Below are 144,179 nucleotides of genomic sequence, written 5' to 3' on the forward strand. Positions count from 1 at the left end.
TACACGGGAACCTGTTGATGCTGTGGCCTTCTAAACTCGGCCTCATGTCTCCTGCATCTCTGCACCCAGCAGGCCTTGCTTTACCACAGAATCCGCCGACAGGACAAGCCCTGGGTTTGCTCCATGAGCCTGCCCCAGCCCTTCTGGTATGAACTGAGTTACCTTATTTCTCCTATAAATGTCTCTCGCTACGCAAGTTCTCAAATGCCAACCAGGGACTGCATTCCTCTCAACTCCACCCAGCTCCCCCTTCAGGGCAGCTTTCCTCTCCCTTCTGTCCAAGGGTAGAGGACCTCATCCCCCTATGCAGGGCTCACGTGCAGCTCTCCTATTTGGAGCTGGCAGAACTGCATGACGCAAGGAAAGGCAAATTCACAATTAATTCTCACAGTGAGAATGATGAACAAGAGGTGAGCCAGGGAGCAAATACATATTTAAACACCTTGAGCCTTCTCTCCTTTATGGCACTGTTATATTTCTATCTACAAGATCTAGTATCAAAAAAAAAAAACAGAACCCTAAGTCACACTTTATGAAAAGTCCTCAGAATAATCTTTTTAAGGCACTGTTAAAGCAAATTGTTTGCTTTGTTTACAATATAATCAACACATATAAATTGGGCACAACTTGCTAAATCAAGTCCCCTGCAGTGCCTGCCTTCTGAGACTTTCTTAGTAAAGCCCAATTGAAGGTGAATAGATGGGACTAGAGGAGGGAGACAGCCCCTTAGGCTACATCCTTGATAGATATAAGGGGATCCAACTGATGAACAGCAGATGGCCCCATTATCTATCTATTAGCTCTTTACTACAAGGAAAGGCAACAATTAGTATTTTTACAACCAGAGGATTGTGAGGGTAACCATGCCCTGTGACAAGAGAGAGTTTCCTCCCTAGAAGCAAAAAGTACCTTTGGAGACTCTGGGGATCTTAACATCCTCCTGGGAGAGTCCGCCTCAGGAGCAGTCCATAAAACCAGTAGAGCCGACCATACCCAATTTCTCGTAGCCCCAGCTGGTCCATTCAGGAACAAACACTCGTCCTCACGTCCTCTCTAGTTTAGTCCAAAGCTTCGGGAGAAACAGGGCCAATGATGGGGGACAACCTCTGCTCAGGGACCACACCCCCACAGTGCTGATGCCCAATGTAATGAGACCCATGAGCTGGCCCGGCCAACTGGCTTCATGAGTGGGAAAGGGAAGGAGAGGGGAGGCTGTCCAAGCAGAAGAACCAAACACCAGAGAAGGGAAAAGGGGGCTTAGAAGTCCTCTTGAAGAGGAGAGTACACAAGGCCAAGCAGTCGCCTCGCAGTGCTGCAGCTACAGAGGGAGAAGGGGCCACGTTTGCCCTCCCTCGAGCTCCAGCTGAGACCCCAACAAGGTTCGTTTACTAGGCTATCGTTTCCTAGGCCTATGTTTTCATCTCCAGTGGGATTTCAACAGAACAGCAAACCGATTAATCCTGGGATCAGAGCAAATAATTTGGAGGATGGTCTTGGACCCCTGGACGCCAAGGCCCACCTTGGTGAGATAAGAGGGAAGAGGACATGGAGTGCTTGGTATTTTACACACAAATCTTAACTTACCAAGGCTGAGATTGGCTTTCACATTCAAATAAAAATGTGAAAAACAAACTGTGACCCTGCTACAGGGAATGTTGTATCTAATAAAAGCAACTCCCAAAGGCTTCATTTCCTTGCTCATTTTGGGTGAATTTTTAATCATTTAAGGTCAACTTGAACCAAATCACAGATGCCTATATAAGCCTATCATTTTCTGGCCCAAGCACTAGTGAAGACATTTCCTCCCACACAAATAAAAATTTGAACAAAATTTCAAAGGAAAAAAAAACCAAAACAATGAAAATAAAAGAATGTGAAAAGAAATACAAATCAAAGAAATTTATTGGTGTTGACAAAAATACATAATACAAAAAAACAAAACAAAACTAACACAACAGAAACAAAACCAGAAACTCCCCCCACCCTGGCGGGCCCACACGCCTGAGGTACTGACAGCGAGCAGCCCCAGGAGCCCCTTGGAGCATCGCACTTAATTCATGAGGACCTCCATCTGCACCAGCCTCGCGTTGGTGTCCCCAGATGTCCGGTAGGGTATCATCCCAGCAAAGGTAATCAGGGCTCGGGCTTGGCTGCGCAGTTGCTGAGAGAAAGGGGAAGAAGAGAAGAAATCCAGTTAACTTCCGGGTCAGGGCACTGTCCTGGGAACCACCACCCCGGCCTTCCATTTTCTACCCCTTGGGGTCAGGGCAGATTCCCGGTGGGTGGATGACAGTCTCACCCTCCACCATCATGTTCCTCCAGCATGGTGCAGAGTTAGCAAAGCTCGGTTGCCGGGGCCTCAGTTCCAAAGCCCTTCTGCTTAGCAAAAGATGGATGGGTGTGCCGGGCAAGCTGCCTCGCCTGACACATCTGACCAGCTGCTGACACGGCCCTGTGCTTCAGACTGCCTGCTCTACTTCTCTGAGCCTCTCTCTCTCTCCTGGCTGGTTTCTGTCCAACTGTTACCATGGGGTCCTGAGTTTCTTTCTAGGACCCTCATGAAGCACCTGCACTACCAGAGGCAACAGTCATGCCTAAGTGAGGCCCATTCCAGCTCTTTCCTCTCCTGCGTCTTCCCCTTTCCTTCCTTTCACTCCTTACATTCCTTCCTTCCTGACAAAAGTGCTTGGCCCTCTTTTCTCAGGCAACAATATTTATGAGATTCCTGGATTGCTCCAGGAAGGAAAAAGATTTAAACTCAGGTGTTTCCAACAACAAAAATAGGAACCTTCACTCCAATTTCCAACGGATAAATTATTGAATAAAGAATAAAGAAACATAAGCGAACAGCTTCAGGTTGCCCCACATTGAGGTGTGTTGGATGCTTATACCAGCAGGAAAGGAAACCATATCTGGAATAGAAAGGGAGGGTCTACACACATCTTTTGGACCAGTAATGAGATTTTTAAGAAAAATTCAAGGGTCACTTACTAGGCTTCTTAAGGACCATTCAAGAAGAAAACTGAAAGGTAAGTGCCTTTTACCTGATATGTGAAGTAAATTGGCAAGTAAAGGTCCTAATTAATGTCCAAACCAAAAGAAATTTACTTTATGATGAGAGTATCCATCAGATTTTCTTTAAAAGTGCAAAAATGTGCATGGGCTCTCCTGCCTAACTTGCAGCTACTTTACATAAGCTCTAGGGGTATGCAGGCCAAGGGACCCATCCACTCCCTGGCAGCACTGCACCTTAAACCATGAGGCCACTTCTTGGGCAGGCAGCTTTTACACATAAGTCTTTCCTCGACTCCACCCATCCCTTCCTTTCATTACAAAGGACAGCAGTGGGTAAGAGGAAGACAGGAGAATGGCTTTATCCATCATATGTAAAAACTAAGTGCCTAAAAAAGAGAGACTAAAACACACAGTGTGTGAGTCCAGCTGGTCTTCAATCAGTTCCCTTCAGATGTGGAAAATGGACCTGCCGGGCCACCAGCTCTGCTCTCTGTGAGCAAGCCCTGCTCTGACTTGTAAGCAGTACAGAGAGTATCAGAAACGCCCACCACTTCAGTAGCTGTATTCACAACAGCACTGCTGCCAAGGCCCCAGCACAGCGAGCCCACTGCTGGCACATCTCCTATGTAGGCTCTTGCCTGTCCAAGGGCAGATGGCAGACCTGCAGCTGCCTCTCGTGCACACATGGATGGGCCTACCACGTCGGAGGACCACTTCCGAGCACTGCTATGTATGCTGCTAAAGGTGAAAATTCCCACCATCACTCACGAGGCAGAGGTTCTGACAGTGACAATGCCTGTAGGGGTCATAGCGGAGAGAGCCCTCAGATATCCATGGAGGCGGGAGATAGATTTTCATGGCTCTAGTTTCTTGATTGCCAAAATCAGGTATGGCTGTTGTACACCATACTGAGAGACTCACCAAACATTAAATGGAAATGTTAAGGGAAAGGTAATTCTAAAACACTGCCTGTTTTAATGGTTTAATTGGGTCAAACACCTTTCTTTCCCCTTTTGTCAAATCAACCGTACACCATATGCTGTTGGAATCCCAGGGTTCTATCTACCTGGACTCTACGTGACCCAAGCAATGCCGGAGGCCCCACAGGCAGTGGAAAGGGCACTGGCCCTGGTGTCAGACAGACCCGGCTTCCAGACGTGGCTCCTTCACCTACCACCTGAGGGGCCCACAAAAGCAAGACGCCTCCTGACCCAGGCCTCAGATCCCTCAACTGTAAAGTGGGGATAACGACTGTCCTAGGTACCTCTCTGGAGTCACTGTGAGATGACAGTAGAAACAAGGGTTTGCACCAAATTGTTGACCAAAAGTAAGTATGGTTTTCATGAAAGTGCTGAACTGAGACTCATAAAATGACCTTCTATTTAAAAATGGGCAGGAATTCTTGTGGAATCAGTATAAATTAGCATTTTGATTTTTTTAAAGGTGATATTCACTGACTTGGCACATCTTTATTTTTTAGCTTGAGAAGAGTAGCAACCCCATTAATGTTCGACTTCTTCCGGGAGCCCCCGACACAAACTTTACCCAGCTGCCAGGTAGTAAAGAAACGAGCAATTTAGGGTCATGAGCAGTGGTCTCATGAGGTGCAATGGACAGCAAACCAGAAAGGTGGTTCTCAGCGATGGTTCTGGCCAACCATCTGGCTGGGGTCTTACAGAATCACGGTCCTCGATGACTCGCTGGGGCCTGGATGCCGACGATGGACTTGTCCCCTTGAGCCTCTTAAACTGTGTGAACAAGATGTTCATGGTGGCGAGAAGCACTTCTGAGAGGTTGTGCCTGACCTGCACAGAGGGACACACATGAAGTAAGGAGAAAGAACCAAGCCCTGGGGCCGACCACAGGTTGGGGGAGGGTGGAGCAGTGCTCCAGGAAGGCCTGGTCACATCACATCTCCACAGCTGCCAGGTGGAGCGCCACACAGCCACCAAAAAGGAGCTGATGGCATTGCAATGTCAAGCGTGAAAGCAAAGCTCAGGTGATGCTACTCAGAAGGTCAGGCAGGTCACTCTTCTGCTCCCTTCTTTATGCCAGTCCTCCTAGGCAGGGGCAGTGAGCAAAAAGCATGCCGACTACGTGTGGCCAGCAAGAGTGATTAGCGAAAGCTTGCATTTGAATGTCAGTAGGCAGGGACGCACACGCTGGTTCTCCAGTCCCCACCACTCCCCACTGTCTCAGACCCATCAGACTGTCTCCATGGGACTAGCACAGCCCGAGCAGAGTCCTTGGGAGTGTCTATGAGGACAGGCCCTGGTACAACACTTCAGTCCATGAAACACTGAATGATGTAACCAGGGGAGGGCAAGAAACAACAGAAGAAGGAGCGGCTAGGGGTAGAACTGCAGCAGGTGTGAAGGGCAGGCTGGCGAGAGGCAAGACCTCCTGAACTGTGTGTACCACAGCAGGCAGCCGCCTCACCACACGTGCAGAAGCCAGCCTTCCTTCTTCCTCCAGAACAGAAACATGCTTTCATAAAAGGAATGTGCTTAACTAATGGTTTTAAATTGAAACACTGTTAGGAACATCCCGGAACCAGGCAGCTGGCCCTCAGTGCCTGTGGTTCTAGAGAAGAGTCTTACCCTAGCTGCACATGGGAATAACCAGGGAAGTTCTGGGCTACAGCTCAGATCAGGGAAACCAGAATTTCTGGGCCTGGGCACAAAGATTTTTTTAAAGGTCTCCTAGCAATTCCAGTGCGCAGCCCAGTTGAGCACCCTTGGGCCAAGCAGTGGCAACATGCTAGAAACCCTGCAGAGAGACAGTAGCTCTGGGGCTCTTGGGCTGATAACTGAGTCCATGGTCACTGCACCTGCTTCTTGAGACAAAATGGTTCAGAGAAGGGAAAGAAGGACGTGAATCATGATGCATATTTCATGTACCCAATGGAACTACTCAGACAAGATCAGAGTTAAGCACTGACACACCCTCTAGAACAAGTGCATAATAAAGAATCAAACCAGATCCCACAGGATCAACAAGAAACCTATTTCTCCCCAGAACATGTCTGGTCTCTAAAGCGAGCGTATTTTCTTAGTCAGGAACTCAGACAATAATCTGATGGGGATATGTGTACTCACAGAAAAACCAGCCCAGGATACCTGAAATTGGACTCGTCTTAGAAAACTCAGTCTGGATGGTGACTGTAGTAGGACTGTTAAAGTTATTGGCACGTTAAAACAAAAGCTTTCAGTAGAAGTGGGGGAACAAAGAATTTTATAATTCAGGAAGAAAAGGACTCACCTCATCACTGAAATTTCTGAAGGCAGCCACTCTCTCTTCCACACTTTCCTGATTCAGGGGCACCAGCTTCAAGCGATCAATTATCTATTTAAAACAAAACCCATCGGTCCCATATGATACAACCATCACAGTCATTTCATCTCCTCAAACACACAGTCAGCATCTAACACGTTCATAGTGGGCTTCCTAATAGGAAATGCTAATCCCCTCATTCAAAGGCTTTGATTCTAACTTGCTGACTGACTCAAGTCCTGTCCTCGTTTTCTGAGGCAGTTTTACAATTCAGAGATTTCAAATTACTCTGAGAAACCTCTCTGTTTTTAGACTAAAGAAGAAAGGAAGAGAAAAAAGAAAAAGGAAAAAAAGAGCAACACAGAAATCCCTTTTAGATTCACAGGATCATACTTGTCCTTCTTCACTTAACAGGCATACTGGTGACATTTCCTTTCTTTTAAATGAATCTCACGAAGTGTTTTGATTTTTCAAGGGCATACATTAACCTGCACTTCAAACACCCCTCGTGAAACTTACATCAAAGGCTCTGTCAATATGCCCACTGTGATATTCGTCAAAAAAGGTGATCAAGTCCAACAGAAGATAGAACGTGGAGTCCACAAATTTATTTGCACTGATTCCCTGAGCCCTATACCTGAAGGACAAAAAAGAAGGAAGGGGGGTATATTAGGAATTTCTGTGCAATCTATTACTTGAGGATAGCATCTAAAAAATGTCAAAATCTCTTAAACTCTCTAGATGAAGTGAACTAAGGAGTGGAAAATAGTGTTTCTTTTGAAATGGCCAAGCATTTGATGGCAGGTTTGACAGAAATCCACCTATAAATGTTCTGTGTGAAGCACAGTTCTCTTGCCTCAGCCCCATCTCAGCAAGCATCTCCAACCCAGTTTTCACTGGGTCACTTTGTTAGGCTTATCTGCAAAGGGCACAAAAAGTGACAACTATTGCCCCAGCCTGGGAGTTACACTGGTTAAAGTATGATAACTCCTCGAACTCATGGGGAGGAAGGTAGCTTCTGAAACATTGGCCACTACACCTCTAAGAATTTCCCCATCCATCCATCACTAGCTTTGTTCCAAAATGCCTTTGAGATGGCTGCTAATGACATATAGATGAGTATAATGCCTAGAATTAAACCTCATGTACAGGATTAAAATGTTGAGATACCCTTTCATACCCTTCCTTTTGGCAAGAATGTTTACCAAGTGACAGTGCCAAGTGACAGTTGGTTATGACGTGGGGGAACAGGAACTCTCAAACTGTCAGTGCTGGTGGGAGGGTGAGTCAGTAGAGCCATGCTGGGGAACTCTCTGATGCTACGGTAAAGCTGAAGGTGCATCTGGGCGGGCGCTGGGAGCCCCGGCACCCCCCGGAGCCAGCCCCGCCTTACCGCTCCGCGACGGAGAGCGCCATGTTCTTCAGCCTCTCCTTGTTGGACTGCGGGGCACTGATCTGGGGGACGACGGGGCTCAGCAGTTTGTTCATCAGCTCCAGCACCTTGTCAGCGTTCTGTTCGGTTTTTTAAATTAAGAAAGGAATCAATTAAAAATAATAAGAGGAAAAAAACTAAATAACCGAAACCAAAGAGGGAACTTTTGTTCTGTATCTTGATCTGGGTGGTGATGACACAGATACATACCTGTGGGAAACCCATCAAGCTGTTCACTGAATATGTGTACATCTTTCTACTTTTTAATTAGACCTCAATCAAAACACTTTTAAATGAAAAGAAAAATGAATTATAACCCTCTTTTTGCCCACGTTGGTCAGTTGATAAAAGGAGAGAATGTACTCTTTCTTCAGGCCCTAACAGTCACCGGTATTCCCCGCCTGTTCTCACAAAGAGCTACTTCCTCCAGTTCTCTCAGAACCCCTCAGCTGTGGTTTTGTTCCCTGACACACACCGGTCACAGCGTGTGTGCGGCTGCCCGGAGGGTGAGCACCAGGCATCTTCACCAGCAGCTTCACCACCCAAGCGTGATGGGCGCTTCCTCTGCTGCCAAGGGAGACTTTGCTCAGTGCCCACGGGACAGCCTTTCAATATGTCACTCTTGTTTGGCCAGAAAGACCTTATGGGCAGAAATAATTCTGTAAAATGGTAATTTCACCCTGACTGGACTATTAACTGCCTAAGCACTAGGAGAAAATGCCTCAGCAGGGAGAGGGGTACAACAATGGCACCATCGAAATGTTTGTGCATTTAATGCCAAAAGGCCGACGACAGATCTATTAAGTGCAGAACAAAGAAAAGAGCACATTTTACCTTGGCAAGGTCATAAAGCTTTGCTGCTTCTTCAAACAGTCCTTTATTTTCTGCCACGGAAGCAACTTTGTTGATAATAGGCTTTGTGTCACTAGTAAACTTATCTATGACTCCAGGCTGACAAGACAAATTATGGAGGGGAGGAAGAGAGAAATGGGGGGACAGAGCTGTTATTTTAAACACAGACAAGCAACTGAGATCCGAAAACTACTTTAACTGAAAATACTTGCCCTGGGCAATGCACATATTTCATCAGCTAGACTCTTGCTTTCTTGAAATATAAGGTCCTATTAAACATATGAAAAGGACCAAGGAAACTACCCATGAAGAGGCAGACTCAAAGGCAGCACAGAGGAGTCACCAGTAAGACTGTGCTTTCTAATTTTCCAAAATGACCCAGAGAATCGGTGAAATCATCAATGGTTTTAATTTTGCTGATGAGTAGGCACTAGGGGGAAAATACCAGGAGGCTCAGAGAAAGTATCTGAAAGATTCTTAATTTGTTTTCTAAGACAGATGGCAAAAGAAATCCAGTCCTGAAAAAATATATGGCAAGTGGTGCCAGGATACTAAAAAAAAAAAAAAAAAAAATCTGCATCATCACTCAACAGCAACCAAATGGTCAAGAAAGTACGAGAGAGGCTTGAGGTACCGTGAAGAGAGAAGGCAGACTGTGTGACGTCTGACTGGCCATCTGATTCTCCATCAGCCCTGGACCAAGTTGGGTGACCTGCTCCGCCACCCTGGCAGCACAGGAGATCAGTGAAGAGCACGGGCTCTGGGGTCAAGAAGGACTGGGCTCAAATCCCAGCTCACTTCCTTACTAGCTGTGTGATCTTGAGGAAGATAACCTCTCTTGTCTCCACTTCCTCCCTTGAAAAACAGATGACGGTTCCCACTGTGTTGGGTTCTTGTGATGATTAGGTGAGAAAATACATGTCAAGCATTCAGCACAGGGGCCTGGCAGTTGTCACTGCTCCATAAGCATGGCCACTGTCACCAGCACTGCCACTGGTCTTCTTCTGAATGAAGAATGCCACTGGTCTTCTTCTGGATGGTGTGAGCAGTGGGAGGTCATCTTGAGACTGCTGGCTCTAAACTACCCATTTTTACAAATGAGGAAAGTGAGTCCCTAAGAGAGGCATGTGGAGAGTGCCCGAGTGGGTCAGGAGGGGTCTGACACCAGGGCCTCTGCCCCTTCTACACTGCCCAAGAGCCATGATGGGTCTTAGGGAACTGCTAAGGCTCACGGGAGCAGCTGCATCTCTGGGGTCAGTGTAGAGTTCTGAGCCCTCAAAAACTATCTTTTGAGAGAGGTCAAGTGCATTTGTAACTTTCCCTTCTGGGGAGAGTAGGTGCAGGTAGGTAACCAATTTCTTTCTTGCATATTTTCTGAGCCCAGAATGGCAGAAATGTAGCCTTCTCAGCTGAAAATATGGCCGGTGTGAACGGATGAGTATTCTGAACATAATAAAAAAACTATCTAACCACAAATTTACATATTTTAAGGAGAAATGTAAATGTATGTAAAATTAAGGTCATCATTTGGGGCCTGTAATTTTCATTCTTTGTTTTTAAAACTAAGCAACTTCATTCAGATTTGCATCTTCAGTACCTTGAATCCTAAAATCTAACTGTATTCTTTGGACAATTATAAATCCCCAACTGCAAACTAACACACCTCTAGGGGTGCACTTAACCCACCTTTCTACTTCCATCGTTCTCTAGTTTCCCAAGAATCATATCGAACTGCAGAGACAAAAAAAAGTTTACTCAGTTTATTGGACGAGGATATACACATAATCCACAATTCTTTGAAGACAAGAGAGGAATAGGGGAGGTGGGAGAAGTCTTGCACAAACTAGAGAACAGTGAGACTGAATCGACATTTTCATTGTCAGAAACCAAAGAAAACTCTAACACTCCCCTGCCCCCAGCCACATCCACCAAACTCATATTGAGGTGACCATCCAGTATCACATCAGCATGAGAACTTGTACACTGGAAATCATGGGGGCGTGGAGAGAAGTTAACAGACATACCTCTCGACTTTCTATCACCAGCTCGCTCACACAACGCAGAAACATGTTTTCTCCTTGACTGTCTTTCTCGTCTCTAGAAGGGGACAAAATCAACCTGGTTTCTGGTGTGGCCCCAGGGTCTCTAATTGTCGTTCTCACAGTGGCAGAAATCAAAACCAGCTGAAGTAAATGGTCAAAAGCCAGTCTAACCTGAGGAAGTAGAAGTACTGGAGGGCCTCTCTCGGGTCTGTGGATTCAAACTTCCGGGTGTAGAGAATGAGTAGCCGCACGAAGTTCAGCCTCCGCATGCAGGGAGGGTCGCCAGGCTCATGGCTGACTGCACCGACGGGGACAGAACTGGTCACAACCACACTGCCCTCTGACCCACGCAACCGAGAGCTATGGGAACTGAGTCCAAAGACCCCGTGGCAGCACCTACTCCTGCAGCCCAGCCGATGTTCGCCAGTGTGGGCTTAGGCCAGTCCCCTTCACCACCCTGTCCTCAATTTCGTCCCAAGTACAGATTGGAGAAAGTGGCATTTTTTTAGTAAACCACTAGTATGCTGGTCTCTGAATGAAAAGATGGTGACAACTGACCATTACGGCATGTGCTCTGGAGTGAGCCTGCTGTGCTACTAAGGAAGCTGCAGCCATTCATGCACAGGTATCTTCTCTCCCTCCCCGGACTCCCACCCCATGCAGGTAGGCACACAAGATGGCTGGCTGGGCCTTCCAATGTCTCCAGTTAGAGCCCTAATGGGAACCAGTCTCATGACTCTAGGGACTGTTTCTCCTGCACCACCCTCCAGGCGACCTGACTCACTGGCCACAAAACTAGCACTTAGCACAGCATTTTACCTATTAAACACCTCAGAGAATACTAATGGAGGGGGGAAAGGCAAGAACCCTCATACTAATCATCCCAGAAGCCCAACCATCTACAACACTCTAAAGTGATTGGTACCACTTGCCCAAATCCCTGCTGGCTGCAGCTATGTGTCCACTGCCACCCGACGGGGAGATATGTTATGGATGTGCCACTGCCAACAAATACTCACGGAGCTGAGCGCTCTGTCCCGAGGATTTTAAAAGCAGCTTTAGCTCAAAGAGCACCAGCGCCACGTGGACAGCATGGCAGCGCAGCCGCTCCATGCGGAAGAGAAAGGCAATGGCAGCTTCGAACTGCGCGGTCAGGAACAGCACTTGGAAGTAGAGGAAGGGCTGATGGTTCACCGTGAAGTGGGACTCGCCTGCGCGGGGAGAGGAGGTCAAGCTGACTCAGAAGGAGCCAGCCTCTGCTGGCAGCCCCGAGCCCAGAAGAAGCCCTGTGTGCTCAAAGGACTTGCTGGGCGGGACAAAAGCACCAGCCTGAGCCTGAATGGATGCGGGGGCTCTGGACACAGTGGACGCCACTCCAGCCGTGGCCTGTTTCCACGGCCTCTGGACCTCACAAAACAACTGGCGAGCGAGGGCTGTGTTGTAAAACCCAAACTGCTTGCGTTAGTTGGGAGAGAAACAGAGCTCAGGACCTTAAAACGGAATACAAAAGGGGCTGTTTCTCTCCTTTATCCTGATAAAAGTCACTCAATAAGGACAGGAATGATTTCAAAGCTTCGGTTTACTCAGATTCACAGATATCTGCGTTCAACACCGCGGACCACTAGTTGGAAGCTCCTTTTCTTCCCCAAATTTTTAAACAGTGAGAGAAAGAAAAAAAGAAAAGCTATTTCTCCCTTGTTTGTGCTCAGATATAGTCACTGCGAGGTCTCTGAGGAAGCAGTAGCCAAGTCCTCTTATGTCTCTCCCTGAGCCAGCGTCTGCCAGAACAGTTCAAAGAACTAGCGGAAAGAGTGTACTGTCAACGACCATGTAAGTCACATACTCTGTTTACGGCCACGTGCGTGGCCTCTACCCAAATTTGAACTCATTGTTTTGTTGTGTTGTGTTTTGAAGATCCAGAGGGTTCTGAAGGAGAGACAGAGTTCAGAGATGAAGGATTTTCCCAGAAAAAAGCTAAGCAGTGACCTTAGGTGGACAAGAGAGGGAAGGTAGTTATGTTCAGGGTATCTTACCGTAGTCTTCCAACAACTGTTTCTGGAACTGAGAGAGAGTAAGCCTGTCTTGTGGGGAGCTGGTGCCGTCGTCATCGAAACACACCTGGTTCAACTAAACCCCCAAGAGAAATACAGGCATTGGTACAAGCTACTTCCTGAGCCCGGTGGGGACTTGTAGCCGGTTAGCAGCCATGCTCGAGGCTACGCTAATGGCTGTGTTACTGGTTGCGAATATTACACGATAAAAAAATGGGCCAGGAGACAGGAAATCCACTAGTCCAGTCACCTTATTAGCATTATACATTAAGCAGTAACATCTGTGTGCAGTGTGTGAGCAGGGGGAAGGGGAGAATGCCCTACTGGGCAAGGGAAGCAGCGCCTGCCTTCAGCCACAGGTAGTCCTCAGTTTTGTCGGCCACCTCGCTCTGGTTGTCGGTGACGTCACATCTGCCAATGATACAGTACACAGCCCGTTTGTAGGGGTCCGTGTTGTTCCTGAGGGCCCTGCGGTAATGCAGTCGGAGCTTGTTCTCCGTAGCTGGGGACAATCTAGAGACACAAGGGAACACACAGACACATATGCTAAAGATCCTCACAGGCATCTGAAAGCACCCAGGTCCCAACCACACAGCAGAGTCACGAAGCCTTCCTTCACGGAGGGTAACACTGTCCCACCCATACCCACGGGCACCATCACTTTAACCAGACTTGCAGCTACCAGCACCTGCGTCTCCGCCCACTGGCTTCCTCAAGCAGTGGCTGTCAGAGGCACGTGGGAAGGTCTGGGGAACTAATCCTCCACCCACCTCCCCAGCAGCCCTCAAGCAGTGATGGGCAAGAGTGAGTCAGTCCCTTAAGTGCCTTAGCCCCGCTCTGGCTTCTCCACTCCCTTATCCCTGTGAGATCACCTCCCAAATAAACTCCGTGCACTCAAACCCTTGCCTCAGGGTCTGCATCTGGGGGAACCCTAAAACACTGTCCCTACTTTACACTAACATGAGCCAGACAGGGCTTATGGTTTAAGACAATCTCTGGACATGGCATTATTGACACTGCCAAAAAAGTAACCCTGGTTTCCCACATGTATAACTGGGGTAACCACCCTTATTTCTTCTACATACATGTATGTATATTTAAACTGGGTTCGAATATGAACTTAACTCCTATTACATTAACAAAAACCAGAGAAAAACGAATGCTTAGCAGTTCCTTAATGCAAGAGAACTAAAAAAAAAAAAAAACAAAAAACTTACTGAACTAATTCAATGATTATATCTCAAGTTTGCTAACTTCTAACTCTGGCCTTTGAGTATGAAGTGTATATTGTCATTTGGGTCAACCAGAAAAGCACTAAGTGTGAACAAGTGAAGTGTAATACAACAAAGTTTCATTTAATAAAGCACCCTTGATGTGCCTGGGACTTTGTAAGTGTACACATGGTATCAGAATGGGGCTCTTTTAATGTTTTCAACTGTTATTCTACACAGTTCTACTTGCTTTCTAAACTTCATTTTTCTCCCAAGCAGAAACTTATTTGGAGCCATGCACAAGGACAAGGGAGCAACGCCAGTGGGGGCCACCCTGCTGATTCCACGTGGCTTCTTCTGGATGCACCATCTCATTCACCGTACCTTCTGTCCTTGCTGTTCATGTACTCCTGGAACCAAGTTTTAAACTCTCCCAGCTGGTGCTGGGCTCGGTTGACCACCTGTGAAGCGGCAAGCAGGTCTCCACAGCGCAGGCAGTAATAAATTAACGCCCACACAGGATGGCCTTCCACCTCTCCATCCTAAAAGAGGAAAGGTTTAACTGACGACTTTCGATGTGCTGGCCCTCAGCTAAGCCCTCTTCTTGTATTAAGTCACTTAATCTCACAACTCCACTAGGCAGGGACCATGAATGGCCTCCTCCTCTCTGTTTTACAAACCAGGAACCTGAGGCATGGGGATGTTAAATAATTTTTCCAAGGTACGCTGGTAAGCGGCAGTCTGGCTCGAGAGCCTTTCCTCTACAGCACTGTGTGCACAGGATTCAAAGACAGCCAGTGGGTTCTCCGTGGAACCCCAGTACCCACAGCAATCAGGTGACATGTTCTTCTGTGATCATTTACAGACGTGCACTCAGGCTAAGGACGTTCACTGACCAATAAGAGACTATCATCATATTTGCGTTTATGAAGTGTTAACCATTAATGATTAGCTAAATGGATTCCGGCACTTCCATTCACCTGTTAGTTGTTCATTCACTTAGTATCTTTGTTTTGGACACCGTGCTACGTTATGCACTGGGGAGTCTAAGCAAGCAGCTCTGCTCCCACTCTCCCAGCACTAGAGCTTCTCTCTCCTAAAAGTGGCTTTGTCATCGCCTGTGCAGCAGCCCTGTGGTTACTCCTCTCTCTGCTTCTCCCCAACTCCTCCAGAAAAGTGGACCTCAGACTTCCTTTCTTGGCCCCTCCACCCTTCCCTCGGCAGGACTCTTTCTTAAGCCCAGATCTGATCGTGTCACTTCCTCACTTAAACCCCTTTGAGCAATTTACATCCTAAGTGCTTAGCCTGGTGCTTGATCAAGGCCGTCACCAGCTGGCCCCAAGCTGGTCCAGCCCTACCACACACCCGATACGCCAGATACTCTTTCTTGCCTCCACGCATTTGTTCACGCTCCTCCCTCCTCCTGGAATACCCTTTTCCCAGACCCCTGGCTGGCAAGCCCCTACTCTTCAAGCACAAGTGTGGGTCTCACCTCCTGTATGAAGCCAGGAGCCTGCATCCCACCACCCTTGGTACACAGTTTCGGTTCAGCACTTTGCACAGAGTCTATCTGGCTGTAACTAGACTGTGAGCTGAGAAGAAAGGCGCATTCTAGGACCCATATCTAACTCTGTTCTTCCAGCTGTTTGAGCCAACAATCTCAGAAGTCAGTCCTGACTCTGCCACATCCAAGTTCTTCCACAGTCCTATTGGGTCTACTTTCAAAACATGTCCAGAACCCAATGACATCATCCCCCTGCACCCTCCTCCACCCTAAGCTGAGCAACCACCATTATCACCTGGACTCCTGCACCACCAGTCTCCCAAGGTCTCCTAGCTTCTCTCCCCGCCCCCTCTGGTCTCTTCTCCATATAGTAGTTCCCACACATAACCTCATTTAAACTGAAAACGCCTATCTGAGAGAGACTGCTCTGGGAAAGTAACTGACCACATACAGAAAGATGCCAATACCTGAAGTCCAGGCAAGGGAGCCGGAAGTTTAATGTTCAGGAAACTTCGAACCAACTGGTAAGTCCCAGGCACCCCGCCCAGCTGGGCCTGATGCAAGTTGCCAAAGACAGTCACAAGGGTGTAATTCTTATAACTGGAAAAAATTTAAAGGCAAAAAAAGGGAGGTTGAAAACACATATTACACGTATCTATGTCCATACCCACAACATTAGACTGTGAACTCCACAGGGAAGGGCCTGGATTTCAACCTAACATAGAAGAGTAAACAGTGCATGCTTAATGAAGCAAACTACATTATTTATTCATTGGGCAGTGGACCACTGTGAAGATTTCTCATCACTGCGGATACTCAAAAGAATCCCTGGAGCAACATAATAGTGGACTTCAAATGCATTAAGGGCTAACGTGCAGAATAATAATTGCTCCAGCTCACAGCCTAATGCTCTAGTGGGATCTTTTCAAATTTTTCATTTTGAAAATTTTTAAACCTACAAAAAATGAATAGTCCAAAGAATGCTCATATACCCTTTACTTAGATTCACCAATTGTTAATATTTGTATGCATGTTTTTTTCTCTCTATATATATGTAGATATACACACATACACAAACACACATACTTTTTTTCTGAACCATTTGAAAATGTTATAGAAATATAGAAATCAGGGGCTACCTCATCTGTAAATACTTCACCATGTATCTCCTAGTTAGGACATTCTCCTACCTAACCTCAATACTATCATGACACTACGAAATTTAACATTAATGTACTGTTATTATCTAAAATATAACACATATTCAAATTTCTTAATAACATCCTTCATAGTTTTTTTTTTTTTTTTTAAATCCAGGATCCAGTCAAGGGAATGCATGAAATTTAGCTGTCATACCACTTCCATTTCCCTTAATCTAGGGTAATTCTAACACCTTTTATATAAAGACACTGACCTTTTTAAAAAGAATCCAGGCTACTAGCTACCTAGTAAAATGTCCCACAAGCTGAATAGTTTCTCATGACTTGACTCAGGTTCAACTTTTTTGCCAAGAACCCTACCTACACAGCTGATGCTGGTACTGCCACAATGAGGCAGGTAATAATACCATTTTGCCCTTCTTGGTAACATTTAATTTGATCACTTGGTTAAAGGTGTTGTCCACCAGATTTCACCGCTGTAAAAGCACCTCCTTTCCCTTTTGTAATTAATAAGTACTCTATGGGGTAATACTTGGACATCATGTGAATAATCTGTTCACCAATAATCTTTCACCCAATAGTTTCCACTGGTGGTCCTTGCTGAACCCATTGTCACATTGGTGGTTGCAAATGATTTTCTATCATTTCCTGTTTATTTATTTGCTAGCAGGCTTCTTAAAATCCTTTACAGTGTTTTAAAATTGCTTTTATATTAAGATTAAATGGTTCAAGTTATAGATACCCAAACATGGGGTTAATACATTGAAGAACTTTCTAAATATGTTTCTTGTCCAAAACAAAACAGACTGCCTCAAAAAGTCAGGTGCTCCATATGTTCAACCACATAATAATATTAATATTATACCACATTAAGTATAATAACCAACTGAGAGAGACAGGGTGAGAGTGAGACAGAGAGAGAAAGAGAGAGACACACACAGAGAAAAACACCTAACTGTCAATTACAGAAAACAGACTCAATGGAAATTGATGTAGTCATAAAAAATGATACTGACAGAAAATTTTAAAAGCAAACTATATAAAACCATATATTGTACACATTTGGATTATAAGCTGTGTAAAATATACATATCAAACAAAATATTCACATGTCCAAAAAGGTGGCGGGGGGGGTGTGGGTGTAAGGAAATACAGCAAGGTGCCAGGGGCCTCTGGGAGGGGAAAGGGGACCGCTCCCTTTTTCAGGTCCTCTTTTTGGCATCTTCCAAAATTTCTATAACAGTCATGTAGTATTTTCATAATGAAAAATGAACACAATTCTATTTAGCAAATGTAATGAGTTCGCCATCACTGGAAGTATTTAAAAGCAGAGGTTGGAAAAGAGATTACAGAAGAGTCCTGTAGCAACCAGGACAAACAGATGCCCACTATGGTCTCTTCAAACTTGAATGAAGACAACTCACATGCTGGAAAGGGCCTCAGAGCCTAAATTCCTTGAGAGCTAAGAAATGTGTACCTTGCTTCAAATTTGGAATGTGGCAGGAAACAGACCAACGCTATATTTTCTCAACATTTTCAGCCTTATACCCCAAAAATAATTTGGGACCAGGTCTACTTTGCCACCTGGTGTATTACATCACTTGAAATACTGTATGTACGTTACACTGTCAGTGGATTAGCAACAGAAAAAATATTTTTTTTAGTGAGTACAATTATCTGAAATATTCCCTTTATCAAAAAGGACAACAAATCTTAAAAAGGATGCCATCAGAGAGTGATGCTACTAGAATGAAAAAGAAAATAAGCATACAATAGTTGTGCACAGGAAACTCCCAAATAGCTCCAAGTGCTGCTAAAGGAATTAATGGAACAACATAATTCCAAAAAAACTAAACGAAAAGAATAATAAAAGAAATGGGATAGCTTACATATATAAAACCAAAAATTGCAGCCTGGTACCACTGGTGAAGTCGAGCGCCAACGTTAAGGATGAGGTTTATTGAAGAAAAGCAGTCATGAGCAGTCATATACGTACACACATTAAAACATAAAATCCTAATGTTTTTTATATGTTGTAAGAACTTCTGACTCATATTTTGCTGATTTGTAGCAAATAAATACCACTATATACATTAGGTTCTTTATGGCTGAAGACTTAGAAACTTACATTACAAAAATTTAGTGAAAGCCTGATATAATACTTCATGAACTCTTTGTGCCCTGTGCCAGAAGCAATAAAAAACCAATAATAAATCTGGAGTTCCAGATTTTTCTTAACAAAAGAATGGAGGCTAGTGAGTTTAATATGTCTGATGGTGTTCATCTCATGTAGCTATTATATAATTAATTTAGTATTTGGTATAAAAACCTGTTCCCTCTCTGCTGTACCAGGTCTGAATTACCTTGACTTCCTAATGAAGTATTATTTTGTTGACAGAGGGTGACCACACTACAAGGCCATTGGCAGCTACATGGGCTCAGCAGCAAAGAACTGCAATTGAGCAAGTGTATTCAGCTTGGCTTTCTCTTCTCGAGCCAACAGAGAGAGGCCCAGCACCCTGTCTCTGAAATAAAGAGGGTCTGTTGCACGCTCATGACAACCCCTGCTGGCCAATTCAGAACAAGGAGTGTCCACAGGGAGTGGATGGATGGCACGGGCCCTACCAACAAGGGGGACAACAGTTAGGGCACAAGGGCACAGCCACAAACCCCTTGGTGACCAACTCCAATTAGTGAGGAGATGGCAAAAAAAACCCAGGCACAAATCAGAGGCATTAGCAGCCGGGAAGGACCTGGACTCACAAGGATTAACCAAGTAGAGCCAGAAGGAAAACAAAGGATCAAGGGGTCTTCCTAAGGTTTGAAGGTGGTAACGCTGGGTGGGAAAATTAAAATGCCTAGAGAAAACCAAAAAACCTAAGCAGTAATGGCTGAACCACAGGAGGGACAAGGATCCTGACCCAAGGCATCGTGCCCTAATAACCATGACTCTGTGCTGAGGGACAGAGAGTGGACAAAGAGAAAAAGAAAAGCCTAACAGCGCTCAGTGCTCCCACTCAAAATGATTTTACATCGGTGCATAAATACTGCTGGTAGAGAAGTGTTTCGGAAAACAGCGTTAACACCTCTCAGACTTGCTCAACCTTGTTTAAATGATACCAGCTACAGAGCACTTAGCTTGAGGACTACTTGAAACCCAAGAATGGCTGCCTTCGGGGGATTTTAAAGCCAGTCTCTGTGCTGCCGTTGCCTTACCTCTGCTCGAGGTATCCCAAGGCCTGCCTGACGAACTCCATGCGCACTTCCACGCTGTTGCGGCTCTTCAGGGCATCAGTCGCCGGTGTCAACAACACGTCTGTCATTTGTTTTACCATGGTCCACATGTCAGAGATGTTCTGCACATAAATGAGACTACATGTGACAATGCTGTGGGGCCAGGGAAATTGCCTGGTTCTTCCCGGCAATCTGACTCAAAGGCAGGCGGGACATGGAGGGGGAAGAGGTTAACGTCCTGTCTGAGGCCCTCAGGCTCAAGCCCAGTACAGAAGACGCACCTCTTCCCGGCCAGCTGCCAGGCTCCCGTCTTCCCTGCGAGCAGCCCCCGTCCCGAGCTGGTTTTCAGATCAATTACTATTCCAGGTCTGACATAACCACCTACATAATTAAGACCACATAAAACGAACAAGAACACTGAATCTCAGTGGGTTACCCCTTAAGAGAGAGTGAATACATTTATAATCATCCAAAGCTCTAGGAGTTTAAACTCAAGTAGCTGCGTTTCAGTCCTTACAAGGTCATTGGAATTTAAGGCTTAAAATAAGAGTTTAACCTAAATAATACAGGTTTTGTCCTCCCAGAGGCTCTCCAGGGGCCACTGCTCTTACCCCACCGTGTGAGTGGCACAGCCTCCTTTTCTCCTGCCTATTCACTCCCTTCAAAAGACGCCTTCCTGTGGCCTCCTAGGAAAGGCACCGGTGATCTCTCCTGTGTGTTACCACCACACAGCTGGACTCCCTCTTCCCAGAATCCTCCTGGCTGTAAACCTCTCCTAAAAATGTGTTCCCTGAACCTTTGCAAAACATAAAGTTAAGAATCCTTGGAAGACAGTAGCGATTAGAGAAAAAGCAGGTTTACACCTTTTCCAAAGGAAAAGAGAAAATCCTGTTTTTACTGTTTCTCTCAAAAATTAAAAACTGTAGAAAATCCACCCTAAATGTGACCCTTTTTAGGTGGTCAGATGGTAGATAAATTCTTATTTTCTTTAGATTGGTTTGTATTGCCTTATATTTACCATTAAAAAAAAAATAAAGCATTTTTGAAGGAAAAAAAAGTGTGTACAAGTGCTTGCTTCCGTTATAGCCTTTCCTCCTTTCTCCCTTCCTCCTGGCCACCTACCAATCTATCCATCCCCTTTTTAATTTTTTTCCCCCAGCGGGAGAAAATTGGCCAAGGATGAGAACTGAGGGACAGGAATAAAGATGGGGAGTCAGAGAGGAACAGAACCAGTGGCTTTTAAAGACCCCACCTGAGTCAAGTTCAAGGGGCTCACTGGTGTGAAAACTGCATCACCTTTACAATTCACATCTCATGAAAGAGCCTGTTAGTCTGTCTAAGGAGGAAAACTGGCAGGGAGGAGCTGGAGCCTGACAGGACTTCAAAGCAAACACAGCTTTGTTGGGCCTTTTGGAGATGCATAAAGATACATATATTTATATATATAGGATCATCATCAAAAAACCATCCCAAAATTATTTAAAGTAAAACTCTGAAGAACAGTTAACATCTTCTTCCATGGCATAGAGTTTCTCTTCAGCACATTTCTGCCAAGTCAGCAAGCTGCTAATCCCATTGGAACACCAGACCCCACATGTCTCCTCAGGTCAGCTCTGAGCGCTACCTTATCATCCAGCTCTGTGACGGAAGCACAGAGGTCCACAAGGTTAGGCTGCAGGTGTCCGTTGACAATCTTCTCGTTATAGATATAAATCTGAAAGGAAAAGCCAAGTAAATAGCACAAATTCTATTTTCACCTTTTCTTTTTAGAACCCCTTGAAGCAGTTCTGAAACCAGCTTCTGCCCAATGGTCAGAAGCTTTCCTTCCTCAGAGTGGCTGAGCTATCCACACTGCCTGGAGGGCAAGGCCCCCGGCCAGCTTCCCAGTTCTGTGCCTGAGCTTCAGACAGCAGCATCAACACCCACCAAAGCTAGTCGCTAGCCCAGCCTTCCTAACATCTGAGGAGTGGGAGCAGGGTGGTCCCGGGGGTTGGGGGGGAGTCCCACGGGCAGTTCTGCGTTGCTCTGCCCAGCAGACCATCAGTCCCAGAGAGCAAGGACCAAAGTGGAAGATGGGACAGTGGAAGGTCTCCTGCTGCTGCTCCTAGGAACCCAGGGAAACATTTGGTAATCTTTCTGGCAAAAGGACTGAATGGCCCCAGGCCCAGGGCTTGTGGACTTAGTAAGGACTGTCAGGTCGCAGCCCTCCACGTGTTTTAGAAGAGCAGTTGCTGCCCATCTGCAGTACCCGTTTCTCCGGGAAAGAATCCCAGCTCCTTAGTAAAATTTTCTCAAGAAAAAGGAACTATGTGACGTTCAACGAATGGAAAAGCCAATATTACTTTGGATTTTATTTAAAAAAACCCAACATAACGATGGTAAAAACTAGTAAGTTCTACTCTTTGCATCTGAAGTCCCTGCTCTACCGAGGACTGAACAAGGTAGTGACGTTAGACAAGTCAGGACCCTGTCGAACCTTACCTCCCTCTACTCTAAATGGGGGAGAGTATCATGCAGCCTCCAGGAGTGTTATAAAGATTAAATGAAATGGGGAGCCATTTATGAGGAGCCTTCCCTGGGGTACTGTGTTCAACGTGGGATATAAAGATTTGCTCTCCACTGGAGGGGATAGCCATGTAAACAGATACATGACACTCCAGTGTCCTGAGTGCTAGTAAACCTTAGTTTTATGAAGTTTTAGTCTTCGCAGACACAGAAGATACATGGTTTCTCTCCTCAAAAGCTTGTAATTTCATTAGGCCTGAATTCTGACGGTGCCTGTGGCAATGGAAGTCAGTCACATAATGAAAGTGAAATTTTAAAAAATGTAGATGTAGTGTGGGAGAAAGAGAGAGATCTAAAAACTGGAGAAAAAAATAAATGAAGGCCCAGTAGTAAAACATGAGGGAGTTGGAAGGAGGGGGACTTATGTGAGGGAAGCTGATGTGGCTGGTTTGAGATGCCTAGAGTTAGAACTGGCAGTGGTACACTGAAGGAGCGAGGCTTAAAAAGAGCATCTAGAACATTTTTCTCAACAAGGGGTACAAGAAGGATCTCCGATAATACCATCAGCTCACCAAATAATTCAGTTAAGGCACCCCTCTGTTAAAGGCACAGGGTCTAGCAGGTTCTCCCCTCCCCCTGTTCACCTCTATAGCCACCATGTGTTTTTGTCTCCACCTACCCCACCCCACCCCAGCCCAGGTTGGACGGAAGAAAGGAATTGGGTGATGCTGAGGGCCACAGTGGCACCAATCGTGGGAGGGCTTTCCTGGTGGTGCAGTGGTTAAGAATCCACCTGCCAATGCAGGGGACATGGGTTTGATCCCTGGCCCGGGAAGATCCCACATGCTGTGGAGCAACTAAGCCCATGCGCCACAACTACTGAGCCTGCGCTCCAGAGCCTGTGCTCTGCAACAACAGAAGCCACGACAATGAGAAGCCCGTGCACCGCAAGAAGAGTAGCCCCTGCTTGCCTCAACTAGAGAAAGCCATGTGCAGCAATGAAGACCCAACACAGCCAAAATAAAAAAATAAAAAACAAATGAATAAATAAATTTATAAAGAAAAAAAAGAATCGCGGGAGTTGGTCACGACAGAACAGATGTTCCTTGGTCACTGCTGGTGCAGGACAATTTAAAGGGGATGGAAGCCCACCACCCTCAATTCAAGAAACAAGACTGTTTTCCCTTCTTGATACTTTGTGCAGCAAAGCGGCAAATTAGAATAAAATACATAGGTGGCCAGCACTGCTTTATTCAAAAAGTCAATTCCAGGTATGTACTGTCCTAAGCACAGTTTCAGTCAACAGAGTCCCTGAGCTTTACCACAAAGTGTCTCAATCCATACTCAAACTATTGCATGGTCATGATATACCACAAGAATCACAACCCCCCAAATATCATAAGCTTCTCCAGGACAGTAATATCAGGTAATGGTGAGTACACTCTGCTTACCAAGGCAGAAAAGCATTTAGAAAATTTCTCTCTACAACAGAGTGAAGAAGCATTTCTGATAATACCATTCGCCGACCAGGTGATCAGTTAATACAGAACTCCATTTGCTCAGCAGTGCAGTTACTCAAAGCTTTACCGTACATGGGCTGTTGCCAAATGCAAAATGAGATGCCTTGGTCAGTGTGTGAGGCAGATTTCAATTTCCCTAAATCAAACCTGAGTCATTCTATTACCCAATTTGATAGACTTCTCCAGGGACCCAGATGGTAAAATATTAACATGTCCTCTGAACGAAAATCCAACCTGTCTTCAGGGTTGGACTTTTGCATGAAGTCTGTGTTCTCCTTTGCTTCCCAGCGGGCTCACAGGGATTTTCCTGGATTCGATCTTCCTTGGGAACACACTCACCTGCCGGGCATAGGCCATCTCGACGCTGTCCAGAGAGCTTCGACCAGGGGGTCCCGCATCACTGATGTAACTTGGCTGTAGATAAATACACATTCAGAATTGGTTCAGAACAGCATTCAGTCATGTAAAGAAAAAAAAAAAACCATAAACATATGTTTGTCTTTAACAAAGCTGTTTCTGTTTCCTACTCAGACTTCCTCAAAACGATGATTTTAGGGGCTTCAATAGAAGGCAACTCTCTTACCATGATCACATGAGAAGGCAGCAGGCATGGGACTCAACTCAAAAATAACAGGAGGTTGGAGAAGCTGTAAGGATATCTCAGTAATGGTTTCTGGAAAGGCACCTCTTTGTAACATTCGGTTTCAATTCCCCAGTCCACCTCATCTTCCCCCTCCATGTCTTTACACCAGTGAGGCTGTGGTGTATGTGGGTCTCCTGTTTCCATCACTCATATCAGACAGCTGAGGAAATGGAGTTTATAGGGTCGCAACACCAGGATTCAGACATTTCCTATCTAGAGTCCACACTAAGACAACAGCTACTGATGAACTTTATGCATCTGAAAATATGAAGCCAGTCTAAGTTGGGCATTCATTTATTCAGCAAACATCTGCTAAGTGCCTGCCTGCCACATGCACAGTGTGTACACTTCCATCCCCACAGGGATGACAAGACAGCCCACAGAGGCTGTTCCCAAAGAGCTTACCATCTGATGGGGAGAGTTAGACACCAACATACGGAAAAAATTATTAGTCTTTTTTAAGAAAGACTAAAGTTTAATTTTTAGCTAAGTTTATTCCCTACTGTAAAAAAATATGGATCAAAATCAGGTATGTTCCAATTAGGTATATTAGGCATATTCTTAAATTTCCAATATTAGTTTGTACTGTACTGTAGCAAAGATCGAATTCTTCAAGCTTCTCTCATTAAAAAAAAAAAAAAAATCAATGCTCTATTCTCTAAAATCTAAAACAAAGCAGTTTAAAGTAGGTTCCCTGGGAGACACATGGCAGATAGCAGCAAAACTTCCTAGCACCACCAAAGCTGGTAAAAGGGATACCAGCATGAGCATACACTGGGGCAGGACAGGGAATAGGAAGAAGCAGGAAGCAGAAAGGTGGGTTGTAAACCCTCAGGTTCTGGAATGAACACTGGACTGTCAGGACACCTGGGTTCCAGGAGGACTGCTCCACTCCCTTGCTTTGGGGTCTGGGCAAAGCACATATCCTTGGAGCCTCAGGTTCCCCTTGGCTGATGAAGGGGCTGTCCTAGACAATCTCGAGAGGTCCTCCCCAGCTCTGATTTTCTGCAATCATTGGTATTAAAAGAGCTTTAAACAGTTTACTGTTCAAAATATCGAATTTGATCTCACTACAGTACAGTAAAAACCAATGTATTGGAAATTTAAGAATATAACTAATATACCTAGTAGAATACACCTAATTTTGATTCATACTTGTTTATAATAGGGAATAAGCTTAGCTAAAGGTTAACTTTAGTCTTTCTAAAAAACGGACTAATAAAATTTTCCATATGTTGGCATCTAACTCTCTCCATCCAATGGTAAGCTTGGAAGATGCTGCTGCTTGGCTGACCCAATGACCATTTCACATCCCTACCTCTCACTTCTACTCGCTGCCACTTCCCACTCTGGCATATGGAGTTAAATATATCCAATGGTGTGCTGGTAAATGTTTAACAACTGGCTTGGGAAAGGGGACTTGATTTGTAGTGTTTGCTGGTTTCTGGTGTAAATATTCCCACCGTGGCAGAAATCAAGCTATTCCAAGTAGTATCAACTAGACGGCAAATTTCCTGAAACTCTAACAATAGGTCCTCATGAGCTGACCCCTACACACTACCCTTTCCCAGCCTCTACTGCAGCTAGGAGTGGCCATGCACCCTGGTTCTAGCCAACCGGATGAAAGCACAAGCCTGGTAGTACATTCTGGCTTAGTGCAGCTTCTGCTTTTCCTGATAAAGGGAGAAAAAAGAGGCTGGCATGGCCTTTCAGCTTTCTCCCCTGAACGCAAACAGGCTGTCTAGAGCTGCAGCAATCAGCTTGTGAGCCCGAAGTAAGTGGCCGTGCTAAAAATGGTGGCATACAGAGACAAGGAGGTGTCTCTGATGGCACTGCAGAGCTACTGAATTAAGGCCCACACTCTCCACACCTGCAGACTTGTTAGGTGAGAAAAATAAATCGCTATTCAACCTACAGAAACTCAAGTTTTCTGTTACTCACAGCTGAAAACATTCCTATTTGAAATGATTGAAAACCATCAGGTTATAGTAACAATAGCCACACTTACTGAGCAACTACTATATGCCAAGCACTGTCTTAATTTCTGTGTTTAACTCCACAACCCTATGAGATACATACTTTTATTATAACAATTTTACAGATGAAGACACAAAAGCGCACAGAAAGCACCTTGCCAGAGGTCACTCCAATAGGAAGTAGTGGAGCCGTGGCTTGTGCCCACAGCCTGGGGCCACACTGCCAGCCGGGGCAGCCCGGGGCAACTGTCCAAGGATGGCCATTGAAGAACAAGAGAGAGTAGCAGTTAGAAATCCTGGCTCCGCTACTCACTAGCTACGTGACCTTGATTGAGTATATTGCTTCTTTTGAGCCTGGGTTTCTTTAGCTGTAACACAGGGGCAGCAATGGTATCTACCTCATAGATTTGCAAAATAATCTTAAATGGGAAGAAAACAGTACTTACTTCCCAAGGAGTAAGTAGGAATAAGTAGAAAGAGCTCACTGTCCAACATTTGACCAGTAAATGCTAGCTGTTACCACTTTTTAAATAAAAAATAAACCATAATGAACACGGGACTAAATCAGATGTTGAACAGTGGATAGATATGGACACTACAGAAACATAACCTAAGATATTTTCTTTGTGCTGGCTGGAAATTCTCATCTCACTCCTCTACAATGAAAACACATTCCTTGTAGGAAAAGAATCCCCCACCAGCTCATTTTCTATTTCTGGACTAATTCTGAGTGTTCCCAGTAACACTGCATTTGAGGACTGTTCTATAATGTGGCCATCTTTCTGGAACAGAACTCTCTGAAAGTTGATGATCCCCGAGTCTTTTGAAAGAACAGAGCACTAAGCCTGTTAATTCCAGTAACCTAACTGGGGGGGATAAACGGGGAGGAGAGGGGGAATGGCACTAAACACTTCTGCAAGGACACAGTTGTTTCAGCTAAGTATACATAAACAGCCTTGAGAAATATTTTCCAGTACTACTAAAAACCTAATTTTAAAAAGTAGTTGGTTTTTTGGCCTTCAAATTTCCATTTAAATTAATTTTGCCTAATGCCCTTGTTTTCAAACGTACCTTTCCTTCATTTGCCCTTGGCTGAGCCTGTATTTCACCACACACAAAGTCAGTTATCCATCAACAGGATGTGTACATGCACATTCCTGAGCAGAGGAACCAGCAAACATTCAATGGAATTTCAAAGCCAGGAGCTGCTAGAGGGCTGGGAAAGGAGACGCCGGTATGCTGTGTGGGAATAACGTTCCAAACTCTTCAGGTTTTCTCTGTACTGGGGCCTGATCGGAGCACAGTGGGGATAACAGGAGCACAGAATCAGAGACCAGAAAGGCAGGGAAGATGGGTGGGCAGGGCCAGAGAGAACAACAAGGGGCTCACCCAGGAGTCTGGAGATAATGTGGAGAAACAGCAGTCTCTGGGAGCACAGAGAGGAGAAGGGTCTTCTCAGTGTACCTGGTGTCCCCCAAACAGCCATTTTTAAGAGAACATTCCTGAACAGGCAGGATGTGGGTGGAGAGTGGCAGGAGGGAACTGCAAGCTTTTATTAAGCAACTACTTTTGTACATAACATATCCAGGGATGAATAAATCTCTTTTCCCAAGGAGAGCACATTCTAGGTGGGGAAGAAGGAATGTAGCACTCACTTCTAGCAAAACAAGTACAGAGTAAAAAGAAAATGTGATGATACTACAGAAGGAAGAGAGTTTTTAATTTTCAAGTGGAATGTTTTGGCTTTATGTAAGCACAACAGAACCAAAGTAATTACTGTACAATAGTTGGCTACAGTATCTGTACATAGAAGCCCAGTACTACCAGAAAAAACACCGAGGCACCAGAAGACCCAGGTTCTAAATGCAACCCAACTGTGTGACCTTGGGTAATGACATCTAACTTTTCTGGAGCATCCTTCTCCATGGATAAAACGGGAAGAATACTTGGGTCATTTATACAATGAAATCTATTACAGACACTAAAAAATGACAGACACCTACATGTACTAACCTAGAAAAAGCTCCAAAATAAGTTAAAAAAAATCAAAACATAATGCTAAGTAGTAGCATTTATTATATAAAATGGTGCCATTTATGGAGTAAATTGATAATAAACTGATCAGATGGACATATATGTATAAATGTGCACATAAATACCTGAGACGGAATTGGAAGGACAGAATGTCAGAGGTTATGTTTGGGTTGGGGGTAGAGGAGAGCAGCTGAATTTTCACAATCTCTCTCTATCTCTACCATTAGAACACTGTGCAAGAAGAAGGTGTTCATGTGATATATCCTGATGTCAAAATGAAGGGCCCGTTGAGTTGGGTTCTTTAAACTTCTTTTTGAAAGAGCAGCTGAGCACTTTCTATATTTGAAATCCTACTCAAATTCCAACACGTGAAACAAATTAGGAAACTACCAGGGAGCCATAAAATACAGCTTGGAATCATCTAGTCTGGGGTTTTCAAACTCATACTGTCAGTCTATATTTTTACTGTATTCCATCAAATCTAGTACACCATCAACTGTAAGGCATCATGTTATTTATGTACCATTAGGAAAGAAAAATGCTGACAAACTGACACACCACTGAATTTAAGGCGTATCTTGATTTCAGAGATGTTAAAATATAGAAAAGATGTGTAACTGGGAATTGGTGAAATATGGTATTAAGTCAGTGATCAAAATTAGAGACTACATTCAACACACACTGTTCACACACCACATCATTATCTTTAATGATTAACCTACAACTTAACTTCTCTACTGAGCCTATTGCTTGCTAGGCTGAGCCATTTTCCAGACAATACATTAAAGCACCATCCACTGACTATGTCTAATATCAATACAGCCACAACACACTGAGGCTAGATAAAAATTTACTTTTAAATGTTGCCTAAGATATATCAAGGATTCTCAACGATGCTCAAAGCCCGTAGTGTCATGCAAGGAGCGCAGACTGGGGGTGTTCTTCCCCACAGGCCAGACGCGAGGACTAGGGCATTGGGAGTTCTTAGCCAGGGGTCTCTTTCTTGCTTCAAAGCACATCATTTTTTTTAAAATTAATTAATTAATTAATTTATAGCTGTGTTGGGTCTTCATTTCTGTGCAAGGGCTTTCTCTAGTTGCGGCAAGCGGGGGCCACTCTTCATCGCGGTGCGCGGGCCTCTCACTATCGCAGCCTCTCTTGTCGCGGAGCACAGGCTCCAGACGCGCAGGCTCAGTAATTGTGGCGCACGGGCCCAGTTGCTCCGCGGCATGTGGGATCTTCCCAAACCAGGGCTCGAACCCGTGTCCCCTGCATTGGCAGGCAGATTCTCAACCACTGCGCCACCAGGGAAGCCCAAAGTACATCATTTTTATTCAGACTACAACCTGGAAAGTTAATAACAATCTTTCGATTCCTACCTTTCTTTAAAAATTATACCTTTTTCTTCAATGATATCCTAAGGAAATTAACTTCCCAATTTGAATTTATGCTACTGAAGCATCATTTCCCTTATTAAAACTTGCCAGTAATAGACATTACTAATGTGTTGTTGCTCTTCTGTTATTGGAAGGCTTGGGGGAAAAATGTTTCAGGAACCACCATCTCCTAGTTCATTTTTGCTTAAAAATAAAAGCCTCAAGCCTCTCTTTATATTAAATTAGCTAAATTTGGACATTTTCCTTCAAATATAAGGTCAGCTCAAAATGACTGGAAGCCTCTTTCCTAGCTAATGACTCTCTGGATTCCAACAACCTTATTCTTGACAATAAAGTGCCCAGGAAAGAATGGTTTAGATGGCAAGTCATACTTTAATTATTTCTTCTACTTATGTCCTGAGATTTTTTTTCACTCCTAGTGACTTTATAAGTCAAGGGACACTTAAAAAGGGAAAGATCCATATTAAAATGATAAAAATGAACTTAATAGTGTGTAGCTTACCAAATACCAGCCACCACCATAAACAGTGCTGCGATGTGTTGAGCGTGCACTCTACACCAGCTCTGGGCCAGGCGCCTTACACACGTTCTACGTTCCTTCCAACGGTTCTTCAAGAGAGGCCTTTTACAATGAGGATGAGAACAGGGGGCTCCCGGGAGAGGCCCGGGAACTTAGGCCTGCCGAATTCCAAAGCCTGTCTCAGGCCTTCACACTCTGTGGTTTCTTATAAAGAGGGTAGAGAAGGTGCCTGCCCAAATGGAGATAATACCACCTTTCCATCATTTTGAAGAACATTACATGGAAAAAACCTGTAAAAACACATGGTTCTTCCACATATCCACCAGAATGGTTGAACTGAAAAAGATAAAAAATACCAAGTGTGGCAAAGATATGGAACAAAGAGAATTCTCATAGTGCTGGTGGGAGGGTACACTAAGACACCGTTTTGGAACAGTGCTGAACATATGTGTACCTTCTGCCCCAGCAATTGCCCGCTTAGATGTGCCCAATGGATGTGCAAACGTATGTTCACCAAAAGACAGGTACAAGAATGCTCTCAATAGCACTCTTTATAAAAGCTAAGAATTGGTAACTATCCAAATGTCCATCAACATCAGAATGGATAAACAGACTGCAGTCATACTATTCGGCCATGAGAATGAATAGCCTTCAACTACATGTAACAATATACAGAATGTTAAGCAAAAGAAGCCAGAAACAAGAGTACATACCATATGACTCCATTTACACAGAGTTTAAAAACAGGCAAAATTAATCTATGACATCAGAAATTAGGACAGTGTTTCTCTTGGTGGTGGTGGTGAGGGGTGGTGAATGAAAAGGCACAGAACGGGGGATGCTGTGGTGCCGACAATGTTGTTTCTTCATCTGGGTGTGTTCCCTTTTGGTAATTCATTGAGCTGTATACTTAAAAAGTGCACACTTTTCTGTATATATGCTATACTTCAGGAAAAAAGTTCAAAACAGCAACAAACAACAAAACCTACAAGGTTCCAGAAATGGCAATTCCCTGGATTATCTGAAGAAACATCTGCATCATTTGCCAGCTTTTTCAGCAAAGCTATCCACTCTGCTAGGTGTCACAACAGAGAACAGCAAAAGTATCAATAACTCCCTTCCAAGAGGGAGGACTCGAGGTCAAGGAAGCAGAGTCTACTAAATAGACTAGTCTATTTTTAAGACAAGAGCAATCAAGAAAGAATATCTCATTAGCAGCTTATAATTACTTCCAAATCCCAATACAGACTACAACCTATTAACACAATTTTAAAAACTGAAGTTTATAAAACCATGAGCTGTTCTACTTATCTGCCCAGACTCACAAGAAATTAAGAAACATTAGGCTGGCCAAGGATTTTATACATTAGCTCTTTTTTCCCAAAGACTCTACTCCTCTTTGAAATCTTTGAGTCTAAGAAATGTGTAACAGGGTCTTTAATGAGTAATTTCCTAAATGACTTTAGCATCTATTTATTTTGGGGGCTAATTTAATAGAAAAACTGGGTTTTAAATCAGGAGCCAATTTGTAGATACAGGATGTTTGAAGTTATCCTGCAGGCATGACACACTGCCAAGCTACCCACCTTTGACCCAGACTTCAACACAACGATGGTCTAGAAGCCAACAGTCCTGGATCTCACCAGCATATTACACATCTCTCTGAGCCTCAGTTGTCCTATCTCCCATGAGAAAAGAATGCTAGCTAGTTAAGAAACAACTTCTGGGGAAAAGATTTATCAGGAAGCACTGGCAATATTACTTGAAATGTCTAATGCTATAATTTTTGTGACATTATAATTTTTAACCTGCACCTCCAAATTATCTGAAACTACTTACTTTAAAACAATAGTAAGGGATGCCCATTTTGGGTCAGGTGCTTTATGTTATCACTAATCTTCCCAATAATCCCATTTTACCAATGAAGACATTAAATGTCTGCAGGGTTAAATAACTTGGATGAGGTCTCAGAACTAGTCAGTGCTGAAGCTAGGATCTGAACCCCAGGGCTGTTCTCTCCCCAACACCAGCGTGGTAAATGTGTGGTTAAGTCACAGCTCCCACTGGCACAAGGGCAGACATCACTAATGAAGCAAGACACTCTTTCCTGCTGATCCCAAGATGCAGCCTCAAATCCCTCTCAGGAAAGATCTCCAGGATAAATAAGTGAAAAAAGCATGATATAGAACAGAGCATATAGTAAAATAACTTTTGTGTAAGAAGGAGGGAAGATAATATATTGCCTTGTATTCATATAAAGAGACTCTGGAAATATTACACAAGAAAGTAATAATAGTGATTACTTCTAGGGAGAGGCAAAGCGGGGAGGGAATGAGCTTCTGTGGACAGGGTACTTTAGTTCTTGAGTCATATGAATATATTACCTTTAAAAAAATTAGATTTTAAAGAGGAGAAACCCCTCAACTTAGCACCACCACCAATCAATGAACACTGGCAATTAAAATAAACCCTATTAAACATACCCACTCTAAAATCACACTGTTTCAACATATCCCTAATACTCCGGTTAGCACAAAGTTAGCTAAGGCCAAATGATTTATTCAACAAATATTTCTAGAGCATCTAATATGTTCCAGGGACTCTTCTAGACACTGGAGATATGAGTAAACACAACAAACAAAAATCCTTACCTTCATGGAGCTTACATTCTACTGTGAGAAACAGATAGTAAGCAATATAAAGACATATACATATACAATGGTTTAAAGTGAAGAAGTGCTAAAAAGAAAAATATAGCAAGAAAAGGGGATATAGAAAGTGCTGAATGGGGAAAGGTTGGTTTGGATTTCAGATATCAAGGCCCTGGAAGGCCTCACTGCGATGGCACTGGGTAATATTTGAAGAAAGTGAGGGAGACAGCCATGCAGTTACTTGGGGGAAGAGCCTTCTAGGCACAAGCAACAGGAAGCCCAGAGGACCTGAGGCAGGAGCAAGCCTACCCGGTTCGTTCCAGGAACCTGCAATGAGCTTGTCTGGCTGGCGCAACAAGAGCAACAGGGAGAGCAGAATAACTTGAGCTGGGAGAGGCAACAAGACCAGGTCAGGTAGGGACTTGGAGGTCATGGTAAAGACTCTGGCTTTCACTCCAAACGAGATGGGTGTCACTGGAGGATCCCGAACAGAGGAGTGACACGATCTAGCCTGTGTCTTAATAGCGTCACTCTGGCTGTTGTGTTGAAAAGACTGTACAAGGGCAAAAGCAGGGAGACCAGTGGGGTTGACAACCTCTAAGATGGCTCCCAACAATCCCCACTTCCTGGGATCCGAACCCTCGTTTAATCCTCTCTCCTTGAGCATAGGCTGAATTTAGTGACTTACCTTGATCAAAGTAAAACGACAGGATATTACTTTCAAGATTAAGTCACGGAAAGACCGTGGTTTCTGTCTTGGGGGCCCTTTAGCTCTTCCTTGGATCCCTCACTCTTGCTCCAGGGGAAGCAAACTACCATGCTGTGAGCAACACAAGAGAGGCCCACATGACAAGGAACTGACGTCCCTAGCCAAGAGCCAGAGAGGACCTGAGGCTTGCCAAGAGGCACGTGAGTGAGCCTGGGAGTGGATCCTCCCCGAATTTAGCCCTGCAATGAGTGTTGCCTCAGCCAACATCTTGACCGCAGCCTCAAGAGACCCTGAACTATTTCTGGTAAACACAGCTAAGCTAAATGATTGTTTCCAGCCACTACGGTTTGGAGTGATTGGTTACATAGCAATAGATAACGGAACTAACCAGTTAGGAGGTTAGTCCAATAATGTGAACAAGAGATGATGGTGACTTGGTCCAGAGTGCTAACAGCAGACGTGGTAAAAAGTGGTTGGATTCTGGGTATATTTTGAGAGTAGGGTTAAGTGGATTTGCCAACATGTGGGAGAGTCTAGGTGAGAGAAGGGGAGGACAAAAATGAATTTAAGGTGTTTGATCTGAGCAAGTGAAAAACGGCAACTGCCCTTTATAAAGATGATAAACTCTGTGAGAAAAGAAGGTTGATGCCAGGAGGGAGTTGAGGGCAGTTGCTACCATGACTCAATTCTAAACATGTTTCGCTTGATGGCTCTGAGATATCTGAGTACAGCCAAGAAGGCCACTAGAAAAATGAGTCTGGGGGTGTTTGGAGCTGTGATGTAAGTTTAAGTCTTCAAGTACATAGATGGTATTTAATACCACAAGCCCAGATGAGATCAACGGGGCAGTGACTGAGGAAGAAACAAGAACAGGTCAAGGACTGAGCCCTGGGACACACAAACACCTAGGGGTCAAGGAATTTGAGGAAAATTCAGCAAAAGAGGCTGAGCAGAAGCAGCCAGACACGTTGGAGGAAATCCAGGCAAATGTGGGCGTCTGGAAGGCAATGAAGAGAGGGCTTCAAGGGGGAGACAGTGATCAACCGTGCCAGGACTGTCAGTAGTCAAGCAGACAAGCATTCTCTGACCTCCGAGTTTTCATCGTGGTTTACCTTCTGGACTCAACCTACCTCGCTTTCTTGAGTAAAGTCAAGGGCATCTTCTCCCGATGCCAGCAGGGTGTGGAGAATCCGCTGTTTCACTTGCTCCCACTCAACCAGCATTGACTCTCGATGGTACTCCTCAGCCATGCCAAAGGTCTGTTGGAGAGGAGCAGAGAGAGACAACCCAAATGAGAAGACAAAGAACACGGTTTCCCTTGAAGCGCATCAGAAATTCAAAGCCCTCCAGATCTGCCATCTTTCCATGAGTGGAGCAAAAGCAATCTATTTTAAATTATCCTTTAAGAATTTACTGACAACTGTTTGCAACATGCCCTATTTCATCAAGTCTAACACGTTAAATGTTTTTTTAATTGTGACAAAATTCACTTAACAATAAAACTTACCATGTTAACCCTTTTTAAGTGTACAGTTCAGTGGTATTAAGTTCATTCACACGGCTGTGCAAACGTCACCACCATACATCTCCAGAACTCTTTTCATCATGCAAAAATGAAATTTTGCACCCATTAAACAATAACTTCATTCCCACCTTCCCCCAGTCACAGGTAACCACCATTCTACTTCTGTCTCTATGATTTTGACCACTTCTAGGTACCTCATGGAAGTGCAATCATACAGTATTTGTCTTCTTATGTCTGGCTTATTTCACTTAGCAAAATGTCCTCAAGATTCATCCATGTTATAGCATATGCAGTCTCGTTCCTTTTTAAGGCTGAATAATACTCCACTGTATGTACACACCACATTTTGTTTATCCATTCATCTATCCATGGACACTTGAGTTGCTTCCAATTTTTGGTAATTGTGAGTCGTGCTACTGTGAACATGGGTGTACAAATCTCTCTTCAAATTCCTGCTTTCAATTCTTTGGGATACATACCCAGAAATGGAATTGCTGGATCAGATGGTCATCCTATGTTTAATTTTTTGAGCGATTGCATAATGCTTCCAAAGAGGCTGTACCATTTTTCATTCTCATCAACAGTGCACAAAGGTTCCAATTTCTCTACATCCTCTCCAATACTCACTATTTTCTGGGTTTTTTTGATTGTAGCCATGCTAATGGGTGTGAGGTAATAACTTATGGTTTTGATTTGCATTTCTCTAATGAGTAGTGATGTTGAACATCTTTTCATGTGCTTATTAAGATAAATATCATCTTAAAACCTCTGAAATTAGGCTACATATTACAATTCATAGCATGTCAAAAGCTTAAATTGAAGTACTTTTTCTTTGTAGTACATAAAATAATGATGGATTATAAAGTCAATGGTATCTTAAGATTTAACGAGCCTCTAAGATAAGACAAAAAGTAAGATTCTCCCAGTGTCTATTTTTTTAAGAAACAGTAATATTTTCATAGGAGGAAGCAAATCAGTAAAAGAAAAAACAGCCTTTTGCAATTAGGTTTCCTATCAGTCTTCTCAAAGTCACTACTGAAATGTCTGGCAAACCTCACTTCTATCTGCTGGTGACACTGCAGCTTGCCAAAACAAAGGCACTCACAAGAAAAAGAAAAAAGAGAAAGAAGGAAAACAAAGAAAAGAGGAAGGGGGGCTTCCCTGGTGGCGCAGTGGTTAGGAATCTGCCTGCCAGTGCAGGGGATATGGGTTCAAGTGCTGATCCGGGACGATCTCCCATGCCTAGGAGCAACTAAGCCTGTGCACCACAACTACTGAGCCTGCACTCTAGAGCCCGCGAGCCACAACTACTGAGCCTGCATGCCACAACTACTGAAGCCCATGTGCCTAGAGCCCGTGCTCCACAACAAGAGAAGCCACTGCAGTGAGAAGCCCGTGCACCGCAATTAAGAGTAACCCCACTCACCACAACTAGAGAAAGCCCACACGCAGCAACGAAGACCCAATGCAGCCAAAAATAAATAAATAAACTAAAACTAAAAAAGAAAAAAGATCTAGGAGAGTGGTTAAAAAAAAAAAAAAGAAAAGAGGAAGGGAAGAAGGGAGGAAGGGAGAAAACACACACACACACACAAAAAAAAACAAAAAACAAGAAAAGAAAAAAAAACACCGAAAAACAAAAGCAAAACCAAAACCCCTCTGAGGAGGAGATTAAAGCAACTTACAGAGACATACTGAATCATAACCATTCTTAGCCTATTATTCTTCAATTGGCAGACCAGGTTTCCCATCAGCTTAAGCCCACTTCTCAAAAAGCCATTTCATTTACAATCAGATTGGCATCTAATTAGGCAGCACCAAGGGAATGAGTATTAGTAATGCCTGCTTTATTTTGGCAATGCAGATAATTTATACTGATAATATTCATATATATGAGCTCTGGGAAACTATCAGAAAAATCATATACTCTTTCTACAAATGGGATGTTTGAGTGTGGACCAATATTTATTAAAATGTGAAAAAGAGAGCAGACACCCACAAAAATGATTAGGAAGAGGGTTGGCACATCTTGCAAATTTGATTTGGTCCATCTATCAATGGATCTCTTTTCTAATATGTATTGTGAAGACAAAAAAAGAAATGACTATCAAAAACTTTAAAAACAGTCTTTCATCTGGTTTTCTTCTCACTGAAGGTCAGGCAGAACAGACCACTCCAAGTAGCCTGGATTGAAAAAAATACCCAGAGAAAAATCATTTTCTCTTGCTACATTAGTGACCTTAAACACGAAAGCTATGCATTTTGAATAGGGAGAAGTATGCTGGAACAGAGAGGTGGGGTAGAGGGGCGGGGAAGAGGTAGTTTCCCTAGAAGCTATCCAGAAATAGTGCACATGTTGAACCACATTTCTTCTAAAACTCTTCCATTTAGTGGGCATCCACCTCCTTAACCTTGAACCTGTCCCAGAAAGGGAAAATAAGAGGGCCATGGGGCAGGTGGACCAGGGCGGGTTGAAATAAGGAGGTGGAGGGCTGGCATACCATACAGCTTTCCAAACTTGCAATAGGAAGTGAGGCACTGACTAAGCGCTGCCACTGGCCCAGGACACCACAGTGTCACAAGAATTTTTCTTAAGGGTAAGTCCTCTGGCTGACAAAGAATGGCAGAGCACTAAAGGCAATTGAAGAAAACACAATCTGTCTCAGAGACACTGTTGATGAGGATGGCAGGGGCAGACTTCCAGCATCACATAAGGGTCAGGGCGACAACAGTGGGAATTAACCATCCCCTGTTAATCAAGCTGCCCACCTGTGTGCCAAGAACTCCTGCTTCAAGAACACAGGAAATACTCTGAAACCTGGCAGCTTTCTGGGCTCAAATCCTCAGACGTATCTGAGAAATATGCCAGGCTACTCATTTAGAAACAGCTCCACAACCTGAACAAACAGCACTGTCGTTCCATTCATCATTAGTGTGATAAGGAGCTTCAAATAAAAATAAATGGCCCAACATTAAAATTCTCTTCCCTTCACCATGCCACCCCCAGCTTATCTTAATTACATTAGAGATAATGGAACATCCAATTTGTGGGCTAATCAGGGATGATCAGCCACCCATCTGCCCTCTTCCAGCCTATTCCCTTTAGACCCACATCTGAACCACCAGATTAGGTGCAAAGAAGAATGTCAACTAGAGGAGCTAATGAGAGAGAATCAACAGAGCTACTCAAAAGAGCTAAGAACTAAGAGAAAAGGAGGACAGTGAGGGTCTGAGACAAGGTGAGAGACAGGAATAGCAGGGATAAGGAAAGACAAACCACAGAAAATGACAAAGCAGTGGAGAAACTATTATAAATTAAATCCAGGGACTTCCCTGGTGGTGCAGTGGTTAAGACTCTGTGCTCCCAATTCAGGGGGCCCCGGTTCGATCCCTGGTCAGGGAACTAGATCCCACAGGCATGCTGCAACTAAGAGTTCGCATACCACAACTAAGACCCAGTGCAACCAAAAAAAAAAAAAAAAAAAAAAAAAGATTGTCATTGCCAAGACAGGCAGACCTCAGATATATTAAAAAAAAAAAAAAAAAAAAAAAAATTTAAATCCGAATCTTTCAAGTTATGTGGGGAAATATATCTCTTTGAACATAGTTAGGAAAGGAAGGCAGGGAAAGAACTGGGCAACTGAATTAAGAACAGGTGGGGAGCACTCGAACCCCATTTTCATAAAGGGAAGAGGGCAACCTGCTTTGACTTCACACCCACTTATTATTGAGCTGTTGCTGGCGTTTAGAAACTCTACATATGTTCTGATAATGTTGTTCTGTTTTTGCTGGGATGCACCAAATGGGAAAAGATAGGACACATTTGTGGTTTTGTAGCTTGTTTTCTTGGCATTTCAGCAGGATATTGGCAAGTTATTCAAACGTGAAATTACCACCAATAATGCCAAAAAGCTGCTCACCTTTTTGTTTGAAAATGATTCTTGTTCAGCAGCAGCCTCTGGTGTCCAGATAGGTGAAAGGTTTCCCCCCCCAGGGCCAGCTCCCGACACCGGAACATCTCCCTCACAAACACATATGCACACATTTTGCACTGTGGTATGTCACTTAAATGTTTTGGCTGGCTGCACATTTAGTCTCAGTATGGCACAACGTTCAGAGACTGCCAATTTCAGAAACACATTCCGCAGGGTAAATGGATTAATAAGGCTCGGTGGCATTCGACAATCCTAATTTAATTTCATCGGTCCTTTACAGCAGGAGAATCAATGTTGGTGAGTAACTCACTCCAAGTGTGAACCAAAAAAAACCTTAAAAAAAATATTTTCAAATCTGGATCAAGTGAATTTCTCTATTTCTAGGAATAAGTACTATTGCCAAAAATATAATTAATTAAATTTTAGGGAATTTTACTCTGATAATTAAACATATCAGTCATTTAAATAATGTCTCTGAAACATATTCTTATAAATTAGAGCTGGCAAGCCCCGCTGCTGCCCTATCTCACTCATATCAGCACTACTTAGACACTTCCACCTGTATGGAATATTTTAATAAAGCACACTGAGAAGCAGCATTTTTTTTTTTTTTTACTTTCTTATTTTTTGAACCACATAAATAATACACAAATACATTTCACTTGATCTAAGGCTTACATAAGTGAACAGCAAAACAGAGATTCCCTTCACCCCTACTCCCTTGCAGAGACAGCTACTGCTTCCAGACTAATGGGAACCCTCCAGCCTCCTTCCTGGGAAAAGCTGCATTTTTAGAACCAACTCCACATGATCGCTAACCTTCCTCCCCCTTCCCAAAAGACCCCGGGGGGCCTGAAAATCTTACTCCATAATGGAATGTTTTGGAAAGGTTTTGATCTTTTAATCCTTGTCAAACAGATGAAGATAACTCACGTTAGTAAAGTAAATGATCTTTGACTATCTTGAGGGAATGCTTGTTGCGAAATATTGCTGCACATATAATGGCTGTTCTGGCTGACTTATTTACTATCCTCTCGAATATCAAGATGTTTTTTGTTTGTTTGTTTCAAAGAGCTTGGAGAAATTGTTAATTTAAAAGCTGGTGTAGAGGGGTTTCCCTGGTGGCGCAGTGGTTGAGAATCTGCCTGCCAATGCAGGGGACACGGGTTCGAGCCCTGGTCTGGGAAAATCCCACATGCCACGGAGCAACTGGGCCCGTGAGCCACAACTACTAAGCCTGTGCGTCTGGAGCCTGTGCGCCGCAACAAGAGAGGCCACGATAGTGAGAGGCCCGCACACCGCGATGAAGAGTGGCCCCCGCTCTCTGCAACTAGAGAAAGCCCTCGCACAGAAACGAAGACCCAACACAGCCAAAAATAAATAAATAAATAAATAAATAAATTTATTAAAAAAAAAAAAAGGTGGTGTAGAAAGTCAAATTGTGTGATAAAAGGAAAAGAAATTGAGGAAAATTATCAATATCATAATTGCTTTTCTGAACTGCTGATTCAGTAGAAACCAAAATACCATTTATACTGTAACAGTGAAACTGAAGAATTGTCTGGCCCTTCCATTTTAAGATTAACTTAATAATTAACTGACCAGCCCAGTGTTTCAGATGCAGTCACTAAATACACGTAGAGTTATGACCATGGTATTTTCCTCAAAAATAGTTCCTGTAGAACTCCCTCTGGTGAACTATCAAGAGAGCTGGGCCTGGAACACAGAATCCAGCTTCTAGAACCTCCACGCCCCAGTATACACTGCTGCCCTCACAACAGTATACATATACATTTGGGTTCATTTCTTACCCTCTTCCGGGACTCTTCGATGGCAGACAGCAGGGCATTGTCCTTTTCATTCTTTAGGAAGCCCTAGGAAGGAGGAGAGAAACGACACAATTTAGGTTAAAATTAACAAAATTAACCTTCAAATAATCAAAAGCACACTGTAGGAAAAAGAAGAAAAACACCCGTAAGGATATCTGCTACCCTGCCTACCTTCACCCTCACAAAACTCTCTCAACTTGAATATGGCCCATATTATAGATACAGCTTTGGCTATGCAGCCAGTCACAGTGCCTGTAACTGTTCCTCGGTCTATATTTCTCTGTTGTTTTCAGTTAATTCTTCAATTTCTTCCTAACATTGAGGAAGGTATCAGCCATCCCTTTGTTTGGGTGTTTTTCACTTGTTTGTCAATGGCTGGGATACCTGAAAAATCATTTATTTATGCTTTTCTTCTGGGGTTGTGCTACATGCACTCCTTATTTCAGGCCTGATGACACCTGCTGCTTATTTAATACTGGTGGGGTGAAGAGGAACTGGCCCACAAGGCTGGCTTAATACACACAGGGTTAAAAATGTCTGCAAAATGCAACTTCATGATAACACAACAGACCTAGTTTTACATCATGGTTCCCCTATTTACTACTTGCATGGGTGACGATTTTAGACAAGTCACCCAGATTCTCTAAACCTTAGTTTATTCATATGTAAAATGAATATTAAATGAGACAATGTAATCAAGTGCTTGGCCCAAGGCTCAATACATGTAGCTCTAGCATTAGGACTGATTAGACCTAGATGTGTTGGCGACATTAAAGAAAGATGCCCAGGGTGACTTCCTAGTTGCTATTCATTGTCCTCATTGCTCAACCTGAGATCCTGGGGAGGAGGGCAAGGGACAGATGCAGACAGAGTGGGCTTCCATGCCGATGCCTTGCCCTTCACACAGGGGTGAAGCTTTTTCCCCACAGCCTGGGATGCGGGGGCCAAGCAGGAACAAGGAAGATGATCCATTAACTATTAAGTAGAGATCAAACTCCTGGTTGTAATATGAAAGATTCTGAGTCACCCTATAGATTAGATCCACCTACACTATGGAATGCAAGGTACCTGCGTGTCAAGCACACTATGGGTGTATTTATACATGTCCCAAATCATCTGTTTTTTCAGAATCATGTTTTTGTTTTAGGAACTCTTTGGGGGAATATAATACAAAGTAGAACTAACCTCAAGTTTTTAAAGTGACATGCTAAATTTTAAAACATCTGACAGTTTTCTTGAAAACTTACTGTCATGGTTAATTGATTAATTTATTGATCACTTATTTATATTTCAACAATTGTAACATTTTAGTATATTTTGTTCAAACAGTTGCAGATATAAGGCTGTGATTCTTAAAACAAAACAAAACAGGGGTAGGGGGCTGGATAAGAGTGGGGACATATATTTAAATAAAATATTACTAATCTTCACAGGATTCTCCATATCTGTTGTCACATCCCAACCTGGGCAGTGCACTGCAATGGACAGAGACAATGGCCAGCAGCTCGGGGAACAGTTCCCTCATCGGCTCCTCCAGGGCAGTCCCTGAGGCAGCTCTCAGGCAGCTCTGAGGACACGACACAGAGGCTGCTCCCAACACCTCTACTGATATTCGGTGGTGGGGGGCGGGGGTGGAGGGAAGCATCAGCCACTTGCTTCTAATATAATGCCCTCAATAAACCAGAGCACATAAAGCTAGGACCCCACATAATCCATTCAGAAGGGGGCAGCTTCTCATCACGTGTCTGTTTCTGGCCATTGCAAGGGAGCCAGACACAAAATGATGGGAAGGATTTTAATGGACCTTGTTCATACCCTTCACAGCAAATGATTACATCAAGTCAACAAATCTTTATTGTGATTTCCCTTTTTCTGAGCGGGTCTTCAATGGCTAAAGCTAAAGGCTTTAGTGTCACAGTTTATAAACAAAGCTATAGAACTATTATCTTCGACTGCTGTTCCTGAACAAAGGGCATAGATTGTGCTTTGTTGCACCTTTTCATGGCTGCTGCTGATGGTCAGAGTGGTGGTGATAACCAGTTCCTGACAAGGCCTGGTCTCATTTTTTTCTTTTTGGCTGGGGTGGCAGGGAGTGTGCCAAGTGCCCCACCCCCTCTCTGGGCTTCTCTGCTCATCCCAGTGACCAGCCCATCCCATTCTTTTAACTGCATCTGTGTCTGCGTATAACCCATATACACATACACACAATTCAAACACAAATGCAAAGCAATAATCAGACACATTTGTTTAAAAGCAACATAATACTCTGTAAGAAACACAATTTCAAAATTTCTAAGAAATGAAATTTCAAGTAGTGGTTAAGAAAGAAAAAGAAGAAAAAAAGGCATTGCTTTGGGGGCAGATTACTCTCTTCTTTATAAACCTACCTTCCAAAAATCTCACTTAATAAATTAAATGAAGCATTTGTGCATGAGAATAAAATTACAGACATCACCTACATATGAACAAAGACCATGAGCCACTATGCACCTCTACAACTGGGCTTTCTCTATAGCACAAACCAAGCCCACAAAATATACAGATTTTGAATTTTAATTTTTCATCCTTTATTCCTTCTTTCATCATTTATTCCTTATGTAACCTATGTAAAAGAGTCCCCTCCTATCATATTTTATTTTTAAAAACAACGTATTAGTGACCTATCTTTTGAAAAGAATCTTAAATAATATTGTCAGAATAGTGCTGGGATCCGTGTGCCATCTAGTGGCAGTTAGTTTCTTGTAAAGAATATATACCTTAAGGAAGAATAACAAATTAAAGAACTAATAAGTTGGGCAAGAAAATACCTGCCTCAGCCCAAGTTTTCCACGGATCTCTTCTACTTCCCTTTTCATGTGTGTGTTTCCTTTCCTTCCAGCTCCTCCTGTGAGGCACCTCTCAGGCTCCTCATCTCAGAGATATATTTTTATAGTTTATCAGAAAATGGGTTTTCTATAGAGGTGAGCTGGGGTGTGAACAGTGTACTAGGAGGTGCCCTCACTCATTGGGTGGGGCTCCCTGCCACACTGAAGACTCCTGGTCAAAGCGAAGGCCCAACAGCTCACTTCCTACTTGGAGATGCCAGCCATCTAACAGACCCTCAGAGACCCTCATCATTAATATCTCCTCTTTTTGCCAACAAGTGCTCCCACCCAGCCCTTCTACTAATACCCCCTCTTTTTGCCAACACAGTCTCCCACCCAGCCCTTCTACTGCTGGCCCACTCAATAAAGAACATTCCATAAACATCTGCAGGCCTGCTAAGTAAGATAACTACTCCTGACTTACCATCTGTATACTGCTCCTCTCTGCCAGAGTCCTGGAAACAGACCCTCTTCTAACTGACTCCTTGAATGGGTTTTGGTTTCAAGCTTTCTGTAACATATAATAGCTCCCATTCAAGAAGCAATTAAGGGCCAGACATTGCTCCAAGCAATTCAAAGACATTATTGCTAATCTTTTAACAATATGAAAGAGTAGACATGATCACTCCATTCTCCTCCCTCCCCCGCCAATCCCATTTTACAGGTAAGAAACAGATTTCAGCATTCAACTAACATGACAAGGGTTTCCGACCAGGAAGAGGCAGAGGCAGAATTCAAACACAGCTCTAACTCTCAAAAGACCAACTGAAGAAAAAAAAAAGACCAACTGTTTCTGAAATACTTAAGGAATAGGAAACTTCTGAATTTAGAAAATAAAGATAAATTTCCTTTTATCTCTAAAAGGATGGGAGTCCAGGAGGGGAGCAAAATATCCTTAAATTTGTTTTCTTCATCAGTTATTAGTTCCCCTTTATAGATGATGAAGTTGAAGGCTCAGAGAATACTAATTCTTATATCAGTACTAGTAAGAGCTAACACTTATATGGATATGGTGATTACTTTGTGCTAAGTGTGTTACACATATTTGGTTCACTGGTTTACTTTTAACCCAATGCTAAACTGTCTCTCAATAGTACTTAACTGGATGATCCTTTAAAGTATGTTCTTAGTATAGGTTTAAAAGTTGAAAGGGCTGTGTGAGATGGTTTCCAGAGCTTCTATCAACTCTAAAACACTGTGGTTTCATATTAAGATCACCTGGTTCGTAAGTAGCCAAGTTCAGACTTAGAATCCAAATTTTCTGACCCCTTTTCTACCTTTTTCCACTCTACCATGCAAGTCAAGATGAGCTAGACAGCTATTTTACGCTTGCATATTTATTCCTTTCCTCCCCTACTTCACATAGTTAGGTGAGGAATGAAACAAGTTTGGGGCATTTCTTTAGAATGGTGTTTTTCAAAACATGCGCCAGAACCCATAATTGGGTTATGAAATCAACCAGCATTTTTTAAATGAAATAAAATGTAATAGAGATATGTGGTATGGGTAAGTACTGTTTTGTGAAACTTTCTTTCAATTATATATACTTATTTGTATGTATGAAGTGGGTCATGGTGTTAAATGTATTTCTTACTATGGATCACAGACAAAAAAGCTGGAGAAATCACTGTTCTAGCCTGCCAACTCTATAGTGTTCCAAAATATTATTATTATTTATTGCTGTGGAACAATAAACACTGTACACCTGCACAAGCAATATCTCCAGCCACATGTTCCATCTTTAACAGAGCAAGTGGGCTGCCTTGCAAAGTATGCTGTCTGAGAACAACCCAGAATGTAACTGCAAGGTAAGCCAAGTCTCCTATCAAAACTGTAGTCACATCTCAGGGACCTGGCAGCCAAACTGGCTTTTAAATGGCTCGGGTTGAGAAAGACAAGTATGAAAAACTGCCTTTTTTTTTTTTTTTTTTTTTTTTAAATAAATTTATTTATTTATTTTTGGTTGTGTTGGGTCTTCGTTTCTGTGCGAGGGCTTTCTCTAGTTGTGGCGAGCGGGGGCCACTCCTCATCGCGGTGCGCGGGCCTCTCACTATCGCGGCCTCTCCCGTTGCGGAGCACAGGCTCCAGACGCGCAGGCTCAGTAGTTGTGGCTCACGGGCCCAGTTGCTCCGTGGCATGTGGGATCTTCCCAGACCAGGGCCCGAACCTGTGTCCCCTGCATTGGCAGGCGGATTCTCAACCACTGCACCACCAGGGAAGCCCAAAAACTGCCTTATTTTAATCACCACGAAGACTCTGGGTTTCAGAATATAAATGACTGTAGAAAAAGTGAGTGGGCAAAGGATGTTTGTTTTTGTCAAATGGCCAAATTCTCTTCACTTATTTGCTTTCCAAAAGTGAAAGCTGTAAGAAAGAAGGGTCTCTGTGAGAAAAATTTTAGTATCCACTTTAGCTAGGAAAGTACGATGGCAAAAAAGAGCCTGCATTGATTCTTTCACAGTTCTTTGCTTTCCACTAACAACAAATAAGTGATTTATTGAACAGTTATGTAAACAGTTTGAATTGAAGCACACACAGATTTCCTAACCATTAAAAAATAAAACAAAAAAGATAAAATAGTCTAAGTTGGCCCCACAAAACAAAAGCTATATTTTACATGGCCCTCAAAACACAAAAGACCATTCTAGGTCTCTTCCCCTTCAACAGACCAACTGGCAATCAACCCTGTCAAAATTTAAAGTGAGGCAGCCATAGCAGGCCTGACTTTCTATCAGAAGGTATCTGACGAGACAAAAACACATGGTGAGTGCTATAAAAAATCTTGTCTCTTCTCTCATTTAATACATAAAATATATACAAATTTATAGGAAGTCAATAACCAACATTCCAAATCCAAGTAACATTAACACAAGTAAGCAGTGACCGTAGTTAATGGTCACTGTGGTTGGAAAAAACATTGCCAAGACACAAGCAAGAGCTAGGAGGGCAATGAAAAAGGAAAGAAAAATAAGCAGGGCAAAAAGTAAACTTAAAAAACAGAATAATCAAGAGGGTCTGTTCCAAGATGAAACAAGAATTCCAATAAGCACTACAAGTATTTCTTAGAACTTTAGATAGTGAAATGGAGAAGTGTCCACTTTCTGTCAAGACAGGAATATGAGCTGTACCCATTATTTTGCTCGAGCTCATTCTGAATAAAATACCACTCCCTTAACCTCTCCCAAAACTTCTTCCCAATTTCTGAACGAATGACCTCTTCTGAAGTCTTCTCTTGGGTAAAACTTTTACAAAGGTAAAACTGCTACTAAAGGAGAAAGTGAGGAAGGACAAAGCAAGATACTGTTTTCAGATGAGCACAACAGAAATCCTGCCAGCACTCGAGCTGCTGGGCTTATCAGATGGTGTGGACGTGCTTTTCATTAGCTCCCTTTGTGGTGCCTACAGAGAACCCTCAAGGAATTTTTCAGGTGCAAAGAGATATTCTTTACTGAAAGCCCAAAAGATGAACAGAGAAATTTAAAATTTGGGGCATTTTCAAAATTTGGGGAACATTCATATGGTTTTATAGCATGCCTGGTTATTTTATTAGATCAATACTTAATGCATTAAAACAAGAGTATATAAAATGTCAGCTTAAAAGGCCCAAGAGAGACTGAATCTCCCTTTGTAAGAAATACAGACTAAATAGCAAATACAAGCTTTATTCTCCAACTCAGATATTCAGAATAAGTTCCACTGCTTGTTTTCTACCAAAATTTTAATATTTTAAATTGTTTGTTCACAGATTGCATTAAATAAAATATTTTTTCAGACTGCATTAAATTTAAAAGATATATCTCTTTAAAATTTAATGATATCTATATCTATATCTATATATCTATATCTATCTTCAAAAAATACCCCTGCAGAAAGCAGTGCTAAGCTGGCAGATTTGACATTGTCAATTGTAATACTTTTTTTTTTTTTTGGTAATACATTTTTAATGCTGTTGTATGATTTCTCACTGTGCATTTATGCAAAAGCCTAGCCACCCTCATTCAGCAGGTGGCAGCAGACCCTGCAAGAGTGGCTGAGGAGTTTGTCCCACCATTTGCCAGTTCAGCAGACCCATCGGCCTACAGGCAGCTCTGGAGTCACAGGTGGCAGACCTTGGTGCTGTGTGAACACCAGGCCATCTGTCACTGTTAGGCTGCAGGGTCCCATTTCATACATGGTTTCTGCTACTGGCCTAAACAAAGGGTCACACAATTACATGATGGATTTGGGCCCATTAAGGCAAAGCAAATCACTTGCTCCCATATAATCCAAATTGGTTTACAAGATGGTCTACAAATTCTCACAGGCTAAAGAGAACTCAACGTGTGCAGAGAGATTCTAAACCCAAGAATACAGAGCTCTGAGCAGTGCTTCCTCCTGGGCCCACCTAGGGCCTTACCGGCAGCATTCTCACTCAAGTGTACTGGCTTGCCTGATCTCTTGCAGCCATGCCAACACAACTGTGACAAAATTCCATCTCCCCTGTGCCTTCTGGAAAAGCCACAAGCCTTCGAGAGAGCCACTCATGTAAGTCCATCTAATAGCCTTTGTGGATCCCTCCCTATTATCCTCTCCATCCCACAAAAGAACAAAAAGAAGGGGGTGGGGGGAAGTGGAGAGGGAGAGAGAAGAGGAAGGGGAGTTGGGACAGGAAAAGGAGCAAGGACCTCAGGCCTACAGCTTCAAGAATTAGCCTTCCCATCTTAGGAGAGGGAGAGGGGGGAGATGGGGGAGGAGGGGAGATGGAGGAGGAGGAGGAAGAGGAGGAAGAGGAGGAAGGGGAGGAAGAGAAGGGGAGGTGGGGGAGGAAAGAAAGGGGAAAGGAAGGAGGAGGAGGGGGAGGGAAGGGGAGGAGGAAGTAACTATCATATAACAAACACCCAAACTTCCAAGATTTTCATCACTGGGTAAAGAAAGAATATAAGAAGTAGGACTCACTATGATCCAGAAGGAGAAGGTCACCTTTGAAAATGGGGACATGTCATTCCTGTAGGGCACTGGTGAGGGGTGCAAGGATGTGTAGCACACCTCCCCTGCCAACACAATGTAGGCATATAACTACTAGATGCCTCTTCCTAGTTCTACACCAAGGCATCAAGCTGGGGCTGCTTAGCACATCTGGTTGCTGCACTTGGAGAATAAGGCCAAGGTTAAGGTCTGCAATCCTGTGAGGGCCATTTAAGTCTCTTGTGCTGCAAAGCCAGTTCTGTCCCTTTTAGAGGGCCCAGGGCATCCCTGCTATCTATCTCTGGCCATCGAGGAAAGGAAAGCATCTGTCCAGCTCAGTTATTGGGAGATTCCATGGAGAAGGGGAGCAAGTAGTAAGGGCATAATACAAATGAGTAAAATAAAAAATGATGGTCATTTAGTCAGCTAGGGAGGGAAAATGCTTTTCAGCAGAAATGCCCCCTCCTCCCAGATCCAGCAGAGCCCTGCAATAACCTTTTGGGGTTGTGTAAGCAGCTTTCCCCTGCTGGTCACAAGAGGTCTGGGGAGAGGATGTGACTTGCTCAGCACTGACACCTCACCACTTCCAGAAAACTAGCCAGAGCCTGCACGCTAGTGATGCAGCAGGATGTGCCACGCTGCAGTCGCTGGACCTCTGCTGGCCATCCTCTCTCTCCACTCCTGGGGAGGGGGGCAGAGGAGCAAGAAAATTAGAAACCAAGAGAGGGAGGGAGAGCAGCCAGCCAACCGCTCTCAGAATGCTGAGGTGGCCCCACAGGAGAAAGCAAGGACAGCAACTCTGAGCATTTTATCTCCTCTCCCTGCCCCCAAAACCCGTACCCCTGCCCCACCCTGCCCCAAACTAGCATACTTGCTAGAGCCACCCTTTGGGGACACAAGAACAGGGAGGATTCTAAAGAGAAAACTTTTCAATCTAGCTTTGCAAATGGAATAAACAGTGTGCCAAAGTATGTGTGGCTTCAAAAATCAGCTGAAGAACCCTCTCCTTACCCAAAGGTATGAACAGATCTAAAAAATATTAATCCCATAGCCACTCTTAGGTGATGGAAATATAAGATAAGGAGGATACACTAAGGGATGATAAAAATGTTTTAATATGTCTTTGGGAAACTGATTTCCATCTTGGAGATGGATTAGTCCACGTTCAAAGAACTTTGAGTACTAAAACCGCACTGCAATATAAAATGGGAATGCATCAATCACGGCCTCTATCATGGCCAAAGTCCCCTCCCACTGCCCCCCAAAACCACTCTAAAACAACTTATTAAAAGAACCCCGTATTATTTTTAAAAAATACAGGTTTCCTGCTTTGTCAGATCTAGTGTCTTTTCCCTTTGGCAACAGGAGACAAAAGCAAGATTTGGGGGCTATGAGAAAGACAGACAGCAGAGGGTGTGTCTCTGAGGCAGTCAGGTGGGAGCTGAGTGGTTTTTGCCAGGCGGGTTTCCACAGCACTCAGGATTAAGCCTGAGTTCTACTTAGCAAGCATAAGGAACGCCATTAGTCAAGACAATGTTTGGGAACCACGTGTCATGTTAATTCCCTGCTGGTACACGGTGTCAGTCATTTACACTGCAGTCGAAAATCACAGCTCCTCCCGCTCTGCAGCACTGTTTATGCTGATGGGATTGGAGCACTGATCATCATGGCTGTCACAGAAAACGGAGCTTTGGTTTTGTTGCAGTTTCTTCTTATTCAGAAATTCTTTTTCAAAAATTCATTTGTCCGGAGACCACTAAAACAACAGACTTTCTCTTTTATAACTTCCCGTTGCCTTAAATGGAATCTGTCATGGTACCCCTTTGCTAACAGTACTTGGGATTTCACACTCTCTTAATTAAGTTTGGAAGCATTTTGACTTTGCCTTGTCAGAGCTGAGGGAATACTGCAGGATGCACTACCACTGTCACCACGGGCACAGAAAACATAAAACACTGCTTAGCTAAAATGGCAAATACAAGCAACAGGAAAGGAGAGGGCAAGACCACTTTTCAAACACAAATTGCCCCAAACTTACAGGGAGCTAAAACCTTTCACCCAGCTCACGCACACTAGGAGGAGAAGGGGCAACCCTGCACTGTGGGACCTAGAGATAAAGGAGTGACGTGCTGGGAGGACATGTCAGAATGCCTGTGCCCATCCCGGAAGACAAGCACTTCGCCCTTCATGTGGAGCAACACAGTGAACCTAAAAAGCTTGACTTGCAGGATATATCTTGTTTTAATTGTTTGGTTATAAATGCATATCATCTACAACAAAGGACCAGGAGGACTCCAAGCACAGCTCAATAAGCCATTTCCGGTAAGACTGAGAAGGAACATCTCTGTGAGTAGGTTGCTAAAGCAAAGACAGACTTTGCTGTAAGCTCAATCCATTAGATCCATCACCAACTAGTAAGCCCACAAAGAGAAAGAGTCAAATGCAAGCAGAGGCACAGCACAGATTACGAGTCTGATGGCGTAGATTTAGGCAAAATTGACTGCTTTCCAGATGTACGACCTTGAGAAGCTGTTTAATGACAGTAAACCTTGCTTTACTTGACTGTAAGCTGAGCTGACTGCACTACATCAACTCTAAGGCCAGCTCCAGAAATTCCAACTCCATGAGAGGTGGGAACAGGTAAGAAATTAGCATTGTCATGACTATAGTTCACTTCTAAAATAATCCATACCTTAAAACCACCCAAGAAATAAAATAAACTTTGTTTTTGAAGGCAGCCAACATATATTTAATATTTAAAATAACCAAAGCCCACAGAGAGCTAGAACAAAAATCAGAATCAAAGTATTTTCATAGGAATGCTAGTTTCATCTTGCCATAAAGGAGAAGCATACTGTCCTGTTTTTTGAAAATTCATCCTATATTGAAAGGAGTACATTTTCACAATTAAAAAAAGAAGAAAGCACAAAGCAAGGAAATTCAGAAGTATTAATAGAAAATAGCTATTTAAAATTTTATTTTATCCATATTTTTCACCAATTTCTTGAAAGCAACAATCAGAAGCTATCTAGATATAAGTGCTAATTAAGTCTTTAGTTCAGGAAAATCTCAAAATTTCTATCTTCTAACAGAATAAAAAGTAATTGTAAATTGGCAGGGCAGTGCTGCTAGAGGTATCTTCAAATTTGATTGAAGGAAAATGACCCATGCGGTCCACCTCTTAATCACAGTGTTCCTGGTGACGCCATTTTACTCCTTCCTCACTGCCATCTTAGTGCCACGAATGTCTCATAGCGGGCTGGCCAACAGGCTTGCTTATCTACATTATGGCACTGCCAGAGCATTCAAAGGTTTGGTATGAATATATTTTTTGCAGCAAAAAGAACCAACCCCTGACTCTTTACTACCAGCCAGGCTAAAATTTCCAGATTGAAGAGGTTTAGGAATCCCCTACAAGTACCAGAAAGGAGAGCCTCTTCCGAGTAGCCAAACTTGAGTAGACCATGATGGGGGCAAAGAATATGGGAAGCAACTGGGTCTCTGCTATGTCCTCAGAGTACCTGGTACACAGCTTACAGAAAGCCAGAGAAAGAAAATAAGACCAGAATCTTCAACCAAGTTTTACTTTAAAAATTTCAAAGGAAGGCTCTGTGATAACCCTTTATGTCATCCAACCATTTATGCAAGCAAAGATGCAGTTAAAATGGGAGTTCTAATTTGCTGCCCTGAAAGTCTTATTTCAAAGTGCAAGCCTTGTAAAAACCAAAGGAAAAGAATCCCTCTGCATTCCATTATATAGTAAACAATTAATATATTAAATGTCCTTCTCAGGATTAACAAAATTATATGGAGATCTAGGCTCTTATGCTACAAGCATAAGATTAATGCAAGATTTACGGAATCTTTGTGGGATTCTAAACAGGGCTTAGGAAAATTGAGCCTTCTTATTTCAATGAAGAGACTGATGTGAAAATCCTCCTCTCCCCTAGTTTCAAAGACATCTCCTAATTAGAGAAAACAGCATTCAGTGAGCAGGATGAACAACAGCTAGTGCAACAAGACTTGGAAGAACAGCTGGCTTTATCAATTTGATATCAAGTTAAAAGGTATCTAGTTCTGTGAAGATTCAACTCCTGAAACAGCTACTAAAGCATTTTGAGCAAATTCTTCATGGTACAGTTTACTGTAAAATACACTTACTATAAATTCCTCAGGGTTAAGTGCCTTTAAAAAGATAAACACACAAATCAAAGTTAAAATCCACTTGTTTCCTCTTAGTAACAGCATAAAGGAACAAAGGAATAAGCTGAGTCAAATCCAATTAATTTTAAGAATCAAGATTTCTAAGCTTACAATCACAAACAAGAGTTTTCCACAAGTAGCTTTGAAGTCACAACTATTAATTAAACAGAAGGCACTAAAAATTATACCCATTAATGAGAGTGAAAGCCCTCAATCTACTGATCTTTTAAGATAAAATCTTCTTTTGTTAAAACATTTTTCTTATATATTTTAATCAGCTATTATAGATCATTAACATGGAAGCATTTTCTTAAAAAAAACCCAAAAACAATAAAAACCCTAAAATCCAGCAATTTTCTTCATAAATGGAAAATAAACTATAAAAGAGTGAAAAGAAGCCTGGACTCTCTTAAATATACCATATTTAGATTTCTTTTTTCTCTCAAGTGTCATTTTCATCTTTGACTACTGATAAATTCATACCTCTCATTAACTTAAATTACCAATGAATATTTAATTAAAAGCATGTATTAAAACCACTCACAAAACCTGTATTTCAAGTATATATACATATATATATATACACACCAATATATATCACACCTGGTTTCTAGCACATACATTAAAAAATACATCTAACAATCTCTGTATTATACCTTTAATATTTGCAGTGTTCATTTTAAAGTCTATTTTTCCCATTCAACCAAAGACAAATTTTCAACCTCCCACCACTTTATGAGTATGAGAAATACTTACTGTAGACAAAAGGATTCCATTTTCTTTCTGGGAATGCACTCCACCCTCCTACAGAACTCTTTTATGCAGTGTGCAATTTCATTTTCTGAGTTTTACAGTAACAAAGCTCTCGTGCCACAGAACCTAATGTAAATGAAATGGCCCTGCAGCTGCCTTCAAAACCCAGCTCACCTCAACCATGATACAGCTAATTGTTAAAAATGGTGGCTGAGACATTTTCCATACATTAAATTAAGGAGCTCTGATGAAGGCACTGGCATCCTCCCACTTCAGACAAAGGAAAATAATTTGCGACTGTACCAAGGCACGGATAACTGAGTCATCTCCCATACAGGGTCAGTGTTAGAGGTTTCCTCCATCTTTACAAAATGCAAACCACAGCTCATTGTCTCATCCCAGAAATCAATTCTCTGTAATGCTGCACTGGGTCAGAGTTTTAAAGGAATCTTAGTCATGGGTAAATCCAGACCTCCAACGCCAAGACAAGTGAAATTCTCACAGTTCCTCTCCCTTCCCTGAGCAGCTCTCTTCTATTCCCCACTTGACAGCTCCTCAAGTCTTCCTATTGTTAAGAGTACAGAAAGTCCCACACCTCTGAAGGGAGCTAAATCTCTCAACTAGGTGAGCAGTTTCCAAGTCCATGCTTCGGAAAGAAGTCCAGACCCTACAGGTCCCATGATACAAATACATTCCTTGGGGTAAAAGCTATACATCATTGTCTTTTTTTTGGGGGGGGGGCTTGTTTTTAAGGGAAGACAACAATCAAGCTGCTTTTAAATGCTGAATTAAAAGTATTTTATCTCTGATATTAATCAAGGTATTAAACGTGGTATAGGCAACATTTATAATTTTACCACCCTCCAGATAATGCTTACGTGACTTGGGAAGTTTTTCATTTCACTTACACAAATCACATTCTCTGCACCAAAAATTGGAAGTATACTTAAAGCATTCATATCACACTCTTTTGAGGATGAATTTAGGATAGGAAAAGTAACTATCTTAATTCAAATCACCTACATTTGATAATACTTAAGAATCCACATTTTAAAGCCTTATGCTAAAGCATTTCTTGTGAGGTAATTCCAGATATATCAAATAGTACTTTTTCCCTATAACAAAACATAAATGACTGAATTCCTTGGTAAAGCATTCTACGCACACACACACACACTCACCTACAATCCCAAAGAAGGATCTGATTTTAGAAAAGAAAAATTCTATTTTAATATTTTACCTCTTGTAAGAATTCTGTACTTCGTATGCATCTTTTCAAAAAAATCCTAAAGAAAGACCACACTACTTACTACTTAAAGATGAAGCCTGCAAAAATCCTAAATAACCAACTATTTAAATCTTTAAGCAAATGTTTCTCTGCCCCACCCAACAGATTTTTTTTAAAGAAAAATGTAGCATGACAGGGCACAAGTCTGAATAATTCTCAGAAGAATCAAGTACTTTTTCTATTGAATGAGTTAAATGCTTCTGAATTCATCTCAAAATTTTAAGCAAACCGAGACTTTGTCTTTCAGAGGTACTGCAACTACATGCTATCAATGTATTTACTAGGGCGCAATAATCTGAATTTCTTTACGAAACATAGGCAATCCTACCTGCAGCTCTCAAATTTAAGGAGTTACAGACCGGTCGACGCTGTTGGTCACGCAGCTCTTCCATACCTTCTGTGTGGGATGAGCTCTGCTGGAACCAGTGCTCAAGTTTTTCCCACTTCGAACAGCCAGAATTGAGAGGGGGAAGGAGGGGAGAGGAGAGAGAGGAAAGAGAGAGAGAAGAGAGAGAAAGAAGAAAAAGGAAAAGAGAACACCCTGCAAATGCTGATATGACTGAAGCACTAAAGAGTCTAATTAGACAATGAGATTGCAGGGACCCCTTAAAAAGGGTGCACACAGCCCCTGGGCACAGCATCATCATTTGTGCTGCTCCACACAAATTCAGAGAAGTCAGCCATCAGTTTGAAAGCACAAACTGATGGGAGTAACAGTTTATAGGTTACAGAAGGGTATTTTATTGTTAACGGACTGTACCAAGTTAAGATTTAAGAGGGGGAGAGACAACATGTAGGCAAGGAATGCTATGATACTTTTTTTTTTTGACCCAAGCCACTGCAATTACTCTGATGTGAATTTTTGATGACTTCCGACATCTTGCATGGTTAATAATCGCTTCAGCTGTCATGTTTGGTTAATGTGGAAAATGCATTTGCTGCATTGTGATGCAGTGCTGTGGCCACAGATTGTAACACCAGTTGTGAAGCTGGTCCCTTAACTGAGCAGCAGGAATTTGCACATGCCATGATGCTAAAATAAATGGTGGTTAAAAGATTTTATACAGCAGCAGGCAGATTCTGCCATTTTAGCCTACGGAATTTGTAGATCCAACATCCACAAGCATCTCAGATCACTGTACCCTCATCAAGTGCCCTGTCCTTCAAACAGAACAGTAAATTCACCATCTTATATGTTTGGCCTCTCAGTAGTTAAAATATTTCGACACTGTTTAAATAACTATTCAGATTAATTACAGCTTTGAACAGAACCGAGGTTATTTGCATTTCAGGAATATACAGCCAATGAAACTGTCAGTGACACAGGAAAATGCAGACCTTTTATTAACATATGCTCAGCTCAACTGTCACTTCTCTGTATAACATTTAGGGAAAAATATATGATGTGTAAATAATGAATATTCCCATACTACCGTAATGGTTTTTTAAAATGTTCCTCAGAAAGGGATTTTTTTTCCTCCGAGTTTTAATATATAACCTGAAAATTAAAGACTACATCAAAATACTAACATGTGTTTTTTATTGTCACTAAAAGAAATTCAATGCAGCAAACAACTGTGCAATTACAGGAAAGCTTGTGCAAAAGCAGAGATGAAACCGCACTGAGAACCAGGCACCAGATGATTAAAGTCAGGCCAGTAAGGTAGTGGACAGTCATTATGGTGCAGATTGCAAAAGAAAAATCAAGAAAAAGACCCTTCCATCTTCAAAAACAAAACCCACAAACCCTACTATGCAATGTGTTGGCTGCAAAACCAATACCTATACTGCGGAACCTGAAGGACACATGATTTGCCAACTTCAACACACATTTTTTTTTTTTAATTTTTTTATCAAAACACATTTTTATACAAATATTAACTTGGCTACTTAGTATCTAGAATTTGGCTACTTAAGGTTCTTATTCATCTATAATAATCATTCTGGTATTTAAAGAAGCAGAACCAGGTTACAGACTTTGCTGCTTTAAAAGATAAATAACTAATATAATCAACTTGTATTTCTTACATCAGAACTTTTGCCAATTAAATGTTCATAGTTGAGATGTTTCAGACATTTCTGCTCTGAAAAAAATAAAACTAAAGGGAAAAAGAATGAACATAAGAACACACTGGTGTCTGAACAGTGAATAACAATGAAAGAACTTATGTTACTAACATAAAAATCAACCCATGATTTCCTTTGTTTTATTCATTGTGATAGCACCAAATGCATAATTTGGAGGTGCATGTGTTAACAAGAGCTGTAAAGCTGAAGAGCTTTCTAGTTTTGTTTCTTCTCCTAACTTAAAATTAACTGCACCAACAGTGCTATTTGGTGCCACAGCAGATGTCACAGTAGTTGTAGCTAACACTCAACAATTCAAGCTTTTTTGTTCCAGACCCAATACAAGATAGAACTAGCAGCTCAAAACCGCACAAGGAGGGAGAGAGGGATCGTGTTGGGGGTAGCTTTGAAATTAACCAGGCTCAGCTTATGCTCCAATTACTGAACAAAAGACAATCCTGGGGGACCTCTCTCTGAACCAGTGCAAGAAGCAAACTCTTTTGTTTCTGATCAAATAAATACAGCATTGGAACACAGCGGATATGCAGCAATAGGAGTCTCTGCCTGGGGATGGAAGGGCCAAGAAAAAAAAGAACTCAAAGACCCCAGTGTGGTTACAGTCAAACCACTTCACTGACGGTTAAAACCTATTCCTGAGGGAGACATCTGAAGTTCACTACACGGGACTGAGAAAACCCCCTTCAATTACTTAAAAAACCCACATCATGGAGCCACATTTTTCCATGCCACTATAGCCAAAGAAATACATTCAGAGGATATATCTTTATGCTAGAATAAACCATAAACCAGCTCAGCCTCAGTCTTCCCCAATCTATGAATATCCCAAGGAGACCAGATGAGCTGCAGAATATTCTGGCTGCAAAGGACCTCGGAGCAGAGACTACTGAGAAGTGTTAACTAACCTGCCTCAGACTCAAAGCCCGAATAAGTATGTGGAGGTCATTAAAACGCTGGACAGAAGCCACCTTACAAAGGAGGTACTTTTCCAATTGATTTATCACTAGATGAATTAATCCATTCCTAAATGCCTATTTGGTAGTCCACTGTTTAATTCTGTGTTTTGGCTTTATACAGCCCTAAGCAAAAACTAAAACAAAGAGAAAAGGACAGACAAGTAGTGGACTCAGCACTTATTAATATAAGGGACATAAATGCGCCTGCTTATACAAATGCAAAGATGATGTCTGATTCTTTCTACCAAAGGGGATCGATACGATCTTTTCAAAATCCTCTGTACACTGCACCCTTCTGAACTACAACAGCAGCTAATTTGTACATCAGATACACACACACTCTATGTAAAAAATGTAGACACCCAAGTGTAAAGACAGATGGATCTTACTACCACAATGACCAAAGTGTATTAGGTCTTTGTGTATTTGAAAGATCTCCAAATTTCAGGTGAGGGCTTGAATTTTTAAACAGTATTCTATATAAAATTCTAACAAAGTATGCCTTTAGATAGTTCCTTAGAATTCACTGTAATGAGAATCTTTAATAGAAGTTTCAAGTTTGTTGTTTTTATTTCCTTCTCTCTACAGATTCTCCCAATTAGTCCATTAAAGAACTTCTTAGCAAAGTACAGGTGTAGGACCAAGACAGAAAGAAAAAATTTTCCGAAAATAGTAGGAACACTTCCTCCAACTTAAGATATCCAGGTTCCAAAGACTCTCAGACTTTCTCCCTCATGTAGCTAACTGGTTTGAAAGATCTGAGAAGGGAAAAAAAAAAGGAGGGGGGGGAAACAGTTCCAATTTCCTTAGGCCCATGCTTGAAACACACCAAGGATGAGGAGACATTTTTTAAGGGGTGGCATTAGTACTTTAAAAAAAAAACAAAAACCTGTTACCATTAACAAATAAGATTATAGAATAGAAAAAGGAAGCCACTGAAATTCTATGGTTCAAGTAGAATTATAATAATCACTAGGTGGGGACTTCCCTGGCGGTCCAATGGTTAAGAATCCATGCTTCCACCGCAGGGAGCATGGGGTCAATCCCTGGTCGGGAAACTTAAGATCCCGCATGCTGCGCGGTGCAGCCAAAACTAACTAACTAACTAAAATAAAATAAAATAAATAAAAAAATCACTAGGTGAAGTTCAAGTGCACAACTGTAAAGCTCTAAAGTACATTAACAATATGCAGGGCTCTACCCAGAAATCAAACTTTTACAGAACGCTGGTTAGCTGTGTTCTGCCTTCTGCCAGGGTCACTGGGCTGCTGGGAAGATCAAGTAATACCACTGGTGGGTAAGTGCTTTTAAGAGTTAAAAATGAGAGGCCACGTGAGGTCGGGCAGTCACTGTCCCCTACTTGCGAGTCTTCTGAGGCACAGCGGGCTCCCAGTTCCCTTCCCAGCCTCCATCACCAACCTCCTCCTGGCTCCTCTCTCCTTACTGAGACCTTGGTCCCTTGCCCCATGCTATACGCTTCCCGTCCTGTACAGTCATTTGCACTGCCACAACTCTTACCTCTAGACCAGTGGCTCTGGAAAATTCTGTCTGGAGCTATTTTCTGAGCAGTGATTCTTATCCTACCTTTAAGTGTTTCAGGGGCATTTCCATGGTGATGTCTTGCCAGAACATCAAAAACTGAAACAAAATCTCAACTCTCAATCTAGTTAACCTTGGTAATTCCTCAGCTTCACCAACAGCACCAATCCTTCTCTTGCCACAAACCTTGAGTTATTTCTGAACAACCTTCTTAAGCCCATCAGGCACCAAGTGCGGCAGATGTTTTATTCCAAATGTCTCTCACATATCTTTTCCTCTCCGCTTTCTCGGCCACCAGCCTGGTCCTGGCCATCATCACTGTGCCTGGATTACTGCAATTGCCTCTGAACAACACCGCAGCAGGTATCCTTCCACTGGCCATGCTAACTTCCTTAAGTGTTTCCACACCCTCCCTCCTTCCGTGTTGACATTTACCTACTCCAAAACTTTTAACAGCATGTACTGCCTACACTCCACTGCTTGGCAGTCACTCCTTTCACATTTGATCCCCCCCTCACTGACAGACTTTATTTCTTAGCACATAACTTCTATTCTCACCTCCCTGACCTTGTTCAGGTTATTACTCTCATATCTTCTTTCACTTCCTGCAGGCTAAGCCCATTTAATCTTTCAAGGCCTATTGGGATCCTAACTATCCCAGGGGATCATCCCCAATCACCCTTGAAGTCATTCGTCATTACCCCCTTCCTCTCCTCTGAACTCCGTATGGCATGTAGAATCTCATGTCATTCTCATTCAGTTTTGCCAGTCACTTTACACTGTCTTGGACAGTTTGACCCTATTATAGGAATGTTAGTCTGGGCTCTCCAGGTAGAAAACAAGGAGCTTCTAGGGGGCAGTATCCAGAATTTATGTTTATTCTAATTGTCATCAGTGCCTACCATCGTGCTGTCCTTAATGGGCATGCAACAAACCACTTCATTGATTTTCATTAGTGTTCACCAGGCCCCACCCAGGGAGATGGAAGCATCTACTTAAAGGGGAGCTAAATATTACTTTGGCTTATTGTTTGTTCTTTCAAATCTCTTCAGCTCCTTGAGATAACTGCAGCCTTAGGTATTAAGACAGATGCTGAGGTGGTTCTTGGCCAGTGTGCAGAGGCACCAAATTCTTCTTTGTGACTAAGCAATATTACCAACAGTATTCAATTCCCAAAGTCGGTTTCCTTCTCAGTTGCATCTAGAGCCAAGGAGATTCCAGGAAAATGAGATGGTCCTAGCCAAAGTCAGTGGTGTGGTATTCACAGCTGATCTGTCCTGACAAATCAGCTGAGAATGAAAAAGCAACCTGCTAATTTTATCAATGACATTTCACCTTGAGTATTAAGTGAGGACCACTAGATTTACGCAGTCACTAAAGAGTCAGAGGATGTCTGCACATCTTTTTTAGCAGTAAAACAAATTAAGGTCCACTCTCTGTTGCTATATGCAAACTTGTCTGCTCAGGGGTCAAGAAACAACAGGGAGAAGAAAGCTCTCTGCCTGAGAAGCTGATGAGTTCCTGCTGCCCCAGAGCAGGGTTCTGCTTTGGTAAGCCTATAAGCCAAAAGGGGTGGGAACACGGTTTAGAAGTGGGCCAGAAACTTTAAGGCAGGTAGGTGAAGGTAATTTCAGAAGTAAGATTTCCACTTTAAACATGTTTTTGGGAAGTAGTTCCTCAGTTAAGTGCAGTTACTAATGGGAATGGGCTAAAATGGGAGGAGGAAGCAGCTCTCCTCAAATATTCCTCCAGGGCAATTCACTGCAGTCCAAAGTTTCAGAAATTCAGAATGAGAGCTCTCTGTCAGTCTGGGTCTGGGTCTGGGTCTGTCTCTCTCTCTCTCTCTCACACACACACACACACACACACACACACACACACACACACACACACACACAGACACACACACACTCACAGCATCTAATCAAGCCTTAGTATTTAGATAAAGGGAACAAGAGATTTTGGCAAGAACTTGTCGACTATATGAAGAACTTCTACCTCAATGATAATAAATGAAATAATACAGTAAATACAGACTCATTTTTGTTGTAGCCATAAAATTTCAGAGGTGACTCATTTCCCTTGTGGCATAGATTAAGAAAATAAGGCACAGAGAAACTCAGATTCTCACAGGTCCAGGTCCTGGGTTCAGGGCCTGAGTTCTCTGCATAGCACTATGGGACACTGTACCAACAAAACCTGGCTGGGTGTGTGCTTGATGGACTCTATTTCATGGAATCTGAAGTTCTTACATGGAGGATGATGGTGGATAGAAAAGAACAGCTTCTGGCTTGCTAGTTTTGTTACCAATGTACTTTACACCAACAGATGTATTTCTTACCAGGTTGATTGTAAATAGAACTCTTTTAAACAACTTCTATTTTAAATTCAGTAGGGAAGCTGTTATTTGAAGGAATACTAAAGCTAAATATCGCCCCACGATTTCTTTAATAAATGCAGATATTCAGAGTTTGGATTTGCTTCCTAAAGCAATGTCTATCATATTATTACTATTATTTTAGATAAAAGACACTAAAACCTCAATTTTCATGCAAGTTTTTTGCTGCATATTATTTACTATTTCTGTTATTAACTAGAAAACCCTGATGAGGCCAGAAATTGATTAAGAAAAAAAAAAAAAGACTCCTCAGTAGAAAAGGATTACTAAAATTACTCAATCCTCAACGTAATTTAAACAAGGGAAAACCTGTATATATTTCATTATCTGGTCAGACTTTCAAATTCACTGAGGTACTGCACCCTCCACATCTCTACAACAGGAACACGAGGATCTGCAATTCTAAAACAGTTTTTTGAAAACTAGGCTGATTTTAAAATCTGCTCTTGGGGCTTCCCTGGTGTCGCAGTGGTTGAGAATCTGCCTGCCGATGCAGGGGACATGGGTTCGAGCCCTGGTCTGGGAAGATCCCACATGCCACGGAGTGACTAGGCCCGTGAGCCACAACTACTGAGCCTGCGCGTCTGGAGCCTGTGCTCCGCAACAAGAGAGGCCGCGATAGTGAGAGGCCCGCACACCGCGATGAAGAGTGGCCCTCACTTGCCGCAACTGGAGAAAGCCCTTGCACAGAAACGAAGACCCAACACAGCCAAAACTAAATAAATAAATAAATAAATAATTTTAAAAAAAATAAATAAATAAAATAAAATAAAATCTGCTCTTCCCACACCATTCTCTCCATCATCCTTCCAGCAGTGACACAGGTGAAAATCATTTAAAAAAACAATGGTCCAGTTTTATTAACATGCTTCTTACATACTAAGTCCTCCAGCAAACTACTGAGGTGATTAAAACATTTCCAGTTCTACTATTTTGCCATCTCACATCCTTAAGTCGATACTGGGACATTTCAAGTAGCTGAATCCCCTTCGGTAGACCTAAAACACTGAAGATCTAATAAAGATGGGGACTATATTATATCCACTTATGGTGCTTAACAAAGCATCATGCACAGGGTTAAGTGCTCAAATATATTTATTGATTAACCTATAAGTTGTTGAAGATTATTATTCAGATGCTCGAGAAATGTCTACAGAACTGCAGCTTGTCGTCAGCCTTCTCCAACTGTGGTGCTTCTGGGCAACTCACATTCAGAATTTAACCTGAAGTGTTCCTGTGAAGCTACCTATATATTAGTCACACTTAATCTAATTAAGTTCTATTTAAGCCTTATCGGTGAAAAACCATGTAAAGCTACCTACATATGATTTCTAAAGGCAAGAGGTAATTAAACCTAGTGGAAAGCATGCTGAAGTTGGGAGTCAAAGAACTGGGTTCTAGGTAACCCTACACAAGTTATTCACACCATGCCTCAGTTTCCTCATCTGTAAAATGGGAAAATGCTACCACACCTATATGAAGAACACTATGTATATCTTCAACTGCCTACACAACAGAATTACTCTTCAAAGCAAAGAGAAGCCATTTCAAATGATTTCTAAGACCCACAGGCTGCACATTTTAATACATTTTTAAAATATTCAGACTGATTTAGACATTTCCAAGGAAATACTTATTCTGCCTCTCTGCTTTCTCTCATGGCATCTGTTGTTACTAGTAGGTAAGGAAAAGTAAAATCTAATGTCATTAACAGTAGACCCAAGATCTTTAGCGCTCACTCAGTGCAGGAGGGGGTTACAGAGAGAAGCAAATGAAAAGGTAAACAAAATGAGGATGAGAGGAGCTGAGGAGAAAGGCAGAGAAAATCAGGTTAATGAATAAAAACAACAAGTCCATCTTTCATCTCTCCTGGCTCCTAATGATGGCAGACGGTGTATTTAATCTGCTGAGAGACCAGATTTAAGGCCTTCTTTTGGCACAGTCCATCCATGAATTATTAACACTTGCAGAAGCAATAGCACATCCGCTCACAGTGATTAGAGAGGAAAGTGATGATTAACTAAGATGGGATTATTAATCCCTCTACTTCCCTTTCCTCCATCCCCCTCTCTTCTTCATTCCCCACTGGGCTCTGACTGCTTTTTAGGCAGTGTATTTTAAGCTACAGCCTCGGTATCAGAGTCAATACCTCCATGGTAAAAAAATAATCAATGACCAATTATAAGTCATAGGTTTTTAATATATATAAGTTTTTAACATATTTTATTGACCACTGTGTCCTTCATGAGTGGTTACAAATTCTTTATGGACTCAAACACTTAGAAGATAAATATACTGTTTTGCAGGCTGAAAGTTCAGGGTTGGTCCACAGGTGGACTAAGTATAAAAGTTGGCAGAGATGGCTAGAAAAGAAGGGTTTACTTATACTAACTAGACTTCTGTAATAACTTAACCCAGTGGACCTCATACTGGAGGGCTTGTTCAAACAAACATTCTGGGCCCCACCTCCAGAGATTTGGATTCTGTAGCTTTGAGGTGGGGCCTGAGAATTTGCATTTCTAACAAGCTCCCAGGTGATATTGATGCTGCTGATCTGTGCACCACACTTTAGAATCACTGATAAAGAGCTTCTTTCCTGTTGTCAAATGCATTCAGGGCATGAGAGGAATGGAGAAGGAAATTAAAACCAACCTGAAGTAGAAAGTTAATACAAAGACAAAGGTGAGATTTGCAGCTCCTTTCCCCTCTTAATCCCCAAAGAAAAACCTGGAGGCCTGAAGGGCTCTGCAATGTTTGCTGCTCCAAAACAAACCCTATTCCATAACACTCCCCCTTTCCCCAAAATATGAGCTAGTAGGATGAATAGTTAACAAACGGTGAAGAACATAGATGAAGTTGAGAGCTAGATTAATTTATAACTTCATTCCTAAAACATAAAAAACAAAATCAAATGTGCCCTTTTCCTTGGTCATTTTCTTCCCCATCATCTTCTCTACTTAGGATTTGGCTTTAATGTATGATCAATCCTCAAAAAACAAATAAGTTGAAACAGCCTCACCCAAAACAGCTATGTACTATAACAGAAAAGTCTTATATACCCTCAATATCAAGCTGAGTCAGGCACCAAAAAAGTAGAATATTAGCAGAGGCTTTAGGCAAGGGCCAAAAATAAGGAAATGCACTTCAGGGTACCCATTAAAAGAGCAAAGCATGAGCAGGTTAGCCAGATGAATAAACTAAATTCCACCTCTTTGGGGTTTGCAAAAGCAGAAAACACAAGTAACAAGAGCATGTGAGGAAGAGGCCCACCTCTGGCAGCCAACAAGGCCAGGCTCCTGTAGATCCAGCCTCTCCACCAGGCCCAGCCCAACCCCACACCTAGACTCACTCTACAGAGCAAGACAGCGCTGGTGGCTGCACGCTGCCTGGCTGCAGAAGCCATTCTAACAGCCATGATTTCACAGCTGCCACTTGATTGCAAAAAAGGAGGTATACTCCCATTAGCAATGGCTGCTCCGGATGCCAGCCAGTCTAAAAGGCTGGGGGGGACCAGCGGGGGGGAAAGAAAGAGGGATGAAAAAGACAGAAGGAAAGCAAGAATGAATGGAAAAAAGGAGAAAAGACAAAAAGAACAGACGAAAAGAATGAAAGAAGGGAGGATAGTCCAAAGGAAGGAAGAATCAGGGAGGGTGAAACAGAAAGCAAAAAACTGGCAAAAACAAAAACAAAAAATCTCCCTCCTAACCTGCTCTGAACCCTGACAGTCTAGTCCACCTAAAGTTTCAAATATGGTATTTGTTCTGGTTTGCCACTTTGCATTTGCTTGGCACCAGTGACCTACTCAGCACAAACAAGGCTGATAGGCTCTAGTGTGACAAATCTCAAGAAACCCTGGGCCCCTTCACATAAAGTACACCTGTAAAATATATCAGCAGCAGCAACACTTTTGTTCAGTATCACTTTTTGTTCCAAAGTATATCTCAGATGGAAAAAGTGAGGTTTGTCCCCACTCAGTCTGTAATATTACCCTTCTAAGTAGCATTTTCATACCTATGACTGATTTAGTTAACCAGCAAATCTTTCACATGGAAAGGAATAAATGGAAATGTCACTTCAAAGAAAACAAGTAAGAAAAGGTCTAAGGGGAAAGAACCAAAACATCAAGAAATTTGACCAGTGGCAAAAGAACTAGCTTAGCATCTTTGTGGTGGTGGTGACGATGGTGATGGTGATGATGATGATGATGATGATGAGGAGGAGGAGGAGGAGGAGGAGGAATTTATCCAACCAGTCCACCCCTTGATGCCTTCCTCAGCAAGGCATGATAATAAGGATACAGGGCAAGGTATTAAGAAGCATCTGGGTTCAAGTTCCACCTTTGATAATAACTAATCTATCTTGATCTCGGTTTCTTCTGCTTCTAAATAAAGATAAAGATGATGCTAACACCCATTCACCTCACCTCAAACACTGCAGTAAGGAACAAGACGGTGATGGACAAAGCCCACTGCAAAGTATTATACGAACGGAAAGATTATTATGGTGTGTCCCTCAAAGTTCACATAAAATTACTAACCTGTTACTTCCCCCCCTAAAACTTCTAAATTAGGGCAAAGTCATAGAACTTCTCAATAACTATTTTTCCCAACAGGTTTTTTTTTTTTAATAATTTTAAAAAATTTTATTTATTTAATTAATTTATTTTTTTGACTGCGTTGGGTCTTTGTTGCTGCACGCATGCTTTCTCCAGTTGTGGTGAGCAGGGACTACTTTTCATTGCGGTGCAAGGGCTTCTCATTGCGGTGGCTTTTCTTGTTGCAGAGCACGGGCTCTAGGCGCGTCGGCTTCAGTAGCTGAGGCGCGCGGGCTCAGCAGTTGTGGCTCGTGGGCTCTAGAGCACAGGCTCAGTAGCTGTGGCGCACGGGCTTAGTTGCTCTGTGGCATGTGGCATCTTCCCGGACCAGGGATCAAACCGGTGTTCCCTGCGTTGGCAGGCGAATTCTTAACCACTGCGCCACCAGGGAAGTCCTTTCCCAACGGTTTGAGGGGGAGAGTGAAATAACATAATGGTTGCTCATGAAATCTGCACATCTCAGATCCCTTTTCACACATTAGGAAGTTTTTTCCATTACAGAATAAAGGAAAAGACTGTATATTACTTCATAGGAATTGACCAATTCTGAACTATGAGGGCCATTCTTATAGTCTATCTCTAACACATGCTTCATGGACTAATTCCTCACTCCCCTGTTAAAATAAATCAATTTTCCTTGTCATTTCAAAGATGTTCTACAGCTTCAAGTACCTGGTCCAAACAATTCAACACTCCCAAAATGGTGGCAGTCAAGAAAGTATACCATGGAGCCATTTTCCAAGTTCTGTGAGCTAAGGACATCTTGTTTTTGTAATTAGAGGGAAAAGTGAATTTTCCCTTCTAACGCCATTCAGTTCTCATTCACACCCTTAAAATCCCAAATTTAATGTTTTCTTGTCATCTAACTCCCTCAGCCTTCACTCACCCTCAATTCCAGTCAAGAGGTGTCCAGGTTGTGAAAAGGAGGGTAAAAGTCTTTCATAGGCAATGACTGCTTCTCTTCCAATCACTCTGAGCCCAGCTCCCTCCATAAGCAGGACACTGTACCTGCCCCTCAGCTAGATTCTAATTTCAACTTCGCACTGTGAGAGTGGCACCAGGCACACGCTGAGGACCACTTACATGGGAATGCTTGCTTAGCTGGGACCTACTCTTTGCACACCACCACCCCTGCCCAGTTAGTTCCCTGCTGGTCTTCTCTTCAAGATTCTGTTATGTTAGTTTGCATTTATTTCTAAGAGCCAGTTAGTCCAAAGAGTAACAATTTGCATGACTTCAGGTATTAATGTTCTGCTGAATGTCAACTCCTCACTTTTGTGCTGTCTCCTAGAAGTGAGTAATTTTGCTGTGCAGAAATTCTTTCCTGTATTCTGGAGCACACACCAAGTTGAGGGCTTTGCCTGTGTCTTTAAAAGCCAAACACACATAATACCCATAGGCAGCCAAATCATATTATAAGATGCAAGATTTCAACATTCCGGCATACTGCCAGAGCTTAATGGCCAGTCAGACGCTAAGTAAGGAAATGGGTCTGCATTAAACCTACAAATAAGTCAACAATCAATAGTTCAGGATTACAGTAAAAATTTGATGTGCCCTTTAAATTGCTTCTAGCATCATCCTTCTAACTCCAGCTCAGCTTCAGAAGCAAAACAAAACAAAGATGATAAAGCAAGAAGCTGAACCCAACCTATTTTTACAAGCACAAAGCCTTGGCATTTCAAAACTAAAAGCTGCTCCAGGATTTCACAGAAATCCTTTACAGTGTACCTGTAGGGCAGCAAAACTGAGAAATAATAGGCTGGGCTTTAGACAGTAAATTAAACTGACAGCTCAGCAAGCAGAAAACTATGGCAAAAAAACCAGCACCTGGAGATAAACGGAGGAAGCAGGTTTGGCCTTCCTGCAAAACTCATCTTCCCCCCAAACCAGCAGTGTTTGTATTAAGGTTTAGAAAGCACATTCCAGCTTCTCCCTCAATCAACATTATTTTACTACTAAGCTTATATAAATAAGAGCAATGCCCACCACATCCATTTTCTGTGGGCTTTATACTCTTTATTTTGCTCTAAATGAGTGATCAACTATACTTCTATTTCCTATTTCTACCATCTTTCTCCTTCAAATATAACCTGAAAATTAGTCTACAATGAAATTTAAAACCTAGGGGAATAAGGGCACAGTACTGAACTCAAACCCACAGAAGGGACTTCAAGTCTGGCATAATAGCCTTTTAGGCCTTAGGCTCCTCCTTGGTGAAATGGAGTTAACAATAGTAACTGCCTCAGAGGGTTACTGGAAGGACTGAATGAGGAAACCCAGAAAGTGCTCAGTACAGTGTCTGGACACAATAAATGTTCAGTAAACCTTAGCTTTGCCTTCCCTATTTTAGCTGGGGTAAAACAGAAAACCGGAATTCAAAATTGTCTTTGGTGCCATGTTTCACTGTACCAACAAGTAAACTAAACAAAAGAAAGGAAGGGAGACAGGAAAGGAAGGGGAGAGAGATGAGGAGGGAAAGTGGCGGGGAGGAGGGGAGGGAGGAAGTGGGGGGGAAAGGAGAAAGGAAGAACACACAGCTACTGAAACTAGTACTACCCAAAGTACAGCTGAAGAAGCACCCGTCCACAAGTAGTTTGTTCCCAGTCTGCAGCAGGTAAGTACAAAATCTGAGAATCAGCATTTAGAAAGTTTTATAGCAATCTGACAGAGTAATTTTACGTCCACTGAATTTAATTTAAAAAACTAAGGCTAACAGGAATTCCCTGGCCCTGGCAGTCGTTAGGATCCATGCTTTCACCGTTGGGGCCCAGGATCAATCCCTGGTTGGTGAACTAAGATCCCACAAGCCTCATGGCATGGCCAAAAACAAACAAACAAACAAAAAACAAACAAAACCTAAGGCTTATATTCTGCATGTCTTTTATTTCATTTTTTTCTAGTAATTCGTTTTTGCTGTATTTTATAAAAGTATCTCTCAGTCTGAGATAAATTGGGAAAAAAGAAACTTGAGAAGCACGGATTATGTAAGCACCTTCTGAATACAACACCCATCACCATATTCCTTCAACATGAAGACATGTGGGGCAGTGTGGGGCCTCATCACAGAGCCAAGTGCTACTGTGAATGCCTTAAACCTTCAAGGATTCACCAGGCCCTGCTCATTTAGAGACTGCTTCTGCTGAGACAGACTCATATGCACTGTGGATAACAGAGAACCAAGTAAGAAATGAGAAAGCACTCCCAGATAATATCATACAAGTATGATATTTTGGTACCTCGAGCAAATCAAGCATATTATAACCTTCCATGGCTGTGTCTACCTGTCCCTAAGATAGTAACAGCTTTTTTTAATTAGACAATGTTTTTTAAATAGATAAAGGAGGAATGGAGAAAACTCTGCCCCATATCCTTGTGCTTGTGTCATTCAAAGAAATAAATCAAATCAGGTAGTAATAAAAATCAGCCAGTGAATCCACACTCCCACTTACGTTCTGCTGACCTAATCCTCCTGTTTGTGTTATGAACTAAACGAATAGCCTGGCTCTAGTTGTAAATGTGTTTTATAAGACAAAGGTTCTTTTTGTACAGTTTCTTGGAAGCTGTGTCACGCCCAGCCCTGCTCAGCAGATTCTGCTGCAGTGCTTCAAGCGCTGTGGTTTACTGAAAAGCACAGGCGGGATTTTGCTGATGGCATGTCGGCCTCACAGCCACTCCATGGTGAGAAGTGGGGACTAGCCCTTCCGCCCTCCAGGATAACTGAAGCAGCGCGTGCACCGCTGCTCATTGTTAGTGTTGCAGACCAGGAGCTGCCTTCACTCTGAGCGTGGGACTCACTCAACCTCTCCATATCTGAAGTGCAAGATGGAAGCCAACCATTTGCGAGACAAGAAAATGCTCAAAAAGGAAGCAATACACACTGGTTCTGGGAGCTCTGCAGCAAAAGAAATTATAGTACTGGTCTTGTCAGTAGAGAATGTTGCCCATCCTACCTCCCAGCTTCTTTTCCTGGTCCCTGCCAAACAACAAACAGAAAAAAGCAAAACCAAGAGTCTCTCCTGTCTGAGCCCCTCTCTCAGTTCCTTCACAGAATGTGAATTTTTAATGGAGACAAGGAGAACCTGGGCCCCAAAGTTTTATAACTAGGGAGCCACACTTTGTAACCACCACCAATGGAAGGAGCCACATCAGGCTGCTGGCCCGGAAAGCCTTGGACTGAACACTCCGAAACAGAAATAAGAGATCACAGGGCGCTGTGGCAAGCAGATCAAAGTGGCGCACAGGGTCAAGGGCTGCCATCTGAGAATGACAGACTGGTCTACAGTAGTGCATTCAATATTTGACAAGGTTTTAACCCCCATTTAAATCAAACAGTTTAGCCCATTTCTGATTCCTGAAACCAAGCAATTTAAAGATACCAGACTGAAGATAACAATATACGTTCCACATCTCCGGAGTACCGAGGCATCAATAGATATCGGCAGGTTAAGAGAAGCTGGTAAAGAGGGAGGGGATGACTCGACTCCAGTTCAAAGGCACCAGGGCCTGGCCAATACTTGAAGTGCTCTATTAAATTGTTAGATAAATATTTTAGCCGTGGGCTTCTTCCAAAATACTCTTACAGAACCATTCCAACTTCTTTCTTAAGTTGGTAATTGATATTCCCCTGCTCACTACAGGATATAAGAAACCTCTGAGAAGACAAAAAAGCCTGTCATTTCCTGCCTGCACAGAATGCATTCAGCATCCATTTACTTGCTTGTTCTGAAAGCCCTGCATTCAGGAGTAAGTGTGAATGGTTAAGTAAAAAAGCTGAAATCTTATATACTTGGCTCACATAAAAGCAGTTTTTCACATTTTCCACAGACGATGCCTTTAACAACCATTTTTATTCCAAAGTTACCATTTTTAATTCCATTCAGAGGACACTTTAATACAACTGCGTACTCTGCCACCAGACCGTAATGTCTACCTTTCCCCTTATCACAAACAGGCCGAAAAATTACATCATTTCAGTACTTACCACAGCAATCACCATTAGACTACCTAATTATAAACACAAAATAGGATGGCACATTAACCTGCCTCTGTGAAGACACTATTTTTTCCTTTTTACATGTTTACTGGTTTTTACCAGCTCTGAGATTTACTCTGGGTCAGGGTTTAATGACAAGGAACAGCAAATGTACTCATTAAGTGGGGGTGATGTGGGCACCGCAGTGTTTACACAAGAGACGAAGCCTAGCACAGCTACTGCCCTGAACAAGAACACAGGACACAGTGTGATGTGTGTCTTTTCCACACACACCTCAGCCACTACAACTGAATTCTGGCCTAAAACGTACCTGGTATTTGTTCTAGGAAAGGGTTTCTCTCTAACTAACGGACTTTGGATCCAGTGGGAACCGGATTCATTTGCTAGTGAACCCAAGAGCATTACCTATAGATTGTTTCAAGTCTAGGATAGGCAGCTGTTATAAGCTGGGAAAGGGCAAGATTCAAATATCCATTAAAGTCCTCTAAAAATTCATAAGAAAGGTTACCATGAACTTCCCACTGACTCTCTTAGGAGCAAGAGGAATATAACAAAGGAGGTCAATAAATCAAATGCTTAACTAAAAATCTTCACACTGTTAGATTCCATGCAACAGTCTCTTACAACATTTTTATATTATGTGAAAACATTTGAAGAGCAAAGTTTTATTCCTTCAGAGTCCATCAATTCAAAATTTCTAATCATCCAATTTGGGCTAGATCACTATTATTTGCAAAAAAGACTGCTCAAGCATATTAAGAGCAGAAACAATAAGGAAGATAAGTATGTTTTGCCTACTTAAACCATTTCTCAGAATTGCTATACAAATTATCAGTATGCAAATAGATGCAACTCTTATGAATGAACCTCATCTCTTCCTTAATTTACTAAAGCAGCTTTGGTAAGACCTCTCCTTGGTACACACACTTAGCAGTTTCAGTTTCTAGGAATAGATGAAAATGACAACTACATTTCTTTAAAAATAATTCCAGAATTAAGATATTGTTCACCCATTCAGAATGCACCTTCCCTCAACTAATTTGAGCTAGGGAAAGCTTAGTGCACCTTTCCCTCAATATTAATACTTTGCTAGTACTAATCCTGAAGAACTGCTATTAGCATACTAATCATTCGAAGAAAGTCTGAACTTTTCAACAAACTGCCACAGGATTTCTGGAACCAATTCCTTACCAACAACTTGCCAGTACTACAAACACACAATTAGCACTCAAGACAACTACTTTTTCCTCTTAGCTGTAATACACAGCTGCATTTAATCAGCAGTACCTTAATTCTGAAGGTATAAAATTAAAAGATAAACCATGAAAATAACAATTTAGGTGATAATGGGATTATACCACCAGTGATTCATTTTTATGCTTACCAAAGCCATTTAGCTTCTTCTGATTATTTAAAAGATAAGCTAAGAGTGGTTTGAGTATACTCTACATTTCCAAGGACAGAAAAAGGAAGGAAATAATGAATATTTTATTATAGATATAGTGTGGTAAGTAGAACGAGTTTTTAACAAGTCAATTATTATTGCACCATTTTCTTATAGTTATTTATCCTCTTTTTAAGACTTCTTTTTCTCTTTATTCATACAGGACAGATTTCCATCTGGAAATTTAGCATATTATGAAGACGTTTAGTTCCATATAGGGTTTTTTTGTGTGTAGAAGGGGCTACATTTTCATTTACCAAGATTTAAATTGGTTGCTAAGTCAATTCCAACAACATAATCTAAAGTTGTTTACTTTGTGCGGGAACATTCAGAAAGTTTTGTTTTTTCCTAAGCAGTAAAGCCGACATGCTATATTTGGAGGCCATGAGAAGAGAGATCTGAGACTATGAAAGAGGTGGCATCTAGGAAAGCCTTAAGAGGGTCAGACTGACATTATGGCTCAGACATTTTCAGAGGTGCTACTCCACGCTAAAGGAAGGGGGTGAGCAAAGGCCTAAAGTATAAAAGGAAAATGAAAAAGTTTGGTAACCTGGTTAGCTGAAGTAGAAATCTCTTTCTCACACGCCCCCCCGCCCCAATTTAATCCTACCTATACTTACCCTGTAAACTAGAGTACTAAAAACTACTTTAAAAAAAAATCAGACTGCTTCTAGTTGGAAAATGTCTCTTGAGAAATCTCTTAAACACATTCTAGAACAGTAACCTGTTTGGAGAGAATGACTATGACTAAACTCTGGAATCAGACAAGGGTTGTCAGCCTCACTTTCCAAAGGCCTGAAAGAGAGTACTGAGGATGAGATCAGATACTTGGTTGAGGTTTGCAGTCCCTGGAACAACTAGAAATAGATGTCTTATCCTGAAACTCCTCCATGAAACAAAGTTAAATTTGAAGATGTTTCATTTATTACAGTTAATTTACAGTTTTAAATGTTCTGGCACTGTAAGTATAGTGGGTTGAAGTGGGTACTGCCAAAAAGATATGTCTAAGTCCTAACTCCTGGTACCAGTGAATGTGATCTTATTTCGAAATGGGGTCTCTGCAAATGTAATTAAGGTAAGCATCTCAAGATGAGACCACCTTGGAGTTAGGGTGGGCCCTAAATTCAATGGCTGGTGTCCTTATAAGAGAAGGGAGAAGTGGATTTGACACACCTGACAAAAAACCTATGAAGATGGAGGCAAACTGGACTTATGCTGCCACAGATCAAGGAATGTCAGGAGCCACCAGAAGCTAAAAGAGGACGGCGTCTCCTCTCGTGCCTTCGGAGGGCGCTGCCAACACCGATTTCAAAGTTCTGAGCTCCAGACTGTGAGAGAATGCATTTCTAATGTTTTAGGCCACTAAGTTTGTGGTAATTTGCTGTGGCAGCCATAGGAATCTAATACAGTAAGTTCAGCAATAATATTATTATATTTTGGTTTAATGCCATTTGGAAATATTACAGCCTAACGCCGAGAAACTGCAGCTCCCATTTTTTATGGCCAACCCAGGCTATTTCTGCAGAGCCTTTTTGAAAAATACATGTAACCTAGTGAAAAAGCCCAGAATATAACTGAACCGTGTAACTGTGCACTTTATTACTGTATAATACACATCATCCATGGTACATTAGGTCTGTTCAGACCACCGTAAAAATGTGTAGTCTGCCCTCTATATTTTTTTCCAAAGACGGAAGTGAGCAAGTGGATCTCTGTGAGAGGAACCATACTTGCAAGCACCACAAAGTCACTTAGAATAGAGCAGTACAGTTGTTTTAGTACCATGTCCTCTTAACAGTTATGGCTCTTCAGCTCTATTACAAAAATGTGTAGGCCTTCTTTACGACCATTTCCAAAAATTAAATCAATAAACATTAAAAAAAAATTCCACTAGCATCAGCCATACATATATTTAAGTGGGTTTATTTAAATATGTTACCTTTGCTGGCCACAGCAGTCTTTTAAAAATGCATTATCAATGCATGCCAACATCACTGTTTATGACAAACAACAAAAAACCTGTATTAATTTCAAGCTCCATTAGAAAAAGAAGGAAATACAATCAATGTTTACCAAACAGAAAAGGACAACCTATTCATGGGAAAATGCCTTTCCAAGCTTATAAGTAATGCAAACAATGGATGGTACAAAGTCTTGGACAGCACCTGTCAAAGGATCCTTCAGCATTTCCTTTTATGAATTTATAAGGTGACATAATAAATTCACTCTGACTGATACTCAGTACGTGGGATTAGGGTGCGTTCTCATCTCAAAAACTGCACTGGTTGGAAAACAAAAGCTCATACACAAAAATCGATCAGATTTATGGTATGTGAATTATATTTCAGTAAAGCTGGTAAAAATAAATGAGAAAAAAATGTCCATCAAAAAGTATATCTGGCCTTTTTAAAAACAAAAAATTGAAAATGTCCAAATTAACTCTTCTTGGACAAACAACACATTAAGAGAAGAATTAAAAGGAGGACCACTCCATGCTAAGGGTGAAAGCTGGCTTGGCTCCTATATTTGACTACTACGCAGGAAGTCAGGGAAGGACATGATACTACTATGTGTACAGGAAGTTTAGGCATAGATCAGCTGAGCCACACAATACAACTTAAAACTCCAATCTCTATCAATCACTAGAGCTATCTCAGATTAGGCCAAAGACTCAGCCCTTTAGAAGTTAAATTTTCTCCTTTAAGCCTTTGCTGGCAAGAAGATGAAGTCAATAGAGGATTTTATTTTGAAACTAGTTAGTCTTAAATCTTTACTTCAGGTCTAGATTATCAATTCCCAATTAATCAAAACTTACCTTGGAGTGACCATTTCACTATTTCACTATGAATAAGCTATTCCAGAAAAGCTCAACTGAGAGGTAAAATTTTGAAATGGAGGCATCCTTCCTCTCAAAGTTCAAAGACTTCCCAGTGGTGCAGGACCAAAACTCTTAGCCGTGCTCATTCCAAATTACGAAACTCTCTTTGATGTGACCAAGCATGCATTGCTAGGAAGCCACCTAATGGGGCTATTGAAGGACAGTGTTCATGCATAAAGTAGAAGGTTAGAATAAATGATCATTATGACTCAATACATTTATAAACCTGTCATTAATATCTCAAAGCAAAAAATGCTGTACCACATCAGCTGGAATTCATGAAGTGCATCGCTAAATGTTGCTGGGTATTCCAAATATGTATTACAAATATGCCAAAGAAAATCTAAAAAGCAGTTTTTAAAATAAACAACTTATTTGGCATTTTAAACATTAAAAACAACTCAAACAAACAAACAAATAACCTTTCAGCAAGTGCCATTTCTTTCCACACTATTAGGAATACTTCCCCAAATATATGGTGATTATTCAAATTATTTGAGCTATATCTCATTCACTCACCTGTTATGGGAGTAAGTATTTGTTTCTAGGGCATCAAGCAGTTGAAATAGAAGGTGGGGAGAGCAACAGCTAAAACTTAAAAAAAAAAAAAAAAAGAGGCAAGTATACATGCCATTTTAAGATTACACGGAAAGGGCTTCCCTGGTGGCACAGTGGTTAAAAATCACCCGCTTGCCAATGCAGGGGACACGGGTTCGAGCCCTGGTCTGGGAAGATCCCACGTGCCGCGGAGCAACTAAGCCCATGCACCACAACTACTGAGCCTGCGCTCCAGAGCCTGTGAACCACAACTACTGAGCCTGTGTGCTGCAACTACTGAAGCCAGCGTGCCTAGATTCCGTGCTCCGCAACAAGAGAACCCACCCCAGTGAGAAGCCCGTGCACCACAACGACGAGTAGCTCCCGCTCGCAGCAACTAGAGAAAGCCCACGCACAGAAATGAAGACCCAATGCAGCTAAAAATAAATATATTAATTAAAAAAAAAAAGATTACACGGAAATAAGAAGGCATCTATAAGGTGATAGGCAAATATTATTTAGTACATAAAACTGGAAAAAAACTGGATTTTCATACTCTGGGAACATATCAATAACAGGGAAAATAATGAATATCTATAGTTACTGAACTCTCAACTCAAAGTTGAGGGTTTTAGGTTTCTCAAGTGGAATAAACGCAGTAGAATTATGGCCATTACTGTAGATGGATTAAAACAGTTCTCGGAAGGGTAGTGGGGTAAAGAGTATTAATTCAAATAGAGCCCAAATAATAAATAACAGATCCATTTGTACTAGGATTTGCCTTTGTAGGACCTGCATCCTTTCATCTCAAAGGTAAATCAATGATAAAAATGGTATCCCACTATCCCTTCACTCTAACACAAGTCAGTGTTCCAATTCCTCAAAACTAAATGGATCACGGGACTTCCCTGGTGGTCCAGCGGGTAAGACTCTGTGCTCCCAATGCAGGGGGACTGGGTTCAATCCCTGGTTGGGGAACTAGATCCCACATGCATGCCGCAACTAAGAGTCCGTGTGCCACATCTAAAGAATCCGCATGCCATAACTAAGACCTGGTGCAGCCTGAAGGAATGAATGAATGAATAAATGAATAAACAAATATAAAAAAAACCCAAACAACTAAATGGATCACAAGATTTTTCCTTAACAATTTTGAACACACACACACACACACATACAAAAAAAAAACAGTTTCTGACTAGATTAAAATAGCAATCAATTGTGCCAGTGGCATGCTAGGTTAAATGAGACAGGAGTGCTCTATTAGACCATTTCCTGGTGCCACTAATGGAGCCAAATACTTCCTAGAAATCGATGAGTAGGTTTCAGTAAATAGTACTCTGTTTTCCCCAGCTCTTTGCCAAGCCACACAAGCAAGATGTAGAAAAGAAATGTGGAAGACGAATGGTAAAATTATTTGAGATCTAGCAAAGAAAGCAAGAGAAACTTACAACTAATGTCTCCGTGCCTTTGATTAAGCCCAAAGAAGGAAGAGAAATCTGTGCTCATAATTATAATAATTTAAAAAGTGCAGGTCGGAAATGCTTTCCTAAATTCAGTCTTACAGAGCACTCTGAAAATAATCCAATGTTCCTCCAAAGCTGAGCCTCCCATTCTCTTAATATCTGAGGAAGAAGAGAATTAACAAAGAAATGTGGTATTCCTAAACCAGCTGGTGAACAAAAGGCCAGGGCCTTCAGCCTGGGTTGCATGCTCAGGGTTGCACCTGCACCAGTCCTGGTACCTGGCAGCTCTTACCTGAATGTCTGTGTCCTTCACAGGCTCAAGAGGCTCAAAGGTGGTGGCTGCACTCAGACTCTCCAATCGCTGGGAGATGTGGGATATGTCAAGTCCCCGAGACCCAAGGAGAACTGACCTATATGTGGATATAGGGCAGGGAGAAAAAAGTAGAATTAGAACATCTAATATGCTTCCTAAAATACTAGAGAATATTTTTAGTATGAAACTAAAACTTCTTATATACTGCCCGAACACTTTTGTATGGTTGTTTTATACCTTTCCAAAAACATCTACCACCTGGGATAACAGACACAACGTTGCATTTGGTAGTAAGAGAGAGTTCTGATCACGCCTAATTTAGAGTGAGGGACCTGTCTAGGATAAATTGCTAGCATATCAATAAAATTATAGGCTAGACTGCTCCAAACATTTTATAGTAAAGAAAATCGTGAGGTACATATTATTCTCAATCCCCGTTTTACAGATGGGGGAAACAATGTGCAAAGAGGTTAACCAACTTATCAAAAGTCACAGAGCCAGGAAACAGCAGAGCCAGGTCACCAAGCTCCACAGCACAAACTCTTAACCACCATCCTATATTTACAGCCTCTATAAAGATAGATGTAGTAAACCACAAAATTTTAGAAGCTTCAGGAGAACCTAGTCTAAACTTCATTCATTAATTAAGGAAACTGAAAGTCCAGGGCAATCAATAACTTGCAAAGGGCAGGGAAACCAGAATCCAAGGCCAGTTCTCCAAAGCTTCTCTTCAAAAGCCAAACACCATGTGCAGTACATCTTCAAATTCCCTCTCTGCTGCCCAGTCCAACAGTAGAGGAAGCTGTCACCTGACTAATAAATGCTTTTGAAGAGAGATGGGAACACTACAGCTGGCTTTATGTCTACTCATCTGGAGCAATGTAACAATGGGAGAGCAAAAAAAAAATTATAGATTCTCACTAATATCTAGAACACTCTCTGGAAGAAAGAAACTCAGGGAAATTAATTGTTTAGACTGTTGCTTTTGGATTATGATTTAGTACCCCCAAATCCCATCGACAAAGTCTGTGCTCATTCTGAGTAACTTAGAAGAAGCTAGACCACCTGGCGGCACAAATAACCCTAACACCTACCTATGGGTGTTACACTGAAGATGACCAATTCTGAACTAACAGACTTATTGGAAAAAAGAAAAGACTTCTCATACTTATTTCCATTCTACTTAGTACCACAGGAATAGATAATGTGCACCCAGAGGGCTCCGCACTGTAGATTTTTGCCTCTTCCGTGCAGACTGGTCAGCTATGATGCCATCCCTGAGGCTTCCCCTCCAGGCTATCATTTCAAATAGATAATCTTGCCCCTCTCTTCTAACAATCCTTGATGGCTAACTTTCTAATACAGTGGTTCCCAGTCCTGGTTGCACATTAGAATCATCTAGACAACTTTCCTCCCAGTGATTCTGATTAGTGTTGGGTGAAGCCTGGAGCACGGGTATCAGTATTAGGCTCTCCTTCCCTTTTTTATTACAGCTTTACTGAGATATTATTCACATATCATACAATTCACCCATTTAAAGTGTAGAATTCCATGGGTTTTAGTATATTCACAGAGTTGTACAACCATCGCCACAATCTATTTTAGAACATTTTCATCACCCCTCCCTGCCAAAATTTCCCCCACTCCATCAGCAGTCATGGGAATGTATCAATAAAATGCTCATATCTCCACAAATCTCCCCCTAACCACTAATTTATTTTCTGTCTCTATAAATTTGCCTATTCTGGACATTTTCTATAAATGGAATCATAACAATATGTAGTCTTTCATGACTGGTTTCTTTCACTGAGCATAACGTTTTCAAGGTTCATCCATGTTGTAGCATGTATCAGTACTTCATTTCTTCTTCTTATTGAATAGTACTCCATCATATGGATATGCTATATTTTATATTAATGAACATATCATCATTTGAAGGACATTTGGGTTGTTTCCACTTTTTGGTTATTATAAAAAATGCTGCCATGAACATTCATGTGCAAGTTTTTGTGTGAACGTATGTTTTCATTTCTCTTGGGTGTATACCTAGGAGTGGAACTGCTAGGTTATATATTGACTCCCTGTTTAACCTTCTGAAGAACTGCCAGACTATTTTCCAAAGCAGCTACACTATTTTACATTCCCATGAGCAATGTACAAGGGTTCTAATTTCTTCCACACTCTTGACAATACCTGTTACTACCTTTTTGATTATAGCCATTTTAGCCAACTCCTTTTTAAACTATTATAGAAAAAATCTTAATATGAAATTAAAATAATAAACCCTGTACCTATCACCCAGCTTCAAAATCTAGCATGTTGTAGCAAACTCTATTTTCATCTACATCCCTACCTACTTTCCTCTCTCTACCGCCCAGATTATTTCGAAGTAAATCCAAAATATTCTCTTAATTATTTCATAACTTTAAAATGTGTTTGTTTGAATGGAATACAAGTAGGTTCTCTACCTGCAAATAACTGATATGCCTCCAAATGTCTTTTAATCTTTGAGTTGCCCCTCCATCTCATTTTTTTTTTCTTACAATTTCTTTGTTGGAGACTCTAGATTATTTGTTCCATAGAACAGTGCTACTCCAACTTGAAATGTGCATGTGAATCACCTGGGAAGCTTGTTAATATGCATATTCTGTTTCAGTAGGTCTGGGATAGGGCCTGAGGGTCTCCATTTCTAAATAGCTCACAGCTGATGCTTACGCTGTTGCTCTATGGACCAGACTCAAAGTAGCAAGGATGCAGTTTCCCACATAACAGGTTTTACTGATTGCATCCCCATGATGTAATTTAACATGTTCCTCCCACCTCTCCTATCCAATTTCCTGTAAATTGAAAGTAAGTGCTAATGGTTTGATCAGATTCAGGTGGCATTATTTTTTTTTTTTTGGTTCAATTACTTCAGACTTTTATCAAGAGGTATGTAATGTCTGATTACCTCTTTTTGGAATGTTACCAGACACTGATGATCATTGCTTAGTTGCATTAATTCCTTAGAGGTTGTAAAATGGTGATATTCTGTCTCTATTAGCTGGAATATTTCCCCTCAGAGCCACTCTTCATCAACTATGTGGTTACTCTGAATAATGAGTTGATTCTCTAGCATTCTCCAAAGGTGACTGATGAGTTTTGCTTTAGTATCATTATGAACTCATGAATTTAAACATATTTGATGTATTTCAATCCACTGCAGTTATTATCCTTATCATGCTCAAAATCATCTCATCTTTGGCCAGTAGAAGCCTTTTCAAGTTGGTTTCTGAGTTCTTTTGACATGACTCAAGTTGACCTACATAACTTCCTTGCCATCTGGTATGACAAGACAAGTTCATCTTACACTGACTTGCTCCAGACCTGGAATCGGTCAACTCTCCAAAGAGCCCCAGTTACTTTTTATTAAGAAATGGATTTTTAGAGACCACTATCTGGGCACTAGGATTGCTCATTGCTACACTGTTTCTAAGCCTTTCAGTAGGCAGAGCTAGAAATAGAGTTTTAACTTTTGTTTCAGTTTCCTTAAGATAAATTACATCAGGAGTTCATACTGACACTTCCAATTCAAAATTAAAAACATCAAGTTTGGGGTTAACCTCATAGATTTTCTATCTGTATCTCCTTTCTCTCATACCCAAAGTCCTAGTTCTCAGCATCACCACCTTAACTACTTATTTGCTTTATCCTACACTATACACACAATAGTCTCAAAACAGCAGTATCAATCCCTCTACCAACAATATCATTATTGAAGACCGATTAAGATATTACTTGGAAATGTTCCTCTCTGAATGATTATGTCACCAACTGAATGAGCATTTATTTTCCTTCTTTAGGAATTCCTTTCTTGGAATTTAATTTTGTTTTATAATTACGCAAAATATTCACACAATTCCAAAGTCAAATCTATAAAAAAGTCCGTCTTCACCTTATTTTTTCCCTTTTTCTATAGGTAACCCTTTGTTTGTTTGTTTACACCATTTATATTAATCACACCTTTTTATTTCCTGTATTTGTTGCTTTGACATCTGGGGCCTTGCTGGCACTAGAGCGATTGCCTCTCCCAGAGTTAGCTAATTCCTAGAGGCCTGTAAGTGCATATAATAACATATGCACACTAATCAGTCCAGAGCCCATAACTCAACCACCTCCTTCATTGGTTCACTATCCCCTGCCCTAATCATCTCAGGGTGAGGTACCAGACAACTAGAGACAGCGCCTTTACCCTAGAGCCCACTGAGGCTATTCAAACTAGCCAATCCTAAGCCTGCTCACCCTGCCTTCCCAGAGAAACCACAGTAAAGGCTCTTGCCCACGTTTTCCCCTTGCTTCCTCTGCCCTCTGACTGACCTCAGTGCTCCCTCAGTGGTCCTGCATGGCATGCCCTGCCTCCTGTTTCCAGAGAAATGTGAGTAGAGGGCTTCCCTGGTGGCGCAGTGGTTAAGAATCCGCCTGCCAATGCAGGAGACATGGGTTCAATCCCTGGTCTGGGAAGATCCCACATGCCGCGGAGCAACTAAGCCCATGCGCCACAACTACTGAGCCTGCGCTCTAGAGCCAGCACGCCTAGAGCCCGAGCTCCGCAACAAGAGTAGCCACCGCAATGAGAAGCATGTGCACCATGACGAAGAGTAGCCCCCGCTTGCATCAGCTACAGGAAGCCCGCACACAGCCATGAAGACCCAACGCAGCCAAAAAAAAAAAAAAAAAATGTGAGTAGAAACTTCTTCCTTCATGACAGTCATGTCATATCCATGTTTGCATGTCTTACCATACCTGATTATAGTAAATCTCAGGTACTTTTAAACACCTTCCTTCTTTTTTTATTAGCAGTTAGGCATATAAGTTTGTTACCTACTTTTTAAAAACAGCTTTATTGAGCTATAATTCACATACTATACAATCACCCATTTAAAACGTATAATTCATAGATACATGTATAAATGAATCACTTTGTTGTACACCTGAAACTAACACAACATTGTTAATCAACTATACTCCAATATAAAATAAAAATTAAAAAGAATTTTAAAAAATGGCAGAATGTTGATATGATAGGTGATGGGTACCTGGGAGTTTATTATACTGTTTTCTCTACTACTGTGCATGTTTTAATATTTCCATAATAAAAGTGTTAAAAATAAGTGTAATAAGAGGGGGAAAAAAGAATCTCAAAAAAAAAAAAGTATAATTCAGTGGGTTTTAGTATATTCATAGATTTGTGCAAGCACCACTACAATCGATTTTAGAATATTTTCATCACCCAGAAAAGAAATCCCCCTACCCACCAGCAGTCATTCCCTATGTCCCCTAATCTACCCACTCCCTTGGCAACCTCTAATCTACTTTCTGTTTCTACAGATTTGCCTATTCTGGACATTTTCTATAAATGGAACTATACAATATGTAGTCTTTTGTGACTGGCTTCTTTCACTTAGCATAATGTTTTCAAGGTTCATCCATGTTGGAGCATGTATTAGTAGTTCATTCTTTTTTATTGCCAAATAGTATTCCATTATATGGATGTCACTTTTATTTATCAATTCATCAGCTGTTAGACATTTTGATTGTTTCTACTTTTTGGCAATTATGAGTAATGCTGCTATGAACGCTCATGTACAGGTTTTTGTGTGAACAACCGTTTTCATTCCTCCTGGGTATAAACCTGGGAGTGGAACTGCTCAGTCATATGGTAACACTATATTTAACCTTTTGAGAAACTGCTGGACGGTTTTCCAAAGTGGCTGCACCACTTTACATTCCTACCGACAGTTTACGAGGGTTTCAATATTTTCCACATTCTCACCAACATTTGTTATTATCCGTCTTTTTGATTACAGCCATCATAGTGGGGGTGAAGTGGTATCTTACTGTGGTTTTGATTTGCATTTCCCTGATGGTTAGTGATGTTGAGCATCTTTTCATTTGCTTATTGGACATTAATATATCTCCTTTGGAGAAATGCCTATTCAGATCTTTTGCTCATTTTAAAATTGGGTTGTCTTTTGGTCCAGCCACTAAGTAAAACAATATGGAGGTTTCTCAAAAAACTAAAAATAGAACTACTGTATGATCCAGCAATTCCACTCCGGGGTATGTATTTGGCAAAAATGAAAACACTAATCCAAAAAGATACATGCATCCAATGTTCACAGCAGCACTATTTACAATAGCCAAGATATGAAAACAACCCAAGTGCCCATCCATAGATGATAAAGAAGATGTGATACACACATACAGTGGACTATTACTTAGCCATAAAAAAGAATGAGGGACTTCCCTGGTGGCACAGTGGTTAAGAATCCACCTGCCAATACAGGGGACACAGGTTTGATCCCTGGTCCAGGAAGATCCCACATGCCACGGAGCAACTAAGCCCGTGCGCCGCAACTACTGAGCCTGTGCTCTAGAGCCCGTGAGCCACAACTACTGAGCCCACATGCCACAACTACTGAAGCCCGCATGCCCTAGAGCCCGCACGCCACAACTACTGAAGCCCGTGTGCCTAGAGCCCGTGCTCAGCAATAAGGGAAGCCACCGAAATTAGAAGCCCACGCACCACAACGAAGAGTAGCCCCCACTCACAACAGGTAGAGAAAGCCCGTGCAGCAACGAAGACCCAATGCAGCCAAAAACAAAAAACAAACAAAAAAGAATGAAAATCTGCCATTTGCAGCAACGTGGATGGGCTGAGAGAACATTACGCTTAATGAAATAAGTCAGACAGAGAAAAACAAATAATGTATGATATCACTTACATGTGGAATCTAAAAAATAATGCAAACCAACGTATACGCAAAACAGAAACAGACTCACAGATATAGAAAACAAACTAATGGTTACCAAAGGGGAGAGGGAAAGGGGGAGGGGCAAATTAGGGGTATGGGATTAAGAGATACAAACTACTATATACAAAATAGATAAGCAACAAGGATATATTGTATAGCACAGGGAATTATTATAGCCATTATCTTGTGACAACTTTTAACGGACTATAATCTGTAAAAATACTGAATCACAATGCTGTACACCTGAAACTAATATAATATTGCAAATCAACTATACTTCAAAATAAATTGGGTTGTCTTTTTATTATTGAGTTGTAAGAGTTTTTAATATGTTCTGGATATAAGCCTCTTATTCGACATACATTGTAATATGCAAATATTTTCTCCCCATTCTGTGGGTTGTTTTCTCTCCTGATAGTGTCCTTTAAAGCACAAAAGTTTTTTAATTTTCATGAAGTTCAGTTTATCTATTTTTGAATCTGTCACTTATGCTTTTGGTTTCACATCCAAGAAGGTCAGGAAGATTTAAACCTATAGTTTCTTTTAAGAGTTTTAAAGTTTTAAAGCTTTAAAGACAAATACCATATGATTTCACTTATATGTAGAATCTAAAAACCAAATCAAATGAACAAACATAACAAAACAGACTCATAGATTCAAAGAACAAACAGGTGGTTGCCAGAGGGGAGGGAGGTGGGGGGAATGAGTGAAATAGGTGAGGGAGGTTAAGAGGTACAAACTTCTAACTACGAAATAAATGCGCCACTGGAATGAAGTGCACAGCATGGGGAATACAGTCAATAATATTGTAATAACTTTGTACGGTGACAGATGGTAACTAGACTTATTGTGGTGATCATTTTGTAATGTACAGAAATATCGAATCACTATGCTGTACACCTGGAACTAACATAGTGTTGAAGGTCAATTATACTCAATTAAAAAAAAAAAAAAGAATTGTTTCGGTCATTCTAGGTTCCTTGAATTTCCATATGAATTTTAGGATCAATTTACAAATTGCTGCAAAAAAGCCAGCTGGGATTTTGATACGAATTGCATGTAAACTATAGATCAATTTGGGGAGTGTTACCATCTTAATAATATAAAGTCTTCCAATCCATGAATATGGACTTTCTTTCACCTGCTTTCTTAAATAAATGATGAAGTACTATACCCTTTCCTTCACCTTGCATGTTTATTTTACTTAACGATATGGCCTGGAGTCGCTCCATCCACAGCGGTGTATATTCTCATTCCTTTGTGCTACTGAAAAGCTATGCTCATGTACCAATATTCAACCAGTCCCATATTGACGGATGTCAGAGTTGTTTCCAACTTTTGCTATTACAAATAATGCTGCAAAGAATAACCTTGTGCACACATCTTTTCGTACTTTTGCCAGTGTATCTTTGGGAGAGATTCCCTGGAAGTGGGATTGCTGGGTCAAGAGTAAACGCACTAGCTATTGCCAAATTCTGTGCCTCAGGCACTCTATCTCCACCAGAGATACATGAGAACGTATCCAGTGCCCAGTGATTTTAAGGCATACCAGGGCTGGGAACCTTGGCATTTAAAAATTAGCTATTAGAATTATGAGAAAAGAAAGGTCATCCAAGTGGCTGGTGCCTGGAGGAACTGTGCAGTACGTGGGCCTGTGCAGCGCATATGCAGAAGTCCTGATGGGGGAGGCGGAAGGAGGAATGATGAAGGAGGCAGGGAATCTAGGGTAGGGATGGTTTTACAAATAAAGGCTGTACCAGAAACTTTCAGCTTCTAAGGGTGGAAAAATCCAAAGGTTCCCTGCCCCCAACCTGCCCCAATTTTTGTAAGCCAGGCAGTTTCTCTTGAGCACAGAGCCAGAGAGGCTGGAGTCAAACAGTCCAGTCCCAGGAGAACAGGAGGACAAAAGCTGTTCTCAGTCAGTACATGGGGAGCAGAAAAAAAGGCAAGAGGTTTGAGTTAGTCCCACCAGTCACTTACTGACTGAAAATCCTGGGTGCATCACTTTTCCAAGCTTCCTTTTTCTCCTGCTAACATATGAAGGAAAACCCTGCCTCTCTCACCTCTCAGGCTTGTGAAGACCAGTCAAGACAGCACCTATGATAAGCCTATGGGAACTGAAAGTGCCTTACAAACGTGAGGGATTCTCACTGCCCAAGCTGGATTTGAGTTCCGGTGTGACCACCTGCTATCTGACTCTCCTCAATTATAAAACAGAGACAGTAACACTTATTTCACAGGGTTATTTTAAGAGGAAAGTATATAATGCATGTAAAGTACTTGGCACAATGTCTGACAAACAGTAAGTGCTTTAAAAGGTAGGTTAGTACGAGCATAGTAAAGTTATAATCTGCTGTTTAACTTTGGGCAAATAAATGTTTATACATGCTTTGCTTGAACATGAAGAAAAGTGTGAAAAAATAAGCAAATTAATAACACTGATTACCTTGGAGGGTAAAGTTAGGGAGAGAGAATGATTGCTGCCTTTTTCTTTGTACACCTCTAGGTTGTTTGGCTTCTGAGCTGAATGGAAAAATCCAATGAGGCATCTCCAATGAGAAAAAGGGAGGATGCAACTGACGATGTGTACCCAGGGAGGGCTTCACAGCTAGTGATAATATTCCATGTCTTAACTGTGCCATGTGCACAGGAGTGTTCATTCATTTTCCTATTATTTACACCAGGAGTCAGCAAACTTATTCTGTAAAAGGCAGACAGTAAGTGCTTCAGGCTTTGCCGGCCATACAGTCTCTGTCATCACTACTCAACTCTGCTACTGTAGCACAAAAGCAGCATAGACAATACATAAACAAGTAAGTGTGCCTGTGTTCCAATAAAACTTTAACAGGCAGCAGGTTGGATTTGGCTCCTGGGTCTTAGTCAGCCAACCCCTGATTTATACCTTTATATATGTTATGCATATTCTTCTTTATGTGTGAAGATATTTTACAATTTAAAAATATCACACACATGCAAAAAAGCCAGCAAATCTGTTCCCTAAAATGAAAAATCCAACAAAGTCTATTTAAACAAATGAATTCAACACAGAACAATTCACTCTTAGGTCTACAAGCTAATCTTAACTAAAATCTTGAAGACAGAAATTTTTTTCAAAATTTATTTCGTGTAAGAAAATTTTCTCTATTCACTTCTCTCCTCTGCCCTCATCCTGTACTGAAATATTCACATCACACTTTATGTCTCTGCCTATCAAGGAGATGGAAAAATACAGTCATCAGCCCTTTGGTTTCTTTTTGAGCACCTGCCCCACCCTATACCCATTCTTTCAATGTTCCAACTTCCTCCTCCCTAAAATGATGAATTTAAGGTAGAAAGAGATGAGGAAGAATGGAAATTTACAAGAAAGAGAGCATGACTGATAATTGTTCCCAAGAAAACATTTTCCCTTTTTGCTCTTAATTGGCTGTAAAGCTAATGCAATTAAATTATAACTATAGCAACTCAGCTGGCATCACAGTCCTTTCGCTCCAGCAGCATCCTTTCCACAGAAGCAAAAGCCTGCACGCTAAAGACCCGGGGTAACTGCAGGCAACCAGCAGCAGCAGCAGTAGGAGCCTGCAGGGAGGGCAAGTTAGCAGAAATGTCTAAAGGCTGGATGGGGTGCTGGGGAAAAGCGTAGTGGAGCAGTTGGCTGCATTTAGCTACAAGGCTGGATAGTGAAAAATCCCTGCCAGGGTTCCCCTGATTTGCCTTTACCAATACCAACAGAACAAAAACTAACTAGTATTTTAATAAATAAAATTCTGGGGAGACCTACATAAGAATTTCTACAACATCCTTACTGACTCAGCAGAGCAGCCAAAACATTCAGCTTTCAAGATTAGTTGGAAAAAAAAAATGTAGCCCTTATACTCACCCCCTGTGACATTTACTATGTATCCAAAACAATGTCCCCACCTTAACACCAGCACTTAGGTCTTATCAAGTTTAAGGAATGAAGACTGAGCAGATGACTGACGATTTCCCATACAGTATTTCCCACAGAGAATCTCAGCCACTTTCCAGACCCAGAAAGGTCACCAGTAACGTCACCTCTGCATCCTCCCATGACCCTTCCATCAGGGCTAAAGGAGCATACACTCTGGAGTAAACCTCACTGGGTTTGAATCCTGACTCACTACTCACCAGCTGTGTGATCTGAGAGAGTTACTTGCCCTTTCTGAGCCTTAGCTGCTCATCTGTAATACAGGGACCACAGTCCTACCATTTGTTGTGAGGATTAAGCAAAATCTTACTGATGCATAGTAAGTAATCAGTAAATCACATTTCTTATGGAAAGAGGCGAGATTTTTTCCTGCCTCACCAAACAATAAGCTTCTTGAGGGCAAGGACTATGTCTAATTCATGGTTGTAGTCCCAGAGACAGCCCAGGCCTGGCACAGTGGGGATCCCAAACACATGTCTGTGGAATCAACAACCCAAAGCGTGTTGTGTGGCAGCAGCAGCCACTAGCCAGACAGTCAACCTGCACTCTTCTCCTGCTGCACTCTCTTGGGGCTCACCCACTTTCCTCTTCTACAATCAACTGGCAGGCACTGCATTTCCAAGGCCTTTTAGAAGCAGCCTCTGGGGTCGCTGACAGTAAGCAGACAGGATCACTCCTCACTTGGATGGCTTCTCATCACTAACTGCTCATCAGTTTCTTCCAAGTACTCTTAAAAACTCTGCTCATCACTGGGCCCTCTCTGGCTTGGAGGGTAACACTTATCTGTGTGACCCACATTTACCAATATACTACGTGAGCCATTTATGACCAACAGTCAGTGAACCCAAGCAGGAATGACTGGGACGGTTTCTGTATGACAAAGCTCTTCGCCCTTTCTCACCCTGATCATCTCTGCCTGTGATAGGGGCTCGCAGCTTGGTCAGGCAGACAGGCTGGAAAACCCAGGAGGCAGGGAGACAAAGCAAGGCTGCTGACCTGTTTATAAAACCTCTCTTGAATCCCTGAGACTCTGGCTTGTCTCTGTCTTTTACAGACTACATCCAAATTCAAGGCAGGAAAGAAGAAGCAGATCCTGCCCCCGAGCCACCCAGCACCAGTGCTGCCTCCCCACCAGTACTCACGCCTTGACATCTGCTGTCTCCTGGGATGTGCGTGTGAGGGTACGGGAACGCAGGCGCTCGCCTGCCTGCTGGATCTCCTGTAGGTTCCGTTCCACATGGGGAAGCTCTGAGATGCCCTCGGTCTCAGCGGCAAGCTGTTCAGCTTGCTGAAGTAGCTCACCAAACCCCTCAGTATCCATTGGAGATGCAGATCCTAGGTGGGGGAGAAAAAGGAAGAGACCCAAATCAAGAGGAAAGATAGGCTTCAAACACTGCCTGAACCTGTCATAAGCTTAACGAAACACTAGGACTTTTTGTAAACAGACAAGGAGAGAGCTCATCAACAAGCAGGATTTGTTCCTGAACATAGCCCAAGAACAACAGGCCTGACAGAGAAAATGAGTCAGACTGGGAAGAAATAGATCATTTCTGTCCATACTGACAGCCCCAAGATTGATTTCTGCCACCAGAACAAATGCAAAGATATTAAGGCACAGATCAGAATTCCTGCCTCACTTCAGACTCAAAGCCGACAAGGCAACAGAACCCATGATGGCAACCTCTGGGAAGCGTAAAGAACCCTCACTCAAACTTCCTCTCCCTCCACCTGTCTTAGACAGAAAAACACCTCCACCCCCAGACGGCTGGCAATTTATAAGGCCATCTCATCTCATATGATTCCCAAACAACTCCATGAGGATCCTGAGAAGACAGAGAAGCAACTCCAGTCCACAGAGCTCAGCTCTGTGCCTAGAATACTCTCTGCTGCAATGAGGCTGAACTGAAACCAGAAGAACACAGGTCTTCTGACTAACCCTGTTAGTCTCCTTCGCTAACATAAAAGACAGTCTTTTTAAATTCATGTCCAAGTCTCCATTCACTCGTTCTTCAGCTTTATCTCTGAGAGCAGAGATCCATGTCTGCTTGTTATATATGACATTCAGAATATGACTTGTTAATATACCTACTACTTTTAGAGATACTGTTGCAACTAATAATTATACTAATTTAAGTAGCAGCTGGCTTCTAGACCATGACTATTATTAGCAAGATCACCTGTTTCTCCAACAACTGAGAAAAGTTCTGTGAACAATGTTGATATTTAATGCATATTACACATTTATGAATCTTCTATATACTGTACCATCCTTGTATAAGGTTCATAACTAAGAGGAGTTTTTACCTCCTACTACTATTTAAATCAACAGAAGATAAATAGCATCAACATCATTTAAAAAAATTACATTGCTAAAAGGTTAACAAAATTATTATTTATTAAAAAAAGAACAATATTCTTTAAATAGTAGCTCTTGTTGATTATACATTTCCTCTTTGTCTTAAACCCATGGCTTCTATTGTACTTTAGAAATCCCTGTGGTCTAGAATTGTAGTTACAATGTTAATGTAATATATAATTATATCTCAGCTATGAAGCTCAGGTTAATGTTAAAAGGGCATGGTTTCCACCATAAATCCACAGCAGCAGAATAAGGACTTTTAAAAATGAACATTAAAGGACATTAACTTTAAAGGCAAGGGCACAAGGTTAAAACAAAAATAGCTCAGCTGGAGTAAACATGAAGACATTTTGGTATTCTTTATGAAGTGCCAAGCTGACTTTAATCTTTAGACAAAAAGTCATATACACTATAACTCTTTACCTAAAGTTTCTAGATAATCATTGTCAGTTTTTTTTTTTACCTAATAGAATCAAGCTGTAACTGGCCACCTCTACCTGTGAGAAAATGTGGATCACAGAATGAGAAGGGTATTCTCGGGGACAGAAGAAGAAAGAAGCAGAGAGTATAATTAAACGACGGCTCCTGCTTGATGGAGAAATGTTTTTCCTCAGAAACCTATAGGGCCAATGATGTTCTATGAACTACCAGAAACATGGTCACTCACCAGAAAGAGGAAAAAAAAAGAAATATGCTGCCTCTTACCCCCACACTTTTTTTTAACTCTAAGCTAAAAATAATTTGTCTAACAGAGCCAAGGAGAAGGAAATACTTTTTTTCCTTCATAAGGAAAATTCTGGAACTCCCTGAATAAAACAAAACTTTTTAATGTTTATAAAAAGAAAAAAAAAGGAAAAAAATATATCTAACATTTCATGTAACATTTCCACGCCAGACAAATTCAGACAAAGGAAATGCTCAACTTCTCAAATGACTTGCCCATACAAAGATTTAAAGTGATGGATTTGAGGGTAAGTAATGAATGGAAAATAAAAGTCATGATTTACTTTAATCCAATAAATATGATTTTTTAAAGTTAACTAAATAGAATTATTTTGACCATAGTAAAATAAAGGCTGAATCTCTAAACATCCTAAACTTAATATGCCCCAAACTGAGCTTTAACCTTTCATCTACAAAACCTGCTCCTTGGCCTGCTCCAGTCAGTCGCTTGGGCCAAAATCCTTAAGGGCCTCCCTGACTCACATCCCACATCCAAATAAGCCAACAAAGCTTTTCAAATCTACCATCAAAATGCACCCAGAATCCACCTCTTCCCACCACGTTCCCCCATCCAAGTCACTCTCACCTCTTCCTGGCTTCCCGGCTTCAGCCCTTGTCTCCTACAGTGTCTTCTCAATCCAGCAACCAGTGATCCTTTGAAAGTCTGATCACATCCATCCTCTGTTTAAACTTCTTGTACAGAGTGAAGCCCTACAGAAGCAAGCCATCTCTTCTTACCTCCTAGACTCATCTCCAGTCCTGTCCCCCTTCCTTTCCTGGGCTCCAGCCACCCTGGGGCCTCCTTGCTGGTCCCCCAGTGGGTCAAGCACATTCCTGCCCTAGAGGCTTTCTTTGTACTCCTTATTTCCTCTACCTGGAACGCACCTCTCCCAGATATGCTCATGGCTGATTCCCTATCTCTCTCAGCTAAACTGTCAGCTTGCCTCTGATGCCAACCTAGAACAAAATATTTAAGAGCGCAACCTGCAACCACCCTCAGCGCTCTCCCCCACCCCCAGCTAGAATGTAAACTGCACAAGGATAGGGATTTTTGCCTGTTTTGTTCACTGAGGTACCCCAGGTTCTTAGAACAGTGCCTGGTACATAGTAGGTTCTCATCTGTTGAATGAATGGGAGTTTTATTCTTCCGTTTGTGGAGACTCTGTTCTTCTTGAAGGCTTCCTACACACTCTTGCCAAAGCAGCACCCACTGGCAAGCAGAGACCAAAGCAAAAACATTCCCTTCCGACTACCAACTGATACTTAACATTTCTGAGGCTGCACAGCATAAGGCAGAGACAGTATAAATGGCATGAATTCAGATCACACTTGGTCCAGACTAGTGCTTTCCCTCTAAATACCCAGACAAAAACCCAGTGATATTTTAGAAGAAACAGCCCAGTTTTCAGGTGAACAAATTCCAAACTAAAAGAACAAATATACATACAGGAAGAACTGTGCTATATAAGTTTAGAGTAGAAAATAAGCTTGTTCCATGTCTGTCTGAGAGAAGAGAGAAATGTATATGATACCATATTTGGGAAAAACTGGATCTGTCCTGCATTATAACTCAACCAGTGGAAACTGAGTTACAAAAAAGTTATTAAAGTTGCCAAATGTATACTTTGATGTAGTCATCATCTCATTAAAATTTTTAAACGTATGGTTAATTTTACAAATTTAAAGACAATTTTTAACCCTTCTGCAAAATAAATATCAACTTAGCCACAAAACATAAGGGTTAAACCAACCGAATATCAATTTTGACTCGATACTGAAAACTGATCATGAAAATAACCTCACTATCTTTGTCCAATAGTGAGAACCAGAATGATTAGCGGGAGGGGAGGTGTGAGAGTGAAGTCCAAGCTCTGTGTTGGGAAAAAAATCTGGCCAAGACACACACAGAGACTGGATGCCAGCTGCACCGCTGGGGAGCTGTGGAGGAGGGAGCCAGGAAGAAGCCACACTGAGAACCCACAGAAGTGGGATGTGGAACAGTCAATGCAGCAAAACTGGGGCTGGATGCGAAAAGGCCAGCAAGGACAGACAGCACTAAGGCTCCTCTCTGTCAGCATGACTCTGAGCCTGATTGTTGAGGCCTCTGGAAACACCGAAAGGTGCTTCAGAGAGCATGGCAGGGTACCAGGGCCCTAAGCAACAAACTGCTCTCCGTGCCTCTTGGCAGAAGTCCTACTGAGCCTCCACAGACCTCCTCAAACACCCGGGTAAGCCTTAAAATGAAGGGCAAACTTATCACTGCTGTTAGAAGGCAAGACTGGTTATCCTTTGGTGGCGGGGTGGGGGGGACAGGAGGAGGCAGAAAGGAGGCTTCTGGGGGGCTGGTAAATTTTTTTATTCTGGGTGCTGCTTAATAGTGTGTTCATTTTGAGAACATCCATTGAGCTAGACTTGTGATTTATGTACTTTTCTGATTGTGTATTGCACTTCAATAAAAAGTTCCCCATCAAAATGAAGGACAATGACCCACTGCTTTTTCAGAGGTTGCAGACACCCTGCTATATTAGAAATGGTGGGACCTCCCTGGCGGTCCAGTGGTTAAGGCTCTGTGCTTCCAATGCAGGGGGTGCGGATTTGATCCCTGGTCTGGGAACTAAGATCCCACATGCCCCGCGGTATAGCCAAAAAAATTTTTTTAATTAAAAATAAATAATAAATAAATATAAATGGTGAATGCTCTTAGTGGGAAGTTCCCAAGATCCAGACCTCTTCACCACACCTAGAGGATGCTGAGAAAATTAACCAGGGGAAAAAATTAAAGCCCATGGCTTTAGAGAGACAGCTCCCACCTAGAGCTAAATCCAAGGACTGGGCAGACTTCCATTTCCTTAAATTAGTCAGCACTCACCTGTCATTCAGTGTCCAAAAAAATGTCCCTTCCAGGCACATAAACATTCTTAACAAAGAGAAAAAAAAAATCTCCAAATGGCATATAGGATGAAATGGACTTAAAAAAAGGGCAGAGCAAAAATGCATCAAATAATTTCGGTTCACTTGCTATTAACATGTGTCTTAATTATGAAAAATATGGTCATTTCCACATTCCCAATATAACCATGTTAAATATTTAATCAAGCCAAAAAAGAGTAGTGTAGTATAATAAGAAATATATTTGGTCTTTGTCCCCGAGTTCCTGGCACACAGCTTCTAAAACCCTCGGAATGTCCTGAAGTTCTGAGTCTTTTGTAACTCACAAGGAACCCCTTTTAAGCACACCTGAATTTATGCAAATGAGGTAACTTGGAGAGGCTAAGCTAGGTGGCCTCAGGATGGGACTGGTCACCAGAAAGACCAAGTGATTAGACAGTTGGAACTTTCAGCCTCACCCACCAACCTCTGGGAAGGGGAAGCAAGGGCTGCAGATTAAGCTCTATAAAAACTCTTGAACAATGAGATTTGTTGAGTTTCTGAGCTGGTGAATGCATCCACACGCTGGGAGAATGGTGCACCCCGGTTCCACAAAGACAGAAGCTCCTGTGCTAAGGACTCTTCCGGACCCCGCCCTATGTACCTCTTTACCTGGCCATTCATCCTTCATAATAAATCAGCTGATTTACCCCTGGGAAAGAACCCAAATCTCCCCTCATAATTTCCTCATCTCTAAAGAGGAGATGATAATGCTTATCTCCTTCAAGGGGTTGATGATACACAGAAAGTATTTTATTAACTCTCCTGATTTATGTCACTGTAAAATGCTATTTTAGCTTTTTCCCAAAGTTGCCAATTTGGCAACATATTGTCAATTATAAACGTCTCTGCTTCAAAAAAATCTTCTAGCAAATATATGATACTAAATTGACTTATTTAATCACAGCTTCGTATCATTCAGTAAGAACTTCTGGGAGACACCTGCAATTTTTAAATGTACAATTTTTACATTTCCCACATCAAATATGGTTTTAATTATAAATCCAAATTCCACAATGAAGGTGTGATTCAAAAGAAATTTAGCATTGAATTTCAAGTGGAAATCTTGCCCTCAAACTTATTATTAATTAGACTGTAACAGGATTAAAACACAAGAAGAGTGTTCAATGTCCAACACCAAGATTAATGAGGAAAGCCTCACAGGAGGTGTCAAAAGCTGAAGACTGGTTCTGTTCTCCTCTCTTCTTCTGAATACATAAACTACGGTTAAATGACAGCATCATTCTACTTTGTACTATATCTGTCAGCTGTCAATTACAACAACCAAAAGAAAATTACATCCTAACAGATACTACTGTTTCAGATGCCTCTAGAAGAGGAAAACGATGATTAACCAAAAAAAAAAAAAAAGTGCTGTGGGATAACTCTTTATAGTCCTGTGAAACTAAGTAAAAGAGTTAGACCTAATCATTATTCAGAAGGTAGACTTCTGGAGAAAACAAAGAACTACTTTTGCAAATATGTTCCTATAAAAGGGTTTCATCTTCAAGGAATTCATAGAAGACTCTGACAAGTACAGGTTTCTGGCAACTGACTATACTGCTGAACTGAATGAATAAGCATTTTCAGAATTCTAATGGAAAACTGATGAATTCATAAAAGTGCTAACAAAAGATCAAGATGAAAAAAAAAATTACATGGGACTGAGTGAACTGATGAGGATGATTATAATTTTTGTGACTTTCTGTTTGAATAAAAAAAAAAAATCCCACAAGGACTCAGAGGCAAAAAATATACAAATCAATTTTCACTGCAAAGTAAAGGAGCTGTTACAGTGGAGGATTACTGGACTGAATGTCAATATTATGACATAGTATGAGTGTGTTTCGTGTTTGGTAAATGCAATCATTGCTGCTTTTGTTGTGGTCATCCATTTACAATGCTTGGTGTCAGTTTATTTATCTCTTGTAAAAATAAAACAGTGTGTGTGTGAAAAAAAAATTTTCTTAATAGCGGTTCTCTATATTTGTTTGTAAACATGTTGTAAATAAATGTTATTGGTTGGAAAAAAATTTTAAAAAAATAAATAAAATAAAATAAATCTAAAAAAACAAAAAAACAGAAAAACAAAGAACTAAAATAAATTACCCTAGACAGAAGAGAAATTAAAAGACCTGGGTGATTCAGTACAAGTATGGGCCTGGATGACTCAGTGTTTGCAGTAAGGAGTGTGTAGTATCAGCTTTCTTGATACATAAAATAACACTTGTATTATTCATCTTCAATGAGCAAAGAGAAGCAATCTGGCATCACACAGAAACATAAAGTACCCACACAGCCTACCTTCTGACAAATTCTTGGAGTAGAAGGCCTGGGATAGAACTGTGGACCCCATCCTGGCTTTGCCCCACATTAGCTCTCTGACCCTGGGACCGGCCCTTCCTCATCTCTGGATCCCAGTTTCACCACCGGTGAGAGGAAGGGGTTGGCTCAGGTGATTTCTAAGGTCCTGCCCGCCGTGAAGAATCTACAGATGTGGGATATTTTAATTCAGTCCTTAAACTCACTTAATGAATGTGTCCTTGGAAGGAGCAGCCCCATTTTAGTGGTGATGAAAAGTGTCTGTACAAAGAACCTGAGGAATGATACAGGCCCCATATTACAGCTGGCATAAACAGGGGCAGATCACCAAGTCTACTTCCAAAAGGCTTTGGCTCTGGCTCGTCTCTGGAAACCAACGGTTCTCAGTTGGGGGCAGCTTTGCTCCCCAGGGAGCACTGGCAATATATAGAGGCATTTTTGGTTGTCACAACTGAGAGAGAGAGGCGACGTGCTACTGACATCTAGATGGCAGAGGCCAGGGATGCTGTTAAACATCCTATGATGCACAGCACAACCTCCACAGCAAAGAATTATTCAGCCTAAAACATCAATTGTGTCAAGGTTGAGAAACCCTTCTGTAAACTAAGGAAGGCTTCTTGTCCTGAGAGCCATGACACCAGCATCACAGGCACCAGGAACCCTGGGAAATATATGCATACATTTTTTAAAAAATATAAGAGAAACACTATAGCTGTTATCAGATTCTAAAGTCTGAGTCCCCTGCCCGCCCCCCCGACCCCAAATAATCTTACAACACTGTATATACAGAATTATACCATTTGAGTTTTTAATGGTGGTAGTCATTCCCCGGTATACCACACAGCAATGGAAAAGATCAAACTAAAGCTACATGGAACAATAGGGATAAATTTCACAGACATAAAAATGAACTAAAGCAGCCAGACACCAAAAAAAGACACTGCATGATTCCATTTATATAGATTTTAAGAAGAGAAAAAACTAATCTGTGGTGCTAGAAACCAGAACACTGGTTATCTGGGGGGTTGGTGAGGGTGGGGATGGGGAATGACTGGGAGGAAGCACAACAGAACTTTTCTGGTACTACAGGCTGAAACGTGTCCCTCCAAAATTTGTATGTTGAAGTCCTAACCCCCACTGTGAAGGCATTTGGAGAAGGGACCTTTGGGAGGTAATGAGGTTTAGATGAGGTCCTGAAGAGGGGGCCCTCATGATGGGATCAGTACCCTCCTAAGAAGAGACACCAGAAAGCTGCTTCCTCTATCGCCCACCCCAACTCCACACACACATTCACCCAGGAAAGTACGTGAGCACACTCGAGATGGTGGCCACCTTCGAGCCAGAAAGACAGAGGGTCTTCACCAGAACCCAACCATGTGGCACCCTGGTCTCGGACTTCCTCCAGAACTGTGGAAAAACAAACTTCTGTGGTTTAAGCCACTCAGGCCATGGTGGTTTATATGGCAGCCTAAGGTAAGACACCAGGGTATTGGAAATATTCTATATCTCAATATGGGTGATGGTCATATGACTGAATAAATATATAAAAATTCATCAAGCTATACACTCAACATATATTAAGTGTATATGTTAATACATATAATACATATATTAAGGTTTGTTCACAGATAGAATTTAGAAGAAATAGCAAGAAACATAACATTAGCATAGCAAGAAACTTATTCGCAGTATCTCCAGAGAGAGAGCAAAGCTAAGATTTGGGAGATTTCTACTTTTCGTTGTATAACCCTCTGTCAACCTGAATCCTTTCCGTAAGTGTACGTGACCTTTTCTAATTTTTAATAACTTGTTCATTTTAAAACTGCTCTAAACTCCCTGCCTCAGAGTGTTTGCCTCACCACTGCCCCTGACTCCTCGATGGCAATGAATGTCAAATCCACACTCCCATCCTGCTTCTTGAACTCACGCTCCAAACCAGGAGGTTCCAGGCACTGCCTGTGCGTTTCCACTCAAACCCACAACTGCCACACCCAGTGCACCTCAAAATGCAGTTATCCACCCACCACAACCGCCGCCACCAGACGCCCTCCCAAACCCCTTCACCTGTACCTGGGCTGCACTCTCTCAGGTTCTAACTCACCCTTCTCCTTGCATCTGTGCATGACCTCGGACTGTTTATTTATAGCTATTCTCCACTCTCCAGACTCAGAAACCAAAACAGATGCAGACACATTTTTGAGAGAAAGCAGGTAGGTAGTCCTCATTATCCAAACTATTGCTCTCCCTGACAAAATCTCAGGAAACCAAATACTACAGATTCAGATAACATGACATCCCTCACTTTCCAAATCTCTCATTACCTAAACAGATTTAGAGAGCAAGGGATACTTTATTTTTGCAGCATCTTCTGTTGCTTTTTTTCCTTTTCCAGCTTTATTGAGATATAACTGACACACAATATTGTGTAATTTTAAGGCACACAATGTGGTTTGATAGACATCAATACTGTGAAATGATTACCACAATAAGGTTAGTCTAACTGTTGTTTCCATCTTCATCACCGTCACTCAAGGCCAGACATCCCCCCCTTTAAGCCCAAGTTCTTGCTAGATGCAAGTTCCAGCGCCTCCCACTGCACATCACTCTGCTCACCGCGACCACGTTCCTCTTTCCACCATCACTTTCCCTATGTTGCTCCTGAACAAAAGCCTTCAATACCTTCCACTCACGGGATCCAGAGGAGGCACTGTTTTTGGAGAAACCCTGTGTACCAGTAATGTGATTCACTCTGTCCCTGACCGTCCTTGTGCATACCCTGCTCTGTGCTCATGCCATTTTTCACAGCCAGGAACATCTACTCACCTTCCACCACACCCCTGAGATCCAGCCAGGAACTGTACCCTCTAGCTGGGTGACCTTGGGCAAGTTAATTACTCCCTCTGGGCCTCACCTGTGAAGTGGAAAAATAGATGTACCTTCCTCGCCTGCCACACAGTAACCACTCAAACATCAGCTATCGTTTTACCACGAATTCAAGTCCTACTTACCAAAATGGTTTTCCTCAATACCCATCCCACAGGAATCTCCCCGCATCTAGATTCCTCTCTACTCCATTTATTTATTTGCCTTACACGTTTCTATGTGGCCAGCCATCTGTTTTTGTGCTCCACAGGGTTTCTTTTTTCTTTTTTATATTTTTATTTATTTATTTATTTATTTTTGGCTGCGTTGGGTCTTCATTGCTGTGCACAGGCTTTCTCTGGTTGTGGTGAGCGGGGGCTACTCTTCGTTGCAGTGCGCGGGCTTCTCATTGCAGTGGCTTCTCTTGCTGCGGAGCATGGGCTCCAGGTGCGCGGGCTTCAGTAGTTGTGGCTCGCGGGCTCTAGAGCGCAGGCTCAGTAGTTGTGGTGCATGGGTTTAGTCGCTTTGCGGCATGTGGGATCTTCCCGGACCAGGGCTCGAACCCGTGTCCCCTAGCATTGGCCGGCGGATTCTTAACCACTGCGCCACCGGGGAAGTTCCTCCACAGGGTTTCTGCAGCCTCCTTATTTCACTCTGGAGCTCTCACAGAGCTATTTTCGTCAATATACAGTTGTTTATTTGCTGTTTTTGTTGTTTTTATGGGGGGACAAAGCGTTAGGACCTGTTAGTCCACCACCCTGCTGACATTCTTCTCATTTGCCTTATGTTATCGTCTATTAATACCTAGATTCCTTCTTCCCCCAAACAGCTTAAAATTTAAAGTATTTTGTAGCGTTACCTTTTTTTTTTTAAATGTATAACTCCAACAGTGCCCTTAAACAGTAGCTAGATCCTCAATACAGTCACTAACTGCCAGAATAACCTTCAGCAAACCTTTCCCAAAATGCCTAATGACTCATTTTCTAAATTCCTGTGTTTGCCTTGTAAAGTTCACCAAAGTTAGAGCCCCACGTCCATGTGAGCACACTCGAGATGGTGGCTACCAACAAGCCCGAAAGAGAGAGGGTCCTCACCAGAACCCAGCCATGCGGCACCATGGTCTCGGACTTCCAGCCTCCAGAACTGTAGAAAAACAAATTTCTGTTGTTTAAGCCACTCAGGCCATGGTGATTTATATGGCAGCTTTCCTTCATTCATTTAACAAATACTTATTGAGCATCTACCACATGCTAGGTACTGTTTGTTCAAAGCAATGGGGATGGAGCTATGGAAAAACCAGACAAAGGTCCCAGCCTCAGGAAGCTTATGTCTGTTAGGAGACAGACAATAAAAATGCATAAACATATAGACACATGATGCCAAGTATTGATAAGTGCTATGAGGGAGGTAAAACAGGGAAATGCGGCAGAGTGGATGGTGGGACTGCTTTAGCTGGGGTGTTCTGAGAAGCTTCTTTTAAAAGGAAACCTTTGAGCAGAGACCTAATTGAAGTAAGGGGGTGAGCTATGTAGATATTTGGGGGAAGAATGTTCTTGCCAAGGAAGCAAGGCAGAAGTGTAGTTTGCATAGCTGAAGAGCAGGAGGCCACGTGGCTGAAGCACATAATCATGGGGAAGGGTGGTGGGAGAAGGGGTTGGGACAGGGTCAGATCATGTCGGCTTCCCACCACCAAGGACTTTGGATTTCAGCCTACTTATGACGGGAGCCAGTGAAGGGTTGAGCCTTCTCTAAGGCTCATTCCCACTGCTGTGTGGAGAACAGACAGGGGGCGTGAGGGGACAAAGTAAGAACAGGAAGACCAGTCAGGAGGCTACTCTATCACCCAGATGTGATACCTGAGACCCGCGTGGACCAGGGTGATAGTGGTGGAAGAGACAAAAAGTGGGTCTGATTCATGGATACTATATTTTAAAAATAGATTTAGTGTAGACATGAATTGCTGATGTAGAGTGTGAGAGGAGAAAAGAAGTCAAGGACAATGCCAAGGCTTTAAGCCTGAGTAACTCAGACCATGAAGGTGCCAATTACTGAAATGAGGGAGACAGGGAAGGGAGTAAGCCTGACATCACAGGGCTGCCGTGAGGATGGCATTAGATTATAGAAGTAAAGCCCATGGCAGAGACCTGCGCACAGCCAGAGCTCAGGAAGTGATGGTTGTCCTTTTTTTCCACTGTCATTGGTTCCTTCTCCTAGGATTTAGGTCTCTCCTTCCCTAAAATAATTCCTCATCAGTAGGGGAAACTGGGTGAGGGGTACAGAGAACTCCGTACTACCCTGCATGTGTTCTATAAATCTAAAACAAATCTAAAATAAGTTTACTTTAAAAAAATTCCTCGACCCCATGTCCTCCTCTGGCTCCCACTCCCTTCATAAAGAGACGGCCATCCCCTGTCACGCGTCATTCATTCATCACCACTGCCATCTAACTTTTGCTTGCCTGCCTCCCATTTCCTGAATTCCCCGGCAGTCACCACTGACCCAACTGCCAAATCCAATGGACTCTTCAATCCTTCCTTTCTCACAGCCTTTGACACCCTGACCATTCCTTCCTTCCTGAAACTCTCTCTTCCCAAGACGTGGAGACTCCACCTTCTCCTGGTTCTCCTCCTCCTCCTCCCTCTCTCAGCCTCCTCTGCTGTGCCTTCTTCACCTACCCACCCCTCAAATGCCGAGCTTCTATCCTTGGACCTCCTCTTCTCACACTATATATTTCTCTGGATAACATCCACTTGAACTTCAACTACAATTCCTACCACGGCCATTAATCTCCCGGATGGCTTACAGACCTCTCTGAATCCGTTCACGTACACATGTGCATCCAAGAGAACCACACACACACTCTTGAGCAGGCAGTGCCAGGAGGCTCAATGCTGCCCTTCCCCAGAAAGTCCATCCATGGACCTCGGAGGTCCATCTGGGCCCAGGCAAGGACACTGACCTATCAAAACAAAGGTGACTTCCGTATCTTTATGTCCAGCCCAGCTCTCTCCCAGGGCCAATATTTCCAACTGTTCATCTGACATCTACAGCTGGCTGACCAGTGGATGCCTCAAACTACACATTATCCCAAACGCTTCACTTCTCTCCCCTCTTAGCTGCCACCGCCACCACCACCAGCACCACTTCCTCCTCCTGCATTTCCAGTCTCTCTTGATAAAACGATTAGCACCCAGTCAATTCAGCCAGAAACCACCTCAGGCTCCCTTTCCTCTCCGAACATCCAATCTCCAGGTCTATCTCCCAAACCTTTCGGAAAGTCGAACCCTCATCTCTTTTGCCCCCACCCTAACCTCACGCTTTTCTCCTGATTACCTCAACAGTCTAAGCCTTCTTGTTCCTCTAACCTACACTCCCCTTGGCTAGAGAGGTCTTTCTGAAACATTCCCCTGCCTTTATACCCTCAGGAACACCTTCCATCTCCTATAGAAGGAAGTGCTCATGCTTTGACACGGCCAATAGGGGCACCCTCCAAAGAATGGGCACTGCCACCCTTACCATCCTCATCTCTTACTGCCTCCCCGCAAAGATACCCTAGCAATTCTCTACTCCTTGGGATGCCTCATGCTGTTTCCTCCCTTCACACCCTGGCACATACAGGTGCACCCTCTGCTAGAACACAAAACATACCCTGGCACATGGGAACACCTGTGTACCTTGCAAAGTCAGCTGGGACAGTCCTACCTACCTCAAACCCCTCCCACACTATTCCCAACCATCTATTACTGTTCTTCCCCGGCCAGGTGGAAGAGTTGTGATGATTTTATTCCCAAGTCTGTTTCTCTCTCTACATGGAGAATTCCTGTAGGGTGAGGTCCACAGACTGCTCAGCTTTGAATCCTCAGCTGCTAAGTTTGGTACAAAAAAGTTACTGAATAAATGTCTGCTGAATTAAAGTGACCTGTTCCCTGAACATACCTCAGGTCCTCACCTCCAGGTCTTTGCTCTGACCCCTCCTTCTCCTTGGCACATCTACCTTTCTCTCTACCTTATTTTCTACTTCAGCCCATCAGGAAGCAGGTTTAGACACTCAAGTTCACCACATCTCCAATGTTCCCACCTCAGGGTATTTGCACTTGCTGTTCCCCTTCCAGGAATGCTCTTGCCCGAGATACTCCCCTCTCTGATTTCAAACAGGTCTCTGTTCAGATATCCTTGTCCTCTTTTTAAAAAGGCCCTGCCACTACATGCTATCCCTCCGGGCTTATTGCTGGTGATGTGCTCCACAGAAACAGCAGCTCAGTGAGCACAGGCCTATCTCAGTCACCGCTGGATCCCCAAGCCTCTAACAGTGTCAGGAACATGGATTTCTTTTCTATTTGTTGAGCACCTACTGTGTGCCAGGTCTAGGTGCTGGGGATACATCAGGGAACAAAACAGATAACGTTCTAGAGGGGGAAAACAAACAATACACAGATAAATGAGTAAAATATAAGAACAACTAAAGCAATAAAGGAAGATAGGAAGTGGGGAATGTCTCACTAGGTGACCCTTGAATAAAAACCTGAAAGAAGTGAGGGAGCGAACCATATGAATATTGAATCGCAAGCACAAAGGTCCTGAGGTCGAAGCATGTCTGCCATGTGGAAGGAGAGGGTAGCAGAAAACGAAAGTGGGAAAGTAACAGTGGGTCAGATTATGTAAAGCCATGTAACTCACTGTAAGGAGTTCATCTTTAAATGAGATGGGGACCCACTGGAGGGTCCTTCTATCTGCTGTACTGAAAATAGGTGCCAGGGCAGAAGCCAGGAGACCAGATGGGAGACTATTTCAATAATCCAGGAGAGAGGTGATGGTGACCTGGCCCAGGATGCCAAGCATTGGACGTGAAGAAAGAAAGAAAGAGAGCAGTTAAGGATGACTTAAAGGTTATCGGTCAGAGCCTTTTACATTACTGAGAAAAAAAAAAACAGCAAGAAAAGCAGTCTGGGAAGAGAGGTGGAGAGAACCTTGCTAGCCCTATCTTGAAATGTTCAGGTTGAGCTCCCTACAAATCATCACAGTGGAGATATTAAAGTAGGCAGCTGGATATAGGTCAAGCGAGAGGCCCAGGCTGGAGATATTCACGTGGGATCTGTTAACCTAATAAACAGGTATTAAGAACGATGAGCCTCGAGTGAGATCACCACGAGTAAAAAATGAAAATGTCCCAAACACAAATTCACAAAGAAGAATAATCGAAAGAAAGAAAAAAAGATACGATGCCCAAGGGCACCCTCTCACAGCCCCCAAACAGAACAGAAAGGTGACCCTTGCTGAAAGACATTTTGGTCCAAACAAATCATAACCTCTTCTCACACCCGACAGAGGGGCAAACCTGGACCAGCAGCTCTGTCAATGGGTCGTCCAAACTTGGAACAAAGACCCCTGCGGTCGGCCCCGTAATTTTTAAAAAAGAGACCCAGTAAATGCAGGCATTGCCTTTGCAGAGGATGGGGTGCTGTGGGCCCAGAGAAAGTGCGGGCCACCTCCAGGTTCTAATCACTAGCATCTCCCTGCACGGGAAGGAGCATTCCGCTGGATGCAGACAGCGGAGATAGGCCAAGGCTCACAGGGTAGTCCCTTTCCCGGGAGGGAAACGCCTCCCGATATAGTATCCCCGAGGAGCGAGCGAGGGAGCTGACAGGGCGCGGTCAGGAAGATATCAGGCGGAGTGTGGTGGCGGGGAGGGGCACCGATCCAGCCAAGGGTGGGCTCGCAGGGCAGGGGTGGGCTCGCAGGGCAGGGGTGGGCGTGGGGGCGTGGCGTGGCGCGCCGGCAGAGCGCTGTAGTGGGACAGGAGGGTCGCCAGGGGGCCGAGGCTCCGCATTCAGAAGGAGGGCAGATAGAAAGCACTCCCGAAGCGCAGCCCGACGCTATAATGGGGGGCGGTTCGACAGAGCGGTGTGTAGCTGGCGTCAGGCGTGCCGGCTGCCATGAGACGAACGGGAAGTGTAAGCAGCACGACTCCGAGCACGTGGACCGGGCTCCGCCCAGCCTCTGGGCCTTGGGTTCAAGGACCTGCCCCGTGTCGGAAGGACGGGGCCACAAACACCCTTACCTGGCGCTGCAGCCGCGTCAGCCGCTCAGGTCCGGGAGAGAGAACGCGGCGGCCGCGTCTCGCGCCGCTCGCCCGCGCTTCCTGATTGGCCGAGACCGGCCCTCCCAGAAGCCCCCGCGCGACGCGCCGCCAAATGAACTTTATGGAGACCCGAGGAGGAGGACACGGACATGGGCGGGGTTTGGGCGGGGCCTTCGACTGAGCTGTCACTCCCCACACGCACCCAGCCACCGCCCTCACCCCTCCCACGTGGTTAGAGTCGGCTCCTGCCGGAGAAAGCGATCCCACAATTGCCTGCGCGGATTTCTTACCGTTCACTGAACACCTTCCGAGTGCCAGGCGCTATTCTAGGTACTGGGGGGGCACAGTGGCAGCCACGGCAGACAAGATCCCTGCCCTAATGGAGTTCTCAAGCTGGTGGGGGAAACAAAATATAATAAATCACCTCCAGTTTGTAAGGAGGGCAATGACGAAAAAAGCAGTGTGATGGGAGAGAGAATGTGGTCAGGGAGGGCCTCTCTGAGGCGGTGCTGGCTGAGCTGAAACATGAATGATGAGAAAGGGTCAGCCTTGCAGAGTCTTGGCTGCAGAACATTCTAAGTAGAGGGAACAAATCTGAAGGCTCCACAGGGAAACAAGCCTGGTGTTTGAAGAACAGAAAGAAGGGGAGTATGACTGCTAGAGGATGATCCAGCTCAGGTGGGATAAGACTCACAGTTGGCTGGGGCCAGACTTTGCAGGTCCTTCAGGCCACAGCAAGAAAGTTGAAGTTATTCCTCATGCAAATGGAAGCCACCGGAGGATTTGAAGCCGAACTGTGACATGAGCTGACTTACCTTTATAGACGATCTCTCTAGCCCTCTGGGTAGAGAAGAGGAAAGCAGAGAGGAGCTGGGAGGCTATTTCTGTGTCCAAGACATAAGGAGAGTGGACCTTGGATTGTCACAGTGCCCACTCATGCAACATACATTAGTGCTCACAGTATGCCCAAAATGAATGAGACCCAGTCCTTATGATCTGGTGAGGAAGCAGAGTGTATTTCAATGTAATGTGCTAAGTGCATGACAGAGCTATATAAGGATGCTAAGGGTGTTTAACCCGGTCTCGTGGGTTCAAAGTCAAGGAGGCCTTCCCAGGGGAAGTGGCACCTTAACTGAGCCGTAAGGATGAATAGGGCTTAGAATGGCAAAGAGAGAGAGAGGAGGTTTTTCCTGGCCTAGGGAATGGTGTAAGCAAAGGTAGAGGGGAGAGAAATAGTGCTATTCCCACCCTCACCACACCTTTCCTCTCACTTCTGACAGATTCTCTCCTTGGCAGAACTCTAGCCAGGCTCCTCTGAGCCCTGTTCTCTTCTAGGGCCTCAACCTCAGCCTGTAACAACTTGAGCAAAACACCAACATAGTTTCTAACAGCTCAGGGCCACATCCTTAGGTGACCCTAGCCCCTCTTAAAGTACCTGCCAGAGAAAACTCAAGGCTGCCAAAAGAATTTACCATTTTTTCCAGCCAACACCTGAAGATAGGGTCCCTATCTCCCAGCCTCTGTGGGAGGGCAGGAGCCTAACTTCAGTGAGCACCAGTTAGCAAATCCAGATGAGTTTCACATGGACTGACACCTCCTTCCCACTTTTGGTAATTTTTCCCTAACTCAGCAGAGCTCAACCCCCTCCCTATTCTGATTCTCCCTTTGAAATGCCCAGTCACCTCTGTACAATTCAAAGTTGAGTTCCATTCATGCTGGACTCTGTTCCCTACTGCAATAGTATATTGCTGATTAAAATATGTCCTTACCACTTTAACTAGTGTCCAGCTTTGTTTGTCTTTAACAGTTCACACCAGCATATTGTGGGTTCTGTATAAATGATTGATGCTGATTGACAATATATATGGGTGTGGCCTTTGTCTTAAAGCTATTAAATATAACCAGATCCTGCTGTGGTCAGACAATATCCACAAATATAACAGCACCTTGCATCTGAATAATGTTTTATCCTTTTACCTTGCTTTTTTCTATTATGTAAAGAAGAATTTTTAATACCATAGACAAATACTCATGAAACATTGCCAAACGGAAAATCAGGACATTTACCTTTTGGAGCTGAATACTTCCATACTGTAAAACCCAGCAATTCCACTCCTTGATACATGCCCAAGAAAAACTCTTACACATGTGCACCAGGAGATATTTGCAAGAATCTTCACAGCAGCACAGTTCATAACAGGAAAAAGAAAAAAGCCAAATGTCCATTAACAAAATAAATAAATAAATAAATTGTGGGTATTATAACAATGGAATATTATTCAGCAGTGAAAATGAGTGTGTTATAGCCTCAAACACAACACGGACGGATCTTGGAAACATAATGTTAAGTGTGAAAAACAAGTAGCAGAAGACTATTAGTATAGTATGAGCTCTACCCTGGCTAGATGGCTGGTTCAGGGATGGGCCTATGACTCAACAGAGTCAAGAAAATTCATTCTCAAGATGTTCTGCTCACACAGTTGCTCTCTTTACCACTGGAATTGGAACTGTGAAGGAGTTTTCATAGGAGTCCTCACTCCCTGAAATTAAGCTTTTATAACTTTAGTTATTTAGTTATGAGGGAAGAACCTACCTGGGAATGAAGCCATTACAAAAGAGAACAATGTAGTGATGGAGAGAGAGGCAGAATCCAGTGACATTATGTGAGCTTCTAGATCAAACTAAAGCTAATCCTATCCCTGGAGTGTTCTGTTGCATGAGAAAAAAAAAAATCCACTTTTTGCTCACTTTCAGTTGGGTTTTCTGTCACTTACAATCAAAATAATCCTGAAGGATGCAAGATTACTTGAACCCTTGCAGCAGCTCATCTAACATGCTTGTTACAAGGTCAGCAGGCCAGAATTCAGTAAGCTTTTCCCAAATGAATGTGGTTGTCCCTCACATGCTATATAAGGAGGTGCTTTCAACAATGTTAAGAAGAATGTTTTCACCATCATGTTACATTTTGTTCTATACATTTAAAAAATAACATTAAACAAAAAAAACATTAAACAGTTCCATTTTCAAAGAAAGAAACTGAAGAAGTCTTATTTTTATGTTCATTACATTTTGTTTCAAAATGACATCATAAGTTGGCAGAGACTACAGAATTATATAGCAGATTTTTGTTTCTGTATTAAATCTGATGGAGACCCTAGGCGATATTTATTGTTAAAAAGGTAAGACTTGATGATGAACATCTTCATCCTTGCTCTTGTCTTCTGATGATTTTGTGGGGAAAGGATCTCTATCTGGCTTCCTTTTATTCATTTAGTCACTTGAAAAATATTTGTTGGGCAACTGCTATGTTCTGAGTGCTAAAGATTCAGAGGGGAACGAGATTGACAAGGTTCCTGCCCCACAGAGCTCAAAATCTAACAGGAGAGAAAAACAGTAAATAAACAATTTTTTGGAAAGGTTAATTTTAGGGAACACAAGTCTACAAAAAAATGGAAATGGTAGCTGAAAGGAGTGAGTGCTACTTTAGCTGGGGCAGTCATGGAGAACATCTCTGAGGAGGTGGCATTTGAGCAAAGAACTGAATCACTGAAGGAGCAGCCATGTGGAGACATGAAGGACCAGCAAGTGTCATGGTCTCTGGGACAGATAGGATTTCAATACACACCCTCTACTTCCACTGAAATAAAACAAACACACCCAAAACAAAAAATTCCAAGTCCAGATGACTTCACTGGTGAATTGTTTCAAATATTTAAGGATGAACTAACACTAATCTTACACAAACTCTTCCAGAAAATAGAAAAAAATAAGAACACTTTCCAATCTGTTAAATGAGACCTTTATAACCTTGAATTCAAAACCTGGCAGAAACCTTACAAGAAAAAAAATAGGACAACAGCCTAAGTAAACATACGGCAAAAAATTCAAAATAAAATATTAGAAAACCAAATACAGCAATACAACAAAAGATAATACACCATAATTAAAAGGGATTTTTTTTTGCCAAAAATGCAAGGTTAATTTAGCATTAGAAAATAATGTAATTCTCCACACTAACAGCATAAATAAGAAAAAAATAAATGTGTATCTTAATAAACACATAAAAAAGCATTTTATACAACACTCATTTATGATAAAAAATTTTTTTAGCAAACTAGGAATAGATGGGAACTTAATTTGGGTTTAAAAAGCTTTCCTCAAATATCACACTTAATGATGAAATATAAATATTTCCCCTGAGAAAAAGATGTCAGTTGTTACCATTTATATTCGACATTGTACTGGAAGGCTTAACCAGTGCAGTATGACAGGAAAGAGAAATACTAGTTATAAAAATTGGAAAGGAAAAAATAAAACTGTCATCACAGACAGATGATATGATTACGTAAGCAAAAAATCCAAAATAAAATGCAGATAAAATATTAAAATTAATCACAATATTAAAATTAGTCAATGATTTAGCAAGGTTTTAAAATACCAGGTTGATATATAAAAAACTAATTGTATTTCTATATATTAGCAAAAATAAATAGAAAATTAAAAATTTTAATGATATAAATTACATTAGCATAAAAATAATACAATGAGGAGTAAACTTTGCAAAAAAAAATGTGCAAGATCTTGATACTAAAAACTACGCGGCATTGCTGAGAGCAACAAAAGAAGACCTAAATAAACACAGGGATATACCATGTTTTTGGATTGAAGACAATATTATAAAGATGTCAGTTCTCCCCAAAGTGATTTAGGTTCAAATACCTCAAGTCATAATCCCAGAAAAAATTTTAAAGGAAATTAACAAGCTGATTGCAAATTTTATCTGAAAATGCAAAAGGCCAAGAATGTTCCTTCTAGACATTCTTTTTTTTTTAAATTAATTAATTAATTTATTTTTGGCTGTGTTGGGTCCTCGAGCCTGCGCACGGGCTTTCCCTAGTTGTGGCGAGTGGGGGCTTCTCTTGTTGCAGAGCACAGGCTCTAGGTGCGTGGGCTTCAGTAGTTGTGGCACGTGGGCTCAGTAGTTGTGGCTCACGGGCTCTAGGGCACAGGCTCAGTAGTTGTGATGCACAGGCTTAGTTGCTCCTCAGCATGTGGGATCTTCCTGGACCAGGGATCAAACCCGTGTCCCCTGCATTGGCAGGTGGATTCTTAACCACTGTGCCACCAGAGAAGTCCCTAGACATTCTTAAAGAAGATAAACAAAGTGGGAGGGGAACTTATACTTTCAATTATCAAGACTTATTTAAAGCTATAATAATTTTAAAAGAATTGGCACAAGAATAGATAAATAAACCAATGAAACAGAGAGTCCAGAAGTGGACCTGATATGGTTACCTCATTTATGGCAAAAGTGACTCAGAGGGGGAAAGATGGTGCTTTCAGTAAGTAGTATGAGCCTATTAGCTATGGGGGGAAAAAAATGTATCCCTACATTACACCATATACCCAAAATAAATTTCACATGGATTATAGACCTGAATGTGGAAAGAAAGCACAATAAATCTTCTAAAAGATAAGATAGTAGAATTCATGACCTGGGGTTGGCAAGCATTTCTTAAATAACAGACAACAATCATTAACTACAAGGAAAAGACTGATAAATTTGACACCACTGAGAGAGTGAAGAAACTGGAAGAAATTTGCAATACATTTCTCTAACTACGACTTATATCCAGAATATATAAAGAACTCCTATAAATCAATAAGGAAAAGACAGATAACCCAATTAGAAATGGGCAAAAGACTTGAATAAGTATTTTACAGAAGAGGATATTTATAATGGTTAATTTTATGTATCAACTTGACTGGGCCACAGGATGCCCAGATATTTGGTCAACTATTATTCTGGGTGTGTCTGTGAGGGTGTTTTTGGAGAGACTAACATTTGAATCAGTAGACTGAGTAAAGAAGATTGCCCTCCCCAATGTGGGTGGGCCCCATCCAATCAGTTGAAGGCTTAAATAGTACAAAAATGCTGAGTAAGAGAGAATTCCTTCTGCGTGACTGCTTTCAAGCTGGGATACCGGTTTTTTTCTTGCCTTCAGACATAAACTGAAACATTGACTTTTCCTGGGCCTGAGCCTGTTGGACTGAACTGGAACTACTGTAGACTCTCCTGGGTCTCTAGTTTGCCTTCTGTGGAGAAACCTGACTAGTAAAATATCAAAATAGCAGTAAGTATATGGAAGGTACTCAACATAATTAGTCATAGGGTAATGCAAATTAAATCTGCAATGAATAACCGTTAAACAACCACCAGGCCAGAATGATTACATTTTTCATGAAGTACAGTCTCCTTCCAAAAAATGAACCTGTTTTAAAAGTATACTTAGGTGTATTTAATAAATGTATGACCACCACTACAATCAAGGTATAGAAGATTTCCATCATTCTAAAAAGTTTCTTTCTGTCCCTTTACAGTCAACCTCCTCTCTACCCCCCAACACACATCCCAGGAAACCACTTATCTGCTTTCTGTCACTATAACTTATTTTTGCCTGTTCTAGAACTGCGTGTAAATAGAATCATGCCATATCTTTTGTGTCTGGCTTCTTTAGCTCAGCATAATGTTTTTTATAGTCATCCATGTTGATACCTGTATCAGTAGTTCATTCATTTTAATTGATAAGTATTCACTGCGTAGATATACTCCATTTTATTTATCCATTCATTCTGATAAACGTTTGGATATTTTTCCAGTTTTTGGCTAGGAACATTCCTGTACATGTTTTTGTGTGAACATATGCTTTCATTTCTCTTCTGTAAATACCTAAAAATGGAATTTCTGGGTTGTATGGTATTTATATGTTTAACTTTATAAGAAACTGCCAAAATGATTTCCAAAATGGTTGTACCACATTACATTCCCACTAGCAATGTATAAGAGTTCCTGTTGCTCCAAACTTGACTAACACTTGGTATTATCAGATATTTTTCTTTATTTGAGCCCCTTTAATAGATGTATAGAATATATGATTATAGTTTCAATTTTTATTTCTCTGACTACTGATAATGTTGAGAAAATGGCTAAATTAAAAAATTGACAAAACCAAGTGTTCAAAAGGTTGAAAAGTGAGGATTCTAGGAAGCATCAGGAATCTGTCCACACCTGGACAACAATTGCACTGGCAGAATCTGTTTGATGTAACTATTTTGGAACTATGGATCTATTGAAGCTTGCAACTTCCAGGGGAAGGCTTGGGTGGTAAATTGAAGTTAATTTCAGTTTATTTAAGCTCAGATACCCATCCCCCACCCCCAGCCATGTGACAGACAGCTGTGCACATATTCCTGGAGCAGCTTGCACACAGTTGCAGGAGCCAGCGTGGGTAAAAAGCGCCCTGTCCTCCAAGATCCTCCAAATCTTGGGGATCTGTGCTCTGATCACTGATTGTTGCTTCTGATCTCAGAGGTGCAGACAAAGAGAAGGGCAGTCATTGTTGTTACACCTTCTCCCATTGTTGCAAGTCCCTCCCCCTCCACTCCAGCAGAGGTCATTCTCAGCCTATTTGAAGGGCCAGTGCCCTATTTCCCCCCTTCATTTTTCTCTTTTTCCTCAGACGTTAAAGACTATTCAAAAACAACTACATACATGGGTAAAATTAGAAAGTGACCACCTGCACCCAAGGAAAAGCATAGGCTCAGAAAAGACCTGAGAAGACCTTAAGTTCACACCTCAGGCTGACCCTTGGCACAGAGATAGTCTACAACAATCATAAAAACAAAGAAAATAACAAAAACCCAGCAAACCTTTGGGAAGGGAGAGAATCTGATTTCCGGAGTTACTACCTTACTAGATTCAAGTGTCCAGTTTTCATAAGAAAAAGCATACAAACAAAAGAAACAGAAAAGTAGGGCCCATTCAAAGGAACAAATAGGCCAACAGAAAATGCCCCTGAAAAAAACTTAATGGCAGATCTACTAGACAAAGACTTTAAAACAAAAGTCTTAAAGATACTCAAAGAACTAAAGGAAGATGTGGGAAAAGTCAAAAAAATGATGTATGAACAAAATGGAAATATCAGTAAAGACACAGAAAACCTATAAGAAACCAAAAAGAAATCCTGGTGCTTTCTCTGAAGCTCTGAATCCAGAAATTCTGAAAAGTACAATAACTGAAATGAAAAATTCACTAGAAGGATTCAAAGGTAGATTTGAGGAGGCAGAAGAAAGAATCAGTGAGGTTGAACCTAGGACAATGGAAATTATGGAGTCTGAAGAATAGAAAAAAAAAAAAAAAGATTGAAGGAAAGTGAGCAGAGCCTAAGGTACCTGTGGGACATGAGTAAGCGAAACAACATACGCATTGTAGGAATTCGAGAAGGAGAAGAGAAAGAAAGAAAGGGGTACAAGAATATTTGAAGAAATAAGGACTGAAAACTTTTCAAATTTGATGAAGGTATGAAAAACATCCAAGAAGTTAAATGAACTCCAAGTAAGATGAAGTTAGAGACACACAACAAGGTACATTATAATCAAACTTTCAAAAGACAAAGAGAGAATCTTGAGAGCAGCAAGAGACAAGCAACTTGTCACATACAAAGGATCCTCAATAAAATTATCAGCAGATTTCTCATTAGAAGCTTTGGAGGCCAGAAAGCAGTAGGCCAATATATTCAAAATGCTAAAAGGAAAAAAAAAAACCATCGACCAAGAATACTATGTCTGGGAAACTGTCCTTCAAGAATGAGGGAGAAATTAAGACATTTCCAGGTTAAAAGCCGAGGAAATTTGTTACCACTAGACATGCCCTGCAAGAAAAGCTCAAGGGAGCCCTGCAGGGTGAAACAAAAGGACAATAGACAGTAACTTGAAGTTGTATAAAGAAATAAAGATCACAAAAGGTAAATACATGTGCACTTATAAAAACAAATATTATTGTAACAATGTAACTCCACTTTTTGTCTTCTACATGATTTAAGAGACTAATATATATTTTTAAATTATTAGTCTAAAATTTACCATTATGGTAGCTTTGAGTTATAACTCCACATGTTGTTTTCTACAGAATTTAAGAGACTAATGCATTTAAAAGAATTATTAGTTTTTGGGGCCCACAGTACATAAAGATGTAATTCTGTGACATCAACAACAGAAATGGGTGGGGATGGAGCTCTAAAGGAGCAGAGTTTTTGTATGCTATTGAAATTAAACTGGTGTAAATTTAAATTAGAGTATTATAACTGTAGGATGTTAAATGCAATCCTCATGGTAACCACAAAGAAGATTGCCATAGAATATACACAAAAGGAAATGAGAAAGGAATTTTAATATTTGACTACAGAAATTCAACTAAACACAAAAGAAGACAGTAATGTAAGAAATGAGGGACAAAAAAAAAGTGTAAGGCATACAGAAAACAGATAGTAAAATGACAGAAGTCTCTCCTTACCAGCAATTACTTTAAACAGAAATGGATTAAATTCTCCAATCAAAAGACAGAGATTTGCAGAATGGATCCAAGTATATACCGTCTAAAAGAGATTCACTTTAGATCCAAAAGCAGAAATAGATTGAAAGTGAAAAGATGGAAAAAAAATTCCATGTAAATAGTAACCAAAAAAGAGTGGGAATGGCTATACTATTATCAGACAAAATTGACTTCAAATCAAGAAAGATGACAAGAGACAAAGAAGGACACTAATATATTAATAAAAGTTTCAATATAGCAAGAATATATAACAATTACAAACATTTGCATACATAATAACAAACCAGAAAAATATATGAAACAAAAACTGACAGAATGAAGGGAGAAATAAATAGCTCTACAATAATAGTTGAAGACTTCGATGTCCCACTCTCAATAAAGGATAGTACAACAAGACAGAAGATAAGTAAGGAAACAGAGGACTTAACACAATAGATCAACTAGATATAACAGACATGTACAGAACAACAACAGAATTCTTCTCAAGTGTCCATGGGACATTTCCTAGGATAGACTACATGTTAGGCCACAGATTAAGATTTTAAGGGATAGATATTATACAAAGTGTCTTCTCTAAACACAGTAGGATGAAATTAGAAATCAACAACAGAAAAATTAAAAAAAATTTTTTAGTTTGTGGAAATTAAACAACACACTATTGAACAACTAATGGATCAAAGAAGAAATTACAAGGAAAATTTAGAAATACTTGAATTTTCTAGAGATGAATGAAAATGAAAACACAACACACCAAAACTTATGGGATGTAGTGAAAGCAGTAAAGGGGAAATTTATACCTATAAATACTATATTAAAAAAACCAAGTGATATCTCAAATCAACAACTTAACTGTACATGTTAAGGAATTAGAAAAAGAAGAATCAAAAATTAGCAGAAGGAAAGAAATGGTAAATATTAGAGCAGAGAGTAAATAAAATAGAGAATAGAAAAAGATAGAGAAAAATCTATGAAACCAGAAACTGATTCATTGAAAAGAGCAACAAAATTGACAAAACTTTAGCTATATATGCTAAGAAAAAAGAGAGAAATATCAAATTACTAAAGTCAGATATGAAAGTGGAGACACTACTACTGATCTACAGAAATAAGGATAAGAGTACTATGAACAATTATACCCCCAAAAATGAGGGATGAAATGGACAAATTCTTAGAAATATAAAACCTACAAAGACTAAATCAAGAAAAAGTAGAAAATCTGAGTAGACCTGTAATTACTAATGAGCTCGAATCAGTAATAGAAAATCTCTCAACAAATAAAAGCTTTGGATCCAATGGCTTCACTGGTAAATTCCACCGAATATTTAAAGAACTACTACCAATCTTTCTCAAACTTGTCCAAAAAATTGAAGGAGAGGGAATACTTTCCAAGTCATTCTACGAGGCCAGTATTACCCTGATACCAAAGCCAGCCAAAGATACCACAAGTAAAAGTTCTCAACAAAATACTAGCAAACCAGCTGCAGCAGCATATTTAAAAGATTATACACCATGACCAAATGGATTTATTTCTGGAATGCAAGGATGGTTCAACATATGAAAATTGATCAAGGTAATACACCACATTAACAGAATGAAGGAGAAAAATCACATGGTCATCTCAATTGATGCATAAATACATTTGACAAAATTCAACACCCTGTCATTATAAAAACACTTTACAAACTAGGAACAGAAGGAAAGTACTTCAACATAATACAAGCCATATATGAAAACCCCACAGCAAACATCATACTCAATGGCAAAGAGCTGAAAGCTTTTCCTCTAAGATTAGGAACAAGGCAGGGATGCCTGCTTTTGCTACCTCTTTTCAACATAGTACTGGAAGAGCAATTAGTCAAGAAAGAGAAATAAAAGGCATTCAAATAAAAAAGAAAGAAGTAAATTATCTCTGTTCACAGATGATAGGATCTTATATGTAGAAAATCCTAAAGATTCCACTCAAAAAAACCTGTTAGAATGAACAAATGTATTCAACAAAGTAGCAGGATACAAAGTCAACACACAAAAATCAGTCACGTTTCTATACACTAAAAATGAAAAATCTGAAAAGAAAATACAAAAACAACTCCATTTACAATAGCATGAAAAAATAATTTAGAAATTAACTTAACCAAGGAGGTGAAAAACTTGCACAATGAAGACTACAAAACATAGCTGAAACAATATAAGAAGACATAAATAAAAGGAAACACATCCCATGTTCATGGATTAGAAGACAATATTGTTAAGATGTCAACATTACTCAAAGAGATCTACAGAGTCAATGCAATCCCTATAAAAATCCTTATGACATTTTTTCAGAAGTAGAAAAACCCATCCTTTATGGAAGAGCCTCAAAAACTAAAAATAGAATTTCCGTATGATCCAGCAATTCCACTTCCGGGTACACACTCCAAAGAATTGAAAGCAGGGTCACCAAGTGACATTTGTACACCCATGTACATAGCATTATTTACAATGTCCAAACCATGGAAGCAATCCAAGTGTCCATTGATAGATGAATGGATAAGCAAATCTGGTATATACAGACAATGGAATACTATTCAGCCTTAAAAAGGAAGGAAATTATGATGTCAAGAAAGCCATGCCTGGTTCTCTTTCTCTGAGGACTACCCCTACCCTATCTGCTTACAAAATCAATCAGCAGCTACAGATACAAGAAGATACATCAAGCTCCTATCAAGGAGAAATAAGAGTGGTTAGAGGGTAAAAGTTAAGAATAAGAGGACAATCCTGCAGCCCGTGGAACAAAAACCACATTCACAGAAAGACAGACAAGATGAAAAGGCAGAGGGATATGTACCAGATGAAGGAACAAGATAAAACCCCAGAAAAACAGCTAAATGAAATGGAGATAAGCAATCTTCCAGAAAAAAAATTCAGAATAATGATAGTGAAGATGATCCAGGACCTCAGAAAATAATGGAGGCAAAGATCAAGAAGATGCAAGGAATGTTTAACAAAGATCTAGAAGAATTAAAGAACAAACAAACAGAGATGACCAATACAATAACTGAAATGAAAACTACACTAGAAGGAATCAATAGCAGAATAACTGAGGCAGAAGAACGGATAAGTGACCTGGAAGACAGAATGGTGGAATTCACTGCTGCAGAACAGAATAAAGAAAAAAGAATGAAAAGAAATGAAGACAGCTTAAGAGACCTCTGGGACAACATTAAACACAACAACGTTCGCATTATAGGGGTCCCAGAAGGAGAAGAGAGAGAGAAAGGACCAGAGAAAATATTTGAAGAGATTATAGTAAAAAACTTCCCTAACATGGGAAAGGAAATAGCCACCCAAGTCCAGGAAGCGCAGAGAGTCCCATACAGGATAAACCCAAGGAGAAACATGCCGAGACACATAGTAATCAAACTGGCAAAAATTAAAGACAAAGAAAAATTATTGAAAGCAGCAAGGGAAAAATGACAAATAACATACAAGGGAACTCCCATAAGGTTAACAGCTGATTTCTCAGCAGAAACTCTACAAGCCAGAAGGGAGTGGCATGATACACTTAAAGTGATGAAAGGGAAGAACCGACAACCAAGATTACTCTACCCAGCAAGGATCTCATTCAGATTCGATGGAGAAATCAAAAGCTTTACAGACAAGCAAAAGCTAAGAGAATTCAGCACCACCAAACCAGCTCTACAACAAATGCTAAAGGAACCTCTGTAAGTGGGAAACACAAGAGAAGCAAAGGACCTACAAAAACAAACCCAAAACAATTAAGCAAATGGTCATAGGAACATACATATCGATAATTACGTTAAACGTGAATGGATTAAATGCTCCAACCAAAAGACACAGGCTTGCTGAATGGATACAAAAACAAGACCCATATATATGCTGTGTACAAGAGACCCACTTCAGACCTAGGGACACATACAGACTGAAAGTGAGGGGATGCAAAAAGATATTCCATGCAAATGGAAATCAAAAGAAAGCTGGAGTAGCAATACTCATATCAGATAAAATAGACTTTTAAATAAAGAATGTTACAAGAGACAAGGAAGGACACTATGTAATGATCAAAGGATCAATCTAAGAAGAAGATATAACAATTATAAATATATATGCACTCAACATAGGAGCACCTCAACACATAAGGCAACTGCTAACAGTTCTAAAAGAGGAAATTAACAGTAACACATTAAAAATGGGGGACTTTAACACCTCACTTACACCAATGGACAGATCATCCAAACAGAAAATTAATAAGGAAACACAAGCTTTAAATGACACAACAGATCAGATAGATTTAATTGATATTTATAGGACATTCCATCCAAAAACAGCAGATTACACTTTCTTCTCAAGTGCGCATGGAACATTCTCCAGGATAGATCACATCTTGGGTCACAAATCAAGCCTCAGTAAATTTAAGAAAATTGAAATCATATCAACCATCTTTTCTGACCACAACGCTATGAGATTAGAAATCAATTACAGGGAAAAAAACATAAAAAACACAAACACATGGAGGCTAAACAATACGTTACTAAATAACCAAGAGATCACTGAAGAAATCAAAGAGGAATTTAAAAAATACCTAAAGACAAATGACAATGAAAACACGATGATTAAAAACCTATGGGATGCAGCAAAAGCAGTTCTAAGAGGGAAGTTTATAGCTATACAAGCCTACCTCAAGAAACAAGAAAAATCTCAAATAAACAATCTAACGTTACACCTAAAGGAACTAGAGAAAGAAGAACAAACAAAACCCAAAGTTAGCACAAGGAAAGAAATCATAAAGATCAGAGCAGAAATAAATGAAATAGAAACAAAGAAAACAATAGCAAAGATCAACAAAACTAAAAGCTGGTTCTTTGAGAAGATAAACAAAATTGATAAACCATTAGCCAGACTCATCAAGAAAAAGAGGGAGAGGACTCAAATCAATAAAATTAGAAATGAAAAAGGAGAAGTTACAACAGACACCGCAGAAATACAAAGTATCCTAAGAGACTACTACAAGCAACTCTATGCCAATAAAATGGACAACCTGGAAGAAATGGACAAATTCTTAGAAAGGTATAACCTTCCAAGACTGAACCAGGAAGAAACAGAAAATATGAACAGACCAATCACAAGTCATGAAATTGAAACTGTGATTAAAAATCTTCCAACAAACAAAAGTCCAGGACCAGACGGCTTCACAGGTGAATTCTATCAAACATTTAGAGAAGAGCTAACACCCATCCTTCTCAAACTCTTCCAAAAAATTGTAGAGGAAGGAACACTCCCAAACTCATTCTATGAGGCCACCATCACCCTGATACCAAAACCAGACAAAGATACTACAAAAAAAGAAAATTACAGACCAATATCACTCATGAATATAGATGCAAAAAACCTCAACAAAATACTAGCAAACAGAATCCAACAACACATTAAAAGGATCATACACCATGATCAACTGGGATTTATCCCAGAGATGTAAGGATTCTTCAGTATACGTAAATCAATCAATGTGATACACCATATTAACAAATTGAAGAATAAAAACCATATGATCATCTCAATAGATGCAGAAAAAGCTTTTGACAAAATTCAACACCCATTTATGATAAAAACTCTCCAGAAAATGGGCGTAGAGGGAACCTACTTCAACATAATAAAGGCCATATACAACAAACCCACAGCAAACATCATTCTCAATGGTGAAAAACTGAAAGCATTTCCTCTAAGATCAGGAACAAGACAAGGATGTCCACTCTCACCACTATTATTCAACATAGTATTGGAAGTCCTAGCCACGGTAAGCAGAGAAGAAGAAGAAATAAAAGGAATACAGATTGTAAAAGAAGAAGTAAAACTGTCACTGTTTGCAGATGACATGATACTATACACAGAGAATCCTAAAGATGCCACCAGAAAACTACTAGAGCTAATCAATGAATTTGGTAAAGTTGCAGGATACAAAATTAATGCACAGAAATCTCTTGCATTCCTATACACTAATGATGAAAAACCTGAAAGAGAAATTAAGGAAACACTCCCATTTCCCATTGCAACCAAAAGAATAAAATACCTAGGAATAAACCTACCTAGGGAACCAAAAGACCTGTATGCAGAAAACTATAAGACACTGATGAAAGAAATTAAAGATGATACCAACAGATGGAGAGATATACCATGTTCTTGGATTGGAAAAATCAATATTGTGAAAATGACTATACTACCCAAAGCAATCTACAGATTCAATGCAATCCCTATCAAATTACCAATGGCATTTTTTACAGAAGTAGAACAACTCTTAAAATTTGTATGGAGACACAAAAGACCCCGAATAGCCAAAGCAGTCTTGAGGGAAAAAAACGGAGCTGGAGGAATCAGACTCCCTGACTTCAGACTATACTACAAAGCTCCAGTAATCAAGACAATATGGTACTGGCACAAAAACAGAAATATAGATCAATGGAACAGGATAGAAAGTCCAGAGATAAACCCACGCACCTACGGTCAACTAATCTATGACAAAGGAGGCAAGGATATACAATGGAGAAAAGACAGTCTCTTCAATAAGTGGTGCTGGGAAAACTGGACAGCTACATGTAAAAGAATGAAATCAGAACACTCCCTAACACCATACACAAAAATAAACTCAAAATGGATTAGAGACCTAAATGTAAGACTGGACACTATAAAACTCTTAGAGGAAAACATAGGAAGAACACTCGTTGGCATAAATCACAGCAAGATCTTTTTTGATCCACCTCCTAGAGTAATGGAAATAAAAACAAAAATAAACAAATGGGACCTAATGAAACGTAAAACTTTTGCACAGCAAAGGAAACCATAAACAAGACGAAAAGACAACCCTCAGGATGGGAGAAGATATTTGCAAATGAATCATCAGACAAAGGATTAATCTCCAAAATACATAAACAGCTCAGGCAGCTCAATATTAAAGAAACAAACAACCCAATCCAAAAATGAGCAGAAGACGTAAATAGACATTTCTCCAAAGAAGACATAACAGATGGCCAAGAAGCACATGAAAAGCTGCTCAACATCGCTAATTATTAGAGAAATGCAAATCAAAACTAGAATGAGGTATCACCTCACACCAGTTAGAATGGGCATCATCAGAAAATCTACAAACAACAAATGCTGGAGAGGGTGTGGAGAAAAGGGAACCCTCTTGCACTGTTGGTGGGAATGTAAAGTGATACAGCTACTATGGAGAACAGTATGGAAGTTCCTTAAAGCACTAAAAATAGAATTACCCTATGACCCAGCAATCCCACTACTGGGCATATAGCCAGAGAAAACCATAATTCAAAAAGACACATGCACCCCAATGTTCATTGCAGCACTATTTACAATAGCCAGGTCATGGAAGCAACCTAAATGCCCATCGACAGACGAATGGATAAAGAAGTTGTGGTACATATATACAATGGAATATTACTCAGCCATAAAAAGGAACGAAACTGGGTCATTTGTAGAGACGTGGGTGCATCTAGAGACTGTCATACAGAGTGAAGTAAGTCAGAAAGAGAAAAACAAATATTGGATATTAACGCATATATGTGGAACCTAGAAAATGGTAGAGATGAACCGGTTTGCAGCGCAGAAATTGAGACACAGATGTAGAGAACAAACGTATGGACGACAAGGGGGGAAAGCAGTGGGGTGGGGGGTGGTGGTGGTGGGATGAATTGGGAGATTGGGATTGACATGTATACACTGATGTGTATAAAGTGGATGACTAATAAAAATAAATAAAAAATAAAAAATTTTTAAAAATTTTAAAAAGGAAGGAAATTATGACATATACTACAACATGGATGAACCTTGAGGACATTTACTAAATGAAATAAGCCAGTAACAAAAAGACAAATACTGTATGATTTCACTTAGAGTAGCCAAAATCATAGAGACATAAAGTAGAATGGTAGTTGCCAGGAGCTGGGGAGTTGGGGTGGGAATGGAGTTATTTTTTAATGGGTACAGAATTTCAGTTTCACAAGGTGAAAAGAGTTATGGAGATGGATGGTAATGATGATTGCACATTATGATAGTATTTAGCACCACTGAACTATACACTTGAAAATTAAGATGGTTAATTTTACGTTATGTCTATATTACCCAAATTAAAAAAAAAAGTTTTTAAGGTTGTGGAGCAACTGAGACCATCATATAGTGCAGAGGAGTTGTAAATAGGAACACACACTTTGGAAAACTGGCAAAATATATTAAAGCTAAATATACACATACTCTGTGATTCAACAGTTCTATGTATGTATATATGTATGTATGTACGTTTTATCTATCTCTTGCATAAATGTATACATATTTTCACCAAAGCCATGCACACCAATGTTCATAGTACCATTATTTGTACTAGCCCAGAAGTGGAAACTACCCAAATGTCCATTAAAAGAATAATGGATAAATAAATTATGGTGTGGTCACATAAGAAAATACTGCAGTAAATAAAAGAATGAACTACATCCACATAAAGCAACATGAATGAATTTCACAGACATAATGGTAAGCAAAAGAAGCCAGACCCAAATGTATGACTCCATTTATATAAAGTTCAAATGAGAGAAAACTAATCTATGGTGACACATTGTCAGATCAGTAGTTATTTTGAAGGGAGGAAGGATTGTTGACTAGGAAGGGAAATGAGACAGTCTTCTGAGGTCTGTTAATATTCTGTTTCTCAATCTGGATGCTGAGTGGATGGATATATTCACTTTTAAAAATTCACTGAGCTGAACATTTAAGATGTGTGTACTTTACCGCACAGATATTATTCATTATACTATAATAAAAGTAAAAAAAAAAGTAAAATATTCTCTTCACTGTAGAATATTCGATATTTTTGCTACCCAGAATTCATATCACTTCCCTTCCCTCAACTATTTGCAGTTTAGAACCTTGTTTTACTTCTTTGGTATTCCCCCACAATCCCTAGCATGCGGTTCATGGAAAGAAAACTAGAAATATTTCTTAAATGACAGAATTCAGCTCCACAATTGCCCCCTATCTTGAGCTGCTGCTGCCAGAGATGGGTTCTTAGTGGGCGGCAGCAAATTGCATAATGCTTTGTGATCTGTGGCTGAGTGATTAGCAGTATTCTTTAAAAGTCATTAAAAGCTTAAAAGGGAAGCTTCTTACTTTGCTCTTCAGATGAATTTAATTTCAGCTGCACAAAAGGTGACTTGACATTATCAGACATGGCAAACAGGCTTTGACTAGAACACTAGCTCCTGTGTGTTCACAATTGGTTGGGTCTATCCAGAAATCCTGTGCTAAGGATGCTGAGAGCAGGTCCAGGCTCCGTGGAGGAACGCTGAGATCATTTGGTGTATCAGTCAAGATGTTTGAGCTCCAAATAACCACTTGAATTTGGCCTGAACAATAAGGAAATGTGTTATTAATCTAATTGGAAGTTTGGCAGTAGATTGACTGGTTGATTCAGCAGCTCACAGTCTCCAGGGACTTTCCATCTCTCTGCTGTGTCATCCTCGGTGTGAACTCCATCTTGGGGGCAGTAAAGATGTTGCTGATCAAACAGGATAGACAGTTCTTACCCTGTAAGATGGCTCATAATCCTTGGGCTCCTGACAGACACGGGACATTGAAAGATATTCTCTACAACTGGGATCTGTTAAAGAGTAAACAAAGGAAATTAAGACCACAGCAATCATTAACTGAGCGCTGTATGCAATAACTGTGCTAAGGGTCTCTGCAAGATTTTTCTCAGTTAATCCTCGCAGCAACCCTTTGAGAGAGATGCTATTGACAGCCTCATTTAAGATGCAGAAAATGAGGCTAGAGTTAAGTGGCTTACTCAAGGCCATATGGTGAGCCCAGCACAGAACAATGATTCAAACATGACTCCAGACTCTATATTCCATATTAATTCCTACACTTACCTCTTCTCTCATAGTAATAACACCCCCGTCCCTGTAAAAGGCACCATAGTTTAAAGGTGACAAGCATGGGGAAGATGTAAAGCAACCAGAGTTCTCATACATTGTTAGAGGGAATATAAACTATACAACCACTTTATAAAACTAACAATTTCTAAAAAAAGTTAAACACACACCTACCCTATGACCCAGCCATGCTACTCCTAGGTATTTACCCAAGAAAAATGGAAACATTTATACAAAAACACTTTTACAAAAATGCTCATAGTGGCTTTATTCATAATAACCCAAAACTGGAAACCACCCATGTGTCCATCAATGAATGACACACCTGCGGTATGGCTGTAGAATGGGATACTATTCAGCAAAAAAAGGGAAGAAACTACAATTCCTGAATTGATATAAATGGATCTCAGAAACCATTGCCAGCTAAAAGCCAGATATAAAAGAATACATACTATGCCATTCTACTTGTATTAAGTTCAAGAACAGGTAAAGCTAATCTATGGTGATAGAGGTGACAGTAATTGTTCCTTGGAAGTATTGACTGGCAAAGGCACAGAGAACTTTTCGGGGTGCCAGAAATATCCTATCTTGATCTGAGTGGCAATACAGGTGTACACATATGTAAAAATTTATTGAGCTGTACATTTAAGATTTGTGCACTTTACCAGATGAAATGATCTCTCAACGAAAAGATTAGCAATTTTCAAATTACAGAAAATGTGATTCACATCTAATATCGGCCTTGAACCTTGCAACAACCCAGGGCAGGGCAGGGCTGATTATCATCGTGCATCCTGTGGGAACCTAAACTCCAGGAGGGTTAAATGATTTATCCAAGGTTACAGAGGGAGGTAGTGGCAGACCAGAGCCTACACTCAAGTCTTCTGATATCAAGGCCAGTGTTTTCTAGTCCACAAAAGACTCAGAGGTGAACTTAGAAGACTTCGTGAACTATAAGAGCTATCCACTGGACTATTAAATGGACTTTCCTGCCAAGTTTCTGAATTGGGAAGGGAATACATCCCACATTCTCATTAATCAGCAGCTAACATTCCGATGACATTGTGAAGGTGGTAGCATTTTTTAAACACCTGGTTGTTTTATTTGTTATTAAACAAACTGACTGTTGAGTGAAAAAAAAAAAAAAACCTACACATCTCTTCATCGCTGCTGTTTCAAAACAGCTTTGCCGACATCTATCAACTTTGTTTATGTCAAACTGCGCAATTTGTCACTGATGCTGAATTTGCCAAAAGAAAAGTGAATTTGATTGACAAGGCCCCAGGGCTTCTCTCTCTTCCTTTTCAACGTTCCAGATGTCAAAAAAAAAAAAAAAAAAAGTTGGATCCACCCCCAGGAAAGCTCATCTGCGGGTGAAAAATGCACCAAAGGAACTTGGGGGATATGGTTACAGTTTCTGTAGAAACTTTGCCTCCTAGAGACCCCATCTTCTTGATTGGTTCAAATTACCCTCCATTTTCAATTGCTGCCTTTCAACGGAGCCATCTGCTTTGAGGCCCATCTGTCAGGGGCTCTGTTGTGGTTGATTATTAAATGCATTTGCAGATGGAGGTTCAGGAGAAAAAAAGCCTTAAATGACAAAAGAAAATTGTCCCCAAGAATGAACTAGAAAACAGAAACAGACCTCTAGCTATTACCACTCCTAGAAATCAGAAGACTTAATCCTTCTTTGAAAACCCAGGAGTAAATTAACATCAGCAAACGAGCATGGTGGACAATAGTGGATATTGGGTGGCATTGGGGCTTTCCACCACACCTTCTCCTTTCTTTGGTAACTATACCCAAGAACATGCAGGTTAACTTTGGGGGGAATCACTTTTTTCACATTGTGACTATTCTCATAGGGATAATAACAATCTACCGTGAAGGGTTGTTCTAAGGATTAAATTCGTTAATACATGTTAAGGGCTTAGAGCAGAGTCTTACATAGAGGAAGAGCTCAATAAAGGTTAACTGTTTTTAGTTCTGGCAGGGCCTGTTGCCACAATGCTCTAGAATTGAGTAGAGGTTTCTCCGACTCACCAGAACAAAGCTACCCTCTGCCCTCACCCCATCCCACCCCATGTTACGCATCACAGGACATAGCAACTGTCCGTAACTTTCACCGAGGGCAGCGGCATGGCATGTTCCTCTTTATGCCCACCAGGGGGCGCGCAGTGAATGTTAGTTGAAAAAGGACCAGCCTGACCCCCAGAGCCCGGACTCTCAGAATGGAGGCTCCAGCACCCGCAACAGATCAACTCTGCTGGAACTCACAGAGTCTGAATTTCTCAAATAGAATTGGCACCCTCAGCATTTGGTCCAAACTAGGGCTAACAGTGGCGTATGTGGCATCGTGAGGCAGAGCCAGCTCCTACCTGTGGCCCTATCTTGGTGGTCTGTGGTTCTGTAACATTCCTGGGCACTGGAAGCATTTCCTGAACCAATGACGTGGCCAGACCTTATCTTGCCTTGAGGCACAAGAGTGCTGAACACTTAGACTTCAGTGAAGCAATGCTAGAGTTTACCCTTATGAAAACCATTTCACACACTCACCAGGCTACAGCCCCTGACTGAAGTCTGTCTTAGATGTCTCATTCTTTTTTAGAGCAGAAAATAAAAAATAGTCCTCAAAAAGTCAGGGAAGAGGGCATTTAGGGAAGAACAAAACTTTCTTTATCCATCTGGCTGATAATGTAATTTTAATGGAAAATATGTTTGTTTACCTTTTTAATCTGTAAGTGTCTTCACAGCATTTACTTTTTGTAATACATTTGATTTTAAATGATGAGAAGGCTGCTCTTCAGTTTCACGGTTCAGTTTAAACTGGAAGATTTGAAGGCAGAGTTTTTACCCAATATGGTCTCAGTTTTTAAAATCATCCATCAATTTCTATGATGTTTTTGTAAAAATCTATCCTGGCAAGAATCAATGTTTCTGTTTGTTTTTTTCTGAAGTTAATTCCTGCAAGTAAAATTAAAATATGTTCATTTCAATGCAAGGCCTTGTATAGAATAAGTACGTAGTAAATGTGTCAAGTGAATGAAAGAAATACAATGACCTGAGAAGAAGCGGGATAACTTCTGTGTTGTGGATTTGACCGGGCAGGACTCAGCACATTGTTTCATTTTCCCGCAAAGATCTATCAGGATCTGTTGGCAAAGAGGGCTCTTTGTTCTCTGTCTTCCATTCAGCAAGCCAGGAATGGGCGTTTGACAACCAAAAAACTCCTTACTTGATAGCTGGATCAGGGTTGCTTTATCTCTACCTGGTGAATAATCTTAGCACCATACTTTATACCCAGAAGGTGTGTAATTGATAATGATATCAATTATCATTATAATGAATTAACAGTTTCTCGATTCTCTGGGACTATGAAGCCGGGGAACCCTATTATCATAAAGGGAAGGTTAGGGGAAAGAAACTCATATGACAGACACTTGAGTTATGCTGTTTAATTTAATCCTTCCAACAACTCTTTCAAAGTATCCTCGTGTTTTAGAGCAGACAGGAAGCTGAGCAGAGGAAATTGTCCAAGGTCATGTAGCTACGGAACCAGAAAAGGATTTGAACCCAGGTTGGTCTAATGCCACAGCCCAGGGTCTTGCCACTGTACCATTCTCTTTGTAGAGGAACAAGGGGTTGCTGTTTAGAGAGAAAGAATTGAGCTGCACACCCCACAGCAGGGACTCAGAGGAGGCAAGAGAGGGATGGAGCGTCGTGCCTGTGGCACCTGAAGTGGGCACCCCCTTGCCTCACCCGAGCCCTAGCCCTGGCATACCCCACTGTCATTGGGGGAACAGGATTTCACCCTTGCCCTCTGAGATGCTTCATGTCCTGGCCTCCCCGTACCATCATGGTTCTCAGACATTCCCACAGTGCCCTGGGCAAAAAGTCAGGGGATCCCAGTGCTGCCTGTGGCCTGTTTGGGTCATGGAGGGGGGTGGGCAAATCACTTGCCTTCTGAATCTGAGCCCCATCATGTGTCGGGGAAATCAATAATGCTTGTCTAAGTCCAACCCACCTGGCAGGATGCGATGAGACTCCATGGAAAGATGTGCATGGAAGTGCTTCGAAAACGTTAGAGGCTGTAGGAATGTTCCAGATTCCTCAACTTCTTTCCAAACAAGATGTGATAGGGTGAGTTCCTGAGAAATTAATTCGTGTCTTTTTTTTTGTTTTTGTTTTGCTTTGCTTTTTTTTTTTAATTTGTCAGCATCCACTAACAAAGAATGAAAAGATGATTTGTTCCTTCTCCCTCAAAGGAAAACAGCGAAGTGTAGAAGTTTGTATTCAATTCAGCTGCATAAAACAAACAAAAGCCAATAATGATAACAACACCAACACCTAGTGGCCTGAACAAGCTAAGACATTATTTCTCTGTCACGTAAGAGAAGTCTGAAGGGAGCCCATCCAGACAAGGTAGTGGCTCCTGAGTCATCAAGGACCCAGGCTCCTTCTACACTGTTGCTCCACCATCCTTAGCATCCTGCCTCACTGTTCAAGGTGGCTGCTTAAGATCCAGCTGTTATGCCCAGGTTCCAGCTAGCAGAAAGGAAGTCAGGGACCTGAAGCAGCTCCTCATTCCCTTTAAAGATATATTCCTACAGTTTTATATTCACTTCCACTTACAGTCATTGGACAAAATTTGGTTACCTGGCCATCACTGGCTGCAAAGTAGGCTGGGAAATGTCTTAGCTGGATGTCCATGTCCCAGATAATTGCTGGGTTCTTATTACTAAGAGGAAGAAGGTGGATACTGGGGGCAAACCCATTGTCTCTGACCCATCATATCTTGGGTTCTTAAGTTTCAGATTCCTTGTCCATGTGTCAGGTGTGTGTGTGTGTGTGTGTGTGTGTGTGTGTGTGTGTACGTGCATGCATGTATTAGGAGGAAGGGTGCCAGCAGGGGAAAACACCCAACAGTGTACCATTATCTGAGACCAGTGGACCTCAAATTTTAGTGCAAAACAGAATCACCTGAGAAACTTGCTAGAACTATAGTCAGAAGGCAAAGATTCTCAGGCAGAAAACTAGCACTGATCAAAAAGGACAAAACAAACTGGTTTTCATCAAAAATTAAAATTTCTGATCATCAAAAGATTCCATAAGAAAATGAAAAGGCAAGCCATAGACTGATAGGAAATTTTCTTAATAGTTATCTAGGACAAAGGACATATGTCCAGAATTGTGCACTGGTCTCAGACTATCAATAATCAGTGTTGTGGATGGACCAGCCCTTATGGTTCTTATTATGACTGAAGACACCCTTCAGCTATAAGCGTCAGGAAACTTTGAAAAAAAGAGGGTTTTTTTACTTACAAGATCTAGAAATTACACAGCACATCTGGGGCCACACAGAAATTACATAGCACATCTAAGATCAAGGTTAGAGAGAGAGAGAGCATGCATGGGCCTGGGGTTCTGCTTTTATTGGGCTTGGGGGTTGGGAGGATCTAGGTTTTCTTGAACTCACTCTTTATTGGTGAATTTAAAATATGCAGGCGGGAATTTTAAAGCACAAGAAGAGAAAAAAAAAAACACATAACCCAAAGGTCAGTTGTTGAAATCAACCAAGATCTCTAAAAATAAAGGCACCTTGGTGGGGGAGGCATCCTGGCCATTTATCTTGCTGTGGGGCTGGCAGTGTGTTTACTCTAAATAGTTGCCTTTGAAGAGGATGCCTCTTTTTTTTTTTTTTTTAATTTTATTTTAGGCTGTGTTGGGTCTTCGTTGCTGTGCACGGGCTTTTCTCTGGTTGCGGTGAGCAGGGGCTACTCTTCGTTGTGGTGCGTGGGCTTCTCATTGCGGTGGCTTCTCTTGTTTGCGGAGCACGGGCTCTAGGCATACGGGCTTCAGTAGTTGTGGCACATGGGTCAGTAGTTGTGGCTCGCGGGCTCTAGAGCACAGGCTCAGTAGTTGTGGTGCACGGGCTTAGTTGCTCCGCGGCATGTGGGATCTTCCTGGACCAGGGCTTGAACCCATGTCCCCTGCATTGGCAGGCGGCTTCTTAACCACTGCGCCACCAGGGAAGCCGAGGATGCCTCTTTGAAATAGATTTCTCAGCGATCAAAGTTTGTCAGGCACTGTGTTACAAAAAAGAAAAAATTGTCAGGGCTTACACTACAAGAATATATAAAAGAACTTCTGAAAATTAATAATTATGAATAATAATTAAAAAGATAATCCAATGTTTCTAAATGGTCAAAAGACTTCAATAGGCACTTCATGAAAGCGCATATAAAAATACCAATAAACATGAAAAAATAGTCAATATCCTTAGTCATCAGGGAAATCTAAATTCAAACCACAATGATCCACTTCTTCATACCCACTAGAACGACTACAGTTTAAAAGCCTGATAACACCAAGTGTTGACAGAAATGTGAAGCAACTGAACTCTCATATTCTGCTGGATGGAATCTTAAAGGCTACAACCATTTTAGAAAAGTTTGGCAGATTCTAATAAAGACCCAGCAATTCCACTGCTAGGTATCTACCCAAGAGAAATGAAAGCATATTGTCCACAAAAAGACTTAGGTAAGAATGCTCATAGCAGCTTTCTTCATAGCAGCCCCAAACTGGGAACAACCTGAATGTCCATCAAAGAAGAATGGATAACCCAACTGTGGGGCATGCATACAATGGAATACTAGTCAGAGATGTGAAGGAATAAACTATTGATATACACAACAATATGAATGAATTTCAAAAACAGTGGGCTGAGTAAAAGAAGCCAGAACAAAGTACTGATATACACTATAGGACTCCATTTAAACGAAGTTCATGAATAGATGAAACCAACATGGGATAAAAATCAAACAGTGGTTGTGGGTGGGTGAGAGGTATTGACTTGGGGGGGCCGGGGAACTGCTAGGGTGATGTACATGTTCTGTGTCTTGACTGGGGTGTGGGTTACATGGGGTTGTACATCTGTCAAAACTCATCAAACTCTGCAGTTGAGGTTTTGCTCATTTTACTGAATGTAAATGTAATTTAATCTCAAAAACTGACTGTGTTTATGAATTGCCAGCCCTAGTCTCAGAGATTTTGATTCGTGGGATCTAGGAAATTGACACCTTACAGCTTAGGAACTGGCATTTTTATCACCCCCCTTCCTCAGGGTGTCCTGATGCTGGTGGACAGGACAGATGTGAGTTCTGGAACTGGAGAGGGAGGCATGAAGGCCATGTGGCTTGGAAGGGATTGGCTCCCTGAGTTCCAGAGGACCATAAGGTGTGGGGTGGAGGTGGGAAGAGGGGCCTGGGTCCACTGCACACAGTTCCCTGGTGGGGGGGCGCTCGGGTGGGGAGGTGCAAGAATGCTCGGGACGTTGGTGCCTACTGCAGGGGCTCTGGGGGAGCAGGCAGGGCCCCATCACAGAGGCCTGTGGTCAGGGGTGAGGGTAGCTGGGAGAATATCTTTGTAGCTGATGGCCAGTGGAAGCACAACCCAGGGCTAGTGTTACCAAACCAAACTTGGGTCTGCTCACCTGCACGCAGTAAAGCCCATCTACTGACACCAGGCTGTGGTGAAGGAAAGTGCAGCGTTTATTGTAGGACCAATCAAGGAGTCCAGGCAGCTAATGCTCAAAAGGCCCAAACTCCCCATGGCTTTCAGGGAAAGGTGTTTAAAGACAGGGTGAGGGAGAGGGAGTTGTGGGGTGTGTGATCAGCTCATGGACATTCTTCTGATTGGTTGGTGGTGAGGTAATCAGGAGTCAACATCATCAATCTTCTGGTTCCAGCTGGTCTGGGGTCTACCTGCTTGTGGGCAGCATACAGTTAACTTCTCCCACCTGATGGGGGTTTCAGTCTCTGCAAAACAGCTCAAAGGATTTGGCTCAGAAGATTATCTATAGCCCTTGAAGAGGAATTGAAGGTCCTTGACTTTAATGGCTAAGCTATTATTTTGTCTTGCTTGTTTTGTTTCTGCATTTCCTCACTTCTCTGATTAAATTTATTCTTTGGAGCTCGGGGGAGGCCAAGGAGGCTAAAGTTTTTCTACAAACAGGAGGCAGGTAGAGGACATGGGGGTTCTGTCCCAGGAAGGCCCCATAGAGTCCTGCTTGGTTACAGTTTCCTCAATTGAGGAGGAAAAATTACTCCTCAATCCTGAGGAGGAACAGGTGTGGAACAAGAAGGGGAATAAAGTTTTAAATAAATAAATAAATAATAGAGAGGTTAATCATAAACTCGGCAGAGGAACTCAGTTTTAGAGAGACACCGTTTCACTAGGAATCACAGTAATAGTTAAGATATACTGAGCGCTTTACAAGTGCTAAGAGCTTTATATGCATCTATTCATTTTGTTTTCCCCATATTATAGATGAGAAAACTGAGATATCAGGGGAGTCAGGATTTGAACCCAGATAGCCTGGTTCGAGGGCTCACATCCTGACCCTCCGTGCTGGTCTCCCCCTTCCACTGACCCCCCCACCCCACCTCTGTATCATTGCTTTCCTGGGCATCAGATAAATTGCTGTAGTCAGAGGTAGAAATATGGAGCCTCAAAAAATGACTGAGGAAAAGAAAAAGATAACTGAGGTTGGACTCCTCAAAGCCTTGGTGAGTGGGAAGCCACAAGCCGCTGCAGAGCCAGGCAGGTCTTGCAAATGAGTGAAATGGGTAGGTTGACACATTAGGGAGTGGTGGGGATGGTGGCACGACCACTTTAAAGGGGGCAGCCATTACTGAGATGGTCCCATCGGGGCCATGCAGGAACACTGGTCGCTGGAGTCCCCGAGTTTTAAAGATTTTGATCCTTCTCATTCACATTCCAGTCAAGTGAAATGTGTGCGGGTGTGATGCAGCCCCGGGGTGAGGACTGCAGCATCTGCTCTCCCCTGCCTCCTGGGTCTCCTGGAGCAGGATGGACGGCGGGCCAGTGACCTTCAGAAGGTCAGGCCTCGGTCTTCTAAGGATGAGGATATTTAACTCCCTAAAAGCCCACCCTCCCCTGCACACTGAACCTGAACTTTCTGAGGCAGCCAGGAGAGTCCCACACTGCCCTCCTGTCTGCGTGCACCCTTCCTTCCTGACGGTCAGTAGCTCCATCCCAGAATCTAAACACCCCCTCCTCAGCAGCTCCTTTGCCCCCTGCCAGCTTTTCCAAAGGCCCGCACGTCTGCCAAATCTTAGGATTGCCTGCCTCCCAGTTTGTCCCCCATGTCCCCCGCTGCCTCCTGCTCCATTTATTGGCTGATACTTTTTTTTGTTCCTTTCTTAAATTCCATTTGCGCCATCGCGTGGCCCAGTCTTTCATCTTGTTCCATATCTAGCTGCAGCCTGAGCTTGGGCATCTGTGGGCTTTGCAGCCAGATATGAAAAGAGGAGAGCTTAGCAGCAGTTTAGATTATATACTAACTTAAAGAAAACCAGGTCTCTGCATCTCCACATACATTTCCTGCCCCCTGCCTCTCCAACCCCAAGTCTTCCAGTTTAATCCAAGAGCTCTGGAGATTTTTTTCTTTTTGGCGTAAACAACAGACATTTATTTTCTCACGGTTCTGGAGGCCACAAGTCCAAAATCAAGGTGTCAGCAGGGTTGATTTTTTTCTGACTCCTTTCTCCTTCGTTTGTAGATGGCTGTCTTCTCCTCTGTGTGTGTCTGTGTCCTAATCTTGTTTTATAAGGACACCGGTCATATTGGATGAGGGCCCACCTTCATGACTTCATGTTAACTGAATTATCTCTTTGAAGACTATCTCCAAATACAATCACCTTCTGAGGTATTGGGGGTTAGATTTGCTTTAACCTCACACATGCTTCTCATGAAACCTTGCTCATCAGTAGGTGTGAGCCGGGGTCTCACGATGCAGGATGTGGGCATGTGGGTGTTCCAGACCCCCCTACAGACTGTCACCATCCTCCACCTGACCCTGGGGCCTCTGCCTCCCCTTAAGATGCCTGGCACGTTGCACCCCACCCCTGGGCAGATGTGAGGGAAAAAAGCCCATCTCCTTGCTCATAGCAGGACAATTCAGTGGTATGAGCTTTGCCCCAGAGCACCCCAGGGGGAGAGGTCAAGGACAGAGAGCCCCTGACAACACATCAGTGCTGGTCCCCCTCCTTCCCTGTTCTGCTTCCCTCTTGCCTTCAAAAAGTCACGTGCACAGAATTCTTGTCTCCAGCTCTTAATCAGAGAAGCCTGTGGGCAGAAGAGGGTCAGTGCTGGACTGAGAAAGGAGCAGGGCAATGCCTAAAACAGGATGGCAAGAAACCCCTCTACTCCCATCACTAAATTCAAGATACTAAAATCCCATTATCATGGTGAAAAAATAAAGTCTTAATTGTCCAACAATAGAGACTAGGCTTGATAAATTACAGCACACACTTACAATGCATATTACGCCATCGTTAGCAGTGTCATACAGAGTCTGGCAAAATGTTGACATTCGTTGAAGCTGGGGGATGGGTACATTTCATTTTACTATACTCTCTACTTTTATATATGTTTGAAATTTTCCATAATAAAACGCTTATAAAAAGGTGGATAAAGAAAATGCTGTTGTACTTGGAAATTATTCACTATGTAGTTAAGTGGAAAAAAAAACTGGCTACAACTGCTAATCCAACTATTTAAAACAATAAATCTATACATACATTTTTAAATATTAAGAAATTGATAATTAAGAGAATAATATTTTAAAAAGAAATTGAAATGTACATACCCAATGACCCAGCAATTCCACTTCTGGGTAGAGAAACACACATGAGAAAAGAAATGGGTAAACAGCCTAAGTGTCTATTAATAGAAAAATGGCTTTTAAAATGGTACTATATTTGCAAACGAAGCAACTGACAAAGGATTAATGTCCAAAATATACGAACAGCTCATGCAGTTCAACACCATAAAAGCAAACAACCCAATCAAAAAATGGAGACCTAAATAGACATTTCTCCAAAGAAGACATACAGGTGGCCAACCAACATGAAAAGCTGCTCAACATCACTAATTATTAGAGAAATGCAAATCAGAACTACAATGAGGTATCACCTCACACCAGTTAGAATGGGCATCATCAGAAAATCTGCAAGCAACAAATGCTGGAGAGGGTGCAGAGAAAAGGGAACCCTCCTGCACTGTTGGTGGGAATGTAAATTGGTAGAGCCACTATGGAAAACAGTATGGAGGTTCCTTAAAAAACTAAAAATAAAACTACCATATGACACATCAATCCCACTACTGGGCATATACCCAGAGAAAAACCATAATTCAAAAAGATAAATGCACCCCAATGTTCACAGCAGCACTATTTACAATAGCCAGTTCATGGAAGCAACCTAAATATCCATCAACAGAGGAATGGATAAAGAAGATGTGGTACATATATACAATGGAATATTACTAAACCATAAAAAGGAATGAAATTAGGTCATTTGTAGAGACGTGGATGAACCTAGAGACTGTCATACAGAGTGAAGTAAGTCAGAAAGAGAAAAACAAATATTGTATATTATCACATATATGTGGGATCTAGAAAAATGGTATAGATGACCTTAACTGCCAAGCAGAAATAAAGACACAGATGTAGAGAACAAATGTATGGACACCAAGGGGGAAAGGGATGGGGTGGGAGGAATTGGGAGATTGGGACTGACATACATACACTATTGATACTACGTATAAAGTAGACAACTGATGGGAACATACCGTATAGCACAGGGAACTCTACTTAATGCACTGTAGTGTCCTAAATGGAGGGAATATATGTATATGTATGGCTGATTCATTTTGCTGTGCAGTAGAAGCTAACACAACATTGTAAAGGAACTACACTCCAATAAAAATTAATTAATAAAAAAAGGTACTATAATCATTCTTTGAAATATTTGGCAGCAGACAAAAAGAAAATTATCAGACCACTTAAGTGCAGGTACCCTTCTAAATACTTAGGCACATTAACGTAATTCTCACCCTATAAAGAAGGTATTATCATCAAGCCATTTTATAGATAAAGAATAGAAAAATTAAGAAACTTGCCCAAAGTTCATTGGGCCAATGGTGATCCTGGGGTTTGAACCCAGGGAGCAGTCATCCTGGCTGCAGAGCCCATGCTCTAAGTCATTATGCTATTTCACCACTTGATGATGAGATGGTCCTATAAATATCAACAAATTTATCAGACCTAACATTAGTTGCAGCCCTTCACATGGCAGGCACTGTTTCTAATAGATGACATGTATTATCTCATTTTGTCCTCATGACAACTCTTTTAGGAAGGGAGATACTAACTTCTAAAATCTTCCTTTTACAAAGGAGACAATCAAAGCACTGAGAGGTTAAGTAACCTGCCCAAGGTCACACAGCTAAGAAGCAGTAGAGACAAGATTCAGACCTATGTAATCAGGTTCCAGAGCCCGTGCTCTCAACCCCTCTGCCCTAAGTCAATAAATCACAACAGTATGAGAAATACAGTTCAAACAAATTAAAAAACCCCAAAAATAATGTGTTTTCTAGAAGTACATGTGTAAGCATATATTAAAATAAGTACTCAAATGTGAAGTAGAAAAATGCAACCACAAAGCTGAATTTGTGATATAAAATATACACTAACTTAAAGAAAACCAGGTCTCTGCATCTCCACATACATAGAGAACTGTCTGGAATGATATTTATTACCCTGATGAGTCGTCATCTGGGAGGCAAGGGCTGGAGCCAGCTCCAGGAGTGGGGCTGGCTGTCTAAGGGGACTTGAGACCTATCTGTAATGTTCTAATTCTTTTTACAAGAAGAGTATATTCGTGTATTATGCATAATTAAAAATTAATAATGCCCCAAATAGTCTACATGGATATATACTAAAATGGTACCAAGGACCATCTCTGGGTGGTGAGATTTTCTTAGTTCTTTTCTATAATTTATAAATTTTCTACCAAGAGAAAATATATGACTTCAGCAATCAAGGCGGGGGAGGAAGGAAGGGAGCAAAAAGAAACAAATGTATCGTTATTGCCCCTAGATGATGCCCCCAACTTCTCCTCCTGGTTGTCTCCAGTTCGTTCTCCCAGATCCACCAGGATGTCCTGGTCCCCAGCCCCTTCCCCCAGAACAGCTTACTCCCCACTCACTGCTCTCTGAGCCCCGCAATGGTGCAGACTACATTGCCCCGTTTTGGATGGATATGTGGGCTTGGCCATGAACTTCTCCAGGGTGGGCCCTCCGTGCTGGCCTCTGACCTCCTGCAGGCTTCACTCCAAGCCCTGGTCCATGGGCATCAATTAGTGTTGATGGAACTTACATTGTTCAGAGTCCTTCAAAATAGAAGAAGAGAGGATCCTTCATGTCCACCTTTCCCTCCCCACCTGGGACCCCCTGTGAGTTCCAAGGGTCTTCTGACTACCCCTCCCACCCCCACCTGCCTCCAAGGGTGCATTGCCAAGTCCACTGAGCACCTACTATGTGCCAGACACTGTTCTGGGCACTGGGATTGGCCCACAGTGACATGCCCAGTAAATGGCGAAGACAAGGATTGACCCCAGCCTTCAGATGCCATATCTGATACTGACCCCAGATCCTCAGACCCCAGACCCATCAGTGATTAAATTCGTGGTTTTGTTAGAGTCCCCGCAGCACTCACAGTTAATTTCTCCAATGTGGTTATTCTAAAGTCTACGGCAATTTACTTCACAGCTACCCTTCACTGTTCTTGGTTCTTCCTTGACCGAATAAACCCTTAAGGTAACAAGCAGAAGAAATGAGGGAATATAGGTCAGATCTCATCTGAACCTATAAAGCCAAGATGGGGATTATTATATTACTTCATGGGCTAAGTAAAAAAATTATGCATTTTAAACTATAAGACATCTTTCATGATAAATATATAATGGCTTATGAATGGTTTCCTTCAAATAATGTCCCTGTTTCCAAAGAGATAGAACTTTAATTCACAAGTTTGCTTGTCTGACTTTCTCATGTACACACCCTGCCAATTAACATCTGCAGAAAGCAAGGATTTTTCCGTTAAGTCCCTGGCCCCATGGAATGTGCATTCTGTTAGGGGAAGTTAGAAAATGACAGGTGCTCAGGAAAAAAATAAAGCTGGGAAGGGGGATGGGGTAGGTTTCTGAGGGGGAGAGGATGAGACTTGAAGGAGATGAGGGAGGGAGCCACTGACAAAGCATCCCAGGCACAGGGGACCAGAGGTGCAAAGGCCCTGAGGCAGAACAGAATTTTTGATAGTCCTGAGGTACAGGACTAGGCAAATGGAACTGGTGGGAGGGAGTCATGTAGGGCCTTGTAAGCCGACATAAGGACTTTGGTTTCTACTCCAAGAGAAGTGGTGAGCCATTGGAGGGTTTGGAACAGAAGATGACATGTTCTACCAGGATGAGTCTGGCCGCTGTGTTAGGAACAGACCAAAGTTCTAGCTGCACTCACTTGAATTCTCTTGAAGCCTCTTGAAACATTGTTGTTATTGCCATTAAGTATTATTCATATGAATAACAGTTGTGGAACTTGGCTTCTGTCCAAGACTGAGCTCTGAATAACCATTTTATCTGGGCCCAGAGGGACAGGGAGATGGCACAAACCTGGAAACCGAGTTTTGGGATTATTCACCATCCTCAAGGTCAGCCAGCTTTCAAAGTCACCATAGCAACAGCTCCGACGCTTCCTGACACTGAGGTCCACAGCCCTCCTTGCTGCTAACTGTCGCTGGAGGGCCCTGCCTTGGGCCTAGTGTATCGCTTTGTTTCTTCTGTCAGACAAATTTGGAAAATACTGCTTTAATACAAGATGTTCCCATTTTATGGCATCCTAAATATGTCTAATTATCTCCAATTGTACTATGAAATTCTCAAAAACATCTTCACAAAATGAATTCAACTGTGCCTGACTATAACTTATAAATGCATTCCAAAAAGGACTTTTAGTAGTAGGGAAATTGGGGACAAAGTCAATGTCCTAAAAATTCAAACTAAGGCTTTAGAAAAAAGGGGGGGGGGTCACTGCTTATAGCAGTTCATGCTAACCCCGAATTCTTTTCCCAAGGGCCTGTCTGTCATCTGTGAACTTAGAACTACTTTCTAAGATCCGAGCAAAGCAAGTCTGATTGTCTTAACTTTTTGATGCGCTGGTTGGTTGACCAGTTAAGACTAAATTGGGATTTCCCGCAGGGTGCAATGAACTAAATTACCACCAGGTGGCAGCAGACATCCAGTAAAAGTCAATCCCTTTTTAAACTGTAAAGTCCTCAGACTCGCAGATACGAACCAAAGAGCTGAGATCTATGGCATTGGGAGGGAGAGTACTTAGAATTCTGGGTAACCATAGCTAAATTATGTTGCTGATTTTTAAAAAACGTATGCAGCTTTCAACGTACCTACAATCCCCTGCCCCCCAACCCCTTCCCCCGGGGACTTACTAGATAAATGAACCAGTTCTCAACTGGGGATTATTTTGTGCCCCAGGGGACGTTTGGCAATATCTGAAAATATTTTTGGTTGTCACACTAGGGGAGTGCTACTGGCACAGGGTAGGTGGCGGCCAGGGACGCTGCTAAATACCCTGCAATGCACAGGACGGCTCCCACAACGAAGAGTTATCTGACCCGAAATGTCAGTACCGAGCTTGAGACACCTTGGATTACACAACAAAGTCCTGCTTCTGATGAAGTGAGACTGGGCTCCCTGGGTCTCTACTTTTCTGTAGCCTGGCCTCCTGTCCAGGGAGGAATCACTCAGTGATGCTGCAGCACTGAATTGTGTGAGGACACCGGAAAATAGATCCCATCGCTGCCTGACTGTCTGATCTTCTTGGATCTTTGTCTTTCATTATTTTGGAAAATTCTCAGCTATCTTCTTTTCAAATATCTTTTCTATCCATTTTTTTCTCTCTTCTCCTTCTGGGATTCCAGGTACACATATATTGGACATGAGATATTGTCACACATCTCTTGGATCCTCTGTACTGTTGTGTTTTTTTCTCCACTACTTTTTCTTCTTATTTAACTTGGGCAATTTATATGGCCCTCTTAAAGTTCACTCATTCTCCCCTCAACTGCCTCAAATCTACTGAGGAACCCATTGGAGTTATTCTTTTGTTTTTTTTGGACAGTCCTATTTTTATTTTTATTTATTTATTTTTAAAAATTTTATTAAAGTATAGTTGATTTACAATGTTGTGTTAATTTCTGCTGTACAGCAAAATGACTCAGTTATACATATATATATTCTTTTTCATATTCCTTTGCATTATGGTTTGTCACAGGATATTGAATATAGTTCCCTGTGCTATACAGTAGGACCTTGTTATTTGTCATATATATAATAATTTGCATCTGCTAATCCCAAACTCCCAATCCATCCCTCCCCCACTGCCCCTCCCCCTTGGCAACCACAAATCTGTTCCCGTTGGAGGTATTCTTCATATCTTACTATTCTTCTTAATTTCTAATATTTCCATTTGCTTCTTTCTTAGAGCTTCTGTCTCTCTCCAGAAATTACCCATCTGTTCTTGTAAGTTTTTCATAGAGTTATTTAGATTCCTTCTTTTGTAGTTCTAATGCCTGGGTTATCTCTGAATCTGGTACTACTGACTGCTTTGCCCTTTTAGTGTGTTTTTTCCTCTCTCCTTTTCTTGTGTGTGTTTATAATTTTAGATGAAATGCTTGACACCCTGTGTAGGGGGGAAGAAACTGAAGTAAATAGTGTTTATGACTGGGGATGTACATGCCTCTTCTACTAGACTGGGGCGTATGTGTGTATGTGTGTGTTTGTGTGTGCGTGTGACTGTGTGTTGGGGGACTTGAGGCAATTTAGTCAGGAGTTGAGCAGAGCTTGGGTTTTGTTGTTGCTATGGTTCTCTTAAGTGCACCACCGGCTTCAAATTCTTTTTGTACTACGTCATGCTGAGGGGGAGGGCTTGCTGAAAGGTTTCACTCAGTGTTCCTGTTTTGCCCTTAGTTTTGGGCCTGCCCTGTGCACCTGCCCCTCAGGGAGTCTCTCTCCACACGTTCTTCCTCCCCCAGTGGTGGATTTCTGCTGCTCAGTACTTGCTGCTTGATAACTTGGTGGTGGAATCCAGGGGCGGGTTCTTGTGTCCTGGTCCAGCCGCAATCTTAGGCAGGCCCCCTGTCCCTTGGTCATGGACACGGGGTTTTCTCAGTGATTCTCCCCTCCCCTGCAGTAAAAGACCTTTAATGATTGGGACCCAGGATAGTTTCCTGTCCCTTTCCCAGTAGTAGAGGGTTTTTAAATTTTCCTTTCCCTCAGCTTCAATAGGTCTTCCCCAGGGCCCAAACGGGAATGGGTTTGCTGCCTTTTCCCAGTGGTTAAGGGATTTTGTTTCTTAGGGGGAGAAGTGTCTGGGCAGGGCTTCAAGCCTGCACCCTCTGGTCTTACTACCTGTTCCCAATGTTTCTCACGGGTCCCTGATAGAGGTCCATGGAGAAGGGCCTGTAATGAGGCCCTGTACTCTCCTGTGGGTCTGTGGCTCCTGACGATTTTATACTCTCATACTCACCTATATTTGGCCTTTAGCCCTTGATTCGAATTTTTAGAGTACTTGTACTCACACATATGGTGACTCCATCTTCCACTTGTCGCCAGACGGTAAGCCAGTGTTCACTTCCCATCTCTCCTCCAAAGTGCCCGTCTTCCCCGAGATGTCAGGGTAATTGTTTGCCTTGCAACATCTTTGAATGAGTCAGAGAAAGTCATGATTTTGAGGATAATCCATTTTTTTCTTTGTATTAAGGTGGGAGTGGCATTCCTTAGAGCTTTCTATATCCCAGGAGCCAGATGTCACCCCAGGGATTCTGAAAGAGTCAGTTTTCAGGTGACACTTCAGGGACTCACTTCAAGGTGGTCACTGCTTGGACCTGATGTGGTCCAGGCTGCAGAAAGGGTTCAGAGGAATTGCTGGAAGAGACGGCCTCAGGGAGGGGCCTGGGAGGATACTGTGTAAGTTGAAGAAAGAATTGTAGACTTGTGGGAGGGTCAGTAAGGGCCACACAACAGTGCCACAGTGTCACCATGGCAAGTCCCCCTCTTTCCCACTCCAGGTACATCCTCGGTCTGTGCCCCCTCCATGTCTACAGGCGGCTCCACATGGAGGAGAGGGACACTGCACTCTGGTTCCCTCACATCCACTTACTGCAGCTGTTGACGGCCAGAGACATGGAGCAGATGCAGTGTCCCCCTCAGCCCCTCCCAGGGCCCAGCCTACTGGACTCTTCCTGTCCAGAGGCCAAGCCAGAGCTGCCCGAGTCACCTTCCTGCCAGTGGTGCCCTCTCTCATCCTTCTCTCGCTAATGAGGATGACTTAATTCCAGCCCAAGACAAAGACACTGACTTGGTCTCCAAAAGAACATTTCCAAAATTGAGGCCACAGAAACAGAAATTCCCCCTCCCTGACCTCTGCTATTCCCATCAGATAATTCCCCAGCCTCCACAATAAGATGCCTCTTTGGCCCAAAAACATCTTCTACAGAATACCTGTGTCTGGGGTCCCACAAGCCCCCAAGGCCAGCTGAGCCTCCCGTTCACAGCTCAGCATGTTTTAACTGAGGTGGCTTCTTTGTCTCCTCCTTGGGCAGGAGCTCGTTCCAGAAAGCCACTTCCTTGT

General features: G+C 41.8%; 1 protein-coding gene across 4 annotated transcripts; it reads right to left on the minus strand.

The window, feature by feature from the left end:
* Window positions 1-1,912: 1,912 nt before the first annotated feature.
* NUP93 (nucleoporin 93) lies at window positions 1,913-106,355 on the minus strand. Of its 4 annotated transcripts, XM_068528313.1 has the most exons (22): window positions 106,269-106,355; window positions 90,159-90,351; window positions 78,256-78,373; window positions 41,001-41,063; window positions 34,860-34,988; window positions 24,139-24,213; window positions 21,399-21,488; window positions 19,757-19,896; window positions 15,848-15,980; window positions 14,261-14,418; window positions 13,013-13,178; window positions 12,648-12,741; window positions 11,634-11,825; window positions 10,786-10,912; window positions 10,597-10,669; window positions 10,259-10,303; window positions 8,555-8,671; window positions 7,682-7,800; window positions 6,808-6,925; window positions 6,277-6,360; window positions 4,692-4,820; window positions 1,913-2,161 (listed from the first exon to the last, which is right to left on the minus strand). In XM_068528313.1, exons 2-22 carry the CDS (start codon window positions 90,335-90,337, stop codon window positions 2,051-2,053), a joined length of 2,460 nt encoding a protein of 819 aa, XP_068384414.1. In that variant the 5' UTR covers window positions 90,338-90,351; window positions 106,269-106,355; the 3' UTR covers window positions 1,913-2,050. The 4 variants fall into 4 exon arrangements, with proteins under 4 accessions (XP_068384414.1, XP_068384411.1, XP_068384413.1 ...); XM_068528310.1 differs by lacking the exon at window positions 1,913-2,161 and having other exon boundaries at window positions 2,170-4,820; XM_068528312.1 differs by lacking the exons at window positions 1,913-2,161; window positions 106,269-106,355 and adding an exon at window positions 100,172-100,235 and having other exon boundaries at window positions 2,170-4,820.
* Window positions 106,356-144,179: the final 37,824 nt, after the last annotated feature.

Source organism: Eschrichtius robustus, chromosome 19 (assembly GCF_028021215.1).
Source record: "Eschrichtius robustus isolate mEscRob2 chromosome 19, mEscRob2.pri, whole genome shotgun sequence".
In the NCBI taxonomy this organism is placed as follows: Eukaryota; Metazoa; Chordata; class Mammalia; order Artiodactyla; family Eschrichtiidae; genus Eschrichtius; species Eschrichtius robustus.

Excerpts from the sequence above, each read along its gene's own strand:
- NUP93 (XM_068528310.1), bottom strand. The coding sequence starts at position 90,337 with ATGGATACTGAGGGGTTTGGTGAGCTACTTCAGCAAGCTGAACAGCTT. Across the intron at positions 15,981-19,756 it reads TTGGGATACCTCGAGCAGAG|TTATAAGAATTACACCCTTG; the intron begins GTAAGGCAACGG and ends AATTTTTTCCAG. Across the intron at positions 10,913-11,633 it reads GGGACAGAGCGCTCAGCTCC|TCAGCCATGAGCCTGGCGAC; the intron begins GTGAGTATTTGT and ends CCGTCGGTGCAG.